The sequence below is a fragment of the Pseudorca crassidens genome, chromosome 2, assembly GCF_039906515.1.
Source record: "Pseudorca crassidens isolate mPseCra1 chromosome 2, mPseCra1.hap1, whole genome shotgun sequence".
Classification (NCBI taxonomy): domain Eukaryota; kingdom Metazoa; phylum Chordata; class Mammalia; order Artiodactyla; family Delphinidae; genus Pseudorca; species Pseudorca crassidens.
This window is the reverse complement of record NC_090297.1, coordinates 45,048,564-45,162,676: the sequence shown is the minus strand read 5'-3', so window position 1 is coordinate 45,162,676 and position 114,113 is coordinate 45,048,564. Positions and strand designations below refer to the sequence as shown.

At 42.4% G+C, this 114,113-nt stretch overlaps 3 protein-coding genes across 9 annotated transcripts; 2 read left to right on the top strand and 1 right to left on the bottom strand.

Annotated features, from left to right (window-relative positions):
- Positions 1-30,956: 30,956 nt before the first annotated feature.
- On the bottom strand, positions 30,957-69,665 carry TCEANC2 (transcription elongation factor A N-terminal and central domain containing 2). 4 transcript variants are annotated; one of them, XM_067726245.1, is made up of 5 exons: positions 69,539-69,665; positions 67,957-68,100; positions 55,244-55,385; positions 40,686-40,879; positions 30,957-31,995 (listed from the first exon to the last, which is right to left on the bottom strand). In XM_067726245.1, exons 2-5 carry the CDS (start codon positions 68,056-68,058, stop codon positions 31,807-31,809), a joined length of 627 nt encoding a protein of 208 aa, XP_067582346.1. In that variant the 5' UTR covers positions 68,059-68,100; positions 69,539-69,665; the 3' UTR covers positions 30,957-31,806. The 4 variants fall into 4 exon arrangements, with proteins under 4 accessions (XP_067582346.1, XP_067582345.1, XP_067582347.1 ...); XM_067726244.1 differs by lacking the exon at positions 69,539-69,665 and adding an exon at positions 68,712-68,891; XM_067726246.1 differs by lacking the exon at positions 69,539-69,665 and adding an exon at positions 62,926-63,072 and having other exon boundaries at positions 67,957-68,097.
- Positions 69,102-94,221, top strand: TMEM59 (transmembrane protein 59). 4 transcript variants are annotated; one of them, XM_067726239.1, is made up of 9 exons: positions 69,102-69,474; positions 73,381-73,413; positions 74,646-74,751; positions 76,255-76,349; positions 78,928-79,080; positions 80,686-80,767; positions 81,641-81,725; positions 84,325-84,433; positions 93,588-94,221. In XM_067726239.1, exons 1-9 carry the CDS (start codon positions 69,283-69,285, stop codon positions 93,741-93,743), a joined length of 1,011 nt encoding a protein of 336 aa, XP_067582340.1. In that variant the 5' UTR covers positions 69,102-69,282; the 3' UTR covers positions 93,744-94,221. The 4 variants fall into 4 exon arrangements, with proteins under 4 accessions (XP_067582340.1, XP_067582341.1, XP_067582343.1 ...); XM_067726240.1 differs by having other exon boundaries at positions 69,106-69,474; positions 81,644-81,725; XM_067726242.1 differs by lacking the exon at positions 73,381-73,413 and having other exon boundaries at positions 69,114-69,474.
- A 9,501-nt stretch (positions 94,222-103,722) lies between these two features.
- LDLRAD1 (low density lipoprotein receptor class A domain containing 1) lies at positions 103,723-112,696 on the top strand. Its single transcript, XM_067712400.1, has 6 exons — positions 103,723-103,743; positions 104,247-104,298; positions 106,881-107,009; positions 109,326-109,463; positions 111,213-111,341; positions 112,548-112,696. The coding sequence occupies exons 1-6, from the start codon at positions 103,723-103,725 to the stop codon at positions 112,694-112,696; spliced, it is 618 nt and encodes a 205-aa protein (XP_067568501.1).
- Positions 112,697-114,113: the final 1,417 nt, after the last annotated feature.

The following is a 114,113-nucleotide window of genomic DNA, read 5'->3' as shown; positions in this document are numbered from 1 at the left end:
CTCACATGCCTAGCCTGAGAGCTTACCGCCTCAGTAATCTCCACGCTAATATTCCTTCTTCTCTGCTGACTCCTGCACAGAGATGAACAAAAACTTCATCAGGGTTTTCCTTCAGCACAAAGCCTGGGGGGCAGGGGGAGATAGATACATAAATGGATGGTACTGTGACATGAGTATCGTATGATGAAGGGGAGCCCAGAGGCCCTGGACCAGGGACCGGTGGAGCAAAAAAAGTCTTCCTAGAGAAAATAATCCCCAAGCATAATTTAAAGGATGGCATGTGAGCCTGAAGAAATGGGGAAAAGTGTCCCAGGCAGATGTGCAGGGCACCCAGAGCATTAGAGAAAATGGTTGGCTGGTGTGACAAACTATAACTAGAATGTGGGTAAAGAATGTGTGTGGCAAGAAGCAGAACATGAGGCCTGAGAAGTGGGTAGGGAGCCGGGTCATAGAGGGCCTTGGCTGCCAAGCTGTGGAGCTGGAACGTAATCTTCAGAACAATGGGGCCTTTGCGAGGAACTGAAAAGATACTGACAAGGTCAGATTTACTTAAAGAATTCCTTTTTTATTGTGGTAAAATACATATAACATAAAATTTACCATCTTAGCCTTTTTTTTTTTTTTTTTTTTTTTTGCGGTACGCGGACCTCTCACTGTTGTGGCCTCTCCCGTTGCGGAGCACACGCTCCGGACTCGCAGGCTTAGCGGCCATAGCTCACGGGGCCAGCCGCTCCGCGGCATGTGGGATCTTCCCGGACTGGGGCACGAATCCGTGTCCCCTGCATCGGCAGGCGGACTCTCAACCACTGTGCCACCAGGGAAGCCCCATCTTAGCCATTTTTAAGTGTGCGGTTCACGGCATGAAATACGTTCACATTGTTGTGCAGCCATCACCACCATCCATCCCCATAACTCTTTTCATCTTGGAAATCTGAAACTCTGTACCCATTAAACAAGATCTCTCCATTCTCCCCGCCACCCGCCCCCCAGCCCCTGGCAACCACCATTCTGCTTTCTGTCTCTATGGGTTTGACCACTCTAAGCACCTCATATAGGTGGAATCACAGTATTTGTCTTTTTGTGACTGGCTTATTTTGCTTAGTATAATGTCCTCAAGTTTCATCCATGTTGTAGCATATTGCAGAATTTCCTTCTTTTTGTAAGGCTGAATACTGTACGTATGTACCACATTTTGTTTATCTGTTCATCCTTCTATGGACATGTGGGTCGCTTCTACCTTTTGGCTATTGTGAATCATGTTGCGATGAATATGGGTGTACAAATATCTCTTGGAGATCCTGCTTTCAGTCCTTTTGGATATATGCCCAGAAGTAAAATTCCTGGGTCATACGGTAATTCTATTTTTAATTTTTTGAGGAATCACCATATTGTTTTCCACAGCAGCTGTACCGTTTTACATTCCCACCAACAATGCACAATGTTCCAATTTATCTACATCCTTGCCAACACTTGTTATTTTGCTTTTTTGATATTAGCCATCCTAATGTGTGTGAGGAGGTATTTTAAAAAATAATTTACTGAGGTGAAATTCACATAACATAAAATTAACCATTTTAAAGTGAACAATTCAGTGACATTTAGTACATTCACACTATTGTGCAACCAACATCCAATGCCAAAACATTTTCATGACTCCAAAGTAAAATCCCTTACCCACTAAGCAGTTTCTTCCCATTCTTCCTCCCCTCAGCCTCTGGCAACAATCAACCTGCACTCTGTCTTTATGGACTCTTATCTATTCTGGACATTTCATTTATAGAACCGTATGATATGAAACCTTTTGTGTCTGCTTTTTTCCCTTTGCTTAATGGTTTCGAGGTCCATCAGTGCTATAGCATCTATCAATACTTCATTCCTTTTTATGGATGAATAAATTCCATTGTAGGTGCAGTCATCCTTTGTATCTGTGGGGATTGGTTCCAGGACCCCTGTGGATATCAAAATGCACAGACTCTCAAGTCCCTTATATAAAATGGCCTAGTATTTGCATATAAACTAGGCACATCTTCCCGTATACTTTAAATCATTTCTAGGTTACTTATATTATCTAATCCAATGGACTTAGTTGTAAATACAATGTAAGTACTATGTAAATAGTTGCCAGCCCTCTACAAATTCAAGTTTTACTTTTTGGAAACTTCTGGGAATTTTTTCCCCCCAAATATTTTCGATCCACAGGTGGCTGAATTCACAGATGAAGAACATGTGGATACAGAGGGCCAACTGTATAAACCACAGATTGTTTATCCATTTATCCACTGATGGGCCTCTGGGCTGTCTGGGTTTACTTTTGATCCCTCTAGCTATGTCCATGCAATGGTTTGGAGGGGACAAGACTGGATGAGGAAGATGGGCTGGAGGCTGTGTCTGTGATGCAGACCTAGGTCACTGACTGTGGAAAGACAGAAGGGCTGCATCGGTATAGAGGGCAGATGGTTGTAAGATGCTGGAGGGAGGAGTTCAAAATGACTCCCCAGTTCATTGCTCATGAGACAAGCTATAGGGGAGGAGAACTTTGAGGAGAAAGTCATGAATTTGGTTTGGACCTTGCAGGTTTGAGTTGCTTATGGACCAGATGGAAATGTCCTCCAAGCAGTGAGAGGTGTGGGCCTGGAGCTCAAGAAGAAGGTCTGGGCAGAAGATTGGAGTCTGATAGTCATCAACCTGTAGCTGAGATTAACAGGAGGGATTGGGGAGGTAGCAGATGTGGGGAGGCTCAGAACAGGACCCTGAGGGTCCCATTATACTGTGTGCTCTTGAAGGCAGGTCCTGACCATCTTGCTCACCACTGACTCACCAGGCTGAAGCACAATGACTAACACATAAAAGTAACCACATACATCCTAGCTGAATGAATGAAGGAATCCACAGAAGCCCGAGAGACCCAGAAGGAGAAACCAGAAAAATATGATGTTGGAAAAATCGAGAGGAATGTGTTTCAAGGATGAAGTGGTCAGCGGTGCTGATGTTGCAGCCAGCCATCATTCTGTTAAGATCCAACAGCTTTGACTTATATTTAGGAAGGAGGAGAGCACTGGTGACACAGGCAAGTGACATGGTGAAGGCGAAGGTCAATGCCCAGTGAGCGTGGAGTCAGATTTGCAGTGGTGCAAAGTTGGGGCAATCCCGAGAGCCCTTGCAGGAGAGGTGCTCGGAATGGAGAGGGTGAGCTGCAAGGTCCCATCTGGTCAGCCTAGGCCCTGGTCAGGAAGCCAGGATCTGACTGAGTGACTTGGCTGAGTCCCCTCCCCTCTCAGGCATTTGAACAGCTGCTCCTGGAGAATCTGCAGTGACTCCACTACATCCTCACTAGCTGCACATCCCCCACCCCCCGACTCTCCCCAGGACCCCCTTACTTGTGAATGTGACCCAGGCCCCTTGGCTCTGCATAGGGAAGAGCTCCCTACCTCAGGGAACACTGATGGGCCCCCTGTCTTTAAGTGGCCCTGGGAAGCAGGTAAGTGGAGAAGGCAGAACTAGAAGCTTCTGCCTGTTCTGCCAGAGTTTCTAGGGATCCATAATAGTTTTCCTTCTCTTCTCTGAAGCTGAGATCTTTCATGAGCCCCAGGCACATCAGATGGGAAGAGGAAAGGCATCTGGGAGAGGCCGAGAGACCCCAGGAGCACCTAAAGTTAGAGGGAGGGCTGGCCTTAAATCCAGATGGCTCACAGGACCCCCACTCCCACCTGCTGCTAGCCCAGAGGTGATGTCCACATCGGTGGTAGGAGCTGAGGGAAGAATGTGGACACCGGGGCTCTGGGTCTGGCTTCTCACTTCCTCACTGAGTGGCTGCGGGCTAGGACTCCTCTGTTCCAGAGCTGTTTCTTGTCTTTACCATGGATTCACTTGACTGTCTAATGCCCTGACATTCTAGGGCTTCAAACTGCCATACAGAGACCAACACAGACACAGCACAGCAGATCGCAGCCAATGAGTGGCGAATACACATCCCAGTTCCCTTGCTCCTTGACTGGGACAACTTTGAGGCGCGTTCTACACTATCATCCAGAATCCCTTGGTGGAATCCTTGGTTATCAGAAACTTATTTGATAACATCCTCCACTTCTTTCCCTTCCTTGTCTCACCTTCCAACATGTCGGCAGGTGCTTCCTCTCGTCTCAAATCCTTGTTTCAGGGACAGTTCCTGGGGAAACCCAGCCTCAGACAGTATAATAATGATAATGGTAACTGCCTTTTATTGAACACCTACTATGTGCCAGGCTTCATGTATATAGGCTTCATGTGATCCTCCTGACAAACCTTCCAGGTGGACACTATCACCTCTATGCCACTGTTGAGATGGCTCAGGTTCAGAGGGGAGGTGGCCTGACCAAGGACTCTTAGCTGGCAAGCTTTCAATCCACAAGGGGTTGGGGGTCCACTCCCTGCACTTGGTAGGACTGGGTGCCAAGGGACCTGGCCAAGGGGCCCAGCCCCAATGGTTGGTTGCACCCAGAACAAAGGCAGTGTGGGGCACTTTTAAGGCCTGACACAGTCCTCACGGCAGGCGCCATGAAGAGTGGCAGCAGTAGGTTCCTTCCAAGGGTGTCACTAGTTGAGGATATTGATGAAGATGTAGCCCTGAGCTGCAGAGGAAGAACAGGCAAGTATCTTATGATGACTGCCATCAACAGGCTGTCTTCTGGCTACTCTTGGGGATTCCCAGGAATAGCCGGGGGACCCTCTGAGAAGGGTGCGTTCCCGCTTATGTAGAAGGAGGCTCAAGATCATTGTCCTTTGGACAAAAATGGGACTCCATTCTGTAATCACAGGTCGGTGAAGCCAGGCAATGTTTAGTTTGTGTCTAATACATTCTTTTTTTTTAATTTATTTTAATTTATTTTATTCAAACAGAAAGTCACAAAAATTATAGTCATCCTCATCAGTTCACTCAGTCCCATGTAATTAATTTTTTTTATCTTGATCTTTTGTTAGCACTTTTATGAATTCATCAGTTTTCCATTAGAGTTCTGAAAATGCTTATTCATTCAGCTCAGCAGTATAGTCAGTTACCAGAAACCTGTACTTGTCAGAGTCTTTTCTGTGAATTCCTTAAAATGAAAACCTTTAATAGGAACATTTTTGCAAAAGCATCAGAGTACACCCAGAACTGTCTATAAATGACAAAAGACTTAAAAATGACCACGGTTAAAGATTTGATGAAAGTTTATAATAATGCAATTGATAAGGAAATTTAGTTTTTTCTGAGATATACATTTTAAAGTAATAACTAAAATCATGACTTATAACATTATACCAGAACACATAAGATTTTTTGAAATTTCATGTAATGTCTGAAACATTTATATTAACATATTCCCATACAAATAACCCAAAGAAAGTTTAGTATTAGTTGTTTTTTGGTTTTTTTTTTTATACTGCAGGTTCTTATTAGTCATCAATTTTATACACATCAGTGTATACGTGTCAATCCCAATTGCCCAATTCAGTGTCTAATACATTCTTAATGTGTTTGTGTGGACAGAATATGGTCTTTGTTTATGGCAGTCAATGTCTTGCTTTAGGTTTAAGTTTTAAAGCATGGTTCCATATAAAATATTTTGTTATATAGAAAGAAAGCTATTGAGACTTCCCTGGTAAAGCAGTGGTTAAGAATCCGACTGCCAATGCAGGGGACATGGGCTCCATCCCTGGTCCGGGAGGATCCCACATGCTGTGGAGCAACTAAGCCTGTGTGCCACAACTACTGAGCCTGCGCTTTAGAGCCCACTTGCTGCAACTACTGGAGCCCACGTGCCACAGCTTCTGAAGCCCACGTGCCTAGAGCCCGTGCTCCGCAACAAGAGAAACCACCGCAATGAGAAGCCCGCACACCACAGCGAAGAGTGGCCCCTGCTCACCGCAACTAGCGAAAGCCCATGCGCAGCAGCAAAGACCCAATGCAGCCAAAAATAAATAAATTTAAAAAAAAAAGAAAGGTATTTGGGTAATAATGAAGTCATACGCTCACGTACAGTAAAATAAGCTCCCTTGACAGTCCTCAGGGGCCCACATTAGACTTCACACTGGGCCCATTTTCCCAAGAGGAGCTTGGAAGGCCCCCCCCATTTCTGGCCTCAGTTTCCTGATGTGTAACAAGTGAGGCAGCCAAATGAGCCCCAAGTTCTCTGAGGTCCCAGGTTTGATAGGGCCCGTGGCTTTCCCATGGGGCTGTTTGGCAAATCTAGGCAGGTTCCTGCCCCCCGTCTAGCCTAGAAGCAGATCTGTAATTGAGCCTGCAGGGTCACTGTGACAGGCACAGCCTTCAGATCTCAGCTGGGGAAGCGGCCCAAGGAGATAAATTGTACTGCGGGTGGCTCTTCCCTGGCTCTGGGGGCAGCCTGGCTCTGGGGTTAACATGGAGAGAAGGGGAGCTGACAAAGCCATTCCCCATGGATGAGACACCCAACAGAGTGGGCGGCACGAGGACCCAGGCCACTGCCGGCGGGGAAGGAGTGGTTGCAGAATGCTTTTCTACTCAGGGCCCGTGAACAGGGACACAGGATGGTTTAAGCAAAACAGCGATTTGGTCAGAACGAATGCTTTGTCATGGAGTGTTTACACGCCTCTTTCCTCCCCTGGGCTCTGAAGCCAGACACGGTGTGTGAGTCAGCTTGTTGTGCTCAGCACAGGGACAGGGAGAGTGTAGGCATAGCTGAATACCAATAATAGACAATAACAATGATAACTAACACTGAGTGTTTATTCTGTGCCAGACCCTGTGCCTATTGTTCTACATATATTATTTACTCCTCACAACAGTGCCAGAGGTTACCCTCATGAGAAGAGTTGAGAACATATAGCACAGAGATGTTAAGTAAATCGCCCAGCATCACTTAGCTAGCTGGTGGCTGAGCCAGAATTTAAACCCAGGTAGCTTGGCTCCAAGCCTGGGCGCTGGATCGCTCTGCAAAATGGTCCATCCAGTAGTGATGATAACAACAGTGATAACTTACTGTGTGGGGCACCCATCACAGGGACTACAGGAGGAATTGATGAAGGATGGCCGGAGTCCCCTAGGCAGCCTGGCAGAGGGAACACTGGATGCAACGACAAGGGACTGAGAAAGGTCATTGCATGTTTGAGGAACAATGGTACACTTGGAAGATAACGGGGTGTGCTGAGAGATGCATGTGCTGGGGGAGGGCAGGGTCCAGATCCAGATGAGCTTTGGTGCCAGGCTAAGGAGCACAGGCTCTCTCCTGTGGGCAAGGGTGGGGCAGAGACATGGCCGGGTGTGAGAACCTCCTCTCACCAGCTCTGTGACCTCAGGCAAGGCACTACCCCTCTTGGAACCTCGGTTTCCTCATCTGTAAACTGGGGGTTATCATTCCTGTAGCATTCTGCCTCTCGGGGCTTGGGCAAGGACTAATAAGACAATAGACCAAAAGGATTTTATAAGCTGTAGCAGATTTGACAGATGCAGGTTGGTGGGAGGGATGAAAAGAAGTGAACAGACAGCAGCTGTGAAAGCAGCCAGCTGTTTTTATCTAGACTACCAGATTGCCTCCAGCGTTTATTGTTATTAAAAGTAACAGCATTTGCATGAGGCTTTGCTACTTGCCATTCGACCTTTATCACCTCACTTGAGGATCCTCAGACCTTTTAAGTTAGATGTAATCATTCCCATCTTACAAGTGAAGACACTGAGGCACAGAGAGGTGATGTCACCCGCCCCAGCCAGTGCAGGTCAGGGGCAGAGCTGAGGCACAAGCTGGGGTTAAATCTGCACAGTTGCGTTTTTCACTGTCTCACGTGGCCTTGCTTATACTGAGCAGCTTGTCAGGGCCAACACTTCCAAAGGGCAAACCAAGGGCCTGAAGGTACAAGGAGGCAGGAAACAGCAAGGACTGATGACTATAGCTATTCAGGGTTGGAATAATAGGTCAGTAACCTCGAAGGTCTGTGACAGGTCATAATTTGTCATTTTACTGAGGCCCAAATTTGAATTCTTTGCTGCAAGACCAGTAAGTGGGGCAAAAGCCTGTCAGTGGGCCCGTCCAGCTGACTGCCCAGTGGACGCTTCTCAGCTCAACTTTCCGGTTTTCTCCTTCTTGTGGGAGGCAGGGTGACCTGGGGTTGAACGCACACAGGGTTAGAGACAGTCCCAGCTCTGCCACTTGAAGCTGTGTGACTTTGAGTAAGTAGCTTCCTGTCTCTGAACTTGTTTCCTGATATGTAATACAAGGATAATAATACCTACCTCCAAGGGCTGTTGAGAGGACTAAATGAGATAGTAGTAATTGACGGGACTCTCAGGATAATCAAGGAACTGGGTGGTGCAGTGTGGCCTCTGGGAGGAGAAGTGGGAGACGGGTGCAGAGGAGGGAGGGAGGCTTTCTTCTCCCCATATACTCTTTTGTAATCTCTTGTTTTGTTTTGTTTTAATCATGTGTAGGGGGTTCCTTTTCAAATAAATTAATAGAATTTCAAAAAGTGAGATAATACATATAAAGTACTTAGCACAGTCTTGACATTTAATCCTCCATAAATGTTAGCTTTTATAGTTATTATACATGTTAGTATAAAGCAGTTTTTATGAACTCTGTTTCTTTGTGGAAAATGACTCCCTCCCCACCAAAGGTGAAAACCTTGATGGAGCTGAAGAGGAAGAGGCTAAAACTAGGGATGCTTCTTAGCCAGAAAACAGGAGTTTCACGGGGCAAATGCCTACCTTTGATTGGGCTTCTTGCTGAAGCAGGCGAGGCTGACACCTGGGCACCTGGAGGATCACGGCAGCTTCGCTGGAGGGGGAGGCTGGCCTTGAATGTGTGTCAAGCCATCCGTCCACAGGCCTGGGCTTGGCACCTGTCTCTGCGGCTGGTGGGCAGAGTGACCTTGGGCAAATCAAGGAACCTCTCTGAGCCATCAGATTTTCATTTGACAAATGAGGGCAATGAGACTGGTCTGCCTTGCAGGGCCGTTGGGAGGGTTTTGAGAGAATTATGTGGTACCTACCATCATCACCTCTTCATCTTTATCATTGTGAGGCATTTGGCCTTCCCCCCGGGCACAGTGGGGGCCAGTAAAAGGCTTTCCCCCTGGTGCGGTAAGGTTGGATTTTAAGCATTCTTAGAGAGGTTGCTCTGGAGGTCAGTGTGGAGAGGGGACTGGAGGGGGAGAGCGAGGAGGAGACTGAAAAGGATTCTGCTTGTGACCCTCACACCCACCCCATTTGACCCCTCTGAGCAGCACCCCCAGCCATGAACTGGACTCGCCCCGCAGAAGGAGAGTTCTGGAGCATAACTAAGAGAGCTTTTCCTTATCCGCTTGCCCGGACGGTATTTATGCTAATCCTATTCCCAGCAAAAGCATCTCACTAATAAAAGCGGCGCCTTGGCTCTGGGCTCCACTCCATCTGTCAGTCTCGCTCAAGAGGAGCTCTTCCTGGGTAGCAAGGGCCCTACCGCTGGGCTGCGCGAGCCCTCGTGGGCCAGCCTGGAGGTGCCGTTCATTGAGTACATATGTACGGAGCCCTGATGGAGGCCAAGCCCTGGGCCAGGCGCAGGGGACCCGGTGGAGAGAAAACAGACAAGGTCGCTGCTCCCATGAAGCGTGCGCTCTGATGGGAGAGGCGAAAACACAAATGAATAAATAAGTGACTAAGGTAAGTTCAGATGGTGTTAAATCCCATGAAGAAAAAAATGTGTCAGAGAGTGACCTAACAAGAGGGTGGCCAGGGGAGACCTCACTGAGGAGGTGAGTCACCCGGGCCTGTCAGAGTGCGCCAGGCAGAGGGAACAGCGGATGCAAACGCCCCAAGGAAGGGCCACGGTCAGCGAGTTTGAGGGACAGAGACCAGAGCACTGGAGCCAGGGTCGGAGACAAGATGGAGACCCCTGGTGTCACGTGGGACCCTTGTAGGCTGCAGTAGGGACTTTGTGTGACGGGAGCCACTGGAGGGCTTTGAGTGGCATGACCTACAGTTTGTTTTAGACGTTCATGCTGGCTGCTGGGTGGAGAATCCATTACAGGAGGGACAAGAGTGCCCCCAGGAGACCAGGTAAGAGGCTCTGGCACTGGAGATGGGGGAAGAGTTAGGATCGGGGTTACCTTTTGGAGGTAACAATGTGGAAAAGATACAGAGTGTGGCGTACGTAGCACAGTGTCTAGCATGCAGCAGGAGCTCACTCCATGACGACTGGGGTTTTGATTATTTTGATTTTCCTCTGCCACACAGCCTCTCCAAAATAATACGCTTTAAAAATCCTGATGTTTGGTTAGCTCAAGTACTGGCCCCAAGGCCCCCATGACAATGCTCTGGGCATTTTCCCTGGTGGGCTGGCCTCAAATCATGTCCCTGAAAGCCACATGGGCTGCTTTCCTCTGAAGTGAACCTCCCAGGGGCCATACGATCATTTTCTGGCTCTGAAGCAATCCAACCTTTAGTGCTTCCTCAGGGAGACTTGCTTTCTGCATCAGGCAGGAGGGGATGCGACTCTGGAACGTAGAGAGATTTACTGACCCAGCACAAACGTCAGAAGCAAGAGAAATCCACAGCTGAGGGAGGGTTTGGCCCCAGGCCTGCAAGGGGAGATCCCAAGCAGGACCCAGGCCAGGATCTCCCCTGGTCTTCCAATCACACTCATCCAGTGCATGTGGACTGAGTTCCTGCTCTGTAGCAGACTATACTGAGGGCCCAGAAAGGAACCAGACACAGTCCCTGCCCTGGAGCTCGCATTAAGGTGGAGGGGGAAACAAATAGTGCCTGATGGTGGTCAATATTAGTAGGTGCTCAGTATTTGTTAATTAACAGTTACCCACGCAGTAAGCCCCTGATACTGTACCTATAATTTTTTTAAAATTTTATTTATTTATTTTTGCCTGCGTTGGGTCTTCGTTGCTGTGTGCGGGCTTTCTCTAGTTGCAGCGAGCGGGGGCTACTCTTCATTGAGGTGCATGGGCTTCTCATTGTGGTGGCTTCTCTTGTTGTGGAGCATGGGCTCTAGGCACACGGGCTTCAGTAGTTGCGGCACATGGGCTCAGTAGTTGTGGCTCACGGGCTCTAGAGCGCAGGCTCAGTAGTTGTGGCACACGGGCTTAGTTGCTCCACGGCATGTGGGATCTTCCCCGATCAGGGCTCAAACCCATGTCCCTTGCATTGGCAGGCGGATTCTTAACCACTGTACCACCAGGGAAGTCCTCTGTACCTATAATTTTACTTCGGTATTTCCTCATCTCAAAATCTTTAAAGTTCTCCAAGTAGAAACTCCCAGCCCAGAATCCAGGCCCTTCATAGATTGGCCCCCACCTCATTCTCCAGTCTCACTCCATGCCATTCTTCCTCTTCATGCACTTTGCCTCCTGCCACACGACACTTATTATTGTTCCCTGTTCTCTGATCTTTCTCTGGCTTAAGCTACCTTTCCTCGTACCTGGAATACCACTTCTCCCATTCACTACCTGGTAAACTCCTATACACCCATCAAAGCCCAGCTCCAAAATTAGCATCTTGGCAAAGCCTTTTTGATTGGCTCCAGACCAGGCCCCTCAACAGGCACAGTTAGCTCCCTCCCCACAATGCTCCCACAGTCCTCCACTCATCGCTCTAGTACATCAGATTACTACAGGTCAATGACTCAGTCCCCGCATTGGACTGTGAGCTGTGATAAAGAGCCCTTCACCTCTGTGGCCTGGGGCCCATCACAGGGCCTGGCGTAGAGGAGGGAGATAGTCGGTAAGCATTTTTGTTGGGTGATAAGCCCATCAGTGTGGCCATGGTTATAGGTGGATGAGAGGAACAAGCATGAGGCCAAAGAGGCCAGCAGACACCTGCTAGGGCAGGGCCTTGAATGCCAGGCCTTGGGGTGGATTTCAGCCACCGGAGAAAAAGCTGAGGAAAAACAGGAAAACCAAATCCCACTTAGAGAGATGAAAGAGCAAGGAAGGAGAACTACTTGGGATTATGATAGGGGATGTAAATATTAATTATGCTTACACAATGTTGTCAAAGGCTATTAGCTCTGGGTCCATTTTCCAACATAAATAAGAGACGATAACCCTTGCCATTAAGAACTTAAGGTCTATTAATAGACAACAAAACACCTGTACACCTATAAACATAAAAAATCATCCCTTTCTTGGCCTCTGACTCCATCTCATGAAACATTCCCTCTTTCAGAAATCAAGTCATGGAGAGTTGAAATAGCTTTGCCTAAAGTTGTTAGTTGAACAGCAACAAGCCAATGACTATTTTACTCAAAGGCAGTCATGAAGTGCTTTGGAGGAAAAAAGTCTCACCAGTCATAGAATTTATTTTTCACACAGCATCATTGTTTATATGTTTTCTGCATTAAAAAGAAATACAATACAGGAGTTGATATTCACTGTGAAAAAAGTCAGATTGGATTACAAGCCAAAGTATAAAGTCCATACTCATATCAAATAAATAATAAATAGGGGAGAATTCCAAATAATATAAGTAGATACTCCACCGTCCCCCAGGAGGTGGAGTTTAATTCCCACCACCTTTGAGTAGAGTCTGGACTCAGTGACTTGCCTCTAAAGAATAGAGTATGGAAAGGGAAAAATAGAAAACTTCACAGGGGAGAGACCTGGCAAACTCCACCTCAACCAAGCAGTCAAGGGTAACATCACCAGTGATAAAGTCTGAGGATATCATGTACCCCCGGAAGTGACGTGACGAGAAGGGCACCTCACCTCTGTGGTATTCTTCCCCCAAACGCATAACCCCAGTTTAGTCATGAGGAAATCATCAGACAAAACCAAATTTAGGAACATTCTGCAAAATACCTGGCCGGCCCTGCTCAAAACTGTCAAGGTCATGGGAAACAAGGAGAGACTGAGACACTGTCATGGAGCAGGGGAGACTGGAGCAGCATCATGACTAAACGCAACTCAAGCTTGGACTGACTCCTGGAACAGAGACAGGACATGAGGGGAAAAACTGGCGATGTCCGAATGAAGTCTGGAGTTTAGTTAACAGTAATGTATCAATAGTGGATTTTTAATGTTGACAAATGCGCTACATTAATGTATGAAGTTAACAATAGGGGAAACTGGGTGAGAGCAGATAGGAGCTCCCTGTGCTATCTTTGCAACCTTTTGTAAGTCTAAAATTATCCCCGAATAAAAATTTTTTTAAAAAAATCTGTAAGGAGAGAGCAAGTCCCCCCCGCCCCGCACCCAGACCAGCCCCACTCCATTCAAAGCCTCTCCCTAATTAGGGTATATAGCTGTATACATCTTTTTCTTTTTTCTCTTTTTTTTCAATATATTCCTATAGAAATAGTTTTTTTCCCTTTACATAGACGCATCATACTGTACATATTATTCTATAACTTCCCTTTGGCACGTAACAATATGTCTCAGTGGTGTCTCCATGTCGGTACTTACAGACTTGTGCTGTCATAATACAGTAGCCACTGGCCACAAGTGGATACTGAGTGCTTGAACATGTACAGATCTTCCTTGACTAACAATGGGGTTGCTTCCTGATAAAAATACACCTAACCTACCGAACATCAGAGCTTAGCCTGGCCTACCTTAAACGTGCTTAGAACACTGACATGAGCCTACAGCTGGGCAAAAACACCTCACACAGAGCCTATTTTATAATGAAGTATTGAAGAGCTCATGTAATTTATTGAATACTATACTGAAAGTGAAAAACAGAACGGTTGTCTGGGTACTGAATGATTGTAAGTGTATTGGTTGTTCACCCTCGTGGTCGTGTGGCTGACTGGGAGCTGCGGCTGCCACCCAGCATCGCAAGAGAGGACCCACCGCACATAACCAGCCTGGGAAAAGATCAAAATTCAAGCTTCGGAGTATGTATCGCTTTCATACCATCTTAAAGTCGTAAAATCTTAAGTCAGCCAGTTGTAAGTAGGAGACCATCTGCAGGTAGCCCAAACTGAGATGTGCTCTAAGTGTAAAATGCACATCAGATCTCAAAGACTTGGTACCAAAAAAAGAATGTAACCTATCTCATTAATAATTTTTATTTTGATTACATGTTGAAGTGATGATATTTTGGGTGTATAGGGCTCAAAATCTATTACTGATTTCATCTGTTCCTTTTTACATTTTTAAAGTGGCTCCTGGAAAATTTTAAATTACCTATGTGGCTCACATTATATTTCTATTGTACAATGTTGTTACATAGATCTAAACTCATTCTTTTTATGTGCTGTATAGTATTCCAAAATCTGCATGTACCACAATTTATTTAACCATTCTTCTTTTTTTTGTTGAATTTTATTTTATTTATTTTTTTATACAGCAGGTTCTTATTGGTCACCTATTTTATACACATCAGTGTATACATGTCAATCCCAATCTCCCAGTTCATCACACCACCACCACCACCCCCGCCGCTCTCCCCCCTTGGTGTCCATACATTTTTTCTCTACTTCTGTGTCTCAATTTCTGCTCTGCAAACCAGTTCATCTGTACCATTTTCTAGGTTCCACATATATGCGTTAATATATGATATTTGTTTTTCTCTTTCTGACTTACTTCACTCTGTATGACAGTCTCTAGATCCATCCACGTCTCTACAAATGACCCAATTTCATTCCTTTTTATGGCTGAGTAATATTCCATTGTATATATGTACCGCATCTTCTTTATCCATTTGTCTGTCGATGGGCATTTAGGTTGCTTCCATGACCTGGCTATTGTAAAATAGTGCTGCAATGAACATTGGGGTGCATGTGTCTTTTTGAATTATGGTTTTCTCTGGGTATATGTCCAGTAGTGGGATTGCTGGGTCATTTGGTAATTCTATTTTTAGGTTTTTTTTTAATTTATTTATTTAGTTTTGGCTGTGTTGGGTCTTCGTTTCTGTGCAAGGGCTTTCTCTAGTTGTGGCGAGCGGGGGCCACCCTTCGTCGCAGTGGGCAGGCCTCTCACTGTCATGGCCTCTCATTGCAGAGCACAGGCTCCAGATGCGCAGGCTCAGTAGCTATGGCTCACGGGCCTAGTTGCTCCGCGGCATGTGGAATCCTCCCAGACCAGAGCTCGAACCCATGTCCCCTGCATTGGCAGGCAGATTCTCAACCACTGCGCCACCAGGGAAGCCCCTATTTTTAGTTTTTTAAGGAAACTCCATACTGTTCTCCATAGTGGCTGTATCAATTTACATTCCCACCAACAGTGCAAGAGGGTTCCCTTTCCTCCACACCCTCTCCAGCATTTGTTGTTTGTAGATTTTCTGATGATGCCCATTCTAACTGGTGTGAGGTGATACCTCATTGTAGTTTTGATTTGCATTCCTCTAATAATTAGTGGTGTTGAGCAGCTTTTCACGTGCCTCTTAGCCATCTGTATGTCTTCTTTGGAGAAATGTCTATTTAGGTCTTGTGCCCATTTTTTGATTGGATTGTTTGTGTTTTTAATATTGAGGTGCATGAGCTGTTTATATATTTTGGAGATTAATCCTTTGTCCTTTGATTCATTTGCAAATATTTTCTCCCATTCTGAGGGTTGTCTTTTTGTCTTGTTTATGGTTTCCTTTGCTGTGCAAAAGCTTTTAAGTTTCATTAGGTCCCATTTGTGTTTTTTTGTTTTTATTTCCATTACTCTAGGAGGTGGATCAAAAAAGATCTTGCTGTGATTTATATCAAAGAGTGTTCCTCCTTAGTTTTCCTTTAAGAGTTTTATAGTGTCTGATCTTACATTTAGGTCTCTAATCCATTTTGAGGTTATTTTTGTGTATGGTGTTAGGGAGTGTTCTAATTTCATTCTTTTACATGTAGCTGTCCAGTTTTCCCAGCACCACTTATTGAAGAAACTGTATTTTCCCCATTGTATATCCTTGCCTCCTTTGTCATAGATTAGTTGACCAAAGGTGTGTAGGTTTATCTCTGGGCTTTCTATCTTGCTCCCTTGATCTATATTTCTGTTTTTGTGCCAGTACCATATTGTCTTGATTACTGTAGCTTTGTAGTATAGTCTGAAGTCAGGGAGTCTGATTCTTCCAGCTCCATTTTTTCCCTCAAGACTGCTTTGGCTACTCAGGGTCTTTTGTGTCTCCACACAAATTTTAAGATTTTTTTGTGCTAGTTCTGTAAAACATGCCATTGGTAATTTGATAGGGATTGCATTGAATGTGTAGATTGCTTTGGGTAGTATAGTCATTTTCACAATATTGATTCTTCCAATCCAAGAACATGGTATATCTCTCCATCTGTTGGTATCATCTTTAATTTCTTTAATCAGTTTTCTGCATACAAGTCTTTTGTCTCTCTCGGTAGGTTTATTCCTAGGTATTTTAGTCTTTTTGTTCCAATGGTAAATGGGAGTGTTTCCTTAATTTCGCTTTCAGATTTTTCATCATTAGTATATAAGAATGCAGGAGATTTCTGTGCGTTAATTTTGTATCGTGCAACTTTACCAAATTCATTGATTAGCTCTAGTAGTTTTCTGGTGGCATCTTTAGGATTCTCTATGTATAGTATCATGTCATCTGCAAACAGTGACAGTTTTACTTCTTGTTTTCCAGTTTGATTCCTTTTATTTCTTTTTCTTCTCTGATTGCCATGGCTAGGACTTCCAAAACTATGTTGAATAATAGTGGAGAGACTGGACATCCTTGTCTTTTTCCTGATCTTAGAGGAAATGCTTCCAGTTTTTCACCAATGAGAATGATGTTTGCTGTGGGTTTGTCATATATGGCCTTTATTATATTGCGGTAGGTTCCCTCTATGCCTACTTTCTGGAGAGTTTTTATCATAAATGGGTGTTGAATTTTGTCAAAAGTTTTTCTGTATCTATTGAGATGATCATATGGTTTTTATTCTTCAGTTTGTTAATATGGTGTATCACATTGATTGATTTGCATATATTGAAGAATCCTTGCATCCCTGGGATAAATCCCACTTGATCATGGTGTATGATCCTTTTAATGTGTTGTTGGATTCTGTTTGCTAGTATTTTGTTGAGGATTTTTGCATCTATATTCATCAGTGATATTGGTCTGTAATTTTCTTTTTTTGTGGTATCTTTGTCTGGTTTTGGTATCAGGGTGATGGTGCCCTCGTAGAATGAGTTTGGGAATGTTCCTTCCTCTGCAATATTTTGGAAGAGTTTGAGAAGGATGGGTGTTAGCTCTTCTCTAAATGTTTGATAGAATTCACCTGTGAAGCCATCTGGTCCTGGACTTTTGTTTGTTGGAAGATTTTTAATCACAGGTTCAATTTCAGTGCTTGTGATTGGTCTGTTTATATTTTCTATTTCTTCCTGGTTCAGTCTCAGAAGTTTGTGCATTGCTAAGAATTTGTCCATTTCTTCCAGGTTGTCCATTTTATTGGCATAGAGTCGCTTGTAGTAGTCTCTTAGGATGCTTTGTATTTCTGCGGTGTCCATTGTAACTTCTTTTTCATTTCTAATTTTATTGATTTGAGTCCTCTCCCTCTTTTTCTTGATGAGTCTGGCTAATGGTTTGTCAATTTTGTTTATCTTCTCAAAGAACCAGCTCTCAGTTTTATTGATCCTTGCTATTGTTTTTTTTGTTTCTATTTCATTTATTTCTGCTCTGATCTTTATGATTTCTTTCCTTCTGCTAACTTTGGGTTTTCTTTGTTCTTCTTTCTCTAGTTCCTTTAGGTGTAAGGTTAGATTGTTTATTTGAGAATTTTCTTGTTTCTTGAGGTAGTCTTGTATAGCTATAAACTTCCCTCTTAGAACTGCTTTTGCCACATCCCATAGGTTTGGATCGCCATGTTTTCATTGTCATTTTTCTCTAGGTATTTTTTGATTTCCTCTTTGATTTCTTCAGTGATCTCTTGGTTATTTAGTAACATGTTGTTTAGCCTCCACGTGTTTGTGTTTTTTAAGTTTTTTTCCCTGTAATTGATTTCTAATCTCATACCATTGTGGTCAGAAATGATGCTTGATATGATTTCAATTTTCTTAAATTTACCAAGGCTTGATTTGTGACCCAAGATGTGATCTATCCTGGAGAATGTTCCACGCACACTTAAGAAAAAAGTGTAATCTGCTGTTTTTGGATGGCATGTCCTATAGATATTATTAAGTCTATCTGGTCTATTGTGTCATTTAAAGCTTCTGCTTCCTTATTAATTTTCTGTTTGGATGATCTGTCCATTGGTGTAATTGAGGTGTTAAAGTCCCCCACTATTATCGTGCTGCTGTCGATTTCCTCTTTTAGAGCTGTTAGCAGTTGTCTTATGTATTGAGGTGCTCCTATGTTGGGTGCACATATATTTATAATTGTTATTATCTTCTTCTTGGATTGATCCCTTGATCATTATGTAGTGTCCTTCCTTGTCTCTTGTAACATTCTTTATTTTAAAGTCTATTTTGTCTGATATGAGTATTGCTACTCCAGCTTTCTTTTGATTTCCATTTGCATGGAATATCTTTTTCCATCCCCTCACTTTCAATCTGTATGTGTCCCTAGGTCTGAAGTGGGTCTTTTGTGGACAGCATATATATAAGTCTTGTTTTTGTATCCATTCAGCAAGCCTATGTCTTTTGGTTGGAGCATTTAATCCATTCACATTTAAGGTAATTATCGATATGTATGTCCCTATTACCATTTTCTTAATTGTTTTGGGTTTGTTTTTTGTAGGACCTTTTCTTGTCTTGTGTTTCCCACTTAGAGAAGTTCCTTTAGCATTTGTTGTAGAGCTGGTTTCGTGGTGCTGGATTCTCTTAGCTTTTGCTTGTCTGTAAAACTTTTGATTTCTCCATCGAATCTGAATGAGATCCTTGCTGGGTAGAGTAATCTTGGTTGTAGGTTCTTCCCTTTCATCACATTAAGTATATCATGACACTCCCTTCTGGCTTGTAGAGTTTCTGCTGAGAAATCAGCTCTTAATCTTATGGGAGTTCCGTTGTATGTTATTTGTCGTTTTTCCCTTGTTGCTTTCAATAATTTTTCTTTGTCTTTAATTTTTGTCAATTTGATTACTATGTGTCTCGGCATGTTTCTCCTTGGGTTTATCCTGTATGGGACTCTCTGAGCTTCCTGGACTTGGGTGGCTATTTCCTTTTCCATGTTAGTGATGTTTTCGACTATAATCTCTTCAAATATTTTCTTGGGTCCTTTCTCTCTCTCTTCTCCTTCTGGGATCCCTATAATGTGAATGTTGTTGCATTTAATGTTGTCCCAGAGGTCTCTTAGGGTGTCTTCATTTCTTTTCATTCTTTTTTCTTCATTCTGTTCTGCAGCAGTGAATTCCACCATTCTGTCTTCCAGGTCACTTATCCGTTCTTCTGCCTCAGTTATTCTGTTATTGATTCCTTCTAGTGTATTTTTCATTTCAGTTATTGTATTGTTCGTCTCTGTTTGTTTGTTCTTTAATTCTTCTAGGCGTTTGTTCTTCAATTCTTCTAGATCTTTGTTAAACATTTTTTGCATCTTCTCGTTCTTTGCCTCCATTCTTTTTCCGAGGTCCTGGATCGTCTTCACTAACATTATTCTGAATTCTTTTTCTGGAAGGTTGCCTATCTCCACCTAGTTGTTTTTCTGGGGTTTTGTCTTGTTCCTTCATCTGGTACATAGCCCTCTGCCTTTTCATCTTGTCTGTCTTTCTGTGAATGTGGTTTTTGTTCCACAGGCTGCAGGATTGTAGTTCTTCTTGCTTCTGCTGTCTGCCCTCTGGTGGATGAGGCTATCTAAGAGGCTTGTGCAAGTTTCCTGATGGGAGGGACTGGTGGTGGGTAGAGCTGGCTGTTGCTCTGGTGGGCAGAGCTCAGTAAAACTTTAATCCGCTTGTCTGCTGATGGGGCGGGCTCGGTCTCCTCCCTGTTTGTTGTTTCGCCTGAGGTGACCCAACACTGGAGCCTACCCAGGCTCTTTGGTGGGGCTAATGACGGACTCTGGGAGGGCTCACGCCAAGAAGTACTTCCCAGAACTTCTGCTGTCAGTGTCCTTGTCGTCACTGTGAGACAGAGCCACCCCCCAACTCTGCAGGAGACCTTCCAACACTAGCAGGTAGGTCTGGTTCAGTCTCTATGGGGTCACTGCTCCTTCCCCTGGGTCCCGATGCACACCTACTTTGTGTGTGCCCTCCAAGAGTGGAATCTCTGTTTCCCCCAGTCCTGTCGAAGTCCTGCAATCAAATCCTGCTAGGCTTCAAAGTCTGATTCTCTCGGAATTCCTCTTCCCGTTGCCGGACCCCCAGGTTGGGAAGCCTGATGTGGGGCTCAGAACATTCACTCCAGTGGGTGGACTTCTGTGGTATCAGTGTTCTCCAGTTTGTGTCACCCACCCAGCAGTTATGGGATTTGATTTTATTGTGATTGCACCCCTCCTACCATCTCATTGTGGCTTCTCCTTTGTCTTTGGATGTCAGGTATCTTTTCTGGTAAGTTCCAGTGTCTTCCTGTTGATGATTGTTCAACAGTTAGTTCTAACCTTTCTTTTTCTAATGTATATTTAGCTTGCTCCAAAAATTTTGTTATCACAAACCATGTTGCAATTAAAATCTTTGTACTTGCCTACTCTGTGCACATGTAAAACTATTTCTCTAGAGCAGGGGCTGGCAAGCTAAGGCCCATGGACCAAATGCAGTCCACTGCCTGCTTTTGCAAATAAAGTTTTATTGGAATACAGCCATTCCCATTCATTTACATACTGTCTATGGTTGCTTTAGCACAACAAGGGCAGAGTTGAGTAGTTGTGACAAGGACCATATGGCCCACAGAGTCTAAAATCTTTGTTATCTGTCCTTTTTTAAAAAAGTCTGCTGACGCCTGCTCTAAGAGTTGTTACCAACAACTAGAAGAGACATGTTGCAGGCCCAGTTCCCTAGGGAGGAGTCTCTGAGATGGAGATTAGCATACAGGGAGTTATTAGGGGTTGCTCTTGGGTGGTGGAAGGGAAAGGAGCAAGATTAGGCAGAGACCAATAGTAAGACCAGTAGTAGTAAGACCTGGTGCAGTAGTTTTGCCACTGCAGTAGTAAGACCTCAGCTGGTGCCACAGAGCTGTGAAGCCCTGGTCCTTCAGAGCTGTGCTGAGTTGGGGCAGCGGAAATAGGCCTTTATAACCCTTAATCAACCTGCCCTGGGGGAGGGGTCTGACCTGGGGTGAGGTAACTCTCTTCAGCTGAGGGAATCCCCCGCTAGCTGCTAGCTGAAGGGGAATGGGTGCATCGGTCATAGGGTTGGGGGTCTGGGCAGCATGGAACAGCATCTTCTAGAGCCCACACCTGTGCATCCAGCCCCACTTCTTCATTTAAGTTCTGGGAGCATCTCTTCCAGGATTCTGGTGGGCCTTTTTTCCTGGGGGAAACTTACAGAGGAAAGTTAGTGGAACAAACTGCAACCCTCACCACTGTGACTGGTCTTGAGACCACAACTGACATCATCTTCCACTTCTGTTATCCATTCTAGATTCCCCTTACCCTTGGTTAGCACCTCTTCTGGTCTCAGTGACCTACATGGTGGCATGATATAGACCCTCCACCCTGAGACGTCTAAGCCTGTGGTCACCTTATCCGTCTCAGGCCATGGACCCTGCACTTGTCTATTTCCTGTAAGTATTGGGCAAGGGAGTACCAAAAAGATTCCAAATGGATCGACTGAGTACCAAAGATATACCTCCCTGCTCTCCAGTGCTTAACAACAGCCTTACCTCCTCTGGATTTTCAGGGTTAATTATGCCTGAAAGAATGGTGACTCTACTTTTTGCCTGCTGGTCCCTTGACACCAGGAGCTCAAAATGCCCAGGTGTCAGACACGGCGAAAAGTTCAAGAGTCATCTTGATGTTTCCCCTGGCTGAAGAGTTGCCTCTTTGGGAACCAGGGCCTCTAAACCTGCAGAACCCAGAGCTGTGGGGACAGGAAGCATAGATGTTTCCTGGGAGTGATGGTAAGCAAGAGACCACTCCTGCTTTCATCCCTTAGTTTCTGGACCCATGTATTCTATAATACCTATTGGAGACAAAGCACTGTGTAATTGTCCTTGATTTAGAATATATGCTGCTTCTAGGAGGACGACATCCTGTCCTCACAGGGTATTATTTCTGAGCTGGTACCTCAGCTGTGCCTTCTACAGATAGTTCCAAGCTGGCAGCTTAAGGATAGTGCAGAATGTGAAGGGATGAGCTGCCTCCATGGCCGTGTGCCCACTGCTGCAGAGTCATGTGGGATCCTATGCCAGTAGATTAAACACTCTGTAACCCTTGGAGAGTTACACAGGATGAAGCCCTACAAGCAAAGCAATACCGAGGATATATGTCTATTTCAGTGAAGATGAATCACAGCTCTTTCCAGGGTAGAAGGGGTTTAATATAATCAACTTGTCAAGTGGCTTCTTGTTTTCCTCAAGGGAAGGAAACATATCTGAGATTCAGAGTTGGGTTTTGTAACTGGCAGGTTGAACACTTAGCATCGGCAATAGCTACATGAGTCTTGGTGAGAGGGAACCCATGCTAATGGGCCCATACTTGCCCTTTCTCCATGCCATCATGGTTACTCTGTTTATAGGCACCTCTTTTGCCAGCACTGGGGTGGTCTTAGAGGCTGGCTGATATCGACTGCACATACGTGGTTTTTTAATGCTTCTTCCATGGTATACACTGTCTGGTGGGTGTTAACATGGAATAGAATGACCTTCATGCTTGGTGCCCGTTTCCATAGGTCCATCCACATGCTCTACCCCAGGTCTCCTTGTCCCCGGTTTTCCAGTCTTATCCTTCCAGATCCCTAACCAAACAGCCAAACCATTCACTGCTGCCCATGAGATCCAGTAATAGTCTAACCTTGGGTCCCTTTTCTTTCTCCAAAAAGTGGACGACTACACGTTCTATTCAAAGCTCTGCCCACTGAAACTATTTTCTCCTCCCCTGTCTTTCAAGGACACCCCTGTGTGGGGCCTGCAGTGCAGCAACGGTCTATTTTTGGCTTGCTCACATGTACTGAGCCGACTCACTCATGAACAAATTTTGGCTTTTTTTCTCCTGCAGCTGGATATAAGGAGCTCCCCAGACAATCACAGGTGAGCTGAGGAAGACACACTGGTGCAAATGTGGTGGGTGACATAGGTGTCTGGGCCACATTTTCATGCAGCTACCTTCTGCCCTGTGGCCCTGCTGTGCCCAATCCCACTTGTGCCAGGTCTATCTCATGACGAATTGCTGCCGGCCTTGTCTGACCTTATGACTTGGTGGATCTGAAGGAATCCAGCTCACGATAAGCAGCTTCGGCTGCGTGGTCAACTTGATGATGCGTGGCCAGACGATCTGTCTCTACCAAAACCCTGCAGCGAACCAGGCCCCGTGGCATGTGGGACCTTAGTTCCCCAACCAGGGATTGAACCTGCGTCCTCTGCATTGGAAGGCGGACTCTTAACCACTGGACCACCAGGGAAGTCCCTGGGAGCTGTGTTTTGAAAAGTGTGTCATTCCTGGCTACAGATGACATGGCCCTGCTCCAGAACCCCAGGGGTCTAGACTGTGACCCTCCTACTAGGCCTTGTCATAAACTCCATAGGCATCTTTTCCCACTACAGATACCTCAGATACCATGGGTTCTGCCAGATCATATGGTCCACACAGCAGGGCTACTTGTCTTATAGCCTAGACCTGCTGCTGAGAGCTTTCCCACTCTGGGTCCCCATCAAAATGGGCAACCTCTGTGTTATGCAGTATATGGGATGAAGCAGTATTCCCAGGTATAGAAGGAATATGCTGCCTCCAAAACCCAAAGAGGCCTACCAGGCACTGTGCTTCCTTCCTAATGGGGGAGTAGATGCAATACTGTCTTTTACTTTGGAAGGAATGTGCCTGGCCTATCCCAAATGACAGGTCCCTAAAGATTTCACTGATATGTCAGGCCCCTGAAACTTCATAGGGTTTTTTCCCACTGTCTGAAATGCATGTGTCTCACTAAGGCTTCTGATATACTCGCTGTTTTTTTCTCGTCTGGTCCAATTAGCTGATGTCTTTACACAGTAGACATGTGTGATGTTCTGCAAGATACCTAGGCAGTGCAGGTCTTTCCAGACTAGGTTGTGAGACAGCGGGAGAGTTAACAGTCTTGGAGCAAGACTAAATGTATACTTTTGTCTGTTCCAAGTGAATACGAACTCTGATCTTCCTTTCTGATAGGGAAGGAAAAGAAAAACATTCACTACGTCATTGGCTACATACTATGTACCTGAGAACATGTTAATGTACTCTAGGAAAGATGCCACAACCGCAATTAGAACTACCACTTGGTTGATCTTGCTGTGGTCCACTGTTGTCTTTCAGGATCCATCTGATTTTTGTAGGGGCCAGACCAGTGAATTAAATAGAGAGTTAAAGGGAACACTATCCCTGCATCCTTTAGGTCTTTAAAGATGGCATTAATCTTTGCCATTCCCTGATTACCAGTGAGGTTGAGCATCTTCTAATATGTTAATTGGCCTATTTCCACTTTTTGAATTCATAATTCATAATTGTCTGCCTTTTAAAAAATGGTTTATCTGTCTCCTTCACTAGACTGTGAGCTTCCTGGGGCCAGAGACTGTTTTATTTATCCCTTTGACCCTTGGACTTGGCACATGAGAACTCAGTAAATATGCCCTGAATCCAAGAATTTTTCTTATTTTTTTTTTGGCCATGCTGTGTGGCTTGTGGAATCTTAGTTTCCCGACCAGGGATTGAACCCGTGCCCTCGGTAATGAAAGCACTGAGTCCTAACCACTGGACCACCAGGGAATTCCCTAAATCAAAGATTTTAACAAGATGAAAAAGTAGCATTTGATTGGACATCCTGGTCTTCTTGGATCTTGAGACCAACCTCCTCAGCTTATGGGTAAGCCTATTCCTGGCAGCAATTGTAACATTTTGGTTGATTTAAAAGAAAATACAAAGTCATCCAATCAAATCATCTCTCTTCTGAAACCAAGGCAGTGTCACTAAACTAATCGAAGCTCCAAAGTCTTGTTTTCTGGATGGACTCCCTTCGATAGCAATAATGGGCAGTAACAAGCTAAGCCCTTGGCCCATCTGGCTGTGATAAACGCATCCAAAACACATTACAAATCTCAGAGTGAGGCTCTGAGGCCTAAGGCTGTAGCAAAAGAAAACCAAGGTTGACAAGCACAAGTTTAAAAACCTGATATTCTATAAATGAACGAAGGCCAGCTGCCTGTTCCTTCACCACTGAGCACAGTAAATGCATTATCTCAGCTTTTTCATTTTTCTGCCATTTTTCAAACTTGGGACTCTCTAATGATATCTGTTTGGTCAACTCTAAACTTCATTTGTCAAAAAAAAAAATCTCTCGTTTACTGAATCTCAAGTGTTTCTTTCCTTTGCCTTAAATAGTTGTGTTTTTTTTCATTAAATTTTTTTCTTAAATATCTGTTTATACAGGAACATTTTTATCGTTTTAAAACACACATCTTATTAGGTCCCTCACCTCCTCAGAAACTTCTCATGGCTTCCCATGATCTGAAGGCCAAAGTCCAAACTCTTTCACAAGCCCTCCAGGCTTTTTTTCATCCCATTTCTCTCCATTCCTAAGACCCTTATCCTTCGACCATCCATTTTATTTGCCTTTACTGAAACAAGCCATGCACTTCACACCTCTGTGCTTTTGCACACATACTGACCCCTGTGCTAAGATCTCATAACTGCCCTTCGAGATGTGGTTCAAACGTTAACTGTGTGAAGACTTTCCTTCCCTTAGAATGGTGTTAATCACTGCTTTCTCCACTTCCTCAACATTTTAAATATCTACAGTAAACACTTAATATGCTATACTGTAATTATTTTCCTACCTGTCTGTCTCCCCACCAAACTAAGAGTTCCTGAAGGGTAGAAATTGTATCTCATTTACTGCAGTTTCCCCAGGGCCAGTCTAGTCCCTGGAACACAGGAGCTGGGCAACATTTTTTTGTTGAGTGAATGAAAATAGACAAGCTCCCTACTCCAAAGACCAGGACCTCCAATTTAACAACCACAAGAAAAGGATCAATAAGCTGCTGGAGCAGATTCTAATGGCATTTAGTCTCCCAAACTTCCCCTAGCAACTGAACACATTTAGAAACCGTATTCATGCCTAGGCTTACAGGCAACTCAGAGGTCCCAGGAACTTCTCTCACCTCATTTCACGAGCTGACTCTGTCATTTTTAAGAGGCTGGAACTCAGAGGTGCTTCTTAGTGGGTGGGCAAGCTTGCATGGATGTCTGCAAGCCTCCTTCCCTTCAGCAAGCACTCAGAATAGCTCCATTAGTGTTCATGGAAATTCTGCACATGCATCAAGGAGAAAACAGCCACAAATAACATAGTCTGCTTTCCAAATCTCCAAAGCACATCTCTGTAATCATTGTAGTTTCCAACTATCATCACTGAAGGCTTTCGGCCAGAGAGCAATTGGTCTTCAACTTACTCCGGGTTCCTAAGTTAACAGAACCTTTTTGTTGTTTAAAAATGAAGCTTCCCACTTCCGGTCTCTCTCCCTGCTCCAGCTTCTCTTCTACACAGCCCCTTATCCAGAAAACTAACTGCATAGTTCCTGCATGGAATCAGTCCAAACGCCTTCGCCTAGTGCTCAAAAGGCCCTTCAAATTTGATCCTGGTCATCCAGGGTCTGAAACCTGGGGGACAGGGATGGGCTGAAAATACAAACTGGAGTTGTCATCAGCATGTAAAAGATGCCTGAAACCATGAGAGTGGATGAAATCAACCTGGGAGGCTATATACAGGCAAATAGACCTGTTTTTTTTTTTTCTAACATCTTTATTGGAGTATAATTGCTTTACAATGTTGTGTTAGTTTCTGCTGTATAACAAAGTATAAAAAATTGTTTGTATAACAAACAATTAATTAATTTTTGGCTGCTATATGTATATGTAGATCCCCATATCCCCTCCCTCTTGCGTCTCCCTCCCACCCTCCCTATCCCACCCCCTAGGTGGTCACAAAGCACTGAGCTGATCTCCCTGTGCCATGCAGCTGCTTCCCACTAGCTATCTATTTTACATTTGGTAGTTCATATATGTCCATGCCACTTTCTCACTTCATTCCAGCTTACTCTTCCCCCTCCCCATGTTCTCTTTATTCCTGTCCTGCCCCCTAGGTTCTTCAGAACCTTTTTTTTTAGATTCCATATATATGTGTTAGCATACGGTATTTGTTTTTCTCTTTCTGACTTACTTCACTCCGTATGACAGACTCTAGGTCCATCCACCTCACTACAAATAACTCAATTTCATTTCTTTTTATGGCTGAGTAATATTCCATTGTATATATGAGCCACATCTTCTTTATCCATTCATCTGTCGATGGACACTTAGGTTGCTTCCATGTCCTGGCTATTGTAAATAGAGCTGCAATGAACATTGTGGTACATGACTCTTTTTGAATTATGGTTTTCTCAGGGTATATGCCCAGTAGTGGGATTGCTGGGTCATATGGTAGTTCTATCTTTAATTTTTTAAGGAACCTCCATACTGTTTTCCACAGTGGTTGTATCAATGTACATTCCCACCAACAGTGTAGGAGGGTTCCCTTTTCACCACACCCTTTCCAGCATTTATTGTTTCTAGCTTTTTTTTTTTTTTTTTTTTGCGGTACGCGGGCCTCTCACTGTTGTGGCCTCTCCCGTTGTGGAGCACAGGCTCCGGACGCGCAGGCTCAGCGGCCATGGCTCACGGGCCTAGCCACTCCGCGGCATGTGGTATCTTCCCGGACAGGGGCTCGAACCCATGTCCCCTGCATTGGCAGGCGGATTCTTAACCATTGCGCCACGAGGGAAGGCCTGTTTCTAGCTTTTTTGATAATGGTTATTCTGACTGGCGTGAGGTGATACCTCAAGGCAGTTTTTTTTTTTTTTTAACATCTTTATTGGAGTATAACTGCTTTATAATGGTGTGTTAGTTTCTGCTTTATAACAAAGTGAATCAGCTATATATATACATATATCTCCATATCTCCTCCCTCTCGCGTCTTCCTCCCTCCCACCCTCCCTATCCCACCCCTCTAGGTGGTCACAAAGCACAGAGCTGATCTCCCTGTGCTATACGGCTGCTTCCCACTAGCTTTTCTATTTTACGTTTGGTAGTGTATATATGTCCATGCCACTCTCACTTTGTCCCAGCTTACCCTTCCCCCTCCCCATAACCTCAAGTCCACTCTCTAGTAGGTCTGCATCTTTATTCCTGTCTTGCCCCTAGGTTCTTCTGACCATTTTTTTTTTTTTTTTTTAGATTCCATATACATGTGTTAGCATACGGTATTTGTTTTTCTCTTTCTGACTTACTTCACTCTGTATGACAGTCTCTAGGTCCATCCACCTCACTACAAAAAGAAATGGATTAAAGACCTAAATGTAAGGCCAGACACCATCAAACTCTTAGAGGAAAACATAGGCAGAACATTCTATGACATAAATCACAGCAAGATCCTTTTTGACCCACCTCCTAGAGAAATGGAAATAAAAACAAAAATAAACAAATGGGACCTAGTGAAACCTCATTGTCGTTTTGATTTGCATTTCTCTAATGATTAGTGATGTTGAGCATAGACCTGGGTTTTGAATCTTAGATCTTCTATTCACTATCCGTGTGACCTTGAGTAAGTTACTAAACCACTGTTGAGCCTCAATTTTCTCACCTTTAATTGGGTATTTTTAAAAATGTCTAGCACAGTGCTGAGCAATCATTATTCCAGCTCCCGTAGTCATTAGCAGTGGGAAACTGAACAAGATACTTCTGCTTGGTGAGCCTCAGGGTCTCATCTGTAGCTCCTGCCAGGTATACACAAGGCCTCATGGAATGGGTACTCAGCAAATGGTTGCTGAATAAAAGAAGAAATCTAAAAAACTGAAACAATACCTACTAATACAACAAGATGATTCAACAGGATTTTTAAAAAACTATATAAAGATCAATGTAAATGCTAACAAATTATCTTAGAAAAAGTATCTAGCACCTAGAAGGTAGACAATGTTAGTTCCTTTCTTTCTGTCCTTGCTTCTTTTTTTAAATTTCTCTAAAATAAATCTCTGATAAGCTTAGTCCATTAAAAGAACAAAAATATAAACATAAATACACACAAAATCATACAAGTATATTCAACATCATTACATTGGCAGATTTCATCTTGATACACTTTTTTCTTCCCCAACTCCTATCTCCTTTCATGCCATCTTCTGACTCCCCTCTCCTCCCTAAGGCAGCCAATGGAAATGACCTGATATATATCGTTTCATACATTTCTCTGTGTTCATATAATCCTGTACAAAGACATACATTCATATATAGGATTTTTTTGTTTCCTTTTTATAAAACTGGGTTCTTATTAAAGACATTTCTCTATAAATTTCTTTTTTTTTCACTTAACAATACATCTTGGTCAACCCTTCAGGTCAATGGATACAGCATTCATTCTTTTTTTAAAATTAATTAATTTTTGGCTGCGTTGGGTCTTCGTTGCTGCACGCAGTCTTTCTCTAGTTGTGGCGAGCAGGGGCTACTCTTTGTTGCAGTGTGCGGGCTTATTGCAGTGGCTTCTCTTGTTGCAGAGCATGGCCTCTAGGCGCGTGGGCTTCAGTAGTTGTGGCACGTGGGCCCAGTTGCTCCGCGGCGTGTGGGATTTTCCTCGGACCAGGGATCGAACCCGTGTCCCCTGCATTGGCAGGTGGATTCTTATCCACTGCACCACCAGGGAAGTCCCATTCTTTTTAATGACTAGTCATTGTCAGTCTTCCCCACACACAAATAATGCTGCACAAAACATCCTTGTATGTATTACTTTAGGAAAACTTTCTGCTGGGTCAATGTACATATATGTTTAAATATTTGTAAATATTGGCAGATTATTTTCCAAGAAGGGTGTGGTAATTCATATTCCCACCATCAGTGTATAAAAGTGACCATTTCCCCACATCTTCACCAGAAGTTGGCATTTTATTTTTTTAACATCTTTATTGGAGTATAATTGCTTTACAATGTTGTGTTAGTTTTTGCTGTATAATAAAGTGAATCAGCTATATGAATACATATATCCCCATATCCCCTCCCTCTTGCATCTCCCTCCCACCCTCCCTATCCTACCCCTCTAGGTGGCCACAAAGCACCGAGCTGATCTCCCTGTGCTATGCAGCTGCTTCCCACTAGCTATCTATTTTACATTTGGTAGTATATATACTATGACATATATACTATGTCAGTGCTACTCTCTCACTTCGTCCCAGCTTACCCTTCCCCCTCCCTGTGTCCTAATTTAAAATGTTTTCCAGTTTTATCGGTGAAAAATGGCATTGTATTATTGCTTTATTTTGCATTTTCTTGAACATTTTTGAGGTTAAGCATCATTTCTTTTTCTTTTTTTTAATATTTATTTGGTTGCACCGGGTCTTAGTTGCGGCAGGCAGGCTCCTTAGTTGCGGCTCACTGGCTCCTTAGTTGTGGCATGTGAACTCTTAGTTGCAGCATGCATGTAGGACCTACTTCCCTGACCAGGGCTTAAACCCAGGCCCCCTGCATTGGGAGAGCGGAATCTTGTCCACTGCGCCACCAGAGAAGTCCCTAAGCATCATTTCTTGTTTATTGGTCATTTGGGGTAAAGATCTGTGATGTATGCAACTTACTGTCAAAAGAGTGTCAGAAAAAAGCTGAGTGTGTGTGTGAGTGTGAGAGAGAGGGTGTCCTTCCTTTTTAATCCATCTCTTCTTTTTCTGGATTTTAAATCTCTCCCCCCTTTTTTTTTTTTGGCCGCGCTGCGAGGCTTGCAGGATCTTAGTTCCCCGACCAGGGATCGAACCCGGGCCCCCAGCAGTGGAAGCACAGAGTCCTAACCACTGGACTGCCAGGGAATTCCCTAAATCTCTCCCTTTCTACTGGCTCCTTCTTTTCAGATTACAAACATGCTCCAGTCTCCCCTAACCTAAAAAACCCTCTTTGGGTCTTGCTATCTCCCTCAGATTCCTGTCCAATCATTCTTTATTTTCACCAAGTATACTCTTTCTCAACCCAAAACACTTTTCAGTGAACAAGCCATACCTTTGGTTTTAGGGACAAAAAAGCCCCAGTTTATTATTACTTTTTAAAAAAAGCAAATATCACTTACAAAATTGTTCAAGCAAGTCTATATACGGGTATTTCATTTGAAAATACATATGTATATAATTTTTCTCCTACAGTAATTCATTTCAAGAGCAATTTCATTATGTATCTTCTACAGAGCCCTAAACCGAGAGAGCCAACATATTCAAATAAACCCCAAGGTGTGGGGATGCTTCAGGACAGTTCCTCATTAGAAGCCTCAGCATGGGGGCTCTGGAGACCAACGCAGGTCTTCCAGGGAGAGCTGCAACGTTCAGATAAGTGAGTTCTGGAAAGAAGGGGTAGTTGGCGGGCTCCGGCAGGCTCACCCCTGGGGTAGAGCAAAGAGTACAGACAGGGGAGTTCTGAGAGGCACTGGAGCTATCTAAACTCAGGGGGACGGAACTGAGTGAGCAGCTGTGGTAATTGAGTTTCAGTTACCTGCAGGGTGGCAAAATAAAGTAGTAACTTCATCTGCCTGACACAGAGGAAGTTTAGAGGTGTCCCTGGCATATTCACAGTGGAATCCGTCACCCTTTCACTGTGTTGGGTGATGGCAACCGTACTGCGCTTCCTAGCGACAGCAAGCGCGCATCCTGTTAGGCAGCACCGGCGCACTCCAGCTAATGAAGCATTTCCTGCAGGTCTGTCTCCCAGGGCTCTCTGTATCCTCTGTCTGAAGGAATGGCACCATGGGAAAATTCAGCACCGCCAGCATCAGCCATCGCCCAAACTCAAAAGAGTCTTTGAATGGCAGAGAAAGGCCCATTTTCCTTTCTGCCCAGCCCAGGGTTGGAACCATGCTCAGGTCATTTTTTGTGGGTCTGTACAAACGTGCCGACTGGCAGCGTGCCGTTCTTCACCTGAGCCCGGATTTCAGCTCGATGCTTTAATGTGAAGACCAGGGCTCTCACTGTCCGCCGGTATGGCCCATTAATGAGGCGGGAGCAGAGATGAAACGTTTCCCGTTCAATATTTTCAACCAGTAGGTGATCCATCTGAAAAAACAGCAAAATTATCAAATTAGGGCCTTGCATTGCATAAGGATTAAAAGCAAGGGAGGCTGGAGCACTTTGCTCAGAGGCCTCCATTAATCAACTGAAATTCAAAGACATCTACTTCCTGTCACAAAAGAAACAGGAAGAGCAAATTAATTCCACCCTGGCAATTAAGGAACAAGGCCATGTGCTTTGTGACAGGGACCTCATTCACAACCCCTGCCGGGTGGTAATATTTGCCATTATAACAGGAAACTGGCTTGAACCAAGCAATGGGTTCTGGGCCCTGGGCCCTGTACTTTACCAACCAGGAAACGAAGACCGAGGATAATAAATCAGTATAACAGTTTATACTTTTTTGTTTGTTTTTTAAGTGACTTTTAACCCCTTACAGCATTTTAAAAACAATGGGTCTGGATCCTAATATGTGTGTAAAGCAGTTTATAAATCACTTTTCACATTTACTGCTCACAACTCCTATTATCTCATTTTATAGATGAGGAAACAGATTCAAAGGTAAAGGAATGCTCCAGATCTTACAACTATTAAGAGGCAGAGTTGGGACTCTAACTCGGAGCCCCCAACTCCAACACCCATGTTTCTTCCCTTTCACCATACTCACTGCCCCCTTAACCTTCAGAGAGACCAGCTGAGTCTGGAGAGACCTCTGCAGGGTCAGCTAAGCAGAAAGGGGCCTAGAGGATAGGACCTGTGGCAATTCTGGGGTGGTCTGGCTCAGGCCCAAGCCCTCCTGAAGTCACAGGCCTAATGAAAGCAGGACAGGTCTGAGACTTTTGCCCACACGATCTGGATCCAGGCCAGACCGGGTTGCTGGTCAGAGACCCCCTCACTTCGTTCCTTTCCAGGTGCGTCGCTCACTATTCGCCTCCCTGGTCCTGACCCTGGCCCAGCCTGAACAACCTCAGCTGCTTTTACACACCTCTACGCCTCTGCGCAGGTACACGTTTCCTCAGCAAGGTGCAATTTCCCTAGGAAACTCATTCCTATTTATGTGTCAAAGCTTAGCTAAAAAACAAAAAGCAAAAAAGCAAATCCTAGTTTAAAGGACTGAAAGTTCCCCTTGGGGCTGCCACAGTGTCCCGAGCTTCCCTTAGCCATTTTCATAACATATTATAATGATCTATTTTTTTGAGTTTGTCTTCCCTGAGAGTGAGTTCCTTGAAAACAGGAAACAAATTTCTCTCATTTGCTTTTTTCCCTTCCAACTCTTTCCCTCCCCACCCTACCACACATTCAAATACTTACTCAGCACTATGTGCCTGGGCTGAGGAAAGAGCAGTGAACAAGGTCAACACAGCTCTTGACTCCACAGAGAGCACGGGTTGGCTGGAGACAGATAGAAGCAGGGACTGCAAGTGTACCGAGGGCTGGGAAAGAGGATATGAGCGAGTTCTGGGGCACAGAGCTATAGCAAAGGGACCCGACCCTGGAGGGCAGCTCCTGGCCTCAGGAGGGAACGGCATTTGACGTGAGAGCTGGAGAATGAGAAGGATCAGGCCAGGTGAGGTGGGCACTTGCTTGGTGATGAATTCAGTGAGCTGTACATATATCTTTTGTGTGCTTTTCCATATATGTACTATACTTTTATTTTATTATTTTATTTTTATTTTTTTTTTTTGCGGTACGCGGGCCTCTCACTGTCGTGGCCTCTCCCGTTGCGGAGCACAGGCCCCGGACGCGCAGGCTCAGCGGCCATGGCTCACGGGCCCAGCCGCTCCGCGACAGGTGGGATCCTCCTGGACCGGGGCACGAACCCGTGTCCCCTGCATCGGCAGGCAGACTCTCAACCACTGCGCCACCAGGGAAGCCCTATACATATATTTTAAAAAGGAAAAGTTTAAGGAAAAAATGCACCAAAATAAAAAAAGGATCACCGGACATTTGATAAGTGTCCTAACGAAAGAGAGAGACCAGCAGACCAAAATGAATATAATAAAGAAACCTGGAAGAAATGAGGACCACGCAGGGAACAGAACAGGACTGAGAGAGAGAGAGAAAGAGAAAGGGAGAGAGAGAATGAATATCCAGGTCCAGACATCTGCCTAGGTGTAACAGACAAAAGGTGTTCAGGGAAGTTTGGGGTCCTGATGACTGACTGATTGTCTCCAAGGCTGGTGCTGGAGTGAGTGGACGTGGTGCCATGGCTCTCCAGAACCCAGACTCCTTGAGCTTTTCATGGCCTCCTGGGTGGGCACTGAACTAGCCCCCAGCCTGAGGCAGCCCGGGTACCAGGCTACTTTACAAGGCTATAAGGGTGGCTGGCCATCTGCCCAGCATTTGTCCAGCAACATTTGCAAAAGAGGCTCCTCACCCCAATGAGGGTTCCTCGTCCCAGTGTGAGGATGGTTAGTCACTGACTGTTTAGAGATTCACTTAATACGACAGGCAAGAAAAAAGGCTTTTTCAAAAATTTTTTTTCTTTTTTTGAGGGGAGTGGTTGTTAGGGGAAGAAGGGTATGTGTACATTTGCAAAAATAAGTCATGGCCATTCCATCAAACTGTAGTATATATAAAAAAGAACCTTGAGAGTGCCTTGAAATTCACAGAACTGGATACTTATTCATACTTCATTCAGCAAATAGTTATTGAGTCGCTACTCTGAGTATGGTCTGATCTAGGTATTAGAGATACCCAAGCAGAAAACACCTGACCCCCTACCCTCTAAGAAGTCACAGCCTAGAAAGGAGAGGCATGTACACAGAAAACCAAGGGGCAGCAGGATAGGTGCTATACCAGCAATGTGATGGGAATAAGAAGCAAGTAGCTAGCAATTCTCATGCATGCTTCTTGTTAAATGAAGGTCAATCGGAATGAAGAAATGAAGAAAAACATTTGTAATATTAAAATGTAAATCATAAGGGAAAATGATTCATCATGCATCCTTGTGTATAACATGTTCATTGAACAAAGTGAAGAATGCCTACCTTATAACTGCCTTTGGATAATCCAAACCTACCCAAGTTGAGAGTCCTTCCCAATGGATTCTAATCTAGGTAATGGGTAATTTAGGTAAGCCCTTTTGGGTGAAAGGACCAGAGTCTTACTGAGACTTTGAGAAAAAGGGGTTTTACTATGAGATACATGTGTATGAATGGAAACAAGAATGCTGTAAGAAACCTAGGGATTTATTTACGGACCATACCCTTTCTCTGTGTCTCTCATGATTTGCCTGGTCTCTTTTTCAAATGTTTTTCCTCCTCTCCATTTGCCTTACTTATCAATTCTAACTGCCTTATTCTCTCCCCCTATTCTACACATCTCTACCCATAGCTTCTGCTTCCTCATAACTCCTCCAATATCTCTTCTGTTTCAAAACTCCCACTGTTGCTTCTTGGTATTTCCCAGTTCAGTTTCCCAGAGACAGAGAATCTGATTTGCCTTCCTTATCTATTTGTACCTGTGCGTTGAGTATGTGTTATTCAGTTGTCCAATCCTGGACAAACTGGCAATTGCTGGGTGAAGATATAAAACACATCCACCCAGAGCTGTCTTTTGTCAAGGATTCTGGACTCAGAAGAAATGCTGCCATAATCAATTAGTGATGTCTGCCACATCTGTTAAGCTCTTTAAAAACAAGGGAAGAAGCTCTTCTTCATGTGTATACCTTAAGTGCAGAACTTCCCACACTGTATTGTGACTATTCATTTGCCTACTTCCCTCAGAGACTGTGAGCCCCTCCAGGGCTGGTACCATTTTGGATCCACTTCTAAATTCCCCATGCCTAGTAGCATAGGTACTGGCACATATTAAGTGCTCAGTAAATATCTGTGAAATGAATTTCCTCTTTCCCCATGTATACCTCCCTCCTTTTCTGCTCTTTTAGTAACATCCTATACATAGCATATGAAATATGTTTCTATTTTATATGTATTTTCTAGTTAGCAAAATCCAACCACTCTTACAAAGGCTAGTTCAAGTGCTTTTTCATGAAAGCTTCCCAGATTTCCCCATCAGATTTCATTGTTATGTCCTTTGTGTGTTTATACCACTTGCTAGTAACACTATTTCAGACATATTTCATCCTGCCTCGTATTTAGTCAGTCATTTACAGGCTCTTAGTCAGGAGACAGTAAGCTTTCTTAGGATAAGGACTGCAACTCATTCATGTTTTCATTCTCCTCTGGCACTAGTAGTAGTAGAACTAAACATTTGGTGAACTGAATACCCACTAGAAGCAAACTTTGTATGAGTTTTCCAATAGCATGATTGGATTTGTACATATATACCCACACTCCTTTTTGACCACTTGAATACATTTATTAAAGAGCTGGTCAAAGCCAGAGGTACAGTCTGAGGCCATTAAACAAAGAAAAAACTAACAGTCCCATATGGGGATGTACCCCTGACCTGGATCTCATTAGCACCATCTGACAACCAACTGGGCCAACCAGCCAGTGTTTCATAACTCTTAACGATAACAGGCTCACTTTGAGAATCAGATTCATTTTTTTTAAATGACATAATAGGAAAATGATCACAGGCCGTGAGGTAGGAAGGAGAGTGGATAATGAGGAAGGGGAAGTAAGAGAATGACACCACAGGGGACGTTCATATGAGGAAAGATCTAAAAGACAGGGAAGAACAAAGAAGATCTGGAAGGGAGAAAGTAAAGGGGAATGGAGTGTGGGTCTCAACAATGGAGATTTTATTCATCTATTCCTTTATTCCAAGAACAAGGAAACAATCCATGAATCTGGAAAGCAAGATGTGTAGAGTAATAAAGAGATGCACTTTTGGGCTGTGTGTGTATATTCTTTATCTGTGGCTTTCACTACTAAAGGATAAGACCAAACAAATAACATAGAAACATTATTTTCTATAAAAATGTAATGAGTGGATTTGAAAAAACACATGCTAAGATCAAATTGCAAAAGCTTTTTAGTTATTGGGCCAATAACTTATCCAATGGTTTACTACTGCCTGATATAGTACATTTATGGAGATCTGATGTCTGATTTGAATGCACTCAACATTGGTTACTGTCAAAGACCAGATACTGGATTAGATGGTTCACTGATTTGCCCTAATATGAAAATATTTCAGATGATGATGGGTGCTAAGAGTTAACTTTATGTAAAAAGTGTTTGTATTTGTATTTTCTGACATACCAAACTGATAAAAAAATACTATAAAATGTTGTTTATGCAGGGAAAACAGACTGATTTTCTTCGGCCAAGGAAGATGGCTAAGATGCACAGTTTTAATTTTTAAAATTTACTCTTTGGGAACAAAACCATTCAACTATGCTTAATCTGATATTTTTTCCAATTACACTGGAAAGCACTAACGAATGTATCACTTTTTAAACTTTGCTTTGTAACACTTGAGTGCTTACCACTTGATGTGCCAGTTAAAGGATAATTAATGGATAAACTAAAAGGATAATTATTATTGAGTTTAATATAGCAGGCAAACTGCTCATTAATCCTTACAAGCATAGCTTCATTATTATCATTTACTTAAAAAGATACCACAGGGAACTGGTATTTACCACCACATTAACTACATATTATATACCCACACTCTATGTTTCTGCAATAATTTTGGTTTATTTTAAAAATAAACTTCTTTTAAAACATCAAATAGCGAGTCTTGTTGGCTAATCGATACTCCAGAAAATTAGACTTACAACCTTCATATTTTTTTTCTCTCTTCCAAGGGCTTAATATTCATATTAATATTTCCTTGGGAAAAGTTAAGCAAACACAGTATATTAATTCACTGAACCATCAAATAGACATTAAAAATTATAAATATAAGAACAGAAATATATAGAAAAGTATATACAAAATGACACTAGCTGATATTGATCAAGATTAAAAATACAACATAAATGTGGATAATTGTCAATTTTCTGCAACGTTATTTAAATAATCAATAAAAATATCTTATGGAACAGTTGGTACATAATTGGCTCTTAGTAAGTCTGGGATAATCATAACTTGCCCAGTATTCATTGAAAGAGCTACAGGGACTTCCCTGGTGGCACAGTGGTTAAGAATCCGCCTGCCGAAAATCAAAACTACAATGAGATATCATCTCACACCAGTCAGAATGGCCATCATCAAAAAATCTAGAAACAATAAATGCTGGAGAGGGTGTGGAGAAAAGGGAACCCTCTTGCACTGCTGGTGGGAATGTGAATTGGTTCAGCCACTATGGAGAACAGTATGGAGGTTCCTTAAAAAACTACAAATAGAACTACCATATGACCCAGCAATCCCACTACTGGGCATATACCCTGAGAAAACCGAAATTCAAAAAGAGTCATGTACCAAAATGTTCATCGCAGCTCTATTTCCAATAGCCCGGAGATGGAAACAACCTAAGTGCCCATCATCGGATGAATGGATAAAGAAGATGTGGCACATATATACAATGGAATATTACTCAGCCATAAAAAAAAACGAAATTGAGCTATTTGTAATGAGGTGGATAGACCTAGAGTCTGTCATACACAGTGAAGTAAGTCAGAAAGAAAAAGACAAATACAGTATGCTAACACATATATATGGAATTTAAGAAAAAAAAATGTCATGAAGAACCTAGGAGTAAGGCAGGAATAAAGACGCAGACCTCCTAGAGAACGGACTTGAGGTTATGGGGAGGGGGAAGGGTGAGCTGTGACGGAGCGAGAGAGAGTCATGGACATATACACACTAACAAACGTAGTAAGGTAGATAGCTAGTGGGAAGCAGCCGCATGGCACAGGGATATTGGCTCGGTGCTTTGTGACAGCCTGGAGGGGTGGGATAGGGAGGGTGGGAGGGAGGGAGACGCAAGAGGGAAGAGATATGGGAACATATGTATATGTATAACTGATTCACTTTGTTATAAAGCAGAAACTAACACACCATTGTAAAGTAATTATACCCCAATAAAGATGTTAAAAAAAAAAAAAAAGAATCCGCCTGCCGATGCAGGGGACACGGGTTCGAGCCCTGGTCCGGGAAGATCCCACATGCCACGGAGCAACTAAGCCCGTGTGCCACAACTACTGAGCCGGCGCTCTAAAGCCTGCGAGCCACAACTACTGAGCCCACGTGCCACAACTACTGAAGCCTGCGTGCCTAGAGCCCATGCTCCGCAACAAGAGAAGCCACCACAATGAGAAGCCCACACACCGAAACGAAGAGTAGCTCCTGCTCACTGCAACTAGAGAAAGCCCGTGCACAGCCAAAAATATAAATAAATAAATAAATTTATTTAAAAAAAAAAAAACAAAGAGCTACAATAATTTACCAAACAGGAAATGCACCAAAATTAACAAGTTAACAAGACTATGTCTGGATGGTAGGTTCAATGGTGATCTTATTTTTCCTTTCCATATTTTTTCATTTTCTATCATAAGTTTGTATTAAAAAACCCCAAACTTTATTTTTTAAAAGTAAATAATATACCACAAGCCGATTTGCCTTTCTTTTGTGGATACATAACAGATAGAAAGGTTAAAATATTTTTTCAGAGAATGCAGTGACAGATCAGGTATTTAAATCAGACTTCTGAATTGCTTCTTTTGTTAATAATATTAAGTTATTCTTTAAGGATACATTATTAGGGATACCCTAAGAGGAAAAAATATGGATGTCATATGTCTGATTTTTACAGAATATTAATTGACCTATAAGATTTATTTGATGATGATTAATACTATTGCTAATGAGCAAAAATTCTTCCAGCATGTGTACCTCAAACCACTAACACCATTCTAACTGTTGGTCATGAAGATGATAGGGATTGTGCAATTGACTATATACATTAGAACTAAAGGTATGAGTGCTGACCGAAAATGGAGTACAGTCTTTTCAAAAGACAGCTATGTATTTTGCCATTGATATTCCGTAACAGAGTCCATCTCAGAATTTTTGCTTCAGTGGAAAGGGAAAGAATTTTATTTATTTATTTTTATTGAAGTAGAGTTGATTTACAATGCTGTGTTAGCTTCTGGTGTACAGAAAACGGATTCAATTTTATATATTCTTTTTCATATTCTTTTCCATTATGGTTTATTACGGGATATTGAATATAGTTCCCTGTGCTATACGGTAGGACCTTGTTGTTTATTTATTTTGTATATAGTAGTTTTTATCTGCTAATCCCAAACTTCTAATTATCCCTCCCCTAACCCCTTTCCCCTTTGGTAACCATAAGTTTGTTTTCTGTGTCTGTGGGTCTGTTTCTGTTTTGTAAATAAGTTCATTTGTGTCATATTTTGATTCCATATATAAGTGATATCATATGGTATTTGTTAGGGTAAGAATTTTAAATGGGAAGGAACCAACATTCATTAAGTGACTTCTAACCACCAGGCACTGTCCTATTCTTTTGTATATATGGTTCATTTAATCTTTCCAATAATCTTAGGTAGTAGGAATTATAATCTTCATTTCACAGATAAAAAATCAAGTCTCTGAAATGTTAAGAGATTTGCCTAAGGTGTCACAACCAGCACATACTAGAGCCAGGGTTTTAATTCATGTCTTGCTAATTCCAAAGCCTGTACTCTTTATACAATACTGTCCCCCAGAACGTTTACAAATCCAGAATCTTTAAAAAAAAAAAAAGTTAGAATAAAGCCATAGCACTTAAGACTATGAAAGTTCATTATGAAAATATGAAGGTCATTTAACCCAGAGTACCTAGTCATCACATTCCAACCAGGACATTACCTCCAATTCCAAGGCTTCTGAGAGTAATTTCTGGGCGTTTTTCCTAAATGTCTCGGTTTTGGAATCACTTCGGACTTCTATAGAAGGTCTATCCTTGTGTTTTTCAATGAAAGTTCTCCATTCAGTGTAAACTTCTCTGGCAAGACAAGCCACTTCTGAATCTGAGTGTTGACGCATCTTGTTCACAGTGTGACCTGGAACAAGAGAACAGAAACCAAAGAAAAGGTTGTTCTGTATTCTTCTGAAAGGTACAGAACTGGAAGGACTAATGTGTGGCACTTAGCAAGTCATTCACACACCTAAGGATGTAAAGGCTCTTGTGCAAATGAAGACCTGTTTCTCAAAGGCTGAGATAACAAGATAATCACTGGGGGAGAATCACTGGGCTAGCCAATGAAATAAGTCATAAAACAGAAGCACCATCAATAGATACTTAAAATGGAACACCTAAGGTACCAACTCCTTAATCCAAAAATTGCAATAAAAGAAAATGAATTAAGCATTTATCTTGTCTTTTCAGTACATATTATATTTCAGGACAACCAAACAGTCCTAAGTTATTGACAGAATATTCTTTATTCAGCTAATAAATGTGATAAAATTGACAGAATTTAAAAAAATTTTGTGGCCCATGATGAAATAATTCATTCAGGTGACAATCAACAGTGGATGAAATCAGTCAATGAAAAGTTGATGGGGAAATGTACAATGGAAAGATGAGGTGTCATCATCTCCACTGATCAATCTTAGCATCCCTAAGAGTGGCACTATCAGATAGAGGTAGCACTTCACAGCCCTACCTATGAAGTAGTCTTACACCCTCCTCCCAAGGAAAAGATGAACCATAACCCTAGTAACTAGTCATTCAAAGCTAACCTCCAGTTTATAGAAAATATGAGAGACAGAGGAATAAGTTAAATTACAGCGTAAGAAACAAATCCAGAATGTGGGACATTCTACAGGACAACATTCAATCATCAATGGCACTTTTAAAAAAAGGGAGTAAGGTTATGGATTGCTAAAGATTAAAAGAGTCTTTTGAGTCCAAACTATCAAATGTGATGTGCGATCCAAATCCTGACTGGAATAAACCAATTAAAATATATTTTGATATAAACAAGAAATACAAATATACACTGGTTATTCAATTATATCAAAGAATTATTGTTGATTTTGTTGAGCACGATGATGGCATTGTAGCCATGTAAGAAAAGATCCATATGTTTTAGAGATGCATACTGAAGTATGTAGAGCTGAAATGACAAAAGGTCTGAGATTCTGCTTTAAAATACTTCAGTAACAGCACAAAAACACAAAAAAGGGAAAGATAAAGTGAATGCGACCAAACCTTAATAGTTACTGAATGTAGGTGAAAGGCCTATGGGGGTTTGTACTATTCTCTTTATTTTTGTGAATGTTTGAGATTTTCATAATAAAAATGGAAAAAGAGGAAAGGGTCAAAAAATATCATATGCAAAAGTACTTAGATAAAAATAAACACATAGAAAAGCCAAAGAAATCAAGTAAACATTTAGAATTAAAGTTCAAAAAGTATTAGAATATAAGGTAGGTATACTTTTAAAAACAATCAATAGCTTTTTTATGTCAGCAATAAACAGTCAGTATAATAGGGGGAAAATCATGCTTAAACTAGTAAAAACCATAAACCACTTAGCAACTCATTAACAAGAGGGGGTTGCATGCCCATGTGCTGTTTGTGTATGTGCCTATCTCCTTAATAGCTCTGGAACCACTCTTAAACTCCATCCCGTCACCACTGACCTTGCCTTAGGGCATGTCGCCTCCAGATGACTCCAGCAGCCTGACTGGCCTCTTAATGCCACCTTCCACACTGCAGCCAGAGTGGTCTTTATTTAACTTTATTCGTTTCTCTTTCAGGGATATTTTTTAAAACATTAATCTGACCATTATACTCCACCACTTAAACCTTTCAATCCTATATCCAAATTCTTATCTAGTCACACAAGTACCTTCACTATCTGCCACCTTCCCATCTACCTTCTAGCTTCATTTCCAGCTATTACCCCACTGTCATCGATACTCTAGCTACTTGCAGCTCCTAAGACACTTCAATATTTTTCTCACCTCTTTACTTTTGAACATATACTCCAATGAGCATTTTGTCTGCCTGGAATATTCCTTCTTCTCTCTTCATCTGGTTAACTTACATTCTGCCTTTAAGACTCAGTTCAGGAGTCCCCTTCTCCAGGAAGTCTTCCTTAATATAATAACCCCCAGTCTTGGCTGGTACCTCTCCTCTGTGCTTCCTTAGCACCTCATGCTCCTGTTCATCACAATAACTATTATAATTAGTTGTAATTATCTGATCAGTTATCTTTCTTGCCCACCAAAGAGAGCTCCTTGAGGGCAAGAGCTGTGACACGTTTATCTTTGGATCTCCAGCAGAAAACAGGGGCAGGAGAGGGGGTCGGGAGAGTGGGTGTTTGGTAAATGTTGGGGAATGAGAAACCCAGATGAGGAAATACATATGTTTTTACTAAAATATATAACAGAAAATTTGAATGAAAGGGGAAAATATACCATATTATATGATGGAAAGACCAGTACAGAGATGTCAATATAGAAATTAATTTGTAGATTTAATGTAATTACAATAAAAAATCTTAGTAGGCTGCTTTTATTAGAATACATCCAAATAGCTTTAGACTTATTTTAGAAAAACAAATGAGTAATAGCATAAAATACTCTTATGTATTATGAGGTATAACTAGCCTTATATGCTATTGGAACATATTATAAAGCAACTAAAATTATATGGACTGGCACCAAAACAACAGATGGATAGATCTGTGGAATAAAAAGTGAAGCTCAGGGGACTTCCCTGGTGGTGCAGTGATTAAGAATCCACCTGCCAATGCAGGGGACACAGGTTCAAGCCCTGGTCCAGGAAGATCCCACATGCTGCAGAGCAACCAAGCCCGTGCACCACAACTACTGAGCCGATGTGCCACAACTACTGAAGCCTGCACGCCTAGAGCCCATGCTCTACCAACAAGAGAAGCCACCGCAATGAGAAGCCTGCGCACTGCAACAAAGAGCAGTCCCTGATTGCCACAACTAGAGAAAGCCCGTGCGCAGCAACGAAGACCCAACGCGGCCATAATTAATTAATTAAGCTCAGGAACAAACCCTATTGTATATAAAAATTAATATATAATAAAAGAGGCATCAATGAACAAAAGGAAATGGAAAAGAATTCAATCTTGGGAAAATGGTCAAAACATTTAGAAAATTTCTCAGATCACACCAACTGCATAGCTCAACACTTGCTTGATTTATTTACTCCTCACATGTCGACTGAAGGCCTACTCTTTGTACTAGGTACGCTAGGTACTAGTCATGCAGGGCTGAACAAGAAACTCTCCCTGCTTTAAAGGTTCTGTGAAGAGCACCCTGGAAGTAACTTTGAAGGGAAGACAAGATTCTTTAACTTCTCTCTCTATCCCATTATCTCCCAGGAATTTTTATCTAGTCTTTCTACTGACCAGGGAAAGAAGTACATCAATACTCATCACAAGGAGGAAGGTGAAGGGGAGGAATGCAGAGCCCTCATTAGAAATATCTCAAGGTGCTTCCTAGTTAGCGATGCTTAGTGAGGTGCTTCTGAAACACATGCCACTTAAAGCTGAAGTCACTACTCAACACCTTCCTTTTCTGGCTGGAGTTCTCCATATCCTTGAGATTATTCACGCAGAAAACAATATTTTGTGCTGCTGGTCACTGTTGTGGATGGTAAAAACACAAAGGTAAATGAGACACTGCAGGACCTCAAAGACCTAAATTCAGGGCATTTTAATACTTTTACAGAGCACCTACTTAATGCCTGGTGCTGATACAGACATGAATGAGACACAGTCCCTGGAACTTAACCTACACTCGCCCTGCCAAAGTGTGCAAAGAAGATTTATGTATAAAAATATTCATTACAGTACTGTGTACAGCAGCAAAAAGTTAAAAACAACCTACAAGCTCACCATTAAGGGTCCAATCTGTTAAATGAATTATAGTCCATTCAAACAATGAATACTTGGCAGCCATTAAAGACTGCAATAGCGGGCTTCCCTGGTGGCGCAGTGGTTGAGAGTCCGCCTGCCGCTGCAGGGTACACGGGTTTGTGCCCTGGTCCGGGAAGATCCCACATGCCACAGAGCGGCTGGGCCCATGAACCATGGCTGCTGAGCCTGCGCGTCCGGAGCCTCTGCTCCGCAACGGGAGAGGCCACAGCGGTGAGAGGCCCGCATACCGCAAAAAAAAAAAAAAATACAGGAAAAAAAGACTGCAATAGCTCTATGTGTAGTAACATGGAAAGATGATTACTTTACTCAGGTTCTCAGAAGAGCATGCACAGTATAAGCCAATATTTATTTTTAAAATTACATTTGTGTGTGTGTGTGTGTGTGTGTGTGTATATATATATATATATATATATAAACAAACACATATATTTGTTTATACACAGAGAAAAAGAGTCTAAAAGAATTTATAATGAAATTATTAACAAGGGTCTCCTCTGAGCAGTGGGACTGTATGTATCTATGCAGTTCAGCTCACAATCTCATGGGCTGGCTCAACCTGTAAGCAATCCTAACAGCACGGGATATGCTACACTAGAAGTGCATTCAGGTTTCTTTGGAATAGAGATCCTTCCCTTCATGTGTTCCCCACCTTATCCTTTTCTCTCCCCAAGACAGGCACCGTTGATCCACCTTTATATACAAGAAATGAAGATGCACAAGTCCCACAGAGAGTCCTTCTTCTTGTCAAATCCAATGGACCTTTTCCATCGTGACATTACTTGATACCTCTGTGGCATCTGTCACTGCTGCCTTTTTCCTTCTGAAATATTCTCTTCCATTGCTTTTTGAGATATCACCTGTTACTGATTCTCCTCTTCCTTCTCCATCTCTTCTGCTGGCTGTACATGCCTTGCCCAACCTTTAATTACCTGTGAACCCCAGCTGGGACATTGTCCTTGGCCTCTTGTCTTCTTTCTTCACCTGTTTTCCCTGAGTAATCTTACCCACTCCTGTGGTCCAACTACCATCTGCAAGCAGATGACTCCCAAATACATATCTCTAGCCTAAAGGCTCTCACTGAGCACAATACCCAAATATCCAGTCCCCTACTGGACATCTCTACCTGCTTATTTTGCAAGCACCTCTAGCTCAACATTTCTAAAATGGAAAATGGAACTCATTATTATCCCCCTCAGTCCCTCCTCCTGTATTTCTTGTCACACATGGCACTAGCATTCACCCGTTATTTTAGGCTCCTTAACATTTTTTTTTTAAGATTTTTTTTTTTGATGTGGACCATTTTTAAAGTCTTTATTGACTTTGTTACAATATTGCTTCTGTTTCATGTTTTGGTTTTTTGGCCCCAAGTCATGTGGGATCTTAGCCCCCCCACCAGGGATCAAAGAGGTGGGGGAGCTAATGCACCCCCTGCATTGGAAGACGAAGCCTTAACCACTGGACCACCAGGGAAGTCCCTAGGCTCCTTAACATTTCTTGCACCTTTTTCTTTTCCTCACGTCCCTCTTTATTCTCCCTGCTGCCCTGATTCAGGTCCTCATCACCTCTCCACAGGTCTACTGCAATGACTTAACTAATCAATCTTTGTCCCCAGAGTGGCCTTCTCCAATTCAACCTCTATATTAAAGTCAAATTAACCTTTTAAAAACACAATTTAATCACATCATTCCCTTACCAGAAGCCCTTCAATGGTTCTCTCCTCTGTCCTCAAGTTAATTTCTAAGTATAGATTCAAGCCCTCGATGACCTGGAACCTCTTTGGCCATACCTCTCACCATATCTCTCTCTTTCCTTCCTCTCCTCAGTCCCAGCCCTCCTACCCCTTTGGCCTCCAGGTGCTAAGTTCTAGCCATAGAAAGCAGTTTGCGTGTCCTTGATAGGGTCAGGCTGTCTGGCCTTCTTACATTTCTGTACTTAGCTCACACTGCTCCCTCTGCCTAGAAGGTTTAAATGCCCACTTTTCCCTCTAAACTCGATGTAAACATCTTGGGTGCAGAGCCCCATACCTTACTCCTTACTCCAAGATATATTCCCAGCTCCCAGCATAGTGCCTTACCACAAAACAATCAAGAAATGTTTGCTGAACTGAATCAAACAGTTATATTACAAAGAAAAAAAAGTTTACATTTGGCTTTCAAATTGGCTTTGTACTAACATTTGAATATGAATGCAGTGGATTGGGAAAATCACACAATTGCAAACAAAATAATGGAACTATACTGTAAAGAACTGAATGAAAAGTTTCTAATTCTTACCCATTGCTAAGAACCCTTCCTGCTTACTACTCCAGATTTTATCGGAATTATATCATTTAATTTTTTATAATTACACAATGAAGTAAACACTATTATATCTCTTTTTACAAAGAAGCTCAGCCGAGCAACTTGCCCAGGGCTTCATGGCTAGTGAGCATGGAAGCCAGGATCTGAGCACAGCAGCCTGACCCCAGAGCCTGCATACTTAATGCCCCAACACCCTGTCCTTCTCTGTTATTAGCGACTGGCACACAGAGAGTGTCCAATAAAGTTCTGTTAAGATAATGTTGTTCACCTTCTTGATATTCCTAAATCAGAAGAGCCAAAGGGCAGAAGTCTTCGACTCTCAGGCCAGGGCAAAGGAATCACTGCTCTTGGCCTGCAGGGGGCAGTACACCTCACAGATACTCCCACAGGAGCCCCACCTGGACTGGTCAGGAGGCTCTCCCAGCACCAGGGAAACCACCCCAAGAAGGGCAGGGGCTATGAGGAGACCTGGGGGATGCAAGCTTTGCAAGCAAGAGGGTGACAGAAGGAAGAGTAACAGCAGGGAAGGCACTGAGTCTGGGGCAGGAAAAGAGGAGAGAGGAGGCCTAGGGAACCCTCTTCTATAAAAAACAAGACAGAATGACAAACTTTAAATGAAAAAGGGAATTTCATGATAACAATAATGACAGTTAGCCACTGCACTGAATGCTTTACATTTAAGTCAATGAATTCTCAGAACAACCCTATGAGGTGCTATAATGATTCCCCGTTTAACAGGTAAAGAACTAAGGAACTAAGAGGTTAAGAAACTTGTGCAGGACATGGCAAGTAAGAAGCAGGGACAAGTTTCAAATGCAGGCAGTTTGGCTGCAGAGCTCAAGTATTAACCCTATACTGTTGCCTCCAGTGATCATACAGTCCTACCTCCTCCTGATCCAGATGGAAAAAATGAGGCTCCATGACCTTTCCCCAAGGTCACAAGTTGGTCAGTAGCTACATCGAGGAAGTTAATGATCTGCAAAAAGTCATTATTTGCTCCATGAAGTTTATGTTAAAGCAAGCAGTGCCATTGGCTGGTCTTATGATCTAGGTCAAGTCCCCTGGGTTTAAGAGTTCGGGGCTTCTGCATCTCAGCACATTAAGACAAATTCCCTGCAGGAAGCGGTCTTTTGCTCATTTAACAAACATTATCAAATACTTAGTAAGTACCAGGCCCTGTGCTAGACTTTGGGATAGAATGTTGAACAAGACACAGCCCTTTACTCAAGGAGCTCCAGGTAGGTCTAAGCACAGGAGAAGACACCTAAACAAAAACAGTGCACCAAAGTGTTACAGGTCCTAAGATAGTATTGAAGGGGGAAACCAAGGGCCAAAAGGACAGAGGAGTCAATTTGGCTGGCAAACGGGCCAGGGAATATCATGAAAGAGGCAATTCTCGTCCAGAGTCTTGACAAGCAGTAGACTGAATTAGAGCATAGAACCTGAAAGAGCACAGAGTAGTTGGAGGGCTGTGGTAGGCAAAATAATAGTCCCCAAAGACATCCATGCCCTAATCCTCAGAACCTCTGAATATGTTACCTTACATGGAAAAAGGGACTTTGCAGATGTGATTCAGGTTAAGGACCCAGAGATGGAGAGATGAGCCTGGATTACCTAGGAGAGCCCAATCTAATCACATGAGTCCTTAAAGGCAGAAGAGACAGAAGAGTGGGTCAGAGAGATGAGGTGTGAAAAGAATTCGACCCACCATTGCCAGCTCTGGAGATGGAGGAAGAGAATCACAAGCCACAGAATGCAGGTGGCTTCTAGAAACTGGAAAAGGCAAGGAAACAGATTCTCCCCTAGAGTCTCCAGAAAGGAATGTAGCCCTGCCAACACCTTGATTTTGGCTCACTGAGACCTGTACTGAACTTCTAACCTACAGAAATGTAAGATAATAAATCTGTGCTTTTTAAACCACTAATTTTCTGGCGATTTGTTATGGCACTATTCATAGATAATGAACACAGGAACTTATCAGCAGTTCAGGACTGCTGAATCTATGGGACAACTTAAGAACAGAAGGCCATTTGAAAGTTCCTTGCCACTAACTTATCCCATGAACTTGGGCAAGTCAAATCACATACCCATTCATTCACTCACTCACTAACTCATTTATTCATTCAACAAACATTTTTTGCTTCACCAAGACGATTATGTTTCATCTGGGTCTTAAAGGACAAGTAAGAGCTTGCCGTGGACAAAGGTGCATCTTTGGGTTTCAGGAGGTGGCATGACATGGCATAAGTCCACCTTAGCTTTGTCGCTTATTATTTGGTTTCCCGACCTGGGGCAAGTTACTTTAAACTCTCTAAGCCTCAGTGTTCTCATTTGTAAAATGAGGAAATCAGTGTTCTCATTTGTAAAATGAAGAAATAATAATATTTACCTTATAGAATTGTTATATGGATCAAATGAAGTCGTAGATGTGAAAGCACTTTGTAAGTACAAGGTTTTTTGTTGTTAATCAATTATAAATGAAAATCAGATCAATATGATGGACTTAAAACTTCTCCCAGAATATTTATACCTACAGTATTGCAGAAGTGGGGCATGCCTGCCTACCAGGTTGAGTGCAAGGTCTAACTCCACTGCCTCATCAGCCATTTACTTAATATCCCCGCCCACTGGTTTCCTTTATAATAAAGGTATTCAGACACAGAGGCCCCATTAGGTGCTAGATCCAAAGGCTTTTGCCCAGCTGGCCCTCAACTTCCCAGACCACTTGAGAACAGTGAGGTTACTCACTTCCCCTGCCTCTCAAAACACTCTCCTTGGGCTTCCCTGGTGGTGCAGTGGTTGAGGGCCAGCCTGCCGATGCAGGGGGCACGGGTTCGTGCCCCGGTCCGGGAAGATCCCACATGCCACGGAGCGGCTCGGCCCGTGAGCCATGGCCGCTGAGCTTGCGCGTCCAGAGCCTGTGCTCCGCAACGGGAGAGGCCACGGCAGTGAGAGGCCCGCGTACCGCAAAAAAAAAAAAAAAAAACTAACCACTCTCCTCCTTAGCCCGCGTGTCACTGCACAGCCCCGGTTCTCTTCCTCTCTCTAATTACACTCTTGCCTCTTCACCGGCTCCTCTTCCTCTTCCCATTTCCCTGCCACGGATATTCTCCCCAGCTCAATCCTTCAGCCCTTTAATCTTTTCTTTTACTCAGAGAATTCATCCACTTAAGTGATTTTAAGCAAATGCTTCCAGGCAAATGTCTTCCAAATACTTATTTTTAGTCTAGTCTCTCATCTGAGCTTCAGTCCTACATCTCCAACTGCCTGCTGGACATTTGCACCTAAAGAATTTATGTCAGAGCAAACACTGACTAAAATGAAAATACTAGGAGAAAACTCCCATTTGAAGTACACAAGAAAAGGCACTAAATTCTGATTTAAAAGAGGTGAGCTTGAGCAGATGGCAGAACCCATAGAGATGGTCCAGTAAAATTAAGGCACATATGGCTGGGATTCAGGGCACAATGGCAGTCTGCTAACCAAGAAAGAACACTGCCCCAAGAGACCTGGATTCTCATTACATCTCTGGTGCTAACTCACTATATGGCCCTGGATAAGTCACTTCATCTCTCTGAGTCTGAATTTCCTTGTTTATAAACTGAGGTAGCTAAATGGATTTAAACGTTTATGACATTGACATTTATAAAGTTCAGAAACAGAAAACAAAAACTATAAGATCTCAACAGTAAATGGACAAAGAACACAAACAATTCACAAAAAAAGGACAAAGTGCCAATAAACAAACAGAAAACAATCCATTCTATACAGCAAATGAAAACAAGATGCTATTTTTACCCAGTAAATTAGTAAGATTTTAAGAAAACTGTAGCAATGTAAATTGGAACAGTATTTCTAAAAATCTAAGATTCAGAAATGGATCAGGACAGGAGATGCATACCCAGGAGTTTTCTGAATTAAGGCCTCAGTTAAGCTGGAGAAGTGGACGGCTTCTGGCTAAGTGCTCTAAAGCAGCAGCCAAAGACTGAGGTCTGAGCTTTCTGGAAAAGTACCTCCTGTGAGAGGACGGGGACAAAGACGGAAGAAACAGAGAAAGGCGAGAAACAGGAATAAAGAAAGCTAGAAAGCGCCATGGAGAAAATCTTGTTTGACCCTGTCATTTTCAATTTGATGAACATATCCTGAGCATCTGTTATATGCCACACTAATGCTTGAAATGCATTGGTGAATAAAATATATTGCATGGTCTTGCTGGCATAGAGTTACTGTACAGTAAACAAAAAATAACTCAGTAAATAATTAAATAAGTAATTACAAACTCAGATAAGGGCTTGAAGGAACTAAACATTCAAAAAATAGTTAAAGAACTGGCAACAAGTTCAGTATCATTCATATTGACAGAAAAGAGAGTAATCAATGGTCTCAAGTTCACAGTTCTGGGAAGATGAGAACTGAGATAAGACTACTGGATTTGGATAGAATGAAATCTCTTGTGTCCTTAGAGAGAAGAAGAGTGTTTGTGGGAGAAGCCAGCATGGAAATAATTTAATGAAGGAGGGGAAGGGGCAGAAATGGGAGTTGTGATTATTAATCATATTTAAAGGAATTTGGCTATAAAAGGAAGAAGTGAAACGAGGTATCTGGAAAAGATGGCAGACAATTAAAGGAGAAGATTTAAGTGTATCCGAAGGTAGAAAGAGAGAGCCAGTAAAGGGGGTATGGGTGACAACAAAATGAGAGGCATCATGGCATCCTCATCTCCACAGTCAATCCTTACCAAGTCTGGTCCATTCTCCCTGATAAGGTCTCCCTACGAACCTGTCACTCAACAGGTTAGGTTCTTTCCTATTTTAAAAATTAGAACTTTCTTCAATTCCACATTCCTTTCTGATATTGCCACCTCTCTCTTTCCTTTCAATACCAAACTTCTTGAAAGAGTTGTCTGTTTTCACAGTTCATTTCCTTACCTCCTTCTCACTCCTCAAGCTTCTGCCCTTAACCTTGCTTTTGAAACTGTCCTTACCAAAATCATTAATGACCTTACTTTGTAAAATCCAACGTGCAATTTTTAGAATTCGCTTCTTTGGCCCTTTGACAACGATGGACACTGCTGACGAATCCCCTCTCAGAAGCCCTCCTTCCCATTCCATGACAGCGTTCTCTCCCATTTCCCTGCTCACACCTTCTCCATTTCCTGTGAGCCTCATATATTGACGTGCTTCAGGATTTGGGACTTGGCTCTTTGCTTTTCCAAAATACTCTCCCCAGGCAACTGCCTCAGTTTCTAACTATATGCTGATGATGACTCTCAAGTATATATTTACTGTCCCTCCTTAGCTTTAGCCTTGTACATCCAACATTCTGTTGGACATTTCCTCTTGGATGTCCCACAATAGTGGGACACTAAAGAAACTGCCCAGAATTTTTTGAGAGACAAGGAGACATATGAGCTAAGGGGCATGGAAAATAAAAGATCTAACAAATTTCTAATTGTAGAATGCCAGCACAAATAAATAGAGAGAATAAAGGAGACGTGCTTTTGAAGAGATAATGGTTGTAAAACTTCTACAAATGAACATAAATCTGCAGGTCCAGGAAGTAGAATATATCTAGGTTAAATTAAAAGAAATACATGCTGTGATAGCCTGTCTACAAGATAGCCCCCAATGATCCTCACCTCTTTGTATTCATAACCCCTGTGTAGTTGTCTCCCAACTGTACCCAGGCTGGTCTGTGTGATCAACAGAATATAATAGAAGTGATGGTATGTTACTTCTAAGATTAGATGATAAAAGACACTATGGTTTCCATCTTGGTTATTCTCTCTCGGATCACTTATTCTGGGGAAAGTCAGCCACCATGTCATGAGCAGCCCTATGGGGAGACCCAGGTGATGAGAAACTGAGGCCTCCTACCAGCAAACCCATAAGTGAGGAGTTAGGAGCAGATCTTCAAGCCCTGGTCAAGCTTTCAGATGACTACAGTCCCAGCCAACAGTTTGACTATAACCTCTTAAGAGACCATGAGCCAGAAGCAACCAGATAAGCAGCTCCTTGATTCCTGACCCTCAGAAAACCTGTGTGAGATAACAGACACTTAAGCTGCTAAATTTGGGCATAATTTTTACACAGGGACAGGTAACTAATACGCATGCTAAGACCAAACAGTTTTGAATGGCTTACAAAGAGTCTTCTCCATCTGGTCCAGACTCTGTCTCCAGCTTATTACATTTCAAGTACACAAAACTTCTTTTAGTTTTTGCAGTGTACCGTGTTCTCTCCCACCTCCAGCCCTCTGTACAGCTCACGTGATATACCCAGGCCTGACACATTCTTTAACATCTTTTCTACTCCCAACACATATACTCCTTGGGCTAACTTCTCCTCATCATCAGAGCACTCATTGCATTGTACGATAAAGTCTTGTTAAATTGCCTGTCCTTCCATTAGACTGCAGGCTCCAAAAAGGTGGGACAGTATCTGTCTCCTTCATCATTATGCCAGCATAGTTCCTAGCACAAAGAAGGTACTCAGTAAATATTTGTCCCTTACAGCCCACAGGATAGGGACAGGCAGGAGGCTAAAGGTGGAAGAATGTAAACATTCTCAGGCAATGATCCAAATGAATCTTCAGGCTAGCAACTGACCAAGGAACCCGTATATTCCATACAACCTCAGGTTATGGAAAGGCCTGGGATAGGGTCAAGACTCAAAAGTTGGATGGTTTCCAGCTCCTCTTAAGTTATACGCCCTTGTTGTGGTTTCATTATGATTCTTGAATTGGAATCTCTGAACATCAGACACACCCTTTCTTGAAAGCATATTCACAATGGTACTCAAAGGACAAATAGAAATGATTTTTTAAAAATTGTCATCTGTTCTGTATTTGTAGGACAATTCCAGACTATTATGTTGATATTTAAGATCTGATTGTAAGTGGTATTTGTGGTGTGCCTAAATATGAACATATACATACACATATGTACATGTATACATGTCATAAAATATTAACCACTAGTACCCTCTACTGGTGGAAATACCTTATCTGCTCATATGAATGGTCTTATTGCCCTCTAGTGACCACAACCTATAAAGAGAAAATCTAGCAGCAGATGGGAGACTCTCCTTGGCTATAATGATAGGGTTTTATGTTCTTTAAGCATCTAATTTTCTCAGATTCTGGTTTATATTACAGGGGTGCAACTCTCAAGACTCTTGGGGGAACCTCTGGGGAATTTCACACAGCTCTTGCCAGCTGTTAGCGCCAGTCTGAAGCTGCTTTCTCTCCTGCTTCTCATGAACAAGAGGTCAAGGGGAGGCAGAGAAGGCAATGGCTGCACTGGTGAGGGCAAGAACAGCAGCTGTGAACGACTACCCTGGACCCCCTGGGGACTTGGGAGCAGCTTGAGGAACACATGTTGGCCCTCCCTCGCATATTATTCACAGTTGTGTACTGTACTAAAATGGTAATTCAACGTAGTTCCTGACTTACCTCTTAAAATATCTCCAATGCTGTAATAAATGATGTAGCAGCAAATGTTGCTATTATTTTGTTTTTACAAACCATGCTTTGGAAGTTATTTCTACTCAAGACGGAAAAGCCAAGATTTAAGTGAAATGTCGCCTCTTCTATGGAGCCTTTTCTGAATTCCCCAGATGTAAGACTACTCTGTCCTCTGTGCCAGCATATACCTTGTACAGATCAGAATGGTACCATGGACAGTATTTATATGCTTTTATTTTTAACCTATATTATTTTATTACTCCCATTTGTCAACCTGCTTGTTTCTCCACCAAACCCTAAGTTCCTTGAGGTCACAAATCATGTCTTCTTCATTTTTGCACACCCAAGCATCAAGCACACTCAAAATGTTATCCACAGATCACGCTAGTTACAAGTTCATGCAGTAAGTACAGAAACTGAAGCAAGCATTTAAAACTTTGACAAAGTACTTCTACTTTGTTCTACAAAGTACTTCTACTTCTACTTCTATAAAAATTGTTATAATTTTTTTAAAAAGTAGGGCTTACATTTTGTATATTTTAATTTCATTTTTCTGGTAATTTTTATTATATTTTAAAAGTATTAGTCTGTAACCAATGGAGAATTTTTTAAACAATGATCTCTTACCACAGATAGTTTGAGAAGCACTGATATGATAGATAATGTCTGAGGGAGGGAGGAAAGGAGAAAGAAGGAGATAAAATATAAGCACTTATAAAATTCGGAAGGAACATACCTATCCTTGTTGATTTTAACACTTCCTTGGAGGGTATTTTCTTCTTTAATTCTCGTAAGGCTTCAACTAGATTCTCTTTGGTTTGATCAGGAAGCTCCAACATAGTTTTCCATCTTTTTATGTCTTCTATAACCACAACTCTCTGAGAAAAAGAAAAGTCATTTGGAAAATGGAACATTTTCATTAGAAAGACATCTGCCTTCACCTGAGCTAATGGGGCTCCTATTGACATATGAATTATTGATTATGACCTGAACCAAAGCACAATATATGTGATGGCCCCAAATGATGGGTAATTGCTTAAAAGCAGCTCCTGCTTACTGCAAACCAGGAAGAGGGTTACATCTATTAGGAAAAGTGCAAGTTTTAATCTTACCATGTCAGACACCACTGGGCACTTAGCACTGAGAGGCAGTAAGGAGGGGAAGAAAAGAAAAACGATGCTGAGGTGAATCAACCTTATAGCTCACTTAAGTATCTTAATTCATAGGCAAGGACAGAGAGCAGAGAAGTCATAAAGACATATTTATTTCAACAATAAAAAGCACACTTCAACAGCTCCCTACCTCCTAGATGGTAAAACTCAAACCTTCTCGTTTGAAGAATTTTTTAAAACTTTAAACACATAAAAAGGTAGAGAATAACTCACTATTTATAATGAAAAAAAGTTAACATTTTGTCGTTACACATAAAATAATAAAACACTGTAAAGTTCAAGTCTCCTTACACCCTTCGCCCTTCATTCCCTTCCTTCCGTTTCTAGAAGAAACCACTATCTTAAAGTTGACACGAATCTTACCATTAAGTGTAAAATATTAACAATTAAGGAATCTGGGTGAAAGGGATGAGGAAGGTCTTTGTACTGTGTTGCAACTTTTCTGTAGTTTTGAAATTATTTCAACTAAGATTTTTTTTTTTAAGTAAACAGGGAGACAAAAAAATAAAGTCGCTTTTATAATTGCACACAAAAAATTTTTTTCTTGCTTTTATCAATATTACCCTGGGGAGGTGGGCCCAGGTAGGGACTGGGAAGGGGCACAGGGGCCTCTGATAAATGTCCTGTTTCTCGATCTGGATACTGGCGACACAGGTGTGTTCTCTCTGTGAAAATCTGTTAAGACGTACATATTTGTCTACTTTTCTACATGCATGTAATAGTTCAATAAAAAGCAACCCAAAAAGTCTCAACTCCCTCCCTGGCTGGGGTCTAGCCTAGCTGCCCGTGGTGGGAGAAGGGGATGTCTGGGGACTTCTCTATTTCCCCACCTCTGCTTCTCCTCCTCCCCCATCTGCTTGTTTGCTTTGGTCTTTGGCCCTTCCAGGTTCGAAACTGGGAAAAAAAAGCAGCAGTAAGGGAAAGCAGAAGCCTTATTTTTGGTTGTGATGCTACGCTCATCAGGTTTCAGTGCTCTCTAGACTTGGCAGATATTCATGAGACGTTATTGTGGTTCCGTGGAGAGCTCCCATGGTTGAGATCTCACCTGCAGTTCCCACAACACTAGCAAGGCCTCTTCCAGCCAGCGGCTTACAGGTCCACCCTAAGTCTCCAGTTTCTGGCAACTGCTTCACCCACTCTCTCTGTAGGGGTCCCACTACCCTTCCAAGGATCCTTGTGAACTGAGCTCCTTTAATTCAACTCCAGGCCAGTTAGCATTTTCTCCACTATGCCCACATCTTTGCCCTGAAAAACTCTGTGCATAACAGCTTTCCCACAGCAGCCACTTCTCCTTCTTGTGGCATCAGTTGCCACCCTGTTTTTAGACTTTCCCAGGCACAGGTCTGGTCTCTGTGTCCACCAACTCCAGGAACTGAGGTCACGTTCTCCAAGTGAAAATACCATAGCCCTCCCACTTTATCCAAAGGAATTCTATCTCCTCTCTTTCTTTACCTTCAACCTTCTTTTTTTTTTACCTTCAACTTTCTTTATTGCCTACGGTAGGTGATAGGTTCAGGATTCCAAAACTGGTCTTCATTATCTGCCTTCACAAGTTCTGTATAGATGGTCTAGAATAACATTTGGGAACACCATTTTATAGCTATTCCTTTGTTCTCAGCCTTTAGGAGCCCTAGCCAAAATTGAGACAGAGCCCTTTTTTATGATCTGTTACAATATAAAATAGTATTAGTGTTAAATGGTATGACAAATAAATCGATGAAGCCAGGTAAGGGATATTTTCAGTAGGAAGAAGGTGTAAATATAATATTCTGCAGCTTGCTTTTTTCACTCAGTATAATTTCTTGATTTATCCATACTGATACGTATAAACCCAGTTGATCTATTTTAATAGTATTGACTATTATTCCATTATTTTTATATACAATGTCTTAGAATTTTAAAATCTAGTCCCTTAATGGATATTTAGGGACTTTTTCCCCCCTCACATTTTCCCTATTATAAACATTGCTTCAATGAACTCCTGCCTATTATACACTCATATGTCTTCCATCCTTTACTTTCAACTTTTTTCTGGGTCATTATGCTTTAATAGCCTACGGCTGCTTTACTTTGCTCCTCCTCCCCTATCCAATCTGAGAGTTTCTATCTTTTAATAGGCATGTTTAATCCATTTGCATTTATTATGATTACTGATACACTGGACATACTTTCTCTTTGCTTTTTTCTTCTTTTCTTATCTTTTATTTAACAGCCTGAGTTTTCTTTAATCTTGTTTTTTCTTTTATGGCTTGGAAGTTATACATTCTATTTCTATCATTTTAGTGTTTGCCCTTACAAGTTTTAAGATACTCAATGAAATCTATACCAGTATCCTCCTCACAAGTCTCTACCTTCTGAAACGCTTATTAGAAATATACATGGTCTCTGCCTGTCCTTCAAGTCTCTTAACTTGTCATATTTCTATTTCTGTGGGATGCATTCTAAGTGATTTACTCAGATCTAGCTTTCAATTCAGCATTTCTCTCCACAGCTATGACTTACCTACTTTTAACCTGTTCAATGTGTTTCTTTGTCAACAAATATGCTTTTTCATTGGACAAATTGTTTTTTTCTCTAAATCTGCCTGTTTTCTTTTCATACTATCCTATTCTTATCATTTCTATTACTTTCATTATCCTGTGAACATTTTAAACATATTTAAGGTCTCTTTCAGACTGTTATCTCCGCTTCTTGGAGTAGAAATTCTATTATTTACATCTGCCTGCTCATCCTCCCTCCTGGTAATTTATTTTATTGTAGAGTTTTGTAATTTTTGACCATGAATTCATCTTTAATGGAGACTGTTTTCCACAGGAGTCCTGTGTACTCTAGGTTGTGAAGTGTCTTAACAGGGAAATCTCGCCTTTGCCTTTGCCAAGGCCTTTGGATTTCCCTGGTTCTGGGCCAGTTTTCATGTTAATTTTTCAGCTTTGCAGATAGCACGAAGTTAAAAATATATATACACACATAGTAATAAGTGTGAGGTTCTAATTTATCATGGTCAACTCTTTTTGAACTCAAACCCTGAGATGATACAATCTTCATGCTGATTCCTTGGACTGGTGGATGGAATTTTTCTAGTTCATTTTTCAAAAGCATAGTAGCCCTGTGTTGACTCCCAGCTTCATGTGGCCTGAAGCCTCATCTGCTGTCCCCATACTGGCCCTAAAACCCCAGCCCCTAAACTCTGTACCTGGTTTGCATGGAACTATATACAAGCATACCCTGTTTTATTGCACTTCACTTTATTGTACTTTGCAGATACTGCATTTTTTTTTTTTTAACAAATTGAAGGTTTGTGGCAACCCTGCAACGAGCAAGTCTACAGATGCTGTTTTTCCAACAGCATTTGCTCACTTTGTGTCTCTGTGTCACATTTTGGTAATTCCTGCAACATTTCAAACTTTTTCCATTATTATTATATTTGTTATGATCTGTGATCAGTGACCTTTGATGTTACTATTGTAATTGTTTTGGGGTGCCACAAACCATGCCCATACAAGACAGCAAACTTAACTGATAAATATTCTGACTGTTACACCAACCAGCCATTTCCCCATCTCTCTCCCTCTCCTTGGGCCTCCTTGTTCCCTGAGACACAACAATATTGAAATTAAGTCAATTAATAGCCCTACAATGGCCTCTAAATGTTTAAGTGAAAGGAAGAGAAACATGTCTCTCACTTTAAATCAAAAGCTAGAAATGATTAAGCTTAGTGAGGAAGGCATGTTGAAAGCCGAGACAGGCCAAAAGCTAGGCATCTTGCATCAAATAGTTAGCCAAGTCATAAATGCAAAGGAAAAGTTCCTGAAGGAAATTAAAAGTGCTACTCCAGTGAACACACAAATGATAAGAAAGTAAAACAGCCTTATTGCTTATATGAGAATGTTTTAGTGGTCTGCACAGATCAAACTAACTACATTCCCAGGGAGGGGGGGTGATGGTGTGATGAATTGGGAGATTGGGATTGACATATATACACTAATATGTATAAAATGGATAACTAATAAGAACCTATAAAAGATAAATAAAATAAAATTCAAAAAAAATAAAGAAGTATAATTGATAAGTTAAGAAAGGAGAGAAATCAGAATCATAAAAAAACAAAAAAACTAACTACAACATTCCCTTAAGCCAAAGCCTAATCTAGAGCAAGGCCCTAACTCTCTTCAATTCTATGAAGGCTGAGAGAGGTGAGGAAACTGCAGAAGAAAAGTTTAAAGCTAGCAGAGGTTGGTTCATAAGGTTTAGGGGAAGAAGCCGTCTCTATAACATACAAGTACAAGGAAGCAGCAAGTGCCTAAGTAAAAGCTGTAGCAAGTAATCCAGAAGATCCATCTAAGATAATCAATGAAGGTGGCTACACTAAACAACAGATTTTCAATGTAGACAAAACAGCCTCATATTGGAAGAAGATGACATCTCGGACTTGCATAGCTAGAGAGAAATCAATGCCTGGCTTCAAAGCTTCAAAGGACTGGCTGACGATCTTGTTAGGAGCTAATGCAGCTGGTGACTTGAAGTACAAGCCAATGCTCATTTGCCATTTTGAAAATCCTAGGGCCCTTAACAGTTATGTGAAATCTACTCTGACTGGGCTCTATAAATGTAACAACAAAGCCTAGATGACAGCAAATTTGTTTACAACATGATTTACTGAATATTTTAAGCCCCCTGTCGAGACCTATTACTTCGAAAAAAGATTCCTTTCGAAATATCACTGCTCATTGACAATACACCTGGTCACTCAAGAGCTCTGATGGAGATGTACAACGAGATTAATGTTGTTTTCATGCCTGTTAACACAACATCCATTCTGCTGCAAGGAGTAATTTTGACTCTCAAGTCCTAGAAACACATTTCTAGGATACACGTATCTAGAAATAGATTAGAAATACATTTCGTAAGGCTATAGCTGCCATAGATAGTTGAGTCCTCTGATGGAAAAGTAAATTGAAAATCTTCTGGAAAGAATTCACCGTTCTAGATGCAATTAAGAACATTCATGATTCACTAGAAGTCAAAATATCAACATTAACTGAAGTTTGTAATAAGCTAATTCCAAACCTCATGGATGACTTTGAGGGGTTCTAGACTTCAGTGGAGGAATTAACAGTAGATGTGGTGGAACGTGCAAGAGAACTAGAATTAGCAGTGGAGCCTAAGGATATGACTGAATTGCTGCAATCTCATGATTAAACTTTAATAGATAACGAGTTACTTCTTATGGATGAGCAGAGAAAGAGGTTTCTTGAGATGGAATCTACTGCTGGTGAAGATGCCGTGAAGATTGTTGAAATGACAATGAAGGATTACATAAACTTAGTTGATAAAGCAGCAGCAGGGTTTGGTAGGATTGACTTCAATTTTGAAAGAAGTTCTACTGTGAGTAAAATGCTATCAAACAGCACTGCATGCTACAGAGAAATCATTCATGAAAGGAGGGTCAATTGATGGCAAACTTCATTGTCGTATTTTAAGAAAATGTCACAGCCACCCCTACCTTCAGCAACCACCACCCTCATCAGTCAGCAGCCATCAACATCGAGGCAAGGCCTCCACCAGCAAAAAGATTCCAACTCGCTGAAGGCTCAGATGATAGTTAGCATTACTTAGCAATAATTATTTAGCAATTTTTAAATTAAGGTATGTACATTTTTTTAGACATAATGCTATTGTACACTTAACAGATTACAGTATAGCAGAAACGTAGCTTTTATATACATTGGGAACCAAAAAAAAAATCGCATAATTGCAGTGGCCTAGAACGGAACCCACAATATCTCCAAGGTATGCCTGTTATCTCCAGCTCTGGGTTTGGATTTCCTCTTTCTTCCTGGCACCTGAGTGTTTCTCTTTCTTCTTTTCAAGCTCAGTTCTGTATTGGAGACTTTTTTTCGTTTTTGGCTGCACCATGCGGCATGCAGGATCTTAGTTCCCCGACCAAGGATGGAACCCACGCCCTCTGTAGTGGAAGAGCAGACTCTTAACTGCTGGACTGCCAGGGAAGTCCCTGTACAGGAGACTTTTTATTGAGCATTTCTACATGGCTGGAATGAGGTTGGGGTTTTCATATCCGATCATTCCAGCATATGGAACTACAGAAGCCTAAGCTCTTTAGTATGGCATAAAAGGTCTTAACAAACATGACTTGGCTCCTGAAATCCTTTTCAGCCTCACCGTTGGCTCAACATACATCAAATTATTTGAAGCTGCCTAAACAACCACAGTATTTCACATCCTCTGCCTGGGATGCTCTTTCTCTGCCTGAACCACATGATAACACCTACTTATTTTGAAAGACTCTTCAAGAATCACCTCCTGTATGAAGCCTTACTTGCCTCTCTCCAACCGCATCTGACCAAACTCCCTTTTGAGTTTGTAATCTGCACAGGCTTCAATTGCCCCATCTGTACTTTCTGCAAATAGTTATCTACAAGGCTGTCTTCTCCATTAGACTATGAACAACTTGAGGGCCAGAACAATTTCTTACTTGTCTCTCTATCCCCAGTGTGCAGTAGATGTAATTGAACAAAGTTATATCTACCCTCAAGGACTAAGTACAGTACAGTCTTCAGATCTGAAATATTAGGGCAAAAATAGAAAAATATAGCAGCCCGTTCCAGAGAATTCCATATACATACAAAGAATGTTTCCCTATTTTTGTCCACATATGGGCCCCAAAATGGATACTGCAAGTTCTTATCTGAATTATTTAGAGGAAAAAGGGAAGTGGAAATAAAATATGAATGGGGAAGCTATAATGAGTAGTGGAATGGTTACTGCCAGAAAGAAAAGGTGCTCTCCAAAATACCATCTGGTCTTAACAGTTGTGGATAGCTGGAATATCAGGTTTGGTAAAACCAATTAAGGAAGATGCTTCGCTCATAAGCAATAAAATGGGCACCATTCCACTGGTGGGGGCAGGGGACAACATATTGGCTAGTCAATCCTACAAAGGGAGTATAAAGATTTATAAAGCATTCTTAAGTGCAGAACCTAAAATAATTAGCATCTTTTCAGAATCTTTGCATTTAAAAAAATCTCCTAGTGCAACCAACAGAAGAAATCACTTTCCCTTAGGAAGAAAGAAGAGATTAACCAAATTAACCTTTACTATTCAAATGTACACCACATGAGCTTATTGAGTGTCACTTTTATTGAATGTGATAAGGCTATGGCAAAATTACTTGTAATATGCTGATAACAGAAGTACAATGGTCCTAATATTCCAAGATTTTTATACCTCCTCTGCTGGCATTCAGAAACCTCCACTTTTCTTTAGTTCACAGACTGTGGAACCAGATTTTCTAGTTCAAATCCCAGTTCTGCCACTGAAAGCTTCATAACTTTGGACAAGCTACTTAATCTCTCTGTGCCTTAGATTCTTCATCTGTAAAATATAAATGATAAAACCATCCATTTCACAGAGCTATTATTAGAAGTTAAAGAGTTAATATATGTAAAGCACTTAGCACAATGCCTGGCCCACAGAAATGGGCTCAATAAATGTAAGCAGGAATCATTATTACTATCATCATCATCATCATTCTCAGCTCTAGTTTTACTACACAGCCTCTTTTTTTCCATACAAGAAAAGAGGGAACTATTTATTAGCTTTTATTGTGTGCCAGGCACAATGCTTAGCCCTTTCAATATGCATTTATTTATTTAGCCCTCATAACAACCCTGCAGGTTAAATATTATTTCTGATGTTACTGATGAGGAAATTGAGGCTTGAATATTCAGCAGATTCTTGTCATTAAAACATGATAGTGGTGTGTGAGAATAGTCACTTGGAAGAACGTGGACCTAGTTAACTCTCTAGAATTCATATTTAACTCAACTTGTTTTTAATTTGCCATTGTATACACAGGAAAGTAAGCATGTGTGCATGCATAAACGAAAGACAACAGCAAGTACCACTTACTGAATGGTTATATGTCGCTACTTCCCTCTACCTAGCCAAATCTTTCCATCTCTTTAAGGTGCTCTGACCACTAAAACAGATGCTGAGCTCTTTCCTCTCTTAACTCTTTTTTTGGTCTGCGTTGGGTGTTTGTTGCTGCATGTGGGCTTTCTCTAGTTGCAGCAAGTGGGGGCTACTCTTTATCGCGGTACGCAGGCTTCTCATTGCAGTGGCTTCTCTTGTTGCGGAGCACTGGCTCTAGGCACGCAGGCTTCAGCAGTTGCAGCACACAGGCTCGGGAGTTGTGGCTCGCGGGCCCTAGAGCGTGCAGGCTTCAGTAGTTGTGGTGCACGGGCTTAGTTGCTCCGCGGCATGTGGGATCTTCCCGGACCAGGGCTCGAACCCATGTCCCCTGTATTGGCAGGTGGGTTCTTTTTATTTTAAGGCTCATACTTTTATCTTAAATTTTTCTTATGTTCCCTAAAGTACCTAGCACAGTACTGAGCATAAAGTTGTTTCACAGTAACATTGGTGGAGTAGCTTACTATCCAGACCCAGCAAGGGCATCCCCAAATAATGATTATTGTTTATTCAAAAAAATTTTACATACAATGTAGCAGGCACTGTGTTAGGTCTTCAAGCAGAATCAGAACATAAGAGACTGCAGTCCCAGTCCTAACAGTTCATAATAGATTGGGGAAACTACAGGTAATCAGATAATTACAATACAGTAAGGTAAGTGCTACAACAGATATTTGAACCAAGTGCCAAGAGAGTATCGAAGAGGGAAAGATTAATTCCCCACAAAGGACCCAGGAAGCATTTCATCTTTCACTTATTTAACAAATATTTATTGACCACTTAGTATGTGCCAAGCACTGTGACAGGTCCAAGGATGGAGAGGTAAATGAAATGCCCAAGGTCCCTGTACTCATGAAACAATCTAAGATTCACTTGAGCGGGATGACAAATGGGTAGGAATTCACTCTGTAAAAGATGCAGGAAAGGGGACCAACATCAAGTCAAAGCCCTGGAGACATGAAAGAGAATAGCTTAGATAGAGAAGAGCAGGAAATGGGGTGTGGCTGGAATGCATTCCCGTGAACGGGGAGCTATAAGAGATGAGGTGAGATGGCACCTCAGACAGAACAATAGAAAGGGTCTCACATGCCATGCCAAGGCTTTTAGAGTTTAATTCATTTGGTCATTCAGCATGCCGCAGGGTGCAGCCAAAAACCAAAAACTAACCATTTCGTCATTCAGAAAAATGCACCATGGTCTTCTATATGCCAAGCCCCATGCCAGCTACTGGGGCCACAAAACCAATAAGACATAGTCTTTCAAGAAGCTGAGAGTGTAGCGGGACACAGGCATGTAAAGAAACACTTATTATATAGCACAAGTAAGTGCGATGGTAGAGGCATGTTAAGATATAGGGATGGCTTAGAGAAGGGAGAGATTAGATTGGCTCTGTATCTGGGGGACAGAGGGTGGTTAGGAAAGACCTTATAGCAGAGGAAACTCTTGACTAGGTCATGCGAACAAAGGATTTCATAAAGTAGCTGATAACAGCAAACACTTACATAGTATTTAGTATGTGCCAGGCTCTGTTCCAAGCACTTTACATACATCGACTCACTCAAACTTCATAACTACCTTATAAAATAGATATTATTATTAATCCCATTTTATAGATGAGGAAAGACACAGAGCGGTTAACTTGTCCAAGGTCACACAGGTAGTTTAAGTGGCAGAGCCAGGATTTTAGCACAGGTAGTTTGGCTCGAGTCTGTGTTCTTAATTACTATACTATATTGCCTCCAAGACAAGAGAAAAAAGCCGTTCAAGGCAGACAGGACAGCATAAGCAAAGGTACAGAGGTATGACAGAACACAACATCTTTGGGAAATTGTGAGTGGTTGACACTGCATGGAATGTAAATAAGAAGAGCAGCAGGGCAAGCAGGTACCAGGTCACAAGAGGGCCTTGGGTACCACGTAAAGAAATGTCTTTATCAAAAGGTAATTTGAAACCACTAAGGGAAGTGGTTTCCTCAGGCAGGGAGGTGACCTGAGTAGATTTTCTTTTTTTTTTTAAAGACTTATTTCTCTGGCGTAAGTGTGGAGGCTGGAATGACAGGGGATGCCAAGGGCACAGAGACAAGTTAACAGACCATGGCACTGGTCTAAATTCAACAAGATTTTTTTTTTAAATAAATTTACTTATTTATTTATTTTTGGCTGAGTTGGGTCTTTGTTGCTGCACAAGGGCTTCCTCTAGTTGAGGCAAGCGGGGGCTACTCTTGGTTGCGGTGCGTGGGCTGCTCATTGCTGTGGCTTCTCTTGTTGCAGAGCACAGGCTCTAAGTGTGCGGGCTTCAGTAGTTGTGGCCCGCAGGCTCTAGAGCGCAGGCTGAGTAGTTGTGGCGCACAGGCTTAGTTGCTCCGCGACATGCAGGACCTTCCCGGACCAGGGCTCGGACCCATGTCCCCTGCATTGGCAGGCGCATTCTTAACCACTGCGCCACCAGGGAAGCCCTCAACAAGATTTTGAATTTAAAGTGGGAGATGTTAAGGGCAAAAAGGATTTTTAGGAGACAGAATTGAAAACTAGATATAAGAGAGAAGAATTAAGGATCGTTTCTAAGTTTCTATTTCCAGTTTCTTGGTATATGGATATAAAATAAATACAGGAGAATAAAAAACAGGTTTGGAAGAAAAACTATTGCATTTAAAGAGAATGTTATTCCATATGCCTATTGTTTATTCTAATTCCATAATCTTCACTTGGCTCATTCTCATCATCACACACAGTTATTCTCAACTGGGGCCCACGTGGGGACACAAAGGGCAGAAGGGTCAGGTGAAGGTATATTAGAATCTGGGTATTTGTATGTGAGTGTACATGTAGTTCAATTACTACCATCCTCTTTTTCTTCCAGACAGTCTGATATCACAATCCTGCCCACCACCATCCCTCACTGAGAATCACTACTGTGTACAGTTATCCATGGATACCCTGACAAACAGTTGAAAACCTTGAATGTGTTCCAGGAAGTCACAAAACTGCAAAACTAGGAGAGATTTTAAAGACCATCTAGAGCTCAGTAGGTCTCAACCAAGGGGTACTTGTAAATATGTAGGGCATTTTTGGTCATCACAATGGGACATTGCTACTGACATTTACTGTCTGAGTGCCAGGGATGTTAAATTTTGTGCAACTCACAGGACAGTTCCAAATGATGAACAATTATCTTGCCTCAAAGGACAACAGTGTTCCTTTGAAGAAACACTGCTATAGGTCAAACACTACATTTTCTAGATGAGGACAAAGTGAGATCCCAGAGAAGGAAATGACTTACTAAAGATCACACAGCTGCACAGTAGGGCCTAGAACCCAGGGCTTTTGTTTATACTCCCCTTTACTGCTTTCTAATCTGGGTCTGGTAAGCCTGTGGCACATCTAGAAGAGAAATCCAACTGAGTATATCAGTCAAGTACTCAGGAGGCCACCTTGTTATCACAGTCCTTTGTACATTTTCTCTAGCCCCAGATCTCACTCTCACCTTCAGAGATCTAGTCTAGAGGTGCAAGTTTGGCAGTCAGCAGCATGGGAAGCCTTAAGATGAATAAGATCACCCTGGCCAAACACATAAAATGTGACAAAGCTCTGGGGAGCACAAACATTAGTAGTCTAGTTGAGAAAATAGGAAGCAATAAAGGGAACCGAAAAGAAAAAGTCAGTAATGTAGGAGGGGAGGTTCAAGAAGACAAAGGGAACTAATTACAAACGGTTTTTTGTTTGTTTTTAGTGAAGTAATAATTACCACTAATTGGGTATTTATATCCATTGATTCAGTGTTGGTTGTCTATCCTGTATCTATTCCTTGCTTCTTCCTTGCTAACAGAAATCAGACAGTTTGAGGTTGCAAAGAGTCTATTTTAACAGTCTCTCTTCCAATCTCAGCTGTCGCTGTAAAGGCCACGTGATACGGTTCTGGTCAATAGGATATGAGGGTATGGTATCATCACCCAATCTTACTGAGTTTGTACAGGGAACACAAAATCATATTTGGTACTTTAACATTCCATTTAATAGACAAGAAAATTTTGCAAAAGAAGAATAACTTAGGGGGCTTATCCTACCAGCTAGCAAAACATACCACAAAGCCAAAGTAATTAGAAGAGTGTAACATAGCGCAGGAATTGATAAACAGGGTATGACGGAAACAAACCTGGAGTGGTCAGGAACACTCTGGGGAGGACGCACAGAAATAGGTAATTCATAGGTCTTCCATAGTAGAATTCCTCCAGACCTCCTGCTATCACAGTCCTTTGCACATTTTCTCCACTCCCAGATCCCCTCTCACCTTCAGAGATTCAATCGTGGCCTGCTTGTAAATCTTTCCTCCAGGAGCTTTCTTCTGAGGACTATTCTGGATTCTGGGTGTTCGAAGGACGAATTTATCCATTGCTAGGGGACTCCAGCTACCTTCACGTGTTTGCACCGTGTTCTGCTCAAGAAAGAGGGCAGGTTCTAAAACGTCATCAAAGCTTCTGTGATGTGTGTTCCCTAAAGTGACACAATTGGGTTCTACACACTCTGGAAGCATTCCTGAATTATTAGGACTCTTGGGTGAAATTCACAGGAAGATTTCCTCCTGAAAAAGAAACATCTTCCTAAAAACTGAAAACTGTATACAATGATGGGTCTACTTCCTGAATTAGGAGGTGTCTAGCTTTCAGAAGTGCACACTGTAGAGGGGCTTCCAATACTGGGCCAGGCGTTGAACCTGGTGACTTCTAAAGCCTCTTCCAACTTAGGTTGGGTTGTGGCAGGGTTAGAGTTCCCCCGGGTTCAATGAAGCTGTCTTAATTACCGCACCATAGCCACAACCCCAAGGGTTCCCCTAGTAACCAATAACCAACAACCTCCTCCAGATCTCAGCATGGTCCTCTCAGCAACCAGTCATCTCCAGGAACTACTCCGTGGTTAAAGGACCCTAACCACGACTGTCCTGCTCTGATCCCAGAGCAAAGGGAACCACCACCTTCCTCTGCCCTCAGCACTCAGGAGCCCAGGAAGGGGAATCCTAACAACGATGTCATGTGAGATGAGACCCACCAGGAAAAGCAGCCCTGTCAGCAGCTGGGCCTCTCCAGAACGCACCCTCTGAGGGCCCAGGCCTAGACCTCGGGGGTCAGAACTAAACGACGCTTCCTTCCACTGCTGCAGTTTCTCGCTAGAGGCTCAGCCAGCCGGAAGAACACCGACGCCAGTCAGGAGGGTGGAGGAGGTGGGTGTGAACCAAACCACATTCCCCAGAACACACCGCGAAGGGGCGGGCTCGGGCGCACCAGGGCGGCTGTAGTTCTCCGAGACCCACTTTCCCAACCCACCGTGCGCTTCCCGCCTATGGAGAACCACATGCCCCAGCGTGCCTCGCGAAGCTAAGGAGTCGCTTCGCTCTAGTACTCGCGATGTTTGGACCCACTTCCTCTCGCCAATCTAGAAGTTCGTAGACCTAGAGGTGGGGCGAGAGGCGGCAGTTTCGGGCGGGTCAGGGCGGAGCTGAGAGGACGGCAAAGGCGGAAGCAGCGGCCAGCGGGACTGGGAAGGGGCTGGTCCCGGAAGGAGGAGGAAACCTGAAAAGAAAACAGCAACAAGCTGAGGTGCTGTGACAGAGGCAAACAAGATGGCGGCGGCGAAGGGGAGCCTCTGGGTCAGGGCCCAACTGGGGCTCTCGCCGCTGCTGCTGCTGCTGACTATGGCCCTGACCGGAGGCTCGGGGACCGCTTCGGCTGAAGCTTTTGACTCGGTCTTGGGTGATACGGCGTCTTGTCACCGGGCCTGTCAGTTGACCTACCCCTTGCACACCTACCCCAAGGTAGGGCCCGTCTAAACCGGGCTACAGCCCTTCCGTGGCCTCCCATCTCTCCGCTCTCCCGTACCTCTGTCGGCACTGGAAGCCTGACTGTTGAATCCACCCTTCAACCGCTGTCTCCCATCTGTGTAACTCCTGTTTTCTTCCCCTAATCTTACCCGCACCGCGCTTCTGCTGTAATTACCGGAAGTTTGTGCCGCACCTACCCTGTAATAGGCTGGGGACACAAAAATAAGCAAGACACGACCCCTTTCCTCTGGGGCCTTGCGGGGCAGCAGGGGAGACGAACACTCGGAGGGGGAGGAGTATCCAGATGATTAATGCGGGGTCCTCACCTTCCAGGGACGGCGGGGGGAGGGGGGCAGTTGCAGATACGCCAGCCCACAAAATGTTAACTCTTAACCCCTGTTGCCTGAGCGCCTCTCTGGGCTGGGACCCTGCAGTCTGTTCCTGGAGTCAAACAAGTAGACAATTCCACCGTAGTATGAAATACATCAAGGAGTTGGGAGACGCTTAGGGAGGGCTTTCCGCCTGTGTTGAGTAACTGTACAAGGCGCTCACACTGGGACTGGAATGGCTTAGAGAAAAAGCAGTTAGGTTGCTGCATTCAGAGAACTTACCATTCAGTGCAGCAGAAGACAGAGGGAATAAGTGGAGTGGGAAAGAAATGAGACTGCCCTTAGTAGGGGGATCACAACTTATGAACAGAGTGACCCTTCCTCCCCTCCTTGTCCACCCTCAAGTGCTGCCTTTCCTTTAATTCCATTCCACTAATCGAGTTGTTTTGCAGCTTCTAAAGAACTGTTGACTCAACATCCTAAATTGCGTGGTGACTCCCCCACCCTTCCAAATATATAATTTGGGTATATCATCCTCCCTCCCCCGCCTTTCTTTATGAGAGCTTTTGCTAGTCTTTTTGCCCTTGCTTTTCCTTCATCTTCCCTATGCTGTATGCTTAACTGTGTGGCTAGCCCTCTTTGCTCTCTCAAACTACAAAGTGACAGGTTTAGGATGTTCCTTATTGGCAAGTGCTTTCAGGCTTTTGAAATTCTGAAGTTCTAAATGCTGTCACTCCCTGTATGTTTGTTTACTGCTGGATTTTACATTGCTTGAGGATTATCAGTTTTCAAGAAAAAGTGTGGGAGAGGGGATTATCAAATTTTCAGTCAGAGACAAATATAGCAGTCAAGAGAGAGAAATGAGGAATTCTGACTTCCAGACTTTCAAATCCATGTGTACTGCTCCTGGATACATTATTTTTTTCTCTTCGTATAAACCTCTCATAAGTAAGAGGATTGTATGAGGAAACTAATATTGATTTGTCCTGGAATTGGGCAGAGACTTATTTTGTATCTTTCTAGTGTTTGGATGTGTTGGTTGTTTTGTTTTTTCTGAGATTTTCCTAGCAAATTTGTAGTTATTTGAATACATATGCTGCGAGAATAAACAATTCAAAAGGATAAACGTTTCTGGAACCTCTAGGTATTTTTATAATATCCACTACTTTCTAACAATTGATGTGATATCTAAGTGTTTTTTATTTATTCAGTAAAGCTCTTCTCCCCAGGAACTCTAAATCATCTGGCTCCCTGTGTGTCCTGGCCTTAAAATTGATTAACTGTCTACTCTCTGTTAGCCAGTGTGATGGGAGATTTACCTCCATTATCTCCAATTCTCACCCTGCAAAGTTGGGTTTTACAATTGAGGGAATCGAGACTCTGAAAGGTTCAGTGACTTGCCCAAGGTCACATAGCCAGGAAGTAGTGGAGTAATAGGAATTCAGTCCTAAAACTGGCTGTATTATGCTGCCTTCTATTAATGAAGTTATATTATTACAAATATTTAATTTACTTATTTCACTGATATCTGTCAGTCCTCCTTCAAATTATTGTGCTTTACAGTTCAGGAAAAAGCAGTGTGTGTTATAAGAAATTAGATGAATTTACAAGGTCCTGTAGCCTCTCTTGGTCTGGGATTTGTGACTGGCAGATAGAACTCTCATTTTAATGACTCTTTTTCAGAATTAATTATTTGTTGCAAGAAAGGATACAAAAAAAAAAAAGAAAGTAGGATACTTTACTTGTTTGTAAGTAGATACTTAAAATTATTATATTTTACCCTTTAACTTTCTTCAAAAGTATAATTGCTTAACTTGTCTGGGTCCAAATGCAGGAGACATAAGTCATGTTAATAACAAAGATAATTATAGAGCTAGCCTGGTCATTTTTTAACAGTGTGTGGGCTCTGGAACCATACAAACCTGGGTTCCATTTCCAGCTTCACTTTTTTTTAAATAAATTGATTGATTGATTTTTGACTGAGTTGGGTCTTAGTTGCTGCACGTGGGCCTTCTCCAGTTGCGGCTAGCAGGGGCCACACTTCCCTGTGGTGCGTGGGCTTCTCATTGCGGTGGCTTCTCTTGTTGCGGAGCACGGGGTCTAGGCGTGCAGGCTTCCGTAGTTGTGGCACATGGGCTTAGTTGCTCCGTGGCATGTGGGATCTTCCCAGACCAGGGCTCGAACCCGTGTCCCCTGCATTAGCAGGTGGACTCCCAACCACTGCGCCACTAGGGAAGACCCCCAGCTTCACTTTTACTATCTGTGTGTCCTTGCTGATTACTTAACTTACCATGACTTCATTTTGTCAACTATAAAAAAAAAACAAACAAAAAAAACACCTCACACCTTGCAGAGCAAGTGTGAGGATTAAAGATAGTATACATGGCACTCTTAGCACAGTGCCTAACACATGGCAATAGATAGTTATTTCCTTTGCCCAATGTCATAAAACCAATTTGGTACATACAGTATATTAGTAATGCTGAATAAGAGGGAGAATAGTTAGCCTGACTTAGCTCAGGATAAGAACATGCATGTAAAATCTATAGATAGTAGGGTTCCTTCTTTAAGGAGGATTCATTAAGTTTCCTTCTAATTATTTAGCTGGTATTCAGTTTGGTGGGGAGCACCATTTCCTTGTGCTCTAAATTAGGGAAGGTCTATTTTATATAAGCTTGCCAGTCACTTTGGATACATAGGGCATGAAATATTATCTAGAACATGAAACACTTACTTGGAATAAGGTTATGATTTTTAATAGCTACCAATTGAGTGCCTGCTCTGTGCCAGGTATCCTATGATACATTAAGTGTTAGCACCATGCCTGGCACATTATGGGTGCTCATGAAATATATTATTAATGTTATGTCTACTTATTAGTTAGTATAGCATAATATTAATGATGTTGTAGATATAAGATATATAAATAAAATAATAAAGTATAAAATAAAATCCTCATCATGTTTCAAGATTGGCATATGAGTATTGGTCACTGTTTTACAACTAACGAGTTGAGGCTGAGAGAGATTAAGTCCCTTGCCCAAGGTTGTACAGAATAAGTGGTGAGGCTGAGCTTCTAACCAGGCCTAATTCCTGAACCTAGGCTCTTTCACCATGCTACAGTCTCTTCTGAAAATGGTACTGGAGGGCTTATTGGATTGGTTTAACACATGAAAACATATCTGAAAATGAAATGGTATGCAGTATAGCTCATACTAATGAGCTCATGCTTCCCCTATGCAATATAAGGAAATATGTGGTGCTCCAAAGATGTAAGAGAATTCTTCCACTGTTTTACAAAGCCTGCAAAAGCTACTCAGGTATGAAATTTATTTTAATTGCTAACTCTTTCAATTTCACTGTAACAATAAATGCAGCTAGAACTGAAGTCCAAAAATGCACTACCTTCAAAGTTGTGTAATAAAACTTGTTTAATATTAGACTGCAGCCATCTCCTCTTAATGGATTGTTGCTACATAAATTTTACTAATCCTGCTGGAAAGAAATGCATACCTTTGTATTCCGTTGGTTGCTAACTGGTATATGCACATGCTGTTTCCTTCCTTATTAGGTGCCTGCCAGTTTGTACACAGTGAACTACACAGTAAGTTGAGGGGGCTCCCCCACATGTACTGGTTTGTTTCAAATACTATACATTTAACCAAAGAAAAGCCTGTTGAAGACGTTGTCATTAGTCTTATTAAGCAGTTCACATTTTCCAGCGACGAGTCTTTCCTATCTTGAGCTCTCACACATATACAATGATGCTTATAACTGTTGTTTTCTATTTTTAAAACCAGTTATTATGATTGACACTACTACCATTTATTGAGCACCTTAAATGTCCCAGGCACTGCACTAGGAATAGCTGTCTTCTGGCATTATTGAGGGGTTTGGAGATAATTTATAGTTTTTATTTCCTTTTTGAGATTTAGATAGGTAAAATAACTTGTACACACTGACCTAAAAGGTTTTATTCCAAGTCTGGCTGATTCCAGTGGCCTTTCCCATATGTCACACGTTGGCCTTGTTTGTGTTCTCAGTTCAGGTAAACCAAGTTTAAAAAAATCCTTTCACTTAAGCATTTTTTTAGATGTATACCTCACTTTATGGGGGCCTTTATGGCACTATTTGCCATGTGAAGCTAGTCGTGATACTTTTCCTGATAAGCCTGATGATTCGTATAAATATTTATGTGGCAGAAGTACACCATTGGTCCCTAAAGTACTTGTTTACTCATTTATACCTCTATTATAGTTCTGATTATGTCACTGTTATTTTCAACTTTTCCCCCCAAAATATGACTATGGAATATGGGAAAAGGGTGATGTTTTTAACCCACTAGGTTTGTTTCTTGGATATCACTTTTATTATTTATTTGTTAGTTTATTTATTTATTTTGGATGTCACTGTTAAAATAAGGAACTAAGGGCTTCCCTGGTGGTTCAGTGGTTGAGAGTCTGCCTGCCGGTGCAGGGGACGCGGGTTCGTGCCCTGGTCCAGGAAGATCCCACATGCCGCAGAGCAGCTGGGCCTGTGAGCCATGGATGCTGAGCCTGTGCATCCGGAGCCTGTGCTCTGCAACGGGAGAGGCCACAACAGTGAGAGGCCTGCGTACCGCAAAAAATAAAAAAATAAAAAAAATAAGGAACTAAAACTTCTTTGTATGGCAAAGGTCTTGGTATTACCTGGCTCCTATCATTTTTCTTTCAGTCATAAATCTTTTGTTGGACAATTATAATAAACCCTATTAACTTTGCTTTCTTTTTGACCTATTTTCCCCCCGAAGGAAAAATGCTAGTTTTTGGTAATCCTCCCTGTTCTTGAACTCCCTAGGAAGAGGAGTTGTACGCATGTCAGAGAGGTTGCAGGCTGTTTTCAATTTGTCAATTTGTGGATGATGGAATTGATTTAAATCGGACCAAATTGGAATGTGAATCTGGTAAGATGCTATGCTAATGACATCAGCAGTATATAACATTGGTGTTTTCTTTGAGTTGTGTTATGCTTTTTATGTGTTTTCCTCAGAAAATGACAGGCATACTGTTTATTCATCCAGCATACTTTAATTATTATGAAGTTAAACTTCTAGTAGATACTGCTAGAAATTTCATGGGCTTTAAATTTCATCTGTTTATTGAGACAATGTTTATTTTATGCTGTGGATAGGACACCTTTGTTTAAGTAAGCATTTGGTTTAGACAATGCAATAGTAATTACCCTTCTTATAATTCATCACTACCTTTTCAATGGATGGTATAATTTTCCTAAGCCTTTCATTCATAGGCTAGCTGACTTAGCTCCAAGTTTTTTACTGAATCAGGCCTTTGACTCAGTATTTAATAGTGTATTCTTTGTGGGTCATGCCAATAAAAGAAGTAACCAGAGTTTTGTCGTCTCTTAAACCACTATTCTTACCTTTTGCCAAAAGTGATGTGTTTAATAAAATAAACCTGTAATCAGGACAAAAATGACATTTAGCTTTTTAAAGAACTGTAATGGAATTTTCTCCATTCATTACCTTACACTGTTTATTCAGTGTAGCAGGAGGTACCTTTCTCCCTATCGCTATGCCAGTACTCACATTTAGCCTCTGTGATATCATAAACTTTTTTTATGGCGCAGTCTCCTAAATGGCCATCTTTATATGTGCATAATGCGGTTCAGTTTATTATCTAGCACCTTTGGGAAGTATATTACAAATGCATGACTGGGTGGAAAGAAAAATAAAATTGTTATAGTGGTAAAGTGTTATATCACAAGAAAGAAATGGCTCTAGTGAACTAAATGAAGAGTATATATGGTAGAGACTCATTCCAACTTTAGAATCCTGCTGTAGAACATTTTCTAAGTTCAGTTTTCTCAGAATTTAGGATGTTAGACTGATTGCTTTGTTTTATTTTTCCTTGCCATGTGAATACCCTTGCTTCTCAACTAAGTGATTCAGTTCCTAACAGTAATATCATATATTTGTGTAAATTACTAAAGTATATTATTTTGTTCAACCCCATGAAATAGGTGGTGGTAGTTCAGTTTTAGACCTATAGAAATCAATAGAGAGGTTAAATAGCTCCACCTAAGTCACATACACTGCCAACAAGTGGTGAAGCCAGAATTTCAGGATGCCAGTTCAGTGTTTTTTCCACTGTGCAAACCTTAGCTGTGAGGATCACCTCATATGAATGTCATCATGTAGCCAGAGCCTGAGTATGTAATTAATAGATTTATACCTGGAAGATCTGACTTGTGGGAGGCAGAAGGTATGGGGTTTTATTAAAAGAATACATTTGCTACCGTTACCAAATGTGGAAATTCATATTGATGAAATACTTTTTAAGTATAATAAATTTCTTTATAAAATTTCTTTATAAGATGCCAATGTTCTCTCCCTTTTTTTCTCTCCTTCTCTTTTTTTTCTTGTAATTTGACTGTTTTTCTCTTCCAGCATGTACAGAAGCATATTCCCAATCTGATGAGCAATATGCTTGTCACCTTGGTTGCCAGAATCAGCTGCCATTTGCTGAATTGAGACAAGAACAAGTACGAAACAATTCTGCCTTTCAGAAATGCCTGCTTAGATCGCACTTTGTATTGAAATGTATATTGCCCACATGATCCTATTTTAGTGTTATATTTTATAATTAGTCTTCAGCAAACAAATTATATGTTTGCAAATAGAAAAGTCAATTGATTAATTACTTTTGTATAATGCTTTACTGTTAAGATGTACGTTCACACCTATAATCTCATTTTGGTTTTTTTCTAGGTCCAGTGACGGTATTATCCCCATTTTGCATATGAAAAAACTGAGGCTCAGAAAAATTGAGAGTTCCTTTTTTTCATCCCATCTGCTATTGCCTTAACTCAAATCATCATTATTTCTCATCTGTATTACTAAATTAACTTCTGATCTATTTTCCCACTTCAGCCCCCTCTAGTCCATCCTTTAGTCTGTGTCCAGATATTTATTTTCTGTGTCCAGATATTTATTTTCTAAATGGGAATCTCGTCATGTCATTCTCCTATCTTATATACTTCAGTAGCTCCCCGTGACATACAGGTTTAAGTCCAAACCACTTATCACAGCCTGGCTCCTGATTACCTCTTCTATATCATCTCTTATAATTCCCCACCCCTCATACTCTATCCAAACATACTGGGAAAAGTTTTTTAATTTTATTAACTCTGGCATAAGAAGTACAGCCACATGGCACAAAACTCAAAAGGTTTAAAAAAAAAAGTTGACCCATATTACTACTGCACTACATGATCTGCAGTTGGTTGAATTCTCAGATGCAGAATCGCGGATATGGGGAGCCAACAATAATTTGTGTGTATACACAGATTTCGGCACCCCAACCCCTGCATTGTTCCAGGATCAGCTGTATAGTGAAAAGTCTCCTACTCCTGTATCTCTTAGCCACTCCATTTTGCTCCATTAATGTAGCCAGGGTTACCAATGCAGAGGTAATTTATATATATACAAGAATACATGTATTCTTTCTTTTCTAAAATATAAGTAATAAAGAATGTCTACTCACTTTTTTTCACTGCATACATGTTTCATTGTATGGATGTATCATTTAAGCAGTCCCTTATTTGTGGACATGTAGGTTGTTTCTAATTTTTTAAATTTATAAATGATGTTGCATATTTTTCACATTTATATCTATAATAAAATCACAGGAGTAGAATTGCTGAGTTAAGAGGTATATGCATTTTTAATTTTGAGAAATAGAGCAAAATTGCCCTCCATGGAATTTGTATCAGATTTTAAAATTGACATATAATTCATTCTATAAAATTCACCCTTCTAAAGTATTCAGTGCAGTAGTTTTTAGTATATTCACAAACTGTGCAACCATCATTACTACCTAATTCCAGAACATTTTCATCATCAAAAAAAGAAATCTCATACCCATTAGCAGTCACTCTCCTTTCCTCCTCCTCCCAGTCCTTGGCAATGTACAAATTTTATTACAGTTTTAATTTGTGTTTTTCTTATGAGTAACTTTAAAAATAATTTCTAATTTTTAAGACCCATATTTATTTCCTTTTCTCTTAATTATGTACATACTGAACAGTCCTTAATGTTTGTAATATGACATTATTTCTTGCCTCTGTCCCTTCTACTCCCCATCTGCTCAGTGAATCCTCTTGATTCAGGGCAGGTGTCATGTCCTTTTCGAAGCCTTCTTAACCACCTCTGACCCCAGTTTGGGTTATGTGCCTTTCCCCATACACATGTTTCACCCTGTGTTTCACCTCTGTCCTATACAGATTAAACACAGATATACAGTGATAAATAAACACACATGGTTTAAACATCTTAAAATTTATAATCTTAACGAATGCTTGTTTAGTGAACTAATCAATGAATGATTTCACAGCTATTAAGTGGGAAAATTGTATCATGAATACAGATCTTCTGATTCTAAAAACTCTTCTCTCTTAATACCCCATACTGCCTCTCTTTTGGAATATAGCAGAACCAAAGCTATCCCTAGAGTTCAGCAAGTTGTATCCCACACTTGTGCTCTAGAGGGGCCCACTGCTGCTAAATAAGTCAAGAAGTCAGAATTGAAGGGGAGGTGATACCAATTAATGTAAAAATCTCATCAGTAGCTTACTGTATATAGTCAGCCCATAAATACTTCCCTCACTCTGCCCTGTTATCAGGTACCTTACATTTTATGCATATATTCTTTTTTTTTCCACTGGTGTTCATTATAGCATGGATTATTTTACATGAAAGCATTAAAGATGAGAATAGTATGATTTGTCCCTTCCCCTTCTACCTCTTGAGGACTTGCTAATCCTTATTTAATCAAATCTTAAGATTCTCCACATTTTTGGACCTAATTCAAAAGCCTGTTATTTTGATAGAGGTGACAGGTAGCTTAAAGTGTGTTTGGTCGCAAATTAAAAGATCCTGTGATTTTAAGCTTCTCATAGTTAATTTGCATAGGTAATGAAGAGTTTACTCTAATGTTGATGACTGTGGTAGAATCCTTAATGGTTTATATTCTGTCCCAATAAGGATTTGATTATGTTGCTCTCTTGAATATACATATATAAAAAAATAATATATTTCTCATGATTTAATTTTTTTTTTAAGCTCATGTCCCTGATGCCAAAAATGCATCTACTCTTCCCTCTAACTCTGGTAAGGTCATTCTGGAGTGATATGATGGACTCTGCACAGAGCTTCATAACGTCTTCGTGGACTTTTTATCTTCAAGCTGATGATGGAAAAATAGTTATATTCCAGGTGATGACTGTGCTTCATAGATTCATTTAAATACCAACAGTAGTAATGTATATGTCTTAAATGAATGTCTTAGTATAGGGCCATGTACTTAGTCCCTTACAAATATTTATCGTCAAATAATAATTACTTACTAACCTACATTAAAACATTGGGCATCAGGACCCAATTTGACTTACCCCTCCCTCTGCCCATTGGAAACCTATTTAAAGCCTGTTGTTCCTTATCTTATAAGAACTCTGAATCTGCTAAATTTTAGAGTGGTTAAATTGATAAAAATGAAACCTCTAGATATGAAACATAAGAAAAATTAATGTAGTTTGAATATAAATAATGGTGTGTGTTTATATCATATATGGATATTAGGGAAAAGCAATAGAACATAATTTTTAGTTGTTAATAGTGCTTTTTCTCATAACTCTTATAAGAGAGCTTGTTGAAGAAGCATATTGCCTTCTAGAGAGGTAACTTTTCTCCTACCTCATTATTTACCATGTGATATGGTAATAATAGCTGCTGTCTTTGAAGGTTCATGTGTACTAGGCATTTACATATATTATCTCAAATCTTCAAACAACTTCATGAGGTTGTATTATCACTATTTTATTGATGAAGAAACTGTGAGTCTAACTTATTTAAGGTCACGCTGCCAGTATAACAGAATTAGGCTTCAAACCTGGGTTACTTTAGCTCCAAGGCTCATATACCACCCTACCATGCTGTCTTCCTTTTAATTTGGTTGTTAAATTCCTCAAACTTACCAGCCAACAAATTATGTTGTGATGCTTTCTCTCAGGTAATAATTAAAGTAAACCCTTTAATTATTATTGCCAATTGAGTGGCTTATTATAAGGCTAGTCTGTGATTTTTAGCATTGTCCTGAGTCTTGGGTACCCTGTACTTAATTTGGTAATATGTAAAACACAGAAGGAGTTTTCTCTCTTTAAGTTCATGAAGAAGTTCTGTGTCTGAAAGCTACTTAAGTTAAAGCTTAAGTTGACTCTCAGAGTGGAGTCCTCCTTCATTCCTGACTAGATGTGAGATTAGCTCTGTTCCTCTCTTTATGTCAACTTAAGTGTGACTATGATGGAGAAAACGCCACTCCAGAGAATCAGTGCTACATAGGAGATGTAAAGTATGGAGCACTGAGCTATAATTTATGAATTACTCATACTTAGGGAAGAATGGAATGTTTCAGATGAGAAAGAATAGAGATAATATGTGTTTAACCAGAAATTTTGGCAGTCTGCTAAATTATTCCTGATCAACCAGAATTAGAACTCAGTTTTGCATGGTATGATACTTAATGTACTATGTTGTAATTTGTCCCTCTTTTTTTATTTATTTATTTATTTTATGTTGTCAGGCAATTAAACTGACTAAATTCTTGATGATGCTATAAGTCTGCTTCTTTGCAAGGCACTGGATCTAATGTTTAGCAAGTGCAATTAAAATATATTGTGGTTAACATGTTTTATTTTTTATACCATACTTCTGTTACTTTTTCTCAATTTGAATCTTTGTAGAGATGATATGTTATCGAACTTCCTACTGAGAAAAGCTTAAGAAGAAGTACAAATGACTTAATTGCTTTCACTATCATTTTAGTCTAAGCCAGAGATCCAGTATGCACCACAGTTGGAGCAGGAGCCTACAAATTTGAAAGAACCGTCACTAAGCAAAATGTCCTGTAAGTTTTATTTTAAGTAGCTTGGGATTAAAAACATTAATGGTCAAATCTGGTGGTGTTAGAATTGGTTGTATGATTGTTTTTACACTAATGGAAGGTGAATAAATAATTTTTAAAACTGTGGTTCTCAAACTTTAATATGCATTAAGATCTGTAGAGTTTGTTAAAGCAATTTCTGAGCCCCACCTCCAAAGTTTCCAATTTACTAAATCTGGGATAGGACATGAGAATTTGTGTTTCTCACAAATTCCTGGATTCTGTTGCAGCTGGTCTGGGGACCACACTTTAGAATCACTATTCTAAAAACATTTAGTTTGCTTTGAAGGATGTTTTGAGTATGAACTAATGAGAGATTCTGGTATCTCCCAACAAACTAACCAAATAGTGAAACTACCTTGAAAATATGTTTTTATTCTATTTTTATTTCTATGCTAGAAGTGAATTTAAACTTATAGGAATAGAAAACATCAGGCTAAAACTGCTTACCTTTTAAAATGTGCTAGCTCATACCTTATTTTAGATACTGATTTTATTAACTTTTTAATTATTTTGGTGGGTGGATAATAACAGAACATAACACAAGGCCATCTTTAGATTTGAACAAACCAAATTCTATTATTACATTCAGAAATGTAATTAAACAGAAAGCATCAATGTCAATAAAAATTTGAAAGTAAAATAGGAAATTCATAATGTTGTATAATATCCAGTTGATTTTTAATGTGCCAGAGGAACTTGCATTCATTATAAAATATGTCAGATTACATTTACAAAAGCAGCTGGATATCTGTACAGTGTATATATCTAGAAGCAGTCATTTGAGACTAGCTTTTGGAATATAGGATATCATAAACTTGTACCTTATTATTTCAGCAGATCTTCATATGAGAAGTTCACATGCACATAGGAACTATCTTGAAGATGGAGAACGCGATGGTTTTTTAAGATGTCTCTCTCTGTATGTATTCATCTTCACTTATGCATATAGGAGATAAAATCTGGCTTGTATCAGAGAGATGCAGTCCTTTTTATTATTTTAAAGTTATATTAGCTGCTCAAGAGTAGAAAACTTTTTTTTACCTTTTACCTTTTCCCTACCAAATCCAAAGTTGTACTTTTGGATATTTTATTAGTTTGTTTAAAAGGTAATTCTCATACTACTTTAATCAAACCCAAGCGGGTAGTTTTTTTCACAGCACAAAAGCATCCTTGTTCTTATTGGGAGTCTTTGATTTATGTTACGATATGTGCTTCTTCAGGCATCTCAGTTAAGCTTTAATTTAATATTTATTGAAAAAAATTCACATATGAGTAGACCCACACAGTTCAAATCCGTGTTGTTCAAGGGTCAACGGTATTTACATAGCATTTACATTTTATTAGATATTATAAGCAATCTAGAGATGATTTAAAGTATACAGGAAGATATGCATAGGTTATACGCAAGTACTACACCACTTTATATAAGGGAATTGAGCACCCTCAGATTTTGGTATGGGAGGGGGCAGCAGTCCTGGGACCAGTGCCCTGGGGATACCAAGGGATGACTGTGTGTCTAAATGGTTTGGGGGTTGGCTTTTTGTTTTATCTATATGGCCACACAGGAGGCTAGGGGAGGTAGATAAGGGCTACAGATAAAGGAGGGCTTTGTGTTCTATACCGAGTGTCATCTCCATGCCAAGGATTCTTTTTTTTTTTCAATTATTTATTTGACTGTGTCGGGTCTTAGTTGCGGCGTGGGTTTCTCTCTAGTTGTGGCGCACGGGCTCTAGAGCACGCAGGCTTAGTTGCCCCTCAGCATGTGGGATCTTAGTTCCCTGAGCAGGGATTGACCCCGCGTCCCCTGCATTGGAACGCGGATTCTTAACCACTTGACCACCAGGGAAGTACCCATGCCAAAGATTCTTAAGGGTGGCAAGGGAAAGTGGGCAGGCGAGGGTAATTGTTACCTTGTGCCCTCCTGGGAAGGAATATCAGGCCTTCTGAGGATGAGGAGGGTTTTATCAAAGTATGCATGCTTCTACTCCTCCAAGGAGTTGTGATAAGAGCCTTCTCCCTGCAACCACCCCCCACCCCTAGCCAAAAAAAAAAAGAGAGAGAGAAAGAGACGGTAGGCCATAGCACTTGGTGATAATTATCTACTCTGTGTCAGATACCAGACCAAGCACTTGAGTAGAGAGGTGAACAAGTGTGTATATACTCTAGTGGACTATTCTGTCTCAAGTGTAACACTTCAGTAGCCCACGCTACATGCTTCCTGTAATTTCTTAGAGTAGAAATAGTTTCTTGAGAGGTTTTATCAGATATCAGTAGGGTTCTATTAGAACCTAAAAATTAATACTTTTTACTGAATAAACTCTTTAAAGACTGGGTAAGAAAATGAGAATTAAAATTTTCCCTTCCTTTCATTGCTAAACTTGCTTTTGACGTTGTACAGAAAAAAAGGCAATTTTTCTCTCTCTCAGTATTTTGGATTTTTGTTGCAGTTTGATAAGTTTTATGGAACCTAAATAATTATCTAATCTTAAGTTACAGTTTATTCTTTTTTTTTTTTGGCCATGACACGCGGCTTGCCAGATCTTAGTTCCCCAACCAGGGATTGAACCTGGGGACCCGGCAGTGAGAGCACTGGGTCCTAAACACTGGACTGCCAGGGAATTCCCTACAGTTTATCCTTAATACTGCATTACCTGGCATCTTATTGATGCCTTATTGCCTTTTAACATTTTGTCATGTTTAATCTGTCATGTTTAAATCTAACATTTTAAAAATAGCTTCACTTGTTCTTTAAATCTTAATCTATAGTTTAGTAAACAATAGGGCACTTATGGAAAAAACTCCAGTTGCTGATTCTTGTAACCGGCCTTCTACCCTAAGATATTTTAATCATAAGAAAAATATAACTATCTCTTTTTAAGATATGTGCTAATGGATACAGAATGCTTCATAATAGATATGCTTTTGTAAGTTGAAATTCTAGTAAATTGTGCTAAGTTAAATATTTGAAATGTAGTAGAGAAGCTAACTTCTGGAAGCCTGTTGTGAATCCATTTGTAAAACAAATGATCATTTCATAATTTACCTATTCTGTACCTTAATTCTTTGGAATATTGGGTTTTCTTAAAGCAAGTATTATCTTAATACCTTGCAAAATAATATATGACATTTGTGTAGCACTGTACAGTTTATAGGACACTTTGATTTGCCTTATCTCATTTAGTAATTTAAAAATACCCTTAACAGTAATTTGCTTTAATTTCATATATTTAGCAGAAAGCCAGTATGTCTGATTTTTTAATTTATAAAGGTAACATACCCATGTTATAGAAACTTGAGTAATGGAGGAAAGGACATCATATCACCCTAATATAATAGCTATTATAATATTTTCTTCTCTAAGTATGTTTTTTAAAATAGTTTTAAAGGTAGTACATATAAAGTTTTAATTATATTATTAAATAAGTACAAAAGATTATTGCCTGTAATTGTTAAGAGCCTCCTATTTTTTATATTATGCAATTTTAACATAACTAATTGTTGATTTTTTTCCCCCCCAGTAACTCCGGGTGGATTTTAACCATGACTCTTGTCCTCTCCGTGATGGTATTGCTCTGGATTTGTTGTGCAACCGTTGCTACAGCTGTGGAGCAGTATGTTCCCTCTGAGGTAAATTTAATTCTAACTCTTAGGCCTTTTGAAGACTGAGCCATATGATTTACTTTTTTTAATGCCTTATTGGTTTAGCTAGAAACGCAAAGCCTTTCTATTAATAGAATGAGAGAAGATTTGGTGGTTTATATCACACACCGAGATTGGCACACATGAGAATTACAGGTTCTCAGCACAAGAATCACTTTCCAGTTTTCTGTGGTGCTAACTACCATAATGACCAGTGTATGCCGCCTGGTTTGAGTACAGTGTCTCTCTTCTCCCTAGACCTTTGAGACTGAAAAAAACCCAGTGACATCAGTTTCTAAGGTGATATATAAGAAAGAAAACTTGTAGAACTACTTAAAGTTTTAAATTTAACATTGCCACAAATGTTAAGGAATAATTGCTGCTTTAGAAGCAGCAAGGCTAGAGCTTTTGATTTTGAGTAATGTGTTCTGGTATACCCTGAGAGAGATGGAAAACTGTCTTGACTTTCTTGGTAATTAAAATTTAACTGGCTCAAGAAACATACTGTTAAGGTAAAGGATGTTTGTTTCAGAAAAAAGGTCTAATTTCAGTATGGTACTGGCACAAAAACAGAAATATAGATCAGTGGAACAGGATAGAAAGCCCAGAGATAAACCCACGCACATATGATCACCTTATTTTTGATAAAGGAGGCAAGAATATACAATGGAGAAAAGACAGCCTCTTCAATAAGTGGTACTGGGAAAACTGGATAGCTACATGTAAAAGAATGAAATTAGAACACTCCCTAACACCATACACAAAAATAACCTCAAAATGGATTAAAGAAAATGGATTAGAGGAAAACATAGAACACTCTGTGACATAAATCACAGCAAGATCCTTTTTGACCCACTTCCTAGAGAAATGGAAATAAAAACAAAAATAAACAAATGGAACTTAATGAAACTTAAAAGCTTTTGCACAGCAAAGGAAACCATAAACAAGACGAAAAGACAACCCTCAGAATGGGAGAAAATATTCGCAAATGAAGCGACTGACAAAGGATTAATCTCCAAAATTTACAAGCAGCTCATGCAGCTCAATATCAAAACAACAAACAACCCAATCCAAAAATGGGCAGAAGACCTAAATAGACATTTCTCCAAAGAAGATATCCAGATTGCCAACAAACACATGAAAGCATGCTCAACATCACTAATCATTAGAGAAATGCAGATCAAAACTACAATGAGGTCACCTCACACCAGTCAGAATGGCCAGCATCAAAAAATCTACAAACAATAAGTTCTGGAGAGGGTGTGGAGAAAAAGGAACCCTCTTGCACTGTTGGTGGGAATGTAAATTGATACAGCCACTATGGAGAACAGTATGGAGGTTCCTTAAAAAACTAAAAATAGAACTACCATATGACCCAGCAATCCCACTACTGAGAAAACCATAATTCAAAAAGAGTCATGTACCACAATGTTCATTGCAGCTCTATTTACAATAGCCAGGAAATGGAAGCAACCTAAGTGTCCACTGACAGATGAATGGATAAAGAAGATGTGGCACATATATACAATGGAATATTACTCAGCCATAAAAAGGAACGAAATTGAGTTATTTGTAGTGAGGTGGACGTACCTAGAGTCTGTCATACAGAGTGAAGTAAGTCAGAAAGAGAAAAACAAATACCGTATGTTAACACATGTATGTGGAATCTAAAAAAAAAAAAATGGTTATGAAGAACCTGGGGACAGGACAGGAATAAAGACGCAGATGTAGAGAATGGACTTGAGGACGCGGGCAGGGGGAAGGGTAAGCTGGGACAAAGTGAGAGAGTGGCATGGACATATATAAACTACCAAATGTAAAATAGATAGCTAGTGGGAAGCAGCTGCACGGCACAGGGGAGATCAGCTCAGTGGTTTGTGACCACCTAGAGAGGTGGGATAGGGAGGGTGGGAGGGAGACACAAGAGGGAGGGGATATGGGGATATATGTATGTGTATAGCTGATTCACTTTGTTATAAAGCAGAAACTAACAGACCATTGTAAAGCAGTTATACTCCAATAAATATGTTTAAATAAATAAATAGAAATAAATAAAAACAATGACTTTTGAGCTCTTAAAAAAAAAGTCTAATTTGATGATTCAACTTAGCTTTCAAGGAAGGAAAATTAATTATATAACTAAACATAAGATAATAAATTCTATTGACATCAGATCCAACTGAAATAAACTTTAGTTCTCATATGCCTCCAGAATGCAATAGAAAAAGAGAGAAAAGAAGAAAGGAGGGAAATTTGAAGAATGGTATGGATTGGCAGAGACAGGAGGGTGGACAATATTCCCAGGTACAGACAAGAATAAGCTACTATCAGGGAAGGACTGTAGGCAGCTGACTTGATTAAAAGAACTTAAATTAGGAAATTAAACCAAATGAATAAAGTTAGACAGGATTGGGAAGAACGTTGAATTGTGGAAGTGTTAGACAATGGGTAAATTTCTGTAGAACTCATCTGTTTATGATATGATCTGAACATCCTTTTGCTAATTACCTATTTGTGTTCTTGTTTAGTTCTGATATCCATATTTTAATCATTTTATTGTTCCTGATAAAGTTGAAATTACACATCTTACATAGGATTGCCTTTGCCTATTACTTGCTTTTGAACTGCCCCATGCACTCTAAATCCTCATGACAACAAAGCTACAAACGCAGAGTAGTAAATCTTTATTGACACTGTGGTACTTTATTCCTTCCATTAGCACAATTCCTTCTCTTTACTTCTAGGATGCCCCTTGTAAAAGAAAGATACGCGTAGAGATTGGTGTGGTTATTTCCTGGAAAGATTGAATTACTGGCCTCAGGTGGAATTTACCTTGATAAAATCACCACTACCTGGCTTCTGGTTCCCAGGACTACTGACTAATGTTGAGCATTTTCTGCTGGACACCATTCTAAGCATTTTATATGAATTAGCTCATTTAGTCCTTTCAGTAACTCTGTGAGATGGCTACTATTATTATCCTCTTTTCCAGATATGAAAACTGAAAGAGAGAATGTATTATTGCCCCAGTGTCACATAACTAGTAAGTGGTAGAACCAGAATTTAAACCCAGGTCATCTGACTCCAAAGCCAGTACCCTTAAGTTTTTTAGTTAACCTGGAGTCATCACTAGGGAAGTTGATTATGTTACTTATATCAGGAGCTCATCTTCTGTGTAACCTCTTTTGACACTAGAAAGTTGAACACCACTGGGACCACATGTTTCATGTTTTTGAGTCAGGATGCTCACACTCTCTTACTGAAACAGTTCTTAGATGGACATTTCATGGTTTTTCCTCTCTTATCTCCTTACTTGACTTATGGAATTGATCTCCTCTTCTGGTGTTGTTTAGACATAACAGTGCTTCACATTGTGGTTTTGGTTACATCTTACAGACCTGGGGACCTGTCCCTCCCTTTCAGAATATTCTTGGTCTTTTTCTTCCTTTTAGATGTTGTCTCTGCTGTGATAAATTTTGTCTTGATTGTATAGCTTTAATTCTGTGAGAAGTTCTTTCCCCTTATTTCCAAGTTGTTTGTAGAACACCTCGTTGTTCCCACATATGCCCAGGCCCCTGGATCATAAAGCCTAAAGCATCAGAACCACACGTGGAGTCCTGTTGGCAGCTATTACATTCCCTCCTGATGTCTGCATATGGATGTCACTTTCTTTCCCCTCTCTAGAACTCTTCTTCCTGTCCTTAACAATCAAAAGTATGGTGACACCCTCAAAGAGCCTATGCTTTCCTAAGATACATCTTCTAGAAAAATATATCGAAAACACTTATTTGAATTCACTGCTTTTAGGCTTTACTTTGTATCTGAAACCACACTTTAGCTAAGTAATAATGTTTTTTCAACTGTATTTTTTTTTTTTTTTTTTTTTTGGCCGTATGTGGGCCTCTCACTATTACGGCCTCTCCCGCTGTGGAGCACAGGCTCCGGACACGCAGGCTCAGCGGCCATGGCTCACGGGCCCAGCCGCTCCGTGGCATGTGGGATCTTCCCGGACCGGGACACGAACCAGTGTCCCCTTCATCGGCAGGCAGACTCTCAACCACTGCACCACCAGGGAAGCACTCAACTGTATTTTTAATTATAAAAATTCTACATACTTGGTATAGAATTTATAAAGTTATATATAAAGAAGCAGGAAAAAAATCACTCATCCAGAACTATTTCATATTGCCATTTTAGTGGATTTCTTTTCACAATTGAAAACTGTATAGGACTTGCCTGGCGGCGCAGTGGTTAAGAATCCGCCTGCCAATGCGGGGAACATGGGTTCAAGCCCTGGTCCGGGAAGATCCCACAGGCTGTGGATCAACTAAGCCCATGTGCCACAACTGCTGAGTCTGCGCTCTAGAGCCCGCGAGCCACAACTGCTGAGCCCATGAGCCACAACTACTGAGCCTGCGTGCTTAGAGCCCACGCTCCGCAACAAGAGAAGCCACCACAGTGAGAAGCCCATGCACCACAATGAAGAGTAGCCCCTGCTCGCCGCAACCAGAGAAAGCCTGTGCACAGCAAGAAAGACCCAACACAGCCAAAAATAAATAAATTAATTAATTAAATATATTAAAAAAAAAAAAGTTGTATTAACTGGGACTTCCCTGGCCATCCAGTGGTTAAGAGTCCATGCTTCCATTGCAGGGGTGTGGGGTCAGTCCCTCGTAGAGGAACTAAGATCCTGCATGCCTCACAGCGCAGCCAAAACAAAAAGGAGAAAAAACAAGCTGTATAAACTATTTCAGTATTAATGTTTTGTTTCTTATTGTAAAATATAGCAGTGTAAATACTCCTTCCCTGGTATTTTCTCCTTTATTTATTGTAAAAGTAGCTGAGAATTTAGCATTAGGAAATTATTCAGATTTTCTTAATCAAAAGCCACCTATTTTAAACTTTACTTTCATAAAACCTCTTCATTGATTTTATTATTGGAACATAAGTTACTTCTGACCCCTCTCCATAGTAACATGAGACTCCATGTTAAGTAATACAAGCAATGAGCAATGTTATTTATATTTTGTTATATTATTTATATATATAATCCTATGTGTTTATAGGAAATCATAGACCTGCTGAGAGAATGTTTCTCTTCAGTATGGACCTGGTATCTTGAGCTCAAACATGAAATATAAAAAGCTTCCTTTTCATTCACTACAAATAAAGCTTAAAATGGTGCTAATAAGGGCCAGGAATGTGGTCTTGGAAACTTATGAGCAGCTTTATTTTTTTTATTTAGGAAAGTTCTGAAATAATTTATCCTTAGCCTGTTTTGTATATAGTAGGTACTCATCATATACCATTTGATAGTAATGCCAGAAAGAGTTGGCATTTGTTGATCTTAAAGCAGTATCATTTTGAGTGACTTACAAAGATTTTGATCCTTTTTTCTCCACTGTTTTTCCCTGTTCTTTCACATTTATGATGTTTTTTTGAAACTTCATGAAATAATGCTTTTCTCTTGTTGAGCTGTCTACTTAAGATAATAAAGAGTTGTCATTCATAGTGGTCCTTGTCAGGCAGGTCAAACCTGACTTATAAAAACAGGGTTCAGCAACATTGGATATTCCTTTCTAGAGACCAGGCAGCCTCAGAAAATTGCCAAAGCCACAAATAATAATACAAATGCTGCCTCAGTGTTATCTCATTATCTGTTTGCATCCTTTTTTCTTATTTGTCAAGACCATGATCATCTGATTTCAAATGGTTAGTTAAGAAAGGTTTTAGAAGACTTCAAATAACATTCATGTTAGTAAATCACAGACACTTATGGATAACATATGATGTGCTAGGCCCTGTTCAAGAGATTAGAGGTACAATGAAGAATAACATGAAGGTGGAACAAAGTTGAATGTTAAAGGCTGCAATGACTCAAGAAGTAGGGTGGGGGCTTCCCTCATGGCGCAGCAGTTAGAATCTGCCTGCCAATGCAGGGGACACAGGTTCGATCCCTGGTCAGGGAAGATCCCACATGCTGTGGAGCAGCTAAGCCCAAGCGCCACAACTACTGAGCCTGCGCTCTAAAGCCCATGAGCCACAGCTACTGAAGCCCACGTGCCTAGAGTCCGTGCTGCACAAGAGAAGCCATGACAATGAGAAGCCTGTGCACTGAAACGAAGAGTAGCCCCCGCTCACCGCAACTAGTTAAAGTCCACGTGCAGCAACGAAGACCCAATGCAGCCAAAAATAAATTAGGTTAATTTTTTTAAATAGTAGGTGAAACATGTCTTAAACTATAATAAACATTATTTGTCTAAAAAAAAAAAAAGACCAAGAATCTTGTTGTTGAGAAGCTTTAAGTCTCAAGAGAGACAATCAGAAAACGATGTAAATGCCATAGCTTTTTAATCTAAATTCTGTTAAGAAAATGAGTTTTAGAAAAGATTTATGTACATCTAAGATTGCATAACTGGTTAGTGGCAAAGGCAGGCCTAAAGCCCAAATACATACTAATTGAGTTTATTTTTAACTTTTAGAAGTAATACGTGTGACATAAAATTGACTTCCTCTTCCTCACTTCTCAGATAAACCAGTCAATAGTTTTTAAAAATTTTTCCAAGCAGTTGCCATTTAAAAATTTTATCTTTTATTTCTTGTTTTATCAATTTTAGACATTATCTGATGTTCTCCTACTAAAGGATGAGTTTAGTTCCCTTATACTGTCTCACTTCCATCTCTTCAGTTGCTGGGTTTTGGTTTTTTTTTAATATATATATATAAATTTATTTCTTTTATTTATTTATTTTTTGGCTGCGTTGGGTCTTCATTGCTATGTGCGGACTTTCTCTCATTGAGGTGAGCAGGGGCTACTCTTCGTTGCGGTGCACGGGCTTCTCATTGGGGTGGCTTCTCGTTGCAGAGCACAGGCTCTAGGCGCACGGGCTTCAGTAGTTGTGGCACATGGGCTCAGTAGTTGTGGCTCACGGGCTCTAGAGCACAGGCTCAGTAGTTGTGGCGCATGGGCTTAGTTGCTCTGCAGCATGTGGGATCTTCCTGGACCAGGGCTTGAACCTGTGTCCTCTGCATTGGCAGGCAGATTCTTAACCACTGAGCCACGAGGGAAGCCCCCAGTTGCTGGTTTTTATAATGTATATTATTATTTTGTATACATTTAGTGAGTGCTTTACAAATTTCTGTTGATTCCTCATTACTGCCTTTCCTTCTCCCTTTTTATACTGTCTCAATTTTCATTAATTATTATGATTGTTGACAATAAAATATACTCATTCTTCTGTATATATACTTTAATAGGTTGATCTGAAAAATTAAAATCCACTAGGCAGCATTTACAATATTATGATTATATAAATATTCAAAGTAGAACACTGGTTCTATTAAAACACTGGCAAATATAAACCTGAATTACTTAAAAGTGTTCCCAGGAGGATCTTCCATATATCTCTGCTTAATGGAACCCATTTTTGTTTTGTTCTGGCTTTCTTCCCATTTTCTAAGTCATCTCAGTTGCTACTGTTTCTTGTATGTTATTTTCTTTCTTGATTTCCTCTTTACTTTTGCTGGACCTCATTAAGTAATTTTTTTCATAAAGGATACTTGAGCAATAAACTTCCCAAGGTAACACTTTTGAAAATACCTCTGTTGTACCCTTGTATTTGGTTAGTAATTTGAGAATACAGAGTAGCCACAGAATCACTAAACATACTGGTTAGAGGTTATCCATATGCTCCCATCCATTTCCCTGCACGAATTTTGCTCTTTCTCCCTGATCTTCTAGATAGCTTCTTCCATATAGATGTTTGAAATAATTTAAACAGTTCCTGGTCACTGTTTCAAGGTTTTTAAATGTTAAACAGAGTTGTGAAAGTTTTTCTTTCATTGTGCCCCAGAGCAAATTATCACATGTTAATTTGGGTTTTAAGGAGGCCTTAGTGTATCAGATCCATGTCCAATCCATCAACCACTGAATTTGTCTTGAAAATATTCTCTTACTGGAAAAGTGTCAGGTACTGGGCCACCTCCTTGGTGCAGGATAGTTACTGCCTTGAAACAGTAGACAGCAGACCACATCTGAAATGTGTTCAAGTAAGCAGCCATCATGACAATCACTTTTAGAACTTTTTTATCACCCCAAAAAGGAAACTCATACTAGTAGTTACTCCCCATTTCCTCCCAAGCATCTTCACCAGCCATAGACGACCAATATGTTTGGTCTCTTGTGACTGGCCTCTTTCACTTAGCATAATGTTTTCAAGGTTCATCCATGTTGTAGCATGTATTGGTATTGTAGATGCTTAAACTTTTGAAGGTGCTCTTTATTCAGCATCTTCTAAAAGCACCTTTCCAACATCAGGTACTTCTGTGTCGGTCTGTCTTTTTAATATAGTCAGTTGCCCTGTCAATAATGTCAGCACTTCACAGAATCAGAGATTTATTGCCATATGCATTAACAACAAAATCTATCCCATTTGTTAGTAAAAACTTTTCCTTTTCTATTTTTTCCTTTAGGAGATAGGCCTATATCTAAATAGACCTACTCTCAAAAGATATTAGACATTTCCATTATACTTCAGTGAATTTTATGACATTTGCACTGATTCTGTGTTGTGCTTTCATTCTTTCGTTTTAATATCTATCTTCTTGGATATGTTAGTAATAATTTGAGCTTTTATATGTTTATGAAGACCTTTCTATCAGTGTTAAAGTATTTCATGTACATTCTTTGTTCTACTCACAGCCTTTTAAAATAGTACATACCATTTTCCATATATGTTAATTTAGAACATTTAGTAGCAGAGAAACTTAACCCCAAATCATTTGACCACTTGGTTGGAGAGCTAAGATCTTAAAGGAATTGATCACTTAAGGCATCAAACATCCAGAATCCATGCTCTTGTATGACCACACTTACTCCATTTAAACCTGAGCAATTTTTCTTGATGCTCAATTGTTAACTTCTAAGTATTTTAAGTCAGTACATGTGGAAAAGTTTTCTTTGGCCATCCACTGGGAACTGAATCACATATCTGTAACACTTTGAGTAAAAGCATTCTTGAGGACGTTTATAGAAATTTTTTTTTTACCAGATACCCACAGATTAAATTGCTATTTTTGAAGACTTACTTGGAGAGGTTCCTAATTATCCAAATTGCTAATGTTCATTGATTGTTTTTTGCAGAAGCTGAGTATCTATGGTGACTTGGAATTCGTGAATGAACAAAAGCTAAACAGATATCCAGCTTCCTCTCTTGTGGTTGTTAGATCTAAAGGTGAAGATCATGAAGAAGCAGGGCCTCTACCTGCAAAAGTGAATCTTGCTCATTCAGAAATATAAGCTTTTTTTTTTTAAGAAAAGTGTATAGACATCTAAATTTCCATTCCTCATAGTGCTTTTTAAAATGGTTTCATTGGCTATAGGACTTAAAAATCACTATTAAATGCAAATAAAGTTACCGAAATCTGTGACGACTGTATTTGCTGTAATATTACCTGTAATTTTTTTCTAGTAATTTAAGAGATGGATATTTGGGGTTGTATTTTTATTTTACTAATATCTGTGCTGTTTTAATTATTATTTGCATTGTTTTTGTTTGTTTCCTTTCTTAGCCAAATTCTGTGAGCTGATCATTGTTTTTCCCCACCTCCTACCATGTCAGTCACCTTAGTTAATAAGTTGAATACTCAGTAGGATATGACACTCCTGCTCAGCAATGGCCCACAATCTGTAATTTGAAATTTAGTAGAAAATGCCCTTTAATACACTACATTTTCAGTTGTATTGAACTGAAATCATTAAAATTTTATTTGAATAATTATGTGCTGAAATTTGAGTTAATATACTAATTTTCCAGATCTTCCCTTTCACCCCTACCCAACCCAGAAAATAATGAGGAAATGTTCTATGTCTGTTTATTGCTATACGATGATCAGGGAGCAAATTAAAGCAAAAATGATTCACAAATGCATTTTATGTTATTTTGCACAGGCTATAGATTTTTTTGTTGGATGGATCTTTCCAAAGAACTATTTTTCTCTGTTAGAAAGCATATCAAGTATAAGTTAAAGATATTATCAAAGAAAGCTTTTCATTTCTTTTTTTTTTTTTTTTTTTTTTGCGGTACACGGGCCTCTCACTGTTGTGGCCTCTCCTGCTGCGGAGCACAGGCTCCAGACGCGCAGGCTCAGTGGCCATGGCTCATGGGCCCAGCCGCTCCACGGCATGTGGGATCTTCCCGGACCGGGGCACAAACCCGTGTTCCCTGCATCGGCAGGCGGACTCTCAACCACTGCGCCACCAGGGAAGCCCCAAACTTTTCATTTTGATAGTAAGAATTAGACTCTCATGTTGCACAATTAAGTATAGAATTCACTTTGCAAAAACTGTTATTATCATTCCTTTATTATTATTATCAATAATACAGATACAAAAATAAGAGTGACATCAAGTAACATAGTACACCACAGTCTTAATGTGATTCAGTGTCATTAGACGTGAAATGTTAAATGACTTTGCTAACCAATACTTTCCTCACATGGGCATTACTGGCAACTGCAGTAGTGCTGTTTGAATAAAGAGTGAGTCACACACTTGCCTTCAGCCTAGTCATTAGCTTTCTCTGAGTCAAAAGAAAATACAATTAACTAATCAAGTAAGGCTTTGGTCACAAAATATAGGTTTTGCTTTTTTAAATAGTAGGTTGTCTAGATTTGGAAGATAGAGGGTTAGAAAGTATGTCAGGCAATCTCTTTCTGATTTTTTGTGAGAAAACAGTTATAAAACATGAGAAATGGATTGGATTTACCTTAAAAAAAATAAGCCCAGTTGTCTTATTTAGCACCCATGGTATACACTTACGTTCATTAATCAGACACACATTTAATTGCAATGCACCCAGTGAGGCCAACTGAGGGGAATATATTCAAAATGCTGCAGATTTATAGGAGTCAGAGAGCCCACTATTAGGAAAGGCCTCCCTTATAAAAACAAAACAATACGAAAGAATATCTCGATAAGAAAGAGCAACTGTATAATTGTCCTATGCTCTTCCACCTTCCCTTGGTTTTGTTTCTCTTTGCTTCCCGAATGAGATACCCCTGAGATACCCTCAATCCTCTTGAAAGGATTGATCCAAGTTTAGACAAACTTTCCCCTCTTGTTTGTAAGAGACAATTCCTTGTGTGAGGAAATACCCAATCTTTCCTGTTATTTATCAGGCACTCAAATATTTGTGTCCTGCCTTTTTATTTTCACATGATTAAACCAGACTGACGTTTTACTTTTGTTTTTATTTATTTATTTATTTATTTTTTGCAGTACGCGGGCCTCTCACTGTTGTGGCCTCTCCCACTGCAGAGCACAGGCTCCAAACACGCAGGCTCAGCAGCCTTGGCTCACGGGCCCAGCCGCTCCGCGGCATGTGGGATCTTCCCGGACCGGGGCACGAACCCATGCCCCCTGCATTGGCAGGCGGACTCTCAACCACTGTGGCACCAGGGAAGCCCCAGTTTTACTTTTAAAAAAAAGAAAAGAAAAATGACCACCACCACCACCCCCAAAGGTATACAGCATAAAAATATGTGACTTGAAAATTGCAACAAAGCAAAGAAACTGGCCCCTTCTAAAGTAACAGTTTAGCCCTTTGGGTGGACCCAACTTTACTTGTTTCCATTAGACAGGTATCACCTTCTTTCCTACCACACAGCATCTTCTTGGGAAGCTTGCCTTGGTTCTAGGCAAATTATCAAGACCCTTGAGTCTCTGGTTCAAACCTCCCAGACTCCTAAGGTCCTTCTTGCTTGGTTCAGGTCCCTGGTGTAAGAGATACATTGATTCAGGCAATTACAAACACAGTAGAAATCACCATAATGAGTGATTTAGGCCCAAGATTCCCAATCTTTTCACAAAACTTCATGAATACCTTTTACATATGATATATTTTTTGTAAATCAGAAATTACCAGATTATCTGGTCTCAATCTTATCTCAGAAATTCATATGATGTATTATCAGCGAATTTGAGCTGCTCATTAGCGTGTGAAACCTGGTACTTTAACTCTGAGCCAAAAGCAAAAACTTTATCCCTTATTATTAGTCTGTGTGGCTTTATCTTAGGTAAATGTGCCATTTCCATTATGATTTTTTAAATATATATTAAATATATTTAAATATATTTAAATATAATTTTTGTGGGCTCTTAAGTATCTTAGGACTACATGTGGAGAATCAGAGGGTTCTAGACCTTTTTCGATAAAGCTAAATCAGGCCCCCCAACCTTTGGTGCAGTCTATATAACATTCTCAGCTGAGTCCCCACACCACGGTAGTGATTTTTGCCGAGATACCATATTAGAGATCCGCAGTTTAACCATTCAACAACCACTTGAGAGCCCGAGTGCCAAGCCCCATGCTGGGAGATGGGACTGCAACAACAAACAAGACCCAGTGCCCAACTCTGGTCGCTCAGATTTTAAAGAGGGAGACAGACTATTATTAATGTGGTAAGTGCTGTGACCAGATAAGCATGGAGTACTGTGAGGGGACCCCGAACTTCTGGGAGGAAGTGATAACCAAGCTTAAACCTAGAGGGAAAAGGGAAGCCAAACAAAATATAAGGAGCAGTGTTCCAGGCAGTGGGGACAGTATGCTCAAAGACCTAGAGGCAAGAGGGTGGGGAACAATAATTGTTTAGGAGGCAGACACAGAGCATACAAAAGTATAGCTATAGATAGGGCTTGGCGGATCACATAATAAAGGACCTCATTAAACCTGGACTTGGTCCTGAGCAAGGTGGAAAGCATAGAAAGGTTTTAAGAAAGAGTTGCAGTGCTTTAGAACGATGCACGTGGCAACAGCGTGCACGATAGACCAGAGGGGCAAGTCCAGAGGCCAGCAATGTCTTAGCTCTACGGTAACCACCAGGGTCTATTAAATTTTGTGCTTATCCAGCCACAGAGAAATGGGAAATTCCATTCCCTTACCAGGGTTTTGTTTTTGTTTTTGAACGCCCAGTAATCCTATTGCATTGTGTTTCACGTATATTTTTGAGCTTTTATGTATAAGGCTGTCTGTTCCTCCACCTTATTGTTTGGATGGTAAGCCTAGTCTTTGGGTCACAGTCACAATCTGAGTATTGCCAAGCAAACTGGGAAGACTGTCCCATGCATTCCTAAGCTTCTTACCAGATTCCACATTGGACTAAATTTTTAAACCACGATACTCGGTCAACTTATCACCGTCCTCAAATTCTAGGTTTGCCGGCCCAGCCTCAACTAACCCAGGTGCTCCTGAACCCCTCCCACCACATTTCCAGCTGCTGAGCAGGTTATGTTTGCATATGAGTATCATCAGTATGAGCTACCTTTTTTATCTTTCTTTCTTTGACTACTTGTTCTAGACTAGAGTCTGGGGGTGGAGGTATGTACAGTGACAGAGATAAAAGATTGAGATAGTGGGAAATGCAGCCTTCTGTGGAAAGCTAGATTGTACAATTAGTGTGGATTTTCTGACTCCCTGCAATACTGTAAGTTCTGAAGTACAGTTTATATACCTTTTCTGAAATGTGTAATTGTTGAAGCCAGCTTTACATATTTCACTATTAAGTATTCTCTTCCTGTGATGTTAATGACTTATCTGTTTAGAGCAGGTGTTCTTAACCCTTTTTCATGCCATGAACCCGTTTGATAATCTGGTGAAGCCTATGGACTGTTCCTCAGAATAATGTTTTCACATGCATAAAACTAAGTATGCAGGATTGCAAAGTAAACTATATTAAAATACAGTTATTAAGGTATTTTCAAAATTTTGCAATTATGTATATATGTACTTCTTTATTAGCACATAAAATAAGGCCTACTGGTGGTTCTAAATCTATTGGAATTTCAAAGTAATTTCAAACTACTGTTTTGAAATCTCTCCAACATCTGTGATATCTAAATCTGATTTCTATTAATGATAAAGTCACAGTACTGCTAACAGCCCTGTCATTTATTGCCTATGTTCATAATTGAAGGAAATGCTATATTTCAGTTAGACGTTAGTGAAAATATTTAATTTTTTTCTCATCCAAGTTCACTGAACCCCTGGTTTAGAGGTTGTCTAATTTTACTTCGTCGTTTTAAGAGTAAAATATTTTTGTTTGCCTCTTCAATTCTAAATTATTTGGGTTCATTTTACTGTTTCTTGTATGTTTTTCATACCTGAATTATTTTGCAACATTGCAGCAATAATTGAAGGCTTGGATGGAAAGAAATCAACAACTGATTAGAAATGAGAGGTTTCAACCAAAGCTCTTGATAATGTTACCTCAGGATATACCATCATGCAGTCATTATTGGAGCCCCACATCTGATTATTTCATAACAAGTCTGTAAGCATCAATAAAATTTGAATCATCTGCACTAAGCAATATTATAAGCTGTCTTGTAAAAGTGTCTACTTAGATATTTCATGATGAAGTTTATCTATTGATTCCCCATAACTTTTGCAAAGCCCTTTATAGCACTCTATCATTTTAAATGGGTCCTTACAGCATCCCTCTAGGAAAGCAGGATGGGGTTTAACATCTCCATTTTAGAATTGAGGAAACAGTCCCAGAGAGGAGAGGTGGCCAGCCAGGGCTCTCAGAGTTATGGAAGGCACAGGGGAGGAGTGGTAAATATTGAGGCAGGGACTTGGCCTCACCTCTAGGCAGTTATGGAAGCTGATCTCTCAGGTCCTTGGCTCAATCTAGTTGTGGTGCCCACTTAGCATTGTCCAACCCAGAGCCGGGCACTGGACTATGAAGCAGTCCCAGCCCCCAAGCAGATCTCTTTGTAATTATAAACAAACCAAGTCATCCAGAAACAATAGTGCACCCTCCCAGGGTGCAGAACCCTTTCACATATGTGCACTCGCTTCGTTCTAACCACAACACTTTGAGGTAAGTATTCTTATCCCCATTCTTCAGATGAGGAAACAGAGAGGCTGTGACTTGCCATCTTAAATCAGGTAGGTATTAATTTGGCAGAATCGGGATAAAAACTCAGGTTTGCCTGACTCAAGGTGAGGTTTACTGATCTCATGTGCAGAGGGTCTCCGCTAGCCACAGCCATGGTAAGATGGGGCCCTTGACCATAAGGAATATAGGGAAAGGTAAATCCAGGGTAAGGGGGAGAGTCGAAGAAGGCTTCATGAAGTGAGATTATTGCCTGGTTCTGGGCAAGAAAGATGGATTTAGAAAGGTGGAGGGAGCCAGCAAAACTCACTCTAAGCAAGTGACAAGCTGCAGACTGGGAGAGAGATGTATGATCCATGCAACAAATGATTCAAATCCAACATAAAGAAATCCATAAATCAATAAGAAAAAGGTAAACCACCCATGGAAAAATGGGCAACAGATAGGAAAAAGCCATTCACCAGGGAAGAAATCCATATGACCAATATACTGGGTTGGCCAAAAAGTTCGTTTGGCTTTTTCCATAACATGGAAAAACATTGTTAAAATGCAGGTTCTGGCTTGGTAGTTCTGGGGTGAGACCCCATCTCTCACAGATGATGAGGATGCTGCTGGTCCGAAGACCACACTTTTGAGAAGTGAGGGGATAGGTAGGAGTAGAGTGTGAACTTTTCAGCCACCCAAGTCTGCATCCCAGCTATGCTTCCTTTCAACTGTGAACCTTGGGCGAGTAACTTATTGTTTCTGTGCCTCAATTTCCTCATCTGTAAAATGGAGATAATAATAGTTCCCATCATCTGTGGTTGGGAGGACTGAATGAGTTAATATACGTAACACATGTAGTACAGCATGTGGCAAAATAGGTGTTCAATAAATGTTAGCAATTGGTGGTGGCCATAGGAATTACTAGAGAAACGCAAATTAAACCACACCGAGGGCTTCCCTGGTGGCACAGTGGTTGGGAGTCTGCCTGCCAATGCAGGGGACATGGGTTCGAGCCCTGGCCCAGGAGGATCTCACATGCCACGGAGCATCTAAGCCTGTGCGCCACAACTACTAAGCCTAAGCTCTAGAGCCCACAAATCACAACTACTGAGCCCACATGCCACAACTACTGAAGCCTGCACGCCTAGAGCCTGTGCTCCGCAACAAGAGAAGCCACGACAATGAGAAGCCCACACACTGCAGTGAAGAGTAGCCCCCGCTACCTGCAACTAGAGAAAGCCCGCACACAGCAACGAAGACCCAACACAGCCAAAAAAAAAAAAAACCACACCGAGATGGGTGTTGGAAAGTCTGACACTTTCAAGACTGGGGAGACAGAAACTCTCACATGCTGCTAATGGGAGCGCAAAATGGTACAGCCACCTGGAAGAGCAGTTTGGCCATATCTGGTAAAGTTGAGGGGCCCCTGCACTGTGATTCTAGATGTATGTGTATGTGTGTGTCTAGAGAGTGTGTAAAAACCAGCCATTGGAATCATGCAAGGCATATTCAGGAAACTGGTTGACTCTGGGGAGGGAGGGAAGGAATAATACAACTGGGGAAATAAGAGACCTTCAATTTTTGCTATACTTGATGGAAAAAGAAGTCTGAAGCAAAAATGACAAAAATTTTAACGTTTTTTATCTCTGGATGGTGGATACATTATTCTTCCAAGTTTTCTGTATTAAGTTTTTGAAACTTTTTTCCCAGGGAAAGGGAGGGGGGAAGAAGGGAGAGTTTGGAGCAGGTGGGCCAAGGGGGCCTGGTGCAGTGTTGGGTATTGAGTGGGGAGGACGAAGAGGTCCATCTACTGGGGCACCACCTTTCTTCAGGAATGAGTGGAAAAGAAGTTTAGAGAGGTAGATGGGAGAGCTGAAGCTCAGAGAGGTTAAGTGACATATCAGAGGTCACACAGCTAGTGGTGGGACCATTTGGACCATCAGCTCCAAAGTTCCCACTCTTGCTAGAAGTTTACCCAGGTGTGCCATGGCCCAGGCAGGGAAGGGAGCCCAGCAGGGTGGAGGTGGAGGTTGTACAATGCAGCCCAAGTCCTTTTTCTCCTCAATATAACCTGGCTGTGACACCAGGAAGTTCAGGGATTGAGGCACCAGGCCTCTCCTCCATCTTTCCAGGACCCCCTGTTGCCCTTCACTCAAGGGTTCTTGGTGACAGCCTGAGCCCTGGAGAGATACAATGCTGCCAGCACAGCCAGGTGTGGCTGTACCTGGACTGGAGCAGGAGTCCAGAGGAAGGGAAATTTCATATCCCTGAAGAGTCTTTTCATAAAAGAACACTAAAGAATCACAGTCAAGAAAGGCCAGGGCTTCCCTGGTAGCGCAGTAGTTAAGAATCTGCCTGCCAATGCAGGGGACACGGGTTCGAGACTTGGTCCGGGAAGATCCCATGTGCTGAGGAGCAGCAGCTAAGCCCGTGCGCCGCAACTACTGAGCCTGCGCTGTATATCCTGCAAGCCACAACTACTGAGCCCATGTGCCACAACTACTGAAGCCCGCGTGCCCTAGAGCCCGTGCTCCGCTACAAGAGAAGCCACTGCAATAAGAAGCCTGTGCACCGCAACGAAGGGTAGCCCCCGCTCGTTACAACTAGAGAAAGCCCGCAAGCAGCAAAAAAGACCCAATGCAGCCAGAAATAAATAAAAATAAAATAAATTTATCAAAAAAAAAGGAAAGCCAGAGTTGAAGGACATGTGTTGGTCCCAGAATGGCAAAATGGTCATCATGCATGATACCACTCTCCATTCTTATACCCATGGCAGACATCACTATGCAATCACAAAATCCTGAGTCCTGACCTCATAATCCTTCTGAACCTCATGTTCCAGACACTCTCAACAATCAGTTGGAGTTGGCAGGCAAGGTGAAATGTCGATGCATCTTCAGCACATGCCATGAGGGTCCTGCCCGTACCCCTCAGCCCTTTCCATTTCAGGGCACATCAGCCTAGCTTGCAGCTGCCAACACTGGCATCTCTTTGCCTAAGGCGGGCCAAGGGGTGCCAGGAATAAATACCCTCCAGCAGTTCTCAGCCAGTGACTGGCAAGAACTGGCAAATGCACACCTCAGTTCCCTTACCCTCGGGTGGGGTGACTCTGATGTGCATCTTCTCCCGAAATCCTTAGCAAGAGAAAGTTCCTCTTGCCCACAGTGGGATGAGTGTGATAACACTCCTGTTAGTGGAGCCTCACTTCCCTCACTCCCCCGGTGCTTCCTGGGATTGCTCCCTCTTAAATCTGCTTGCCTTCAAAACTGGTCTTAGGTTTGATTATGGGGATCCCCAAACTAAGACATCCTCTTCATCCAGTTCAATTCCTTCTTTTTCTGGACAAGAGAACTGAGACTCGGAGAAAGGAAATGACTTGCCCACGGCAGAGCCAATGGCAGGGCCCGCGTGAGAATCGTGTTCCCCTGACCTATAGCTTAGCCCTTCCCAGCGCTGCCGCCTTCTGAGCGCTGCCGCTGAGTCTGTCCATTCCACCCCCATCCCCTTGGACTTGGTAGTTTATATCCCAACAAAAAAGAAAAGGCTGGTTACAGGTTAGGCAACCCATGGGCATCAGAGGCAGCCTACGTACAGAGGGACCCTCCCTGGAGCCCCCAAGCTCACTTCTGGAAGTGGACACCACTCGTCCCTTGGTCCAGGGCTTCCAACCAGACCCTTAAGCTCCCAGGTTGTTGGTCTCCTCAGCAGAGGGATGAGCTGAATTGGTAGAAGGCATTATTCAGGGAAGCAACCTGCCCCCACCCCTCCCCCATCACAGGCATCATCTCCGGAAAAATTTAAAGTACATGGCCACTTTTTTAAAGAAAATAATTTAAAATTATATTTGCTTTATAATTTTAGTGGGAAATGCATATTCTTTCCACCTAGGTTACATATTTAATTGAACAAACATCAATGAAAAAAAATGACCCCTGCTTTTTAGCCACTGGAACGTTAATCCTGCGTATTTCTGCCTGGATCTTCATGCAGTTGCGGGGCCTGATATCCTCCAGTCTCATAATTGATGTGGAGGAAAAATCACACCCTGAAAAATTCCTGGGTTAATGCCCCCACCAAACCCACACTGTGTGACTTGAGGGCAGTTTCTCCCTCTATGAACCTCAGACTCTCCGCCTATAACATGGGGATGAGAACTCCAACCTTGAAGTGTCGCTGTCAGACTGCAGAGTGGGGAAGGGCCAGGCAGGAGCAGGGCCCTGCTGCCCTTTCCGCAGCCTGGGAGGCAGCCTGGGAGGGGCCTGCCCACAGGGAGGGTGCGGCCAGGCGAGGCCTGCTGTCATCCCTCCTCCAGGCTGCCGCTGGTGACAGGTAGGGAACCTGCGCTGAGTTCTCTGCACCCACCCAGGGCCCGGAGACTGGAGCCGGGAGCCGGAGACATGAACAAGATCTTCCCCCAGGTAAGAGCTGCCCTGAGACAGCTCCTGACCAGGGGGAGCCAACCTCAGGCTAAGGGTGGGCAGTAAAGAGGGGAGACACTGAGGTGACTCCGGTCCTCCACCACCCTGGAGGCTCTCTACGGGGACCCAACAGGTGAACCAGGAACACGGTTCAGGTGATAAGTGCTGGGAGGGGAGAAGAGGCCAAGGGAGAGAACGATCGACATTATGGGAGGGGATATCAGAGGGATCCTCTCCAAGGGGAGCCGCCTGAGCTGGTTTGAAGGATGAATGTTTGCCAAGTGGACAGTGGAGGAAAAGGCCTTCCAGGGCACAGTACAGGCATGGGTGTGGGAACGTGAAGTGGACGTGATGAGTTTGGGGCATTCAGCATGCTGGAGTGGGAGGGCCCGTGGCTTCCCCCGAGGCTCTTGGTGACACATCTGAAAGACTTTTCAGTCTGGCTCCCTGAGGCTGGACCTCGCCTCACCTCAGCCCACCCCTCACTCTGTTCTCTTGGGCAGGGGGATGGCAATGCTGCTGCCGCTGGAAGCAAAGCCCTCCCCAGAAGGCAAGGTAAAGGACGGAGGGCCTGGGGCCAGTCCCTCCCCAACGTGGGGCTCCCTTGAAGCTGGACCGTTGCTACAGAGACATAAAGGGGGCTCCCTAAGGCTCCCGCTCTCTCAGACCTCTGTCCCCTTGCTGATGTCCCCTTGCTCCCAGCATCCTGGCCAACCATGATGACAGCCGTTTGTTTAACAGGGTGGTTCATTCTCTCCTTGCACAAGCATGTGTGGAGCACCTACTGTGTGCTGCCCACCTCACAGGCACAGAGCCACATACAGCGCCCCCGGTAACCTATAGAGGAAAGAGCTCTGGAGTCGAGCCCTGGCTCAGAGGGTGGCCTGGTGATTCTCTTTACCTCTGAGGGATAAAATAGGCAGGAGTACGCACTTACTTAGCACCTGCTTTTGGCCACTGGCTCACCTTGCGACCAGGACAGCTTGCTTTACCTCTGTGGAATAAAGGAAGGAAAGAACACATTTATTAAGAACTGCTATGTGTTTCCAATCTCGGCCTTCATTTGATCGCTTAAGGAAACAGCCCCAGAGAGGTAGCTACTGTTATGTGCCCGGCATCGCAGGGCCTGTTTCAACCCTCAGGACAGCTCTGAGAGGGGCTCCTCTTAGGGGGCAATAACAGATGAGGCAGCTGAGGTGAAGGGAGGTGAAGGTAGCTCAGCCAAGCTGGGATCCCACACGGATGGGAGGAGGGAGGCAGGGTTCAAATTCGAATCAGGGTCCCTCTGGTTGCAGAGCCCCGGTGCCTTTGCTGCTCCACACTGGCGCTTGTTTATTTCAAGCCTGGCTCACGGTGGGCATGATGTGGGAAAATGGCCTCCCTTCCCCATCTGTCCCCTGGGGCATCGGCACCTAAGGGCTTTCAGGCTTTGAAGTGCAGCCTTCATCTGGCCGTGGGCCCCGAGGCTCTCCCGTGACCCCACCCACCCGGCCTGTGCTGCACAAATGTTTGAGGAGTTGGCTGCTTGGCCAACCAGGATGCTGCTTCTTGCCAGCCTTCCCGCTGTCTCCCTGGTTACCTGAGTTTACAAGGGAGCCGCGGACTAAGGCTGCAGGGAATATGGGTTTTAGATTTATGCTGCATCTCCTACAGCATAAATCGGCTATCGTCTCCCTTCCCAATGCATGCCCACTCCGGGCTCCGGACACACAGGGCCACTTGCTGTCCCCATATGCCATCCAGGCACTCTCTGCCTGGAGTGCCCTCTCCTTGCACCTTCCCCTCGCCTGCCTGTGGAAATCCCACCCTCCTTCAAGCACCATGACACCTTGTTCACGCTTTCTTAACCACACTTGCCGCCTGGCTCTGTGAGCAGCTGGTGTACAAGTATAGTCTGAGTACAGAGTAGGCAGCTCTGGAAATGTGAATGGATTATATGGAAATGACCTGAACTGACCTGAATTGGGCCCTTCCCTTGTTTCCTGGATCTCTAGATCAGAGTATTCAGAAAGTGCCTACTGTGTGCCTGCCTACTATGTCCCCAGGCTGGATCCTGGGGACGTAGATGCATCAGACCTGCTCCTTCCCCCTCTCTGAGATAATTGTGCCCCAGAGGACAGCAGGAGTCCCCACACTCTTCTTTTTACCTGTCTATATCTTGTCTTCTAAGTGCAACTACAAGCTTTTGGAGGGCGAGGGGATCAGAGCTGTGACTGCTTTTGTGTCCTCTACAGAGCAGGGCATCTAGTAGGATCCCAAGAAGACTTTGTTTCATTATTTCACAAGCAAGCAAATATTAAAGGATCGAACTCAGTTAAAGGAGGAAGACATCACCTATTTCCACAGTACTCCAGATACAGAATGGCACATAGTAGATGTTCAGTAAACATAAATAGTAGCTAAAACCTTTACAGCACTTACTATGTCCCAAGTACTGTTCTGATACAATACCTAGCTTAATCTGCTCAACAACTCTAAGGTAGGCATTATGACCCCCATTTTCCACTTGAGGAAACAGACACAGAGAAGTAAAGTGGCTTTTCATTGTGGCCCAACTGGAAAGTGGTGTAGCTGGGATTCCAATCAGCATCCTGACGGGCTCCAGAATGAGCAATCAGTTGGCATGTGGAAAGGGCACCCATTTGGGCGGCAAATAGGTGTGGATTCACATCCCAGCTGCACACAATGTGACCTGAACCTTTTCTTCTCTGAGCCTCAGTCTCCTCATTTATAAAATAAATGTTGTCTTGAAAACTACAAATAATGGCTATGAAAGGCCTGCTTTGGTCTCTGCCCCATGGTGGGGGCTTGATACGCAGGTGTACATCTCTCTCTTCCTCCTGAGGAGACAGCCTCATGGAAGGACAGGAGGGTGAGGGGGGTGGAGCAGAGACCTGGGACCCTCATTCTGACTGCCACTCACCAGCAACTGGACCTGGGCCAGAGACAGGTGTTTGGTGGGGGTGGCCCACAGGCAGAGCCGAGAACATAATGGTGGGCTTGGGAGCCCTCTCCTCCAGGGAAGACTGTCCTGCCTCCACGACCCCAGTGGGTAGGGACCACTAGTAGTGGTCAGGGCAGGGAATCTCTGGGCCCCAGCACTGGCTGCTCCATCACTGGTTTCCCACCCCACACAGCAGACCAGAGCCCTTTCTGCTGCTCGTGCCGAGGGGCCTGCCTCTCAGCCTTCCTGATGCTCCTGCTGGCAACTCTTGCAGCCCTGATTGCCCTGGTCGCCATCCTTGGACCCCCACCTCGCATGCCAGGTCAGGGTGGGCAACAGAGGGTGGGTCAGACTTGTTGGGAGGGGAGGGGGACACAGAGAGATGGGGGAAAACTGATCCTGCCTGGCTTCTCCATGAAATGACTTTTGGACAGTTCCTTAGGGTGCATGTGCAGACACACACAGACACTGACATATACACATCTCTGAGCTTCCATTTGCACATCTATAAGCATGAGCTATTGAGAGGACCCAGCTCTGATGCCACCTCCTCCAGGAAGACCTCCCTGCCTGCCTGGTTTAGGAGCCTTGTCTCAGCTCCCATAACTCTCACACTTCCTCTTCCCCGAGTCTGCCCACCCTGGGTGGTGCCATCCATCTGCATGTCTGCCTTCGCCACAGAGGACAGGGGCCTGTCCAACATATCCCTGAGGCCCGACTTCAGTGGTGAGCCCCAACACCAACCCTGCCATCACGCAGCTAACAGTTTGGAGAGTGAGGCGGATATTAATCCAATAAGTACAGTAAGGCAGGGTTAGTGGGGGCTCTGAGAGTCTGGAGCAGGGCTCTGACCCAGTCCAGGAGTCAGGAAGGGCTCCTTGAGCAGCGAAAGGGGGCTGAGGCATGAAGGGAAAGTGGGATTGATTAGTGGAAGGGGTGGCAGGAAAACCACAGGGAACACCCTGTGCAGAGTCCCTGGGATGGGAGGAAATGTGAGGAGAAGGTCAGTGGACACGAAGGACAGAGCAGTGGGTGGGGCCGAGGTCCAGGGCCTCAAAGGCTGCAATGGGGAGGGAGGTCACCATCCAGAGAGCCACGGGCGGGGATTAAGCTGGGGGCAGGGTGTCAGCAGACCTACCTTTCTGAGAGATGGCTCTGTCGCCTAGCAGGAGGTGCTAAGGGGACAGGTGGAGTGGGGGTAAAATCCACAGTACCCTACATGCCTGAGCATGGGCACTGGGGATAGGTGTGAGCACGCAAGGAGCTGCCTGCATGTATGTCCTGTGTGTCTGTGTGTTTATGTGTGCGTGTACGTGTGTGTGCAGGTATCTATGCACATGCCTGTGTATGCAGCTACATATCTGTGTGTGTGTGCCCGTGTGTGTACACGTCTGTATATGTGCGAGTGTATTGATGTATGTCTGTGTGAGCAGCTGTGTGTGTGTGACAATGTAACTATCTCTGAGGGTCCGCCCCCTCACACTAGCTGAGGCAGTTCCAGGAGATGAGCCGTGGTTCACATGTGCACAAACACACAGGCACAAACCCGCTCCCACGTCCAACCTGCACTCCTGCGTGTACACATGCACAGCCTGCGGAGCCGGACCTCCCAGTCCGTCTGTCAGTTTCTCTCCCCTAATTCTTTGGGGGAAGCCCCAGGGTTGGGTGTTCCCTGCAGTGGGATGGAAGGGCAGACTCTCAGAAGGATGGACACTCAGATGGTCCCCACCATTCCTGGACGCTGGGGAGGCGACCCGGCCTCAGGAAAGAGCAGAGGCAGCAGCCTGGGTTATTAGCCGTGTGGCCGGGCATGTCGCACCTCTCTGAGTTTTACTTTCCTCATCTAGGAAATGGGGCTAATGATGACACCTCACAGAGGTTTTTGGGGAAACAATAAATAAAAATGTGAAGGCGCTTTGCAGCCCGTAAAGTTGTCCCAGATGTAAGGGATTGTGGCATAACGGTCCCCAGCCAGCCCCAGGACGTTGCCTCTGACACCTTCACCTGCACCAGGAGCCCCACTGTGAAAGCCACTTCACTGACTTGAGCACTGTCCTCAGGAACTTCCCGTGAGACAGTCATTCAATAAACCATGACTTTCTCTGCATTCTCTCTAGGGTTATTCAAACAGAGACGCTTTTTTTTTTTTTTTTGCGGTACGCGGGCCTCTCACTGCCCCGGCCTCTCCCGTTGCGGAGCAACAGGCTCCGGACACGCAGGCTCAGCGGCCATGGCTCACGGGCCCAGCCGTTCCGTGGCATGTGGGATCCTCCCAGACTGGGGCACGAACCCGTGTCCCCTGCATCGGCAGGCGGTCTCTCAACCACTGCGCCACCAGGGAAGCCCACACACAGAGGCTTTTATGTAATCTCCCCAACTGTCCTGTGGAGTGTGTGCTATGATCCCTATCTTGCAGAAAGGAACCTGAGGCACAGAGAGGTTGGGTCATTTGCCCATGGTCACACAGCTGGCAAGTGGTTGAGCTGGGGCTTGGACTCCATCTCTGACGCTGAGCCCAGTGTCCTCCCCACTGCCCCAGCCTCTCACCCCAGCTCAGGTGGGGCTCAGTGGGGAGAACTTGGTGATGCCCTTGTAAACACCACCCTTGACCCTTCCGGGGCTCGCCCTGCCCACTCAGGGGCCCAGCCCTGTGTGACACAGATGAACAGGACGGGCTTCCTATGCCACGACCGGAGGAGCTGCATCCCAGCCAGCAGGGTCTGTGATGGCGTCCACACCTGTGCCCACGGCGAGGACGAGGAGGAGGCCTTGTGCCGTGAGTAGTTACTCCAGGGCCCCTTGGGAGTTGCCTCTCCCAACTCCAGCTCTCCCTGCAGTCATACTGAAGCTCGACCACCCCTGAACATACCAGGTACCCTGATGTCCTCAGGCCTTTGCTTATATGCTGTCCTCAGCCAGGAACATCTTCCCCCATCCTGTCCCACTCACACGCACACACATGTACCCACACTAGGAGATGCCTCCACTCTGTGCATCTCCATGTCCAGAGAACCTGTGTACAACCCTCAAGGCAGATTTCAAGTGCTACCTCCTCCAGGAAGCCTTCCCTGACACCCAAACTAAATTACGTTCCCTCGTTTGGGCTCTCACAACTCCTGTGCTTCCCTGCACCCCAGCCCTAGTCACACCGGTTGTCACTCTCAATTGGCATGTTTGCCACCCCCATCAGACTGTGAACTCCTATGGGGCAAACCTAATCTGCTTGATATTGGGGCCCAGTGCCTGGTGCAGGGCACTGCACAGAGAGGTATCGAGAATGATTTGCTGAATAAATGATGAAATGAGTGAATGAATGGGAAGGTCTGGTCCCAGACCTTAGAGATCTGACAGTTCTCAAGAGAGGAGCGTGGCACTTGCCACAGAGGAGGGAGAGAGCCTGGTGAGTCGGAGTGGTGGGATGGGGTAGCTTACGGGGGTAGGGTCATTGCATCATGGACCCTCAAGACCAGAAGAGATCTTAAAGGTCATCTAGTCCATGTCCCAGCTCATGCCCAAATCCCCTCTGCCTCTGCTTGCACATTCCCAGGATGGGAAGCTCACTACAGTTTGAGGCAGCTGCTCCCGTCATTGCCTGGGTTTTCCATGGGAACGTCTCCCTTGTACGGAGTTTAGAGCTGCCTCCCAGTAGCATCCTTGGTTGGTTCCAACTCTGCCCTCTCGTTAACCCCTGCACCCCAAGAACCACATTTCAATCTGTCTCCCATGATGATGCCACTGCATGGATTTGGAGATTGTTTTCTTGTCCCCCATGAGTGTCCTCTTACCCAGGCCACCCTCTGAACTCCCAGTCACCCCCTTATGATTGCTCTTCCCCACTCCACCAGCATTCTACAGAACACATACCAAATGCCCATGTCCCTCTCCCTGGACTGGCCCCAGAAGCATCCATGACACTTCTGCTGGCTCTGGTGAGTCCAAGGAACAAAGGCTTTTCCCCTCCCAAGTCTGGGTTATACCTCTAATGATGTGGCCTGAGTTTGTGTTAATTTTTGGTATACCTGTCACACTGCCGTCTAACACAGAACCCACTTTCAAGAAAGATACTCTGACTCTCTTTCACAAAGCATGTGATCCCACATTCCCTGAGTTCTGGGACCCAAGTGCAAGGCTTCATATTTATTCTTGTTACGTTCCAGTCGGAGGAGGCTTCCTGGAGGTGAAGGAACTTGAGCCTGGACTTGCAGGTGGAATGGTTTTGGACAAGTGTCAAGGAGGACTTTTCTGGAGGGAGGAATAAAGCAAGCAATGGTGTGGAGTGGGAAGGCGCAAGAGCTGAGAAGGGAGAAGTGGCTCTGGGCATTCTATTGGGTGAACAGGGAAAGAACCCTCCTCTCACCTTGACGACCTCCTCCCCAAGAAACCTCCTTTTGCCCTTCCTGGATAGATGGGCAGTGACCCCGAGTTTGACAGCTGCCAGGGTGGCCAGGACAATCTACCTCCAGATAGTCCTGAGGCAGCTGCAGCCAGATGTGGACTTCCTCCTGCCTCATCTCTCCCTCTGTAGGAGACACGCCCCAGAGCTTCCCGGGCTTCCTCGTGGCTCACTGCGGAGACCCCGCTTCCTGGATCTACTCAGACCAAAAGTGTGATGGGATCAACAACTGTGGGGACTGCTCAGATGAACTGAGCCCAGGTAGGGGTCTGGGCACAAACTTGGCTGGGGCAGGTGGCCAGGCAGTGGCCAGAGGGCAGAAGTTAAACAGAGAGAATCTCCAAAGTTCCCCCTGCATCCCCTTCTTGCATCCTAGGAAGAAGTTTTCCACTCCTCCTTGAATGCCTCAAGTGGTAGGGTGCTCACTACCACTCCAAGGGGCTCCTTCTGGAGAGTTATTCTTCTGTGGTGCGAAACTTGCTTTCAGGGTCGCAGATGAGGAAACTGGGACCCAGAGGGCAGTCATGTAAGGAGTATGTACATGGCCCAGCCGGGGTTTGAACCTGGGCTTCCTTCATCTTCTCTGCACCACCCAACAACCCGGTGAGGAAAGGAAGGCAGGAATCGCTGGCCCCAGTTTATATGTAGGTAAACTGAGACCAGAGAGGAGAAGTGACTTAATATGATGAGTGATAGGAAGGGGGCTTGGGTGTAAACCCAGGTTTCCTGACTCTAAGACGAGTTCTTTCACTGCTCCAGAGTTTCCTTTCAATTTCTTCCCCAGTGTTCAACCCACAAACATGTTCTGAGCACTGTTGGGGGCTGGCCTGGTGCCAGGTTCTGCTGGGGCACAGTCAGGAGTCAAACATATGTCCCACCCCCAGGACTCACATCATGATGATGCCAAAAGGAAGTGCTGGGGTCCTGGAGAGGTTTTTTGTGGAGGGGGTGGATAGGAGAAGTAATCATCAAGGGAGACTTCTCAGAAGACGCAGTATTCAAGCAGGCCTTAAAAAATGGACAGGGTTTCAACAGGCAGAGGCTGGATGTGCAGGGAAGAATGCTGGAGGCCCAGGGTCCAGGGCAAAGGAGGGAGGTCTGCGAGGTGCCCTCAGGGAATCATAAATGGGCTGGTGGGACCGAATCAAGGTGAGAGAGAAGGATGGGAGACTATATGCGCCCACTAGTAACTGAACACTGACTGTCGGCCTGGCACTCTGCCTATCTTCCTTGATAACAACCTTGAGCACATGAGGAAACTGAGGTTCAGACAGAGAGACTTGCTTGAGGTCGCACAGCCTATGAGTTGGGGAGTCTAGATTCTCTCTTCTCCAGGGAAATAAGGAATATAGTCAACCCGTGTCAGATGGGGCAGGGCTGTGGAGGCAATGGTAGGTTTCAGAGCTAAAGAGTGCCCTGGTGCATGGGGCATTCCAGGACAGAGCAGCTGCTCTTCTGTCTTCCCAGTGACTGTGTGCCCGCCCTGCGGCCCTGGCTGGTGGCGCTGTCCCTCGACCGTCTTCAAATATTGCAGCTGTATCCCCAGGAGCCTCTGCCGTGATCACGTGCAGCACTGCTCTGACTGGTCTGATGAGTACTCCTGTCCTGGACCCTGAATGGGTCACCCAGGCCAGAGTGGGAGGCTTATTTGGAATGGCACTGATAACCTGTCACATGTGCTATGAATCCAAGTACACAAGGGCAGGAAGGAGCCTTCGAGATCATGTAGTGGGATCTACACACAGTTGTCTCTGAATAGGAATTGCCTCTCCTGCTTTCAAGTTTTTCAGCCTCTGCTTGAATTCTTCCAGTGACGGGGAGCTCACTACCATGTTAGGCAACTCCTAACAAAGACGAAGGGAATACGCTTCCATGATCGGAGGCCTGCCTCTGGTGCCGCACAGAGGAAATCTGCTCCTCCACTCCAAGACAGGCTTGCAGATACTGACCTTGTCACCCCTTGGAGAAAAGATAAGTCTTGGGCTTAAACACCAAGCTGAGAATTTAGCCCTTATGGATGGCACATATATGAAGTATATGCCACTTCCTGCCCTTTTGGTACCTAAGGCAGATATTCCTAGGCTTGGATGCAGCCTCAGTGTTTTCTCAGCTCAGTAATCCTAGCAGGTCCCACTGATGGATCACATGAGATGCACATGAGACAGGGTACTTGTCATCCTGCCCCTAGGAAGCCACCCCAGGAAGCTCTGAGCTGTAGGAAGAACAGCTTGAGGAGCCCCTCCCCCACCCCCTGTCCATCCCTTCTCTTCCCAACCACTCCCACCCTCACCCCGTGACCAGCTGCCCAACAAAACAGCCCAGGTTCCTTCAAGTAGGGATTGTATTTTGGTTTCGGAGCCTGAGTGAAGGAGTTGTTTCTTGGCATACATTTCCAGCTTCACAGCACCCAGGCAGGCAAGGATGGATATCCCCATTAAACAGATGAGGAAACTGTGGCCCAGAGGGAGAAATAACCAGGATCATACAGCAGAGTAAGGGCTGGAACTGGGACTCAAATACCATCCATGGTGTCCCAACCCCAAAGTCTTTCCATCTACCAGTGTGACTCTATCTTGGCCAGGGTGGAGGCAGAGTCTCTGTCGTGTATTTAAAAAGGTAGCTTGGGGCTTCCCTGGTGGCGCAGTAGTAGAGAGTCCGCCTGCCGATGCAGGGGACACGGGTTCGTGCCCCGGTCTGGGAAGATCCCACATGCCGTGGAGCGGCTGAGCCCATGAGCCATGGCTGCTGAGCCTGCGCGTCCGGAGCCTGTGCTCCGCAACGGGAGAGGCCACAACAGTGAGAGGCCCGCGTACCGCAAAATAAAACAAAAAACAAATAAAAAGGTAGCTTGAGGGTCAGAAAGCGTCCCACGCTTATTCTGAAAGATGGACTTGGAATCTGGCCAATAAGGGACTCCTGTTGAGGGAGACGGACATATCCCCACTGGAAATTAATAAAATCAGTTCTGTGTATCAGGCTCACGTGAGTTTTGAAATAAATATGGGCACCAAGAGAGACGGGTGAGCTCTAGTT

Excerpts from the sequence above, each read along its gene's own strand:
- TCEANC2 (XM_067726245.1), bottom strand. The coding sequence starts at position 68,058 with ATGGATAAATTCGTCCTTCGAACACCCAGAATCCAGAATAGTCCTCAG. Across the intron at positions 55,386-67,956 it reads CCACGATTGAATCTCTGAAG|AGAGTTGTGGTTATAGAAGA; the intron begins GTGAGAGGGGAT and ends TCTTTTTCTCAG. Across the intron at positions 31,996-40,685 it reads CAGAAGCCTTGGAATTGGAG|ATGGATCACCTACTGGTTGA; the intron begins GTAATGTCCTGG and ends CTGTTTTTTCAG.
- TMEM59 (XM_067726239.1), top strand. The coding sequence starts at position 69,283 with ATGGCGGCGGCGAAGGGGAGCCTCTGGGTCAGGGCCCAACTGGGGCTC. Across the intron at positions 79,081-80,685 it reads GAAAAATAGTTATATTCCAG|TCTAAGCCAGAGATCCAGTA; the intron begins GTGATGACTGTG and ends CTATCATTTTAG. Across the intron at positions 80,768-81,640 it reads GTCACTAAGCAAAATGTCCT|CAGATCTTCATATGAGAAGT; the intron begins GTAAGTTTTATT and ends TTATTATTTCAG.
- LDLRAD1 (XM_067712400.1), top strand. The coding sequence starts at position 103,723 with ATGAACAAGATCTTCCCCCAG. Across the intron at positions 103,744-104,246 it reads TGAACAAGATCTTCCCCCAG|GGGGATGGCAATGCTGCTGC; the intron begins GTAAGAGCTGCC and ends TCTCTTGGGCAG. Across the intron at positions 111,342-112,547 it reads CTCAGATGAACTGAGCCCAG|TGACTGTGTGCCCGCCCTGC; the intron begins GTAGGGGTCTGG and ends CTGTCTTCCCAG.